The sequence below is a fragment of the Podarcis vaucheri genome (genome assembly GCF_965113315.1).
Source record: "Podarcis vaucheri genome assembly, chromosome: 7".
Lineage (NCBI taxonomy): Eukaryota > Metazoa > Chordata > Lepidosauria > Squamata > Lacertidae > Podarcis > Podarcis vaucheri.
In genome coordinates, this window is record NC_138765.1 from 13,949,173 (window position 1) to 14,071,192 (window position 122,020).

General features: G+C 44.5%; 4 protein-coding genes across 5 annotated transcripts in view; 1 reads left to right on the forward strand and 3 right to left on the reverse strand.

The window, feature by feature from the left end:
- Window positions 1–7,352, forward strand: part of LOC309537740 (phospholipase A2 inhibitor gamma subunit B-like) — a 7,633-nt gene extending 281 nt beyond the window's left edge. Inside the window, exons 2-5 of the mRNA XM_082232734.1 lie at window positions 1,179–1,301; window positions 2,680–2,829; window positions 5,906–6,052; window positions 7,007–7,352. Of these exons, the coding sequence (XP_082088860.1) occupies window positions 1,179–1,301; window positions 2,680–2,829; window positions 5,906–6,052; window positions 7,007–7,287 (701 nt within the window). The 3' untranslated portion in view covers window positions 7,288–7,352. The remainder of the gene's footprint in view (window positions 1–1,178; window positions 1,302–2,679; window positions 2,830–5,905; window positions 6,053–7,006) is intronic.
- An 8,215-nt stretch (window positions 7,353–15,567) lies between these two features.
- Window positions 15,568–27,752, reverse strand: LOC309537743 (phospholipase A2 inhibitor NAI-like). Its single transcript, XM_082232738.1, has 5 exons — window positions 27,566–27,752; window positions 26,099–26,221; window positions 22,506–22,658; window positions 17,235–17,381; window positions 15,568–15,926 (listed from the first exon to the last, which is right to left on the reverse strand). Exons 1-5 carry the CDS (start codon window positions 27,615–27,617, stop codon window positions 15,769–15,771), a joined length of 633 nt encoding a protein of 210 aa, XP_082088864.1. The 5' UTR covers window positions 27,618–27,752; the 3' UTR covers window positions 15,568–15,768.
- A 2,158-nt stretch (window positions 27,753–29,910) lies between these two features.
- Window positions 29,911–71,170, reverse strand: LOC309537641 (phospholipase A2 inhibitor gamma subunit B-like; the record flags this gene model as incomplete). The annotated part of the gene is made up of 3 exons (XM_082232533.1): window positions 29,911–30,264; window positions 68,004–68,150; window positions 71,035–71,170. The coding sequence occupies 3 exons, from the start codon at window positions 71,168–71,170 to the stop codon at window positions 30,107–30,109; spliced, it is 441 nt and encodes a 146-aa protein (XP_082088659.1). The 3' UTR covers window positions 29,911–30,106.
- Window positions 71,171–103,128: 31,958 nt separating this feature from the next.
- Window positions 103,129–115,500, reverse strand: LOC309537741 (phospholipase A2 inhibitor gamma subunit B-like). 2 transcript variants are annotated; one of them, XM_082232735.1, is made up of 5 exons: window positions 115,400–115,500; window positions 113,663–113,785; window positions 108,079–108,231; window positions 104,334–104,480; window positions 103,129–103,424 (listed from the first exon to the last, which is right to left on the reverse strand). In XM_082232735.1, exons 1-5 carry the CDS (start codon window positions 115,449–115,451, stop codon window positions 103,246–103,248), a joined length of 654 nt encoding a protein of 217 aa, XP_082088861.1. In that variant the 5' UTR covers window positions 115,452–115,500; the 3' UTR covers window positions 103,129–103,245. The 2 variants fall into 2 exon arrangements, with proteins under 2 accessions (XP_082088861.1, XP_082088862.1); XM_082232736.1 differs by lacking the exon at window positions 108,079–108,231.
- Between the last annotated feature and the right edge of the window lie 6,520 nt (window positions 115,501–122,020).

Genomic DNA, 122,020 nt, shown 5'->3' on the forward strand with positions numbered 1-122,020 from the left:
ATTTATATTTGTTTTTATTTAACCAAATCCATACATTAAGCGGGCAGTCAGCCATTAAAGTAGGAGAAGAAAGTAACAATGAGTTGTGGTTCCTTTGAAAGGGAGAAGAATAAAGCACAAGGCCAAACTACAAGGGATCCTCCATGATAGATTTTTCTTCTTCCCAATATTCATTTTTTATTTAACCAAATGCGTACAGAGAGGTGTGGCATCCCCAAGTACATTGGGGGAGCAAGAGAGGCAGTAGCTCACTCTTTGATAAACCAGAATACTAGCTTATATCTAAAGCAAAGAGTAAGTTTCTTGCATTTGTAAAAACTTATGATAGGAGACAATGTATATGATAGGAGAAGATCTCATATTTTGGAGTGGAATTATCCTACCCAAATTCAATGTTTTAGTTTGCTGGTGTTACACTCCACCCCAATCTCTGAGTGGAGTCAGGTTTTAGGGGTACCAGATGCACTTATCAGAGCCTTTACTATGTTTGCTGGAGCTGATGCGAGTTGTAGTAGAACAACTTCAGGAGGGTTAAAGGTTTCCCAACACCTTCTCTACTGGTCCTCTCCCTCAGCCTGCAGGAGCCATCATGGACAATCATACTCTGGTCAATGCAAGGCCCACCCCCATTCACAGAGTTTAAGAACTACAGAGGGAATATATATAGAAAGCATTACATAGATGAATCATAGAATCATAGAGTTGGAAGAGACCACAAGGGCCATCGAGTCCAACCCCCTGCCAAGCAGGAAACACAATCAGAGCACTCCTGACATATGGTTGCCAAGCCTCTGCTTAAAGACCTCCAAAGAAGGAGACTCCACCACACTCCTTGGCAGCAAATTTCACTGATGAACAATGGCGCATCTAGTCCATCATCTTGTTCTTGCCATGGGTCCTATGGGAAGCCCGAAAGCAGGACCTGAGTGCAGGACCTTTCTAGAAACTAGTATTCAGATGAATAGTGCCTCCAATGTTGGAGAAAGAATATATCAATTGAGGATGGTAACCATTAATTTATCTATTCCGCTTTCGAAGCTATCCAAGTTGGTGGCCTTTGCTGCCTCTCGTAAGATGGGGTTTGTAGCAGAAAGTGTTGTATTTCTGTACCTTGACACAGACCTATTCCCCCTACATAGTTGCTAAGGATTTGTAAACCCATTACTCCCTGTCTGCAGTGGCATCTCTGATATGTGAGGCTTGTTGGAACATTGAAGGAACAGATTGCCGCAGCGAGATTGAGGAGTGTGATGAGTCCAGTGACCAGTCCTGCATGTCTGTTGTTGGAGTTGGCAAAATGCGTGAGTGAGAACTTTCAACCTTTTTGACCACTAAAACGTAAACCCCCTGACTCACTTTCTAAGGCCATATCTTCGCCTTTAGATAAAACAATTAGATAAAACTGGAGATCTCTCTTTCCGCTCCAAGCAGGGCCTGCTCAACACAATTGGCTACCTGAGGAAAACCATGAAATGTTCCCCACCCCGCAGACCGGGAAGAAAAGATGACTGAAGATTAGGCCTGGGCGATTTATTGACATGTCGCCGCAGGACCAGTATGAGGGGCAGCCCATGATGACAGCTTCACTCAGCAGTAAATCGGTGGGGGAAACCCCGCCGATCCTGAGTCCTTCTGCCTCCAGCACCCAGCACGATGAGGAAAAACTAAACAAGCTGCAGCCGGGAGCTGGAGGCAGAGGGACTCAGGAGGGGTGGCAGTTTCATCAACGATATATCACTGAGTGAAATCATCATCATGGTCTGTCCCTCATACCGTTAAGGGGAGAAACAAGCTGCATGACAAGACTTATAAAACTTGTTCATCCCTCCTTCCCTCCTTAAACTGCTTGGGTTAAGAGCACACCGCTGCCCTCACCTCAGCCAAACAGTTTTGCAGAAACCCCAGCCCACCACTGGCTCACACTGCTCCCCCTCCCCAGCTGCAAGAGCCATGACCCCGCTCCTGCTTGCACATGAGTAGGAGAGGTATCCCAGCTGTTCACCTGGTGTACTATGGGCTCCATCACCCTTTCCCATTGAGGGGGGCATGGCTGCCCACTGCTCAGTGTAGAAGCTTGAAGGAGCCCCCATCTTACACAAGCCAGTGGTGAGGTGCACGCTCTGGGTGGAGGTCGTCTTGGCTGTCGTCTTGGCTGCCACCTGGCTGCTTTTTTCACCACAGTTGGAAAGACGGAGGCCACCCTCCCAGTCGAAGACAGCCAGGCAGCGCAGGCAGCCATGCTCTGCAAGCGAAGATATAGTGAGGCGAAGATTGAGTGAGTTTGAATCCTGTGCCTTGTGGATTTCATTTGGGAGGGTGGGCTGCATCTTTCCTCCTGGAGAGAATGACCACCCCTTGAGAAAAGAGGCTGTGTGCCTCCATGGACACCAGCGAAGGTGGAGGGAGCCTCAGAAAGGAGCTCCGAGGTCCCTGCCATGAATGACAGGGGCATTGGGTGGCTCAAATGGGGGAGAGGAACTGACGAAGAGGTGGCAGATCTTGCCTTCAAGTTACACACCACAGCTTCAAAGGCAGCAACATCAGGCAATTCTTTACTTGGCGGTCAGATCTGCTGCCCCTGTGGATCCTGCCACATAAGGTGATAATCAAAGCTTTCCTCATGAGTGCGCCAGCCCTGTCTCCAGGTCTAGTTATTTCCTTCCTATTCTTTTTTACTAGTTTACACGATCCCAATGGTTCTCAAGTCCTGCATCAAGACAGAGTTGTGTGATGCAAACTATTCCAGTGGCTCCCTAATGGATTCAATTTACATCTACAGCAAGATGTCCTGCTGCAAGACAGATATGTGCAACAGCGGACGTCCCGAAGGTAAGTATCATCATCAGGAAAGATGGTTTCACAAAACTCAAGCAATGAGAGAATTCAAAGAAAGACAAACAAGTTTTTGGCAGTATCCTGATGTCAGGGACTGGCTAGACAAGGAGGAGTGGTGGCAGCCAGTTGCTCCAGGAGGTGCCTGAGGGTGGCACTAGGAAAGAAGATTTCAAACCTGATTCAGACTTGTGGGACAGGGAGGAGCCACTGACAGAGGGAACCAGAAGAGATGCATTGGAGCCATAGTATGGGGGTGGCAGGAAATAATACAACAAAACCCAAAATCCCAATAAGATTACTAGAACAACATGCAGCATTCATTAGCAAAAATTACAAGGGAGCGTCACAGTTTTACCTTAGTGCTAGAAACACCCCTCCCATAATGTTACTCACAGTTCCTCTCCTGTAGCAGCTTCTGGTATTTACTTCCTATGCTTTCCTCCAAAACGCTTGAGCTCCCGCTCACCTTTTTAGCCTCAAAATATCCAGTGAAATAGGTTACGCTGAGAGATGGTTCCTGCCCCAGGCCACTCAGCAAGTGTCATGGCTACAGTGGAATTTGAACCCTGGTCTCCTAGATTCTAGTCCAACCCTCTAACCACTACACTTCACTGGCTCATTGGTTTCCCAGTGCTCTAGCCCCCAAACCTAGAGTGACCCATTTTCTTTGATGCATTTCCATTTGTAGAGATATTTTTAGCAGGAGAGGCATCTGTCCTTCTTGTGTGAGAGGGAACTGATTTCTTTTAGGTTTGCATCCAGAGAATTAATATCTTCAGGTAAAAGCAAATGATAATAAAGATCTATTAGATGCAATGGGCTCCTGTGCCACTTAATTACTAAGCTATAGAGGAACAGTATCTACACAAAGGGGAGAACAAGCAGGTGGTGCAAAAATGAGCATTCACACTTTACACTGCTGGTGCCCTTTGCGGGATCGTGCGTGGTGCTACAGTTCCCAGGGAGCTTACTGGCAAACAGGGGCTGGCTTGCCTCTCAGTGTTAATTTCTGGAGGTTCACACCCAGCCTCAGTAATCAAGTTTCTTGCTGGGAGGTGGAGCCAGCCCCATTTATAAATAGGGGCTGGAGCTGACAATAGCCAGGCATTCGGATCCGGAGATTCACCCTCCCTACCCTCCCTTTGTTTAATGTTTCTTGTTTGCAGGTTACCTTTTTCTTCCTGTTTAGTAGGTGCTACTACGGTCTTTGACTGGTTGCTGTTGAAGGACTGGGAAGAAATTTTCTTGCATTGGCAGGTTTTGTCTTCCCCATAGCAACTTGTCACAATGGTTATGGCCTTGGGTGGAATTCTTTAGTCCTTTCTTCCCTGTAATGGGGGGTGGGGTGGCTCACCCCCCTGTGGTGGCGATTCCAGGTTCCCTCTTAAAGGGGTTATATATATGGGTCTCACTGGCCATACACTGAAAGGTAGTCAGTGAACTACCCTGTGTGTGGAGATATGGGCTTGGCTGCCTGTATTTTTCGCCCTATAGGACGCACTTTTTCCTCTCCAAAAATGATGGGGAAATGTGTGTGCGTCCTATGGGGCGAATGCAGGCTTTCGCTGAAGCATGGAGAGCGAGAGGGGTCGGTGCGCACTGACCCCTCTCGCTCTCCAGGCTTCAGGAAGCTATCCGCAAGTCTTGCAAGCCCGGCGGGATGTCCCCGACCTGATCTGGAGGCTGGCAGGGAGGGGGGAGAAGCAAGCTTGCTTCTCTCCCCCCCCCCGCCAGCCCCACAAGCTCAGGGGATAGCGGGGTGGTGGAGCGCTGCCACCCCGTTATTCCCAAAACTGATCTGGAGGCTGGCAGGGGGGAGAAGCAAGCAAGAGAAGGAGCGCTCCGTCTCCCTCTTCTAGCTTGGGGATGGCTGCGCAAACCTGGGGGAAAAATAAATCCCCCCCTTGATTTCCCCCCCCCAAAAAACCTAGGTGCGTCCTATGGGCCGGTGCGTCCTATTGGGCAAAAAATACGGTATGTCTCACAGAGCACCCTCTTATCCCATTTACCCTGATGAGCCTCAGTTCCCCCCGGTTGGGGGGCCGGGAGGGATACACGCCCAAGACCTAAGCCAAGGTCTTCCTACATAAAATTGTGGCCTAATTTTAATTCCATATAACGTTGTCAGAGATCCTGCTTTTTACATCTTACCTTTTCCTCCAAAGTGCTGGAGGTGGCGTGTCTGGCTCTCCTGCTCACCATTTTAGCCTCAAACACCCATGTGAAATAAATCAGACTAAGGGGCATTGTCTGGCCCCAGGTCACCCAGCAAGTGTAATGGCTCAAGTACAGATTTGAACTCTAGTCTCCTCCCACCCTTGTTCTTGATGAAGATGTTCTTTCACTCCTCCTTCCTTGGTGGGAGGAGGCACCATTTTGTGGTTCGCCTTACCATTTTCCCCACCCTGGTGTATGCTTTTATTGAAAGCCCTATAGCAACACTAGGACAAAGAATTATGTGAGAGGTAGTTTATTAAGGGTGCTGAGAATTTATAGGAAAACCCCTATCCCCCTCACAGAGTAATGGATTAGCAATCAAACCCCACACAATAGCTCTTATTACCTACTATCTTTATTGAAATCATTATTATCTTTATGAAATCATTATTTTACCTAGAACTAAGCACATCTTTTTCCAGAAGAGATTTTTTAAAGGATAAAACTGCTGAGAGCTTTCTTTCTCTTTCTCTTTTTCACTCTAAGAAAGAGGGCCAATTTGTAGAATTTTATCATCGTTTGTGTGCATCTGTGGCTGCCATTTTGTTTCTCAGAATGCCCCCCAATGCTGCTCAGTGCTAAGCCCAATTGCTTAAAGTGGTATCCCTGTGCTTGAAATGTATGCTGTGAATGTGGCCCTAGTCAAAATCTCTTGCCCCATGCCTTAATGTAGCCCTGGATGAATGAAGCATGGCTGAAGCACTCTGCTTGGAGAAGTGCTGGAAGGTGGTACACATCCCTCTTTGAAGGAGGAGAACAATTACTGCCCCTTACATACAGCAAGTTGTGGTTTGCATCTGCGAAAGAAATACATTGACCCCCATCTTGGGGTGGTGTGGTGATTGTTTTACAGTTCCTGAGCATGAGAAGAGGAAGGACAATGGGCTGAAGTGCCCGGCTTGCTTGGAATCCCACACAGACGTGTGCGAGTACATCAGTACCGTCAACTGTAGAAATGAGGAGGATCAATGCTTCGACTTTGGGGTTCATTTTACTTTCGGTGAGCCTTGTATGATGGAGTGCAGTTGGGGCCCATCTATACTATGCATTTAAAGCAGTATCATGCCACTTTGAGCGGTCATGGCTTCCTCTAAAAGACGCTAGGGTACTTAGTTTATTAAGGGTTCTGAAGTTTATTAGGAGACCCACGTTATATACTGAGCTTAGATCCTAGAACAATAGGCAAGTAGGATCCTAGATGGCAGCACCCTGATTGGTCTGCAGGAGCCGCCCAATCTGGCTCCAGAAGGAAGTGAATCAGCAAGCTGATTGGCCTGCAGCAGCAGCCCAATCAGGCTCCAGGAGGGGAGTTGAATCAGCCAATCACGCAGGACCCATTGTGTAAATAATGTCTATATAGCCACTCCCTGTTCATCATGAGCTGATATAAAGAGCATGAAATCAACTCTGAGAATATTTCAGGTTTTATCTGTTTTTATTGCTAATGTAAATATTTCTTGTAAGCCCCTAGCAGTTTTTACTGCAATCAAGCAATATATAGATTTTGTTAAATAAAAATACATCTTAAAATTTGTACTTTCATTTGGAAGAGGAGGAAGGATGGAGACCCACAGGCCCAAGATCCAAGGGCATCCCTCTAAGACTCTCTTTCTCTGGCCCTTCAGATCCTACTTAGCCACACCTCCTCTCCCTAGGCCACACCCCTCACAAGCCCCACTTCATACCCTACTGTATGCTATGGCCTGGCTGGGTTGTTGCCCCTGAACTCTTGGTTACCTGGAGGGAGGACAAAGAGGGGGATTTGAATGTATCTAGAAAATAGCCTGCCGTGTAAAGGTGAATTTTACATATGTTTCCATTGGCATGTGCACCTCCCAGAAGGTCACCCAGAATCAAAAAAGGGTCTTGGTCTGAAAAAAAGTTGCCCACCCTTCTGTTTGAGGGAGAGGGTTTTGGATTCCAAAAGCAAATGCGTGTGTTTTTTTCCTAACAGGGGGAGCTGACATAATGGGCGCTCTCCGAGGCTGTGCAACAGCTACTTTCTGTAAGCAGACTGATTGGTTGTTTCAATTTCTTATTGAAAGATTAAGTATTGCGGTTATTCGTGCAGAGTGCACCAAAGCAATGGAGGACGATGGCAATGAGCTTGTAGCTGAGGGAAGGCAAACCTCCATAGCCCAGAAGAACCCGCCATTTATGGAAATTGGCGGCCTAGTGGTTGAAGAGGGGAGGTCTCAGCCTGAGGACTCCCAGGCTTTCTTTCCAGAAGTCTAGAAGCTCCTCCTCAAAGACAGGCTGTATTTGACTTTCAGGTGCAAATGAGGTCATTGAATCATGTCCAAAATAAATATATATGGCAAATAATGTGTGTTGTATTGTTTATTCAAATGCATCATTTGTTGGGGGAAAAATAATAGTGCTTGGAGATAGGAGATATATTTCAGGAGTGAAATCCCTAGCCAGATTTCCATGTCCAATTTTAATCAATAAAGTGTCAACTTTGGGCTCCCTTGTTGTCAGGGATGGTGCATCCCATTTTGCCACTTGAGGTGAAATGGGGAATGGCACAGCAGCCGTGCCGTGTAACTCACACGGAAGCATCCCTTCCCTAGGTTGCGTGGCAACAGCACAAACTGGCATGGCAGCAAGTTCTGGTTAGATTTCATGAGATTTTGGCGAGAGCTTGCTGGAAAATGGTGCTGATGCCAGTGCCATTTTTCTGCCGCCCCTGGGGCAGGTGGGACACCACTTATTGTGAGAAAGACATCAATAAACTGGATTGTGTATAGTAAAGCGGACTGCACAACCTTAAAAAAATACAGAGAAGAAACATTTAGAATGGGTACAGAACCTGTGGCCTTCCAGATGTTGAAAGACTTCGATTCCTGTTGATCCCAACTAAGAATGCTGGAGAAATTGGCATTTTAATCAGGAACAACATAATTCACACCAGATCTCTGTTATGCTTTGAAATTCACACTTCCTCAAGTTTTTTGTTGCAGTTCACCAGCTAAACAATGTGAAAAATACTGCACACATTAGGGCAGAAGCAACACATCCTGTTTCACCTCTTGAAATCAGTGGCCAATACAAAAGGTCCCTGATGCCTATGTCTCCTTATTTCCAGGGCTTTTCCCAAGACTGATACAATGTGCAACTAATTTCTCCTCTGCCCTTTTAATGCCCCTCCTGGGTTTTTTTTTTTTTGGGGGGGGGGAGAAAGACACCTGTGACCAAGGGCGCCAACTTGGGCTCCAGATTGTGGGTGCCCACCACACACACACACACACACACACACACACCATGATGTCATGCCATAACATCATGCCATCACCTGCTGCCCTTCAAGTAGAGATATGTATTGATGCTAGGATGTATTTATTAGATTTTATCCTACCTTCCTTTGAGTACAGCAGCTTAAAAAGTCTTTATCCCTTTCTCCCCTTAATAATCACACAGATTATTGCTGTAAAAGGTAAAGATAACATTTACTCACTCAGAATACTTGTTGAAGAGTAATAGATACAGCAGCTTTGTCCAGGCCGTCTTAAAATGGAGATCTAGTTACAAAGACATACTTTGGTCCAGCTTATGTTGGAGTCTGAGTTCCAAAGCCCAGACAAGCACATGGTTCTACATTGCTGGATGGATGATGATGAGAGAGCAAAAAGGGAGGGGAAATACATATGCCAACGCCCCAATGGAAGAAGGAACTGATGCATGAAGAGCCTTAGTTGCAGGAATTTATAGATTATGGCAAGGAGCACTTTGCCAGCACTCGGGAACAATGGGTTCAGACAGTGTCACAAATTGCTAGAATTCTAATCGCGCTATAGCATAATTTAAAGCACAGTGTTGAAAACAAATTAAATCTCTTTCCCCTCCCAAGTACTCCTAATCTAGACTCTATTATCTGAGAAATAGAAAGAGGGAGGGAGAGAGAGAGATTGTGGGTGCTTTTTTTTAAAAAAAACCCGAACAGCTGGAGACTCAAGGTTGGGAAACACTGGTCTAGAGGACCACAGCTTCTCATTCCTGCTCTTCACAATCTTATTGGATTTTCATCATCCTGAAAAGGAGCAAAAAAATCAGAAAACTTTTTTTGTTCTTGTTTATAATATTTTATTAAGTTTTCGAATTTAATAATTCAATAAAAACCACATTATAACATTCCAAATTACAATATAATAAAAAAGCCAAGTATATTGCCAAATTATATATCTTTGTGTGACTTCATATGCTCTGAATTTTGTGGAGTGCTAATCATCTAATATCACATTTCATTTCTTAATTAGTCAATAATCCATTCCGATGTTGATCCTTCACTTCATTTTCATTTATGTATGCAACCACTGGTCTATTCAAACTCTCCTCTTGGCCTCCATCTAGCTGTTAATGAGATGATTCATCCACACTAAAACAATAACTCCATCAGGAATTCCTTTCATCTTTCCCTTAATGATCATTGCCAGAGTCATAATCAAGATTTCACCAGTTCATGTCATAATTAAGATAGTGTCCACTTACATTTTTCAAGCCATTGTATTTTAGTCACAATGAAAGTCTTTCCCCAGATCGATTCCTTATTAGTGGCTGATTAAATCAAGAAGTTATTTTAACTCCGATGGTTCAGGGCATGCCTGTTAATTAAGTGTGAATTTTTATCATAAAAAGCAGGTGTTTTCTGCTCTTGACACTGACTTTCGAGAGTTGCCACAACCGTGCGGTGTACACCCAGCGTCCCCTACCCCCTCTTCCTTCTGGATGGGCAGCAGATATCAGGCGATCTGCAGGTGGAGTGCCCCCCTGACCCTCGGGGGGCTGGGAGGATAATTTCTCCCATATTATCCTCTAATACCAGCACAGAAGTTGGCACATCCGATCGTCATGGCAGACAAACAGGAAGTCAACAAAGAAAAGAAAAAAGACGCACACACACACAACCTATTAAAACCATGCCTATGATTTTCATCATCCTGAAGAGGAGCAAAAGCCCCATCAGACTTGGCCAGCTCAACATCAACATTTTTGCACCTGCAAAACATTGGTAGAGTTGAAACCACACACACACACATACACACACACACACACACACACACACACACACACACACTATTAAAACCATGCCAATGATTGCAATAAAAACATCATGGCACCATCCATTAATTTAAAGTAGTCAGTTCCCAAAAGCCCATTGGAACCAGAAAGTCTTCACCTGCCATGGAACACGCAGTGCACTGCCATCGTACTTTCTGACCCAGGTACTGTTGGAACTGGGGATTAAAAGCCAGCTGGCTCAGCCCCAGCTGGAGCATTTCCCCTCTCAGCTGCTGCGGAGATCCATCGACCTCTGCTCCTCTGACGTTCGTCAGTGACTCAAGCTGCAGTGCATACTTGAGCACACATTACTCAGTAGTGTAAACTGCGCAACAGAAGAGGCCTGAGGTGTAGATATAATACTAAGGCTACGTATTAGTTAGACATAAAACATGACAAAGAAAACATGTCTTCACTCCTTGCTGTCTTCTCGGAGAGAGACTGAAAAACAAAAGCAATACAGAGCAGAAGTTCCACTCATGCCAGCAATCTGTGCTGGAATGTAAACAGACATGTTGAAGGAAGGTGAGGACAGGTGACCCCACCTAGGTCCGAAGTCACCCCCCCCAAGCAGGCTCAAAGCTTCTCAAAGCTTTTCAAAATCATTTTCTCAGCAGCTAAAAGGCATTAGCTCATTTGCTCTGCTGTAACAAAGGTAGCTGAATAGAACAATTTCTCAGGCCAATTGACCTCGCTAAAAGAACAGAACTGACTCTTATCTCATTCAGTTGCAACATGTTGGACATGCTGAAACCCCTTGGCTTCTCACCCCCTTTCCTGGGAAGAGTCCACAATAGTCCCAAAGATAGGAGCTTTCTGTTCATGCTCAGAGGAACTCATGGGCAGGACTCCTGGAGGAGGAGGAGAAAGGGGAGGGAACTAGAAGGGAAATATATGCTCTGTGCAAATGACTGTGAACCTGTGCTTGTTTTGTGAGTTATCACACTTGCTCCTTCTACCAGTTCATGGATGGTAGAAATAAAGCTTTTTCTCTGAAACTATTCCTTGAGTGTCTGTTGACTCCCACTTCCCTTTCCTGGGCGCAATATTTTTCCCACCCGAGGGCAAAGCCTCATAAGGCTACAATGTGACATGTAACAATCCCACATATCTGCAGCAAAAGGTGGAATAGAATTCCAAATACGTACACCTTCCTGGGGTCATGTCTAGTTTTGTCAGATGAGCAGTTATCACCTGAGTTGTTGAACTAAATGACGGGGGGGGGCTCCCTTCCAGCTCTATGATACGATGACTTCTGCATGTCAGATTCCAGATCAAGTCTCCAGCCACAGCGATGGATCATCCTGGTGGTGATCAACCCCCCCCACTACCCCTGAAAATTCCCAGTGTGTTCACTACTTCTTGCTGTTGTTATTGACTCTCTGCTTCTCACCTTAAAGTCTCAGGATGGATTGTGGGATTAAAGCATAAGATTCAGAACAGTTTTAAGCAATTTGCAATAAGATAAATAAGGTGGGTTCTAAAAATAGATAAAAAAATTGATAAACGTTTTCATTCGTTTCTCATAACACTAGAATCCGTGGGCAGCCAATGAAACTGAATGTTGGAAGATTCGAGACAGATGGAAGAAAATGCTGCTTGAAATAGCACATGGTTAAACTCTGGAATTCGCTCACAGGAAGCAACTTGGATTTGCTTGACTGAGGATTAGAGAAAAAGGAATCATGGAGGATAAGGCTATCAATGGCTACTATCCCACTTGGCCATATCCTACCCCAGCTGTTGGAGATAGTATTCCTTTGAATATCAACTGCTGGGAATCACAAGGGGGGAGAGTGGTGTCACTATCCAGTCCTGCTTTTAGGCTTTGCACAGGCATCACCCAGCTGTGAGTCGTGAAGGCCGCTTCCTGCAAGGCCTTTTCGACCTGGCCTACCCTAGGGGTCGGGGCCAGATTCACCAACTTTATTAAAGAGGCTCCTGGGGAGACCAGAGGGACATCGCTATGCCTGACCTCAAACCCTAAGTACGGGATTCTTCTGCCCCATCTTTTTGTGCCTGCCAAACAGCCGTGTCATGCTTCTGAAAATATTGTATTGTCTTGTTAATTATGCTGTTTTAAATGTGCTGTTTTAAATTATGCTGTTTTAAATTTTGATTTCACTTGGAAATTGTTTTTTTTTTGGCGGGGGGAATGTTTAAGATTTTTTTGTTTGTTACCGTATTTTTCGCTCCATAGGGCGCACCTGACCATAGGGCACACCTAGTTTTTAGGAGGGGAAATAAAGAAAAAAATTTTTTATTCCCCCCCCCCCAGGTCCAGGAGCAGTGGCAAGATTGCTTGCCACTGCTCCCAGAGCTTGCGGGGCTGGGGGAGGGGAACCCCAAGCTTCCCCCAACCCCAGCCTCCAGAACAGGCAGCTATCTTGCAAGTCTTCAGAGCGTGGCGGGAACTCCCACCGCGCTCCGAAGGCTTGCGGATAGCTGCCTGAAGCCTGGAGAGCGAGCGGGGTCGGTGCGCACCGACCCCTCTTGCTCTCCAGGCTTCAGCAAAAGCCTGCATTCGCTCCATAGGATGCGCACACATTTCCCCTTCATTTTTGGAGGGGAAAAGGTGCGTCCTATAGAGCGAAAAAGATGGTAACTTTGGTTGTGTTAAATATGTATTCTGTAGTTGACCTCCTTTGCAATGTTTTATTTTGAAATCTTTAAGATAATATTTTAGTTTTCTGTTAATTATATTGCTTTGACTGTAAACGCTATATTTGACTTTCTACAGGTTTTTTAAAAAATTTTTTGGATGTTTTAATATTCTGTAAACCGCTTTTAGATTTTTCTTTAAAACATAAAGCTGTATAGAAATGAAATAAATAAATAATCTGGTTGGCCATTGTGACAACAGGGTTCTGGAACAACAGGCCTGGTTTTTCTATTTATTTAATCGTTTTTTCAATACAAATAGCAACCATAAAAAACACATACAACAAAAACCACAATAACACTAATAACACAATTTAACAATTCAGATTTGAGTACTGATATACCTATAACTACACCTTTTTAACAATATTTCCCCACCTCTCCTCCCCTACTTCCCACCACTTTCCGCCTTATCGCTTAAGTATTCCTTCCAGATTTCTTCATATTTATCCATTATTAATTTCTGTCAATTCGTTTGCATGTAACTAGTCTGTCCATATTGTCAATCCATGTGCTCAATGGGATCTTTTTGTGGCTCTTCCCATTCATCAAAACAAGTTTTTTTGCTTCTAATATGCATCTTTGTAATCTCCCACGTTTCCGGTATATAATTTAGAATTAAATTCAAATCCCCTAAATAACAATTTCTTTTTATTACTCTTGCTATATATATCCTCACCTCACACCAAAATAATCTTATCATCGGGCAGTTAATCATCATATGTACTAAGTTTGCATTTTTACTTCCACATCTCCAGCAGTTGTCTGCATTTGTTATTTTCTTCTCATAAAGTTTTGCTGGAGTCCAATGGACTCTGAATATTATTTTCTGCTGAATAAGTCTTAGTCTTAGATCCATAGAAGCTATTTCTGTTGATTTTATACTTGACTCCCATATATCATTTGTTATCTGTACCCTTAACTCTTCACTCCATTTTTGTCTATCATATTTTCAATCATAGTTCTTTCTGTTGAGTAGGGTTTTATATAGTGCAAGTGTGTAGAGTTCTTTGTTTTTGTTGCAGAAATTAAATATTGTAGCAGCATGGGTGTTTCCGATGCTGCTATAGCGTCAGGGCCAAACTGCCTTTCCAGCATATGTATCAATTGGATGTATTGCCATTGTGTTTCACTGCAAAGTCTTATGTTCCACAAATTTGTCAATTAATTGATTCAATGTCAAAATGCCTTTTTTCATCCAATCTTGCCAAATTATTACTTGATTTCCATTTTTTAATTTTGGGTTGGCCCATATTGTTAATTTCTCATGCTGATAGGGGTTGTCCTTATTATTTTTATTTATATTCATCCAAATTTTTATAGGTGCTTTAATAGTCTCCAGGATAATAGGATGTTTCATAAAATTGGAGCTGAGTTTAGTCCACCCTACAAGAGGTTCAAAGAAACTATATTCAAGAGTAACCCAATTGGGATTCCTGCTAGCTCTCCAATCGTTAGACTTACTCAGCAGGTAGGCCTGGTGATATAGTTCCAGATTTGGGAGACCAAAGCCACCTTCCTTGGTTGGAAGTTGCATTTTATGTAGTGATATTTTTGGTGGCTTTGTACCCCCATAGGCACGATCTCAATAGTTGATTTATTTTTTGGAAGTAAAATTTGGGACTATGTATTGGTAATCCTCTAAGAATGTATAAAAACTTTGGAACAACATTCATTTTGAGTTCCCCACCTTTCAATATCAAAATAAATCTCATTTATAATTTGATTCAAATTTAATTTTACAATTCGATCTATATCCGATTAAATCATTATACCCAAGAATTTAATAAAGTCTTTGCACGTCCAAAATTGATGGTAACAGGCCTGGTTCAGCAGGCTGATGTAAGTTCTGGCCAGTTGAAGCTTGTGGGAAATCTAACATTTGTCCAAATCTTGATTGCCTCAAAGTGGTGCTCACCCAGTGTACCTGCTGAGGATGAGTGGATTCACAATGTCCTTGCTGAAGAAGCATGGTTTCACAATTTCTTTCTAAAATCACAAAGCTGCTCATTTGGCTGAGTAAGGGAAGCCAAAGGAGAGAAAAAAATGGGAAACTATGGAGCCCTTTAGTAATCGCTACCAGGGGTGGGGAACCTCTGGCCTGGGGGCCAAATGCAGCCACTGCATGCTTCTCCACAGGACCCAGGAGATGGGGATGTAGGTGGTACATCGTTCCTCTGCTTGGGGTCACAAGGGGGACCTCCAAAAATGTTTGCATATATTGTGTGTAGACTAGCATTTCCATTTTGTGTAAGACTACATAAAATGCTACGACGCCTCTTCCTCCATCTGCTTCCTCTTCTGCTAACATTCCCCTGCCTACTTGTCCCAATGGATCCAGAGAGGTTCTGTGCCCGTTCTAAATGTTTCTTCTCTTTATTTTTTGAAGGTTGTGTACACAGTCCAGTTTATGTCTTTCTCACAATAAGTGGGTGTCCCACCTGCCCCATAGGCAGCAGAGAAATGGCACTGGCATCAGCACCGTTTTCCAGCAAGCTCTTGCCAAAATCTCATAAGATCTAGCCAGATCCTTCTGCTGCTATGCCACTTTGTGCTGTTGCCACACAACCTAGGGAAGGGATGCTTTGGTGGGGGTTATGTAGCATGGCTGCTGTGGTGAAACGGGATGCACTACCCCTGACAACAAGGGAGCCCAAAGTGGACACAATTAAATTTGACATGGAAGTTTGGCCAGAGATTTCAAACCTGAAATCTAGCTCCCATCCCCAAGCACTATTATTTCCCCCAACAAATGTTGCATTTGGATAAATGATACAACACACATTATTTGCCATATAAATTTATTTTAGACATGATTCAATGACTTCATTTGCACATGAAAGTCAAATGCAGCCTGTCTTTGAGGAGGAGCTTCTAGACTTCTGGAAAGAAAGCCTGGGAGTCCTCAGGCTGAGACCACCCCTGCTTCAACCATTAGGCCTCCAATTTCCATAAATGGTGGGTTCTTCTGGGCGGTGGAGGTTTGCCTTCCCTCAGCTACAGCTCATTGGAATCCTTGTCCATTGCGTCAGTACACTCTATCTGAGTGATCTCATATCCCAATGATTTAAGATAAGTCATCAGCATCTCATAACTGTAGTCACACATACTAGCTGTTGCACAGCCTCGGACAGCACCAATCAAGCTGCTTCCCCCTGTTGGAAAAAAAAGCACACACATATTTTTGAAATCCCAAACCCTCCTCAAACAGAACGGTGGGCAACTTTTTTCAGCCCAAGAGCTGTTTTCCAGTCTGGGTGACCTTCTGGGAGGTCCACTGGCCAATGGAAACATATGTAAAATTCACCTTTACATGGCAGGCTATTTTATACATACAGTGGTGCCCCGCAAGACGAATGCCTCGCAAGACGGAAAACCCACTAGACGAAAGGGATTTCTGTTTTGGAGGTGCTTCGCAAAACGAATTTCCTATTGGCTTGCTTCGCAAGACGAAAATGTCTTGCAAGTTCCTGCGGGGTTTTTTTTCCTTCCCCCCCTTTTTTCCAAGCTGCTAAGCCGCTTATCAGCTAATCCTAAGCCGCTAAGCCCGTTTAACAGCTGATCCTGCTAAGCCGCTTATCAGCTGATCCGCTAAGCCGCTAAACTGCTTATCAGCTGATCCGCTAAGCCTGCTAAGCCGCTAATAGCGCTAATCCGCTAAGCCGCTAATGGGCTTGCTTCGCAAGACGAAAAAACCGCAAGACGAAGAGACTCACAGAACGGATTCTTTTCATCTTATGAGGCACCACTGTACATTCAACCCCCCTCTGTCCTCAATCCAGGTAACCAAGACTTCAGGGGCAACAATCCAGCCAGGCCAAAGCATACAGGTAGGGTATGAAGTGGGGCTTGTGAGGGGTGTGGCCTAGGGTAAGGAGGTGTGGATAAGGAGGATCCAAAGGGCCGGAGAGAGTTCTAGAGGAATGCCTTTGGCTCCTGGGCCTGTGGGTCTCCATCCTGCCCCCTCCAATTTAAAGTGCAAATTTTAAGATGTATTTTTATTTAACAAAAACTATATACCGCTTGATTGCAGTAAAAACTGCTAGGGGTTTACAAGAAATATTTACATTAGCAATAAAAGCAGTTAAAATGATTAAAACGTTTAAAACTCAATCGAATGAACAGCAAAAGGGAATAGAGCATGTCCCTATATGAATAGGCTTTTAAGGTGTTGCTGGGGAAAAAATGGAATAAACTGGTGCAGGGTTCCAGGCAAGAACCCCAAAAATCACTAGCCCTTCCCTGTATTCCCCTCCTCCCACCTCCCTGTGCACACATCCCTCCTCCTTGGGCTCCTGCCCATCCCCTTACTCTGTGAAGGCAACATGGGTCTCCTAATAACTTTCAGACCCTTAATAAACAAAGTATCCTAGCGTCTTTTAGCAGAAGCCATGACTGCTCAAAGTAGCATGATACTTCCTTAAAGATGGGGCCCTAGCTGCACTCCATTATATTAGACTCACCAAACTTCAGGCGACCCCCAGCGTAGAAGCATTGATCCTCCGCATTTCTGCAGCTGACGGTCTTATTGCCCTCACACTCGTCTGAAGAGATGGAGAAGCAACTCGGGCACTTTAGCCCATTGAGCTCCCTCGTCTCATGCTCAGGCACTGGAAAACAATCACCACACCACACCACACCAACATTGCAATTAGTCAATGTATTTCTTTTGCAAATGCAAACCACAACTTGCTGTATGTGAGGGGTGGGAATTGAACTCCTTCCAAGATGGATGCCTACCACCTTCTAGCACTTCTCCAAGCGGAGTGCTTCAGCCATCCTCCATTCATCCAGGGCTACATCAAGGCATGGTGCAAGAGATTTCTGACTGGGGCCACATTCACAGCATACATTTCAAGCAAAGGGATACCACTTTAAGCAACTGGGCTTAGCACTGAGCAGCATTGGGGGGCATTCTGAGAGACAAAATGGCAGCCACAGATGCACACAAATGATAAGATTCTACAAAATGGCCCTCTTCCCAAGAGCGGGAAAGAGAAAGAAAACTCTTAGTAGTTTTATACTTAAAAAATCACTTCTGGGAAAACATGTGCTTAGTTTTGGTAAAATAATGATTTCACCTAAGGAAAAATGGGAGCTAATAAGAACTATTGTATGGGGTTTGTTTGCTAATCCATAGCTCTGTGAGGGGAATCGGGGTTTCCCAATTAACTCTCAGCACCCTTAAGAAATTACCACTCCCAGAATTCTTTGTCCTAGTGTTGTTATAGCGTTTACAATAAAAACATACACGAGGGTGTTGAGAATACTAAGGCAAACCACAAAATGGTGCCTCCTCCCAACAAGAAGGGAGGGGTGAGTGAAGATCTACATCAGGTACAAGGGTGGGAGTAGACCAGAGTTCCAATCTGTACTTGAGCCACGAAACTTGCTGAGTGACCTGGGGCCAGACACTGCCCCTTAGCCTGACTTATTTCACATGGGTGTTTGAGGCTAAAATGGTGAGCAGGAGAGCCAGAAATGCCACCTCAAGCTCTTTGGACAAAAGAGTAGGGATGTAAATATCAAAAGCTGCTGCAGGAGAGGGACTGTGAGTAACATCACACAAGGAATGTTTCTAGGACTAAGGTAAAACTGTGAAGCTCCCTTGTAATTTTTGCTCATGAATGCTGCATGTTGTTCAACTAATCTTGTTATTGATACATGGTTTTTGGTTTTGTTCTATGTGCAGTTTACTATGCTATGTTATTAAATAATGCAGATATCCTCTTAGAAAGTCCTGTTCTGTTGGTGAAGGCAGAAGCCCACGTTGCAGATGTTTGTAGAAGGCCTGGCCAATCCAGAGGTATCATACTGCCTTCTCACTTGCTGGATCATCACCTTATTGTGGTGAGTGGGCTTCCACATTCCTATGACCTGTGTGAGCAAAGCCATCAGGAATCCTGTACTCCTAACAGGGTCACCCAAGGCAGTAAGGTCAAAGGGAAGGAGCTAGACAAAGAATTATCCAAAAAGTCCTCAATGGCAGAACAGGTGGATGATAACAAGCAGTATGTTATAACGGCTGTGAAGGCAGATAAGGGCTGCAGGAGATAGGAATCTACCGGTTCATTGTGACTACTCATGCCATCGGAACAGAACCCTACTGTGAGTAATAATAATAATAATAATAATAATAATAATAATAATTTATTATTTGTACCCCGCCCATCTGGCTGGGTTTCCCCAGCCACTCTGGGCGGCTTCCACAGAGACCAAAAATACACTAAAATGTCACACATTAAAAACTTCCCTGAACAAGGCTGCCTTAAGATGTCTTCTGAATGTCAGGTAGTTGTTTATCCCTTTGATATCTGATGGGAGGGCGTTCCACAGGGCGGGCGCCACTACAGAGAAAGCCCTCTGCCTGGTTCCCTGTAGCTTTGCTTCTTGCAATGAGGGAACCGCCAGAAGGTCCTTGGCGCTGGACCTCAGCGTCTGGGCAGAACGATTGGGGTGGAGACACTTCTTCAGGTATACTGGGCCGAGGCCGTTTAGGGCTTTAAAGGTCAACACCAACACTTTGAATTGTGCTCGGAAACATACTGGGAACCAATGTAGGTCTTTCAAGACTGGTGTTATGTAGTCTCGGCGGCCACTCCCAGTCACCAGTCTAGCTGCCACATTCTGGATTAATTGCAGTTTCCGGATCACCTTCAAAGATAGCCGCACATAGAGCGCATTGTAGTAGTCCAATGCTGTAGTCCAAGCGGGAGATAACTAGAGCATGCTCCACTCTGGTAAGACAGTCCGCGGACAGGCAGGGTCTCAGCCTGCGTACCAGGTGGAGTTGGTAAACAGCTGCCCTGGATACAGAATTGACCTGCGCATCCATGGACAGCTGTGAGTCCAAAATGACTCCCAGGCTGCATACCTGGTCTTTCAGGGGCACAGTTACTCCATTCAGGACCAGGGAGTCCTCCATACCTGCCCGCCCCCTGTCCCCCAAGAACAGTACTTCTGTCTTGTCAGGAATTAACCTCAATTCATTAGCCGCCATCCATTCTCCAACCACCTCCAGGCACTCACACAAGACCTTCACCGCCTTCACTGGTTCTGATTTGAAAGAGAGGTAGAGCTGGGTATCATCTGCATATTTATGCAGATGCGAAGATTGTACCTTGGTCAGCATGCACTGATCTACACACATAAAACAAATTCACGTACTGGTGTCTTCCAAAAACCCATCCCAAACCCAAACCCCAAAAGTCACCTGGCGATCGGGAAATGGTAATGGGGGCAGGATCATGAAATCTGGAAGCCCCTAGTCATGAACCAGCACATGGGCGGTAGATACATATTCAGCCACTCTGACCCAAGGAATGAGGCAGTTGAGCAGCTTGGCAGCTGTATCCATGACTGAGCAGCCCTTTTTAGGATCCACTCTGCTCACCCTGGAAAGGGGGAGGGGCTAGAAAAGGTGTCCTAAACATAGTCTGCCTCCCTTTCCCCCTGACTGGACGACCGCGCCCAGTGGGGTCACCACCTAGCAGTTGTAAAACACAGTTGAATTTTGGAACATGGAATATACAGACTTTGTCAGATAACACAGATAGCAAGCGTTCTGAATGCAGAACTGCCATCATTGCAAGAGAGCTGCAATGTTTTAACATTACTATTGGAGCGCTTCAAGAGACTCAAAGAGCAGGTGAGGGACAACTGAAGGAAGAAAAAGGAGACTACACTTTCTTCTGGAAAGGTCTATCTGAGCAAGAACTCCGGATACATGGAGTAGGCTTCGCTATCAAAAATGATCTCGTGAAGCTCCTGTCAGAAGTCCCTACTGGCATTAATGAGTGACTCTCAACCCCCCCCCCAAATAAAGCTTACCAAAAACCAACAGGCTACTCTTATAAGTGCTTATGCACCAACACTAGATGCCGATGAAGACATGAAAGAAAATTTTTACTCTCAGCTGGAGAGATGCCTAAGGAAGATAAACTCATCCTCCTGGGTGATTTTAATGCAGGAGTTGGGCGATGGTCCACCATCCCTCAGACCATTTGGTGGGCCAGCCTATATTTTGAAAAAAAAATATGACCGAATTCCTATGCCCCACAAATAACCCAGAGATGCATTTTAAATAAAAGGACACATTCTACTCATGTAAAAACACGCTGATTTCTGGACTGTTCATGGGCCGGATTGAGAAGGTGATTGGGCCACATCCAGCCCATGGTCCTTAGGTTGCCTGCCTCTGTCTTAGACTATGTTATTGTCTGTGCTAAAGATCGCCGTGATCTGCTCCTTACCAGAGCTATGTTGAGTGCCGACGACTGCTGGACAGATCACTGACTAATATGCTCCACAATGGCTATCAATATTATACCTTAACATAGGCTTTAAGGAAGGAAAACAAGGCGCAAAATGAACACCCAAGCCCTTCAAGATCCCATTAAGTGGGGTTGCTTCCAAATGACTCTTAAGGGCCATCTGCTTTCAGAATTCCTTGATAACATCGAGGAACACTGGACCAAGCTAAAAACATCCATTTTTGCAGCCTGTGAACAAAGTCACAAAGACCATCTATGGGCGAATAAATCATGGCATATTCCCCCTACGCTCAGCAGACGGTATAACACTTCTAAAAGATAAAGAAGCTATTAAACCGCTTTAAAGAACATTACCGACATCTCCTTAAGTGCAACTCCCCCGTAGCTGCTGAGGTCCTCTCACAAATTCTGCAAAAACAAGTTAGAGATGAGCTTGCAGTATCTCCACATCTGGGAGAGTTGTGTACAGCTATTAACCATATGAAAAACAAAAAAAACCAGCAGACCTGAGGGGATACCTGCCAAAGTTTTCAAAGTGGATGAAATTGAACTTACACAACAACTTCACAAGCTCATCAAAAAAAATCTGGGAGAGAGAAGAGATCCCAGCAGACTTTAGGGATGCCAAAATTATCTTTTTTTAAAAAAAAGGTGACAGAACTGATTGCAGAAACTGATTGCAGAAACTATCGAGGCATCTCTCTATTAGCTGCAGGTGGTAAAATTCTTGCAAGGATCTTAGCAAACCATCTCTTAACAATATCCGAGGTGACCGTTCCTGAATCCCAAAATGGTTTTCGGCCTTCTAGGGGGACAGTGGACATGATTTTCACCGCTCAACAGCTTCAAGAAAAATGCAGAGATCAAAACCAACCCCTGTATGTGACCTAAGGCTTTTGACATTGTAAATCACAATGCCCTGTGGACTGTCCTTCTGAGAATTGGCTGCTCAGATAAATTTGTAAACATCATCCGACTCCTCCATGATAAAATGACAGCAACCATCGTAGATAACAATGGCTCTCAAAGTGAACCATTCACAGTGGGATCAGGTGTTAAACGGGGTTGTGTTATTGCCCCAACTCTATTCATTGTTTTCATTGCCATGATCCTACAAATTATCTGACAATTATCATTGTCGAAGGGAAACTCCCCACCGGAGTAGAAATCATATATTTAACAGATGGAAAGTTCTTCAATCTGAGCAGGCTGAAAGCAAAGAGTAAGGTTACAGTAACTTTCATCATAGAGCTTCAGTATGCTAATGACAACATAGTGTGCGCACGCTCACAGGATGACCTCCAAACTATCCTAAATATCTTCCCAGAAGTTTATGAAAAGTTTGGCCTGTCACTCAAAATCCAAAAAAACAACAAAGTACTGCACCAACAAGTACAAAATAACCCCTCTGCAGCTCCACTTGAGTTTTGTGAGACCATCTTTCCTGATGATGATACTTACTTTCGGGAGGTCCGCTGTTGCACATATCTGTCTTGCAGCAGGAGGCCTTGCTCTGGATGTACAGTGATGAGGTTATGGAGGCACTGCCATAGCCTATATCACACAACGCTGTATCGATGCAGGACTTGAGAACCATTGTTGACCCCAAAAGTACTATAAAAGAATTGGAAAAGGAAATAACTAGACCTGGAGATAGGGCTGGTCCACCTATGTGGAAAGGGTTGATGATCACCTTATGTTTGCTGATCCACAGGGGCAGGAGATCTGACCACCAGGAAAAGCATCGCCTGATGCTGCTGCCTTTGAAGCTGTGGTGTGATCCTTGGAGGCAAGATCTGTCACCTCCTTGTCAGTTCCTCTCCCCCATTTGAGCCACCCCATGTCCCTGTTGTTTGTGGCAGGGACCTTGGAGCCCCTTCCTTTTTCTTTTTAATATAATGTTTATTAAAATTTCTTTTTTCCTTTATAACAACCAAATAAAATTTCTTCATCACGTATATATTTGCTCAAATTGAGCTCTGACTTCCTCCTGTCCCCCTCCCTGACTTCCATATGCAATCACTTTTATTTTGCATTTCTAAATCACCCTATTTACTTTATCTCCATACTTAAAAGACTTACTTCTAATATTTATAAACAGGTATCAAATCATAACCTGTCCTTTTCAAACAGTTCGTCGGGCTGGTTTCGGATTCCCCCCGTCAGTCTCACCAGCTCAGCGTATTCAATCATCTTTGTCTGGCATTCTTCCAACGTTGGAAGTTCCTACTGCTTCCATTTCTGGGCTAAACGTATCCTTTCTGCCGTAGTAGCATACATAAATATATTTATGTCTTTTGGGGGGGAATTTCTTCACCTATGATCGCTAATAAAAAAGCCTCTGGTTTTTTTACTAAAAGTATTTTATATAACATATCCCAGTAGACTTTAATCTTAGGACACATCCACCACATTTGAAAGAAATTCCCTTCCTTCTCCTTACAGTTCCAAAATACCTTATCTTAAGTTCTATACATTTTAGCAAATACCACCTCGAAGCTCCTTTCTGAGGCTCCCTCCGCCTCGCTGGTGCCCATGCAGGCACACTGCCTCTTTCCTTGTGGGGTGGTCATTTGCAAAGCGCAGGCTGCAAAGCCACCCTACCTATCCCTTGCCGGGCTGCCTGCACTTCCTGGCTGCCATTGACTGGCAGAGTGGGCTCCGTCTTTCCTCCTGTGCTGAAAAAGGCAGCCAGGTGGCAGCCAAGGTTGTCTCCGCCCGGAGCCTGCACTCCACTGTTGACTCACTCAAGGTGGGGGCTCCATCAAACTTCTCCACTGAAAGGTGGGCAGCCGTCCCCCCTCAACAGGAAAGGGTGACATGGCTCGCAGTTCCCCTGCTTAGCAGCTGAGATACCACTCCTACTTGTGTGCAAGCAGGAGCGGGGGTGGGGCTCTTGCAGCTGGGGAGGGGGAGCACTTTAACAGAGCCCCCGCCCCACTACTTGCTCATGTGAGCCAGTGGCAGATTGGGGTTTCCGCAAAACTGCTTGGCTGAGGCGAGGGCAGCAGTTTAAGGAGGGAGGGAGGGAGGAACAAGATGTATAAGCCTTGTCCATGCAGCTTTTTTCTCCCAGTGCAAGTATATGGGACAGACCACGATGATGATTTCACATCGTTGATGAAACTGCCACCCCTCCTGAGTCCCTCTGCCTCCAGCTCCAGGCTGCAGCTTGTTTTGTTTTTCCTCAGCGTGCTGGGTGCTGGAGGCAGAGGGACTCAGGATCGGAGGGGTTTCCCCCACCGATTTACTGCTGAGTGAATCTGTCATCACGGTCTGCCCCTCATACCGGTCCTGGGGCGATATATCAATAAATCGCCCAGGCCTAATCTTCAGTCACCTTTTCTTCCCGGTCTGCGGGGTGGGGAACATTTTATGGTTTGCCTCAGGTATCCAATTGTCTTGAGCAGGCCCTGCATGGAGCAGAAAGAGATTTCTCCAGTTTTATCTATTTGTTGAATGTGTCAGGACAGGAGACCTTTGGCTGTCCAGAGCTTTCTACCACCCTTCTCCTTATTGAGTGGAATCAGTTCAGAAGGCTTCGTGGGAAGCAATTAATGAATCAAATAAGTTTTGTCGCTGCCAACGTGGATAAAAATCAATTTTAAAAATCAAAATAATAAGATTTTTAAATTTAAATTAGTTTTTTTTATTTAAATCAGATTTTTAAAATTTAAATTGTGTTTTTTTTAAATGATTTTGGAGGACCCACCCCCCAAGATAGTTTTCTATTTAAGTTATATTATAGTCCAAAGACTATCCTCAAATAAGGATTTGTTTTAAGCTTTTCATGTGTGCTATAACTCCCTCTAAGGTTTTTCTAAAAAAAAAGTTTAATCACATCAGTTAACAAACATTGATACATATGCTATAATGTTATTGTTTTAGTTAAATAAATTATTTAAATTATTATTAATGAAATGATTATTTTTTCTCCTTCCAATAAAAGACAGCAGAAAAGAAGTCCAAATATAAACAGTTAATTTATTAAACCTCACAAAAATTTCATAATTATTTGTCAATGTTTTTCTAATAGTATAACCAAATCAGTAATTTTTGATATAACTTTAAAAACTACTCTGAAAATTTATTATTCCAAAAACAAAACCTTCATCTGGTTGTAAATATTAAGATTACGCCATCAAGAATGAGTCTTTATGTAAAAAAATGTTTTAAATCAAGTTTTACTGACTAGTGATTTAAATTGTGATTTAAATCAAATCCACCCTGTAACTGGACCAATGAGAGTCGATGGTGGAGCTCACAAAGGGAGCATGTACCCCAGGCTATTAGGAAGGGTCAATATGTCATTATCAGTTTCTCTTGGTTTCTTATTTGAAGTTCATTTCTCCACATTTTCATATCAGTTTCCAACTCCCCCCCCACCCCCCCATCAACATTTAGTCTGAATGTAATTTTCACTCTTAGGCCCTATCTGCAGGGTCATACTGATTTAAGCAGTCATGGTTTCCCCCTTGGGGGTGGGGGGGGATGCTTGTTGACCATATTGGCTGTGAATCCTGGCAGACTAGCTCTCTGCCTTGCAGGTCATTTTTCACTTGGCCTGGGAGATAGGAACCACACAGACTGACTCCAACTACAAAAGCTGAGACTGCTGAACCGACACTTGGGTAGGGGTATTGTTTGGCTTGTTTTGTTGCTGTTACTGATATCCATCTTTTCTATCTTTATTTTTAGCTCTTCTTATGAATTAGGTGACTGTTGCTTTATTTTGTTGTAGGTTCTTATATGCACACTTTACCCTAGTATGTGCATTTGTCTAATGATTACATGGCTGGACAACTGAATTGCAAAAATGGGAAAAAGGCAAATTCTGAAGGATGGCTTTGTTTTGCTCTGCCAGTTGAGTAAACACACCTTTAAATATGAACTGACTTGAATTTCTTCCCTGCTCCTACAGGCAATGCAGAACCTAGAACACTAATTTATGAAAAGTCATGTTCTGTGGCTTGTGGCGAAGCTTTGGCCTTAGAAAGTGAGTCTGGGGGTTTACGTTTTGGTGATCAAAGAGGTTGAAAGTTCTTTTCACTTACACAGTTTGCCAACTCCAAGGGCAGACAAGCAGGACTGGTCCCTGGAATCGTCACACTCCTCAGTGGTGGCATTACTGCAATCTTTTCCTTGACCGAAACAAGACTCACATGTCAGAGATGCCACTGCAGAGAGGGGGAAAATGGGTTTAGAAAACATTAGTGACTGTGTAGGAGGAATAGGTCTGCGTCAAGGTACACAAACACAACACTTTCTGCTACAAACTCCATCTTACGAGAGGTAGCAAAGGCCACCAAATTTGATAGCTTCAAAAGCAGACTGGATAGATTCATGTTTACCATTCACAATTGATATATTTTTCTGCAACATTGGAGGCACTATTTGACTACTAATTTCTGCAAACTAGTATATATTCCTTCTGTAGTTCTTAAACTCTGTGAATGGGGGTGAGCCTTGCATAGACCAGAGAATGATTGTCCAAGATGACTCCTGCATTCTGAGAGACAGGACTAGTAGAGAAGGTGTGGGGAAACCTTTAACCCTTCCGAAGTTGTTGCACTACAACTCCCATCAGCACCACCAAACATGACAGACTCTTGTAAGCACATCTGGTACCCCTGGAACCTGACTCCACTCAGAGATTGGGGTGGTGTGTAACACCAGCAAACTAAAAGATTTCAGGGGGGGGGGGAAGGATAATTCCGCTCCGAAATAGGAGAAGAATTGTGCCTATACATTGTCTCCTATCCTATCATAAGTTTCTACAAATGTAAGCAACTTTGCTTTAAATCAGGCATGGCCAAAGTCCATTTCAGGGGCCCACTGGTCGGTTTAATCTGGCCCCTTTGGCAGTTTATTTTCCTGGGGTAAAATCCTGAAAAAACCTCAACAACTTCAGTCCTAAAAATGCTCAAAAACTTTGGTCGGCCATTTGGTCGGGCCCCACAGCTTTTCTCTTCATCAAATCTGGCTCTCTTTGAAAAACGTTTGGACACCACTGCTTTAAATTTAAGCTAGGACTCTGGTTTATTGAAGAGTGAACTACTGCCTCTTTTGCTCCCCCAATGTACTTGGGGATGCCACACCTCTGTATGCATTTGGTAAAGTAAAGATTTAACATTGAGAACAAAGTTTCAGGAAGAAGGGGCAGAATTTGAGTGGACGATGAGGTAAGCAAACAGGAAAGAAGTTCAAGAAACATACTCTTTGTTGTAGATTGGATTCTGGTTTACCCAAGAGTGGGCAACTGCCCCCATTGCTCCCCCAATGGACTTGGGGATACTGCACCTCTCAGTATGGATTTGGTTAAATAAAAACAAATATAAACATTGGGAAGAAACTATCTATGTTTGAGGATCCCTTGTAGCTTGACCATATGCTTTATTCCTCTCCCTTTCAAAGGAAGCACAAGTCCTTGTTCCTTTCTTCTCCTGCTTTAATGGCTGACCCCCCACTTAGTTCCTTCCTGGAAACAGGATGAACAGCACAGCGGCTGTGGTTCTGCTCACCTGGATTCAGAAGGGTCAAGAGGAGGCAGGAGATCAGGAGTGTCTTCATCATTCTAGAGAGCTGAAGAGCCAAGAAGGACTTTGAGAACAGCACTGGGATGAGTAAGGAACTGATGCATGAAGAGGCTTAGTTGGAGGAATTTATAGGTGATTACAAGAAGCACTTTGGCAGTACCCAGGAACAATGGGTTCAGGACAGTGTCCCAAATTTTTAGAAGTCTAATCATGCTATACTATTATTTACTATAATGTAAAGCACAGTGTTTAAAACCAATTAAATCTCTTCCCCCTTCCAACAACTCCAAGGACACGTACCTCCTAATCTGTGCCAGCGTCAATTTCACCATCCTGCATGGTGGGAAATGACTCCCATCAGGTTACAGCACTGAAATTGGATTAGGTTTCTGGAAGCCAAGGCATTTTCTCTGACAACATGAACTTTTTTGAAAGGGGGACAAATGTCTCTCCACAGTTTCCCTTGTGGTACAGTAATAAAATGCAGACTGACCCGGATCCCCTCACTCCCATTAAATGCAATTGCATTTGGGGTAAATCAATCTCTTCCCCCTTCCAACAGCTCCAAGGACATGTCCCCCCTTTAACCTGGGGCACCCTCAATTTCACCACCCAGGAAGTGAAGCCCCACCAGGTGACACCAGAATTCAAAGCTCAGCAGTGAAATTGGATTAGATTTCCAGAAGCCCAGGCAATTTTGCCAGATTTCTCTGATAGTCAGAATCACAAACTTATTTATTTTTGGTAAGGGGAGACAAGTGTCTGTCCAGTTTCCTTTGTTGTACAGTAATAAAATGCACAGTGACTCATGATCTAGATTTCCTCTGTCTCATTAAATGCACTTGTTTGGGGTACAGAATTGGTCCACTTGCTCTTTATAAATAAGTTGGTTAGAGTTAAGAGAGTCCTATGGACTGCAAAAAGATCAAACCTATCCATTCTGAAGAAATCAGCCCTGAGTGCTCACTGGAAGGACAGATCATGAAGCTGAGGCTCCAATACTTTGACCACCTCATGAGAAGAGAAGGCTCCCTGGAAAAGGCTCTGATGCTGGGAAAGATTGAGGGCAGAAGGAGATGGTGATGAAAGAGGACGAGATGGTTGGATAGTGTTCTCAAAGCTACCAGCATGAGTTTGACCAAACTGCAGGAGGCAGTGGAAGACAGGAGTGCCTCGGGTGCTGTGGTCCAGGGGGTCACAAAGAGTCAGACACGACTAAACAACAACAGAGTTAAGAGCAGGTGGGGGGGTTTGCAGGTCTGTGTCCAGAGGAGCTTGCAGATTTTACGGATTATATTTTACTGGGACTGGATATACACAAGCAGAGCTCCATGTCCTTTGCTTTTGTTTCACTTGTGATGCTGATGAAAGTCAAAGACAGTGTGAATGATATGAATTTGGCATTTGGACAATGAGAGAGGGAGAGTGGCAGCATCACAGATGTATATATTTCTATAATATATAATGTTGCTATATAATTTACTGTCAGCTTAGATTGTTTCTTCTACACCTCAAGCAGTGAGATCCTTTGACTGGGGCAATTCTTGTAGCTCCCTACACATCAGAGGTTTAGTCAGCCTTCAATTCATAGGAAGCCTTTAGTGCAACAGGACAGAGAAAGGCTTTTATTCCTTTTTCATAACACTAGAATTTGTGGGCAGCCAATGGCAGTGAATGTTGGAAGATCTGAGAAAGATGGAAGAAAGTGCTGCTTGAAATAGCAGATAGTTAAACTCTGGAATTTGCTCTCAGGAAGTAAAGATGGGCAACAACGTGGATGTATTTGATTGAGGATTAGAAGAAAATAATGGAGGATAAGGCTAACAATGGCTACTAACCAAGTTGGCCATGTTCTTCCTCAAGTGTTGGAGACAGTATTCCTCTGAATGTTAGTTGGTGGGAATCACAAGCGGGGGAAAGGGATGGAACCAACTGGTGTTGCTGTCCAGTCCTGCTTTGAGGCTTTGCACAGGCATATTGCTAGCCATTTCAACAACAGGGTTCTGTAACAGCTGGACTGGTTCAGCAGGCTGATGCAAGCAGTGCCAGTTGAAGCTTGTGGAAAATCTAACATTAGCACAAATCTTGATTGCCTCAAAGTGGAAAGGGATGCTTTGGTGGGGGTCACGTAGCATGGCTGCTGTGGTGAAACGGGATGCACTACCCCTGACAACAAGGGAGCACAAAGTAGACACAATTAATTTTGACATGGAAGTTTGGCCAGGGATTTCAAACCTGAAATCTAGCTCCCATCCCCAAGCACTATTATTTCCCCCAACAAATGTTGCATTTGGATAAATGATACAACACACATTATTTGCCATATATATTTATTTTGGACATGATTCAATGACTTCATTTGCACATGAAAGTCAAATGCAGCCTGTCTTTGAGGAGGAGCTTCTAGACTTCTGGAAAGAAAGCCTGGGAGTCCTCAGGCTGAGACCACCCCTGCTTCAACCACTAGGCCACCAATTTCCATAAATGGTGGGTTCTTCTGGGCGGTGGAGGTTTGCCTTCCCTCAGCTACAGCTTATTGGAATCCTCGTCCATTGCGTCAGTACACTCTAATTGAGTGATCTCATATCCCAATGATTTAAGATAAGTCACCAGCATATCCTGACCGTAGTCACACATACTAGCTGTTGCACAGCCTCGGAGAGCACCCGTCAGGGTGGTTTCCCCTGTTGGAAAAAAGCCACATACATATTTTTGAAATCCAAAACCCTCTCCCTCAAACAGAATGGTGGGCAACGTTTTTCAGCCCAAGAGCTGTTTTCCAGTCTGGGTGACCTTCTGGGAGGTCCACATGCCAATGGAAACATATGTAAAATCCACCTTTACACGGCAGGCTATTTTCTAGATACACTCAAACAGCCCTCTCTGTCCTCCCTCCAGGTAACCAAGAGTTCAGGGGCAACAATCCAGCCAGGCCAAAGCATACAGGTAGGGTATGAAGTGGGGCTTGTGAGGGGTGTGGCCTAGGGAAAGCAGGTGAGGCTAAGTAGGATCTGAAGGGCCAGAGAAAGAGAGAGAGTTCTAGAGGAATGCCTTTGGCTCCTGGACCTATGGGTCTCCATCCTGCCCACTCCAATTTAAAGTGCAAATTTTAAGATGTATTTTTATTTAACAAAATCTATATACCGCTTGCTTGCAGTAAAAACTGCTAGGGGTTTACAAGAAATATTTACATTAGCAATAAAAGCAGTTAAAATCATTAAAACATTTAAAACTCAATCGAATGAACAGCAAAAGGGAATAGAGCATGTCCCTGTATGAATAGGCTTTTAAGGTGTTGCTGGGGATAAAATGGAATAAACTGGCGCAGGGTTCCAGGCAAGAACCCCCAAAATCACTAGCCCTTCCCTGTATTCTCCTCCTCCTCCCACCTCCCTGTGCACACATCCCTCCTCCTTGGGCTCCTGCCCATCCCCTTACTCTGTGAGGGCAACGTGGGTCTCCTAATAACTTTCAGCACCCTTAATAAACAAAGTATCCTAGCGTCTTTTAGGGGAAGCCATGACTGCTCAAAGTAGCATGATACTTCCTCAAAGATGGGGCCCTAGGTGCACTCCATCATACAAGACTCACCGAACTTCACGAGACCCCCAGCGTAGAAGCATTGATCCTCCTCATTTCTGCAGCTGACGGTCTTATTGCCCTCACACTCATCTGTCAAGATGGTGAGGCAACTCGGGCACTTCAGCCCATTGAGCTCCCTCGTCTCACTCTCAGGCACTGGAAAACAATCACCACACCAACATTGCAATTAGTCAATGTATTTCTTTTGCAGATGCAAACCACAACTTGCTGTATGTGAGGGGTGGGAATTGTGCTTCCCCTTCCAAGATTGATGCGTACCACCTTCCAACACTTCTCCAAGTGGAGTGCTTCAGCCATGCTCCATTCATCCAAGGCTACATTAATGCATGGTGCAAAAGATTTCTGACTGGGGCCACATTCACAGCATACATTTCAAGCAAAGGGATACCACTTTAAGCAATTGGGCTTAGCACTGAGCACCACTGGGGGGCAATCTGAGAGATAAAATGGTAGCCACGGATGGACACAAATGATGATAAAAGTCTACAAAATGGCCCTCTTCCTGAGAGCGGGAAAGAGAAAGAAAGCTCTTAGTAGTTTTATCCTTAAAAAATCACTTCTGGAAAACATGTGCTTAGTTTTGGTAAAATAATGATTCCACCTAAGAAAAAATGGGAGCTAATAAGAACTATTGTATGTGGTTTGTTTGTTAATCCACAGTTCTGTGAGGGGAATAGGGGTTTCCCAATTAACTCTCAGCACCCTTAGGAAATTACCACTCCCAGAATTCTTTGTCTTAGTGTTGTTATATATATAATAAAAACATACACGAGGGTGTTGAGAGTACTAAGGCGAACCACAAAATGGTGCCTCCTCCCAACAAGAAGGGAGGGGTGAGTGAAGATCTACATCAGGAACAAGGGAATGTGAATGTCTACATCAGGAACAAGGGTGGGAGGAGACCAGAGGTCAAATCTGTACTTGAGGCATGACACTTGCTGGGTGACCTGGGGCCAGACACTGCCCTTTAGCCTGACTTATTTCACATGGGTGTTTGAGGCTAAAATGGTGAGCAGGAGAGCCAGACACGCCACCTTAAGCTCTTTGAAGGAAAGAGTAGGGTTGTAAATATCAGAAGCTGCTGCAGGAGAGGGACTGTGAGTAACATCACACAAGGAATGTTTCTAGGACTAAGGTAAAACTGTGAAGCTCCCTTGTAATTTTTGCTCATGAATGCTGCATGTTGTTCAAGTAATCTTGTTATTGATACATGGTTTTTGGTTTTGTTCTATGCACAGTTTTTCTTTTACTATGCTATGTTATTAAATAATGCATATATCCTCTTAAAAAGCACTGTTCTGTTGGCGAAGGCAGGAGCCCACGTTGCAGATGTTTGTAGAAGGCCTGGCCAATCCAGAGGTATCATACTGCGTTATCACTCACTGGATCACCACCTTGTTGTGGTTGTGAGATTTTGACCAGCTTCGGCCCATCTGAAGCTGATACAGGCTTGTCTTATCTTGAGCCCAAGCAGAGTAGTTCACACAGCAGAAGGATAAGCAGTATGTGCCTACATTCTTAACTTTATTTACACTCTATGCTGAGAAGAATACAAACATGCATTCTGCCTCTGTGAGAGCAGAGAAGCAACTCCCTCGGAAACAAAGAACACCGAGAGAACAGTGAAAAACAGGAAACCAGTGTACGTCACATCCAGTCTCCCATTTCCAGTGGGAACCCAACAGTAACTCTGACTGTGGAATGTAAACAATTGTCTTGTGACAAGCATTTTGCTGCACAGTGAAGAAAGCGGAAACCAACATCCTCCCCCTTTCTGTGAATATCACTGGGCAGTGTGTTCGTACAATATCAGTACAAACCCAACTTCTGCACATAGGTACAGTGTTGATCCCTTGGTACAACCTTGGACAATACATCAGCAGGAATTTCTTTACCTGGCATATAGGACACCGTTACGAGTCCCTTCTGAACACATTCCCTAGCATGTTGCAGTTTCAATTGCAACTGCTTCATGCTTTGCTTACAATCTTCAGAATTCAGCAAAGCTAAACATGTTTTGTTGTCTTGATAAACCTGGATTGGACATTTGACAGGAATTTTCATGTCTTTGCACAATTGTAACAACAATTCACAATCTTTAAGTGAATAAGACAGTGCATTCAGTTCAGCTTCACAAATACTTAAGCTAACTGTTGTTTGCTTCTTGCATGACCAATCAAAAAGACCCTGATTGTACATATAGCAAACTCCAGACGTGCTTTTCCTGTCTGTAATGTCACTACCAAAACTTGCATCTCAAGACCACCAGACTTCTGATTGTTAAATCTCAGTCTGTAATGCATAGTGCCTTTCAAATAGTGATCTATGCGTTTCAGAGCTTTCCAATCCTTAACAGTAGGATTGTTGACTTGTCTGCTTAGCAAATTACAGCTAACAGCAATGTCAGGTCTTGAACATCTGGCAATGAAGTTTAGTTTACCTAGCACACTTCTGTACAGTGTAGTGTCAGAAAACGCTCCTTCAGTGTCATCTACCTGATAACCTGTTGTCATCGGTGTGTCTACAGGGTTAGCATCCATCAGGTTTAGTTTGCTTAACACATCAGCAATTTTCCGTGACTGGTGTACTAGAATGTTACCATCTTGATCTCTCTCTATTTCCAGAGATAGGTAGTTGTTTACCTCGCCAATATCTTTCATGTCAAAATGCTCTTTCAGTTGAGCTAGGACATTATTGTACATTGTGACATCTTTCCAAAAGAACAGAATATCATCAACATAAAATAAGCAATATAGCTTCTTTTGCCCCTCCTCTTTGACAAATACACATGGATCAGCTTTCCCTTGCTGAAAACCTAGAGAAAACAATACTTCAGTGAGTTTTGTGTGCCAACACCATGCACTTTGTTTGAGACCATAAAGGGATTTCTTCAGAGCACAAACAAATCCCTGATTTACCTGTACGCCATCAGGTGGAAGCATATAAAGTGATTCATCTAGAGATCCATACAGAAAAGCTGTATTCACGTCGTGGTGACTAAGGTGTAGATTCTCCTCTGCAGCAAGCTTGAGCATAAGCCTAATACTCTCATACCTCACAGTGGGTGAGTAGGTCTCGTGATAGTCTTCACCTGGTACCTGTGAAAAACCTCTGGCTACCAATCTGGCTTTGTGTCTGACTATCTTGCCATTTTGATCAATCTTCGCTTTGAAGACCCATTTGCTTCCAAGCAGTTTCATTCCTAGAACTACTGGAACTAGCTCCCATGTTTTGTTCCTCTCTAAGGAATCAAGCTCAGCCTTCATGGCATTTAACCATGGCTCAGCATCCTTTGAATCCAAATCCTGGATTTCTTGGAAACTTGAAGTTTCAAATACCTTCTTGGAGCTTTTAACAGCTGCCACTGCTATTTTGGCAAACTCATCAGCAAATCTCTTTGGAGGTCTACCCTTTGTGGCTCTCTGAGACCTGCGAATTAGCCTTAGGTCTTCAACACTCTCCTCTTCCTTCTTAGGAGAAAAGTGACCTATAGTGAACAATGGTTCTTCCAATTCTTCTCGATCATAGCATTCAGAGGGTCACATAGAGGCTTTCACACTCTTGAAATCCTCTGAATCACCTGATTCAGTCTCAGACTCATAATCAGGACCTTCATCAGTGGGTTGTTGCAGCAGCTGTGGCTGTTGCTGCTGCTGTTGCTGTGGCTGTTGCCTATCCTCAGTCTCATCACTGTCATCAGGATAACATTGGAAAATTCCCACATTCTCCCCCCACTTGGCATTGTACTCAACACTTCTTGTGAGCTTAATTGTCTTAGAGTCAGTCATCATTACTCTGTAAGAACCTTTCTGATACCCAAGAAAGATACCATGCAATCCATGCTTGCCTAACTTGGAGCTTTGTGGTGTGTGAACCCACATGTCAGAACCAAAAATTCTCATGTGTTTGATGTAAGGCTTCTTGCCAAACATCTTCTCATAGGGGGTACAACCAATCGCTGAAGATAACCTGCGATTATAACTGTAAACAAAACAAGCCAAAGATTCCGCCCAATAACTCTCTGGAAGATTGGCATCATGCAGCAAGATTTTTAACCCTTGAAGCAATGTTTGATTTGCCCTCTCGCAAAGTCTGTTCTGCCATGGCGAGCGAGGACTAGACAAATCGTGCTGAATTCCTTTCTCAGTCCGAAAAGCTTCAAACTGCTGAGAAGTGAATTCCCCCCCCCGCAATCAGTGAAAAAGTCTTTATCTTCTTACCATGCACATTTTCCAACAAAGCACAGAATTCCTTGAACCTTTGAAATGCCTCTGATTTCTGCTTGAGATTGTACACATAAATATACCTGGAAAATGCATCAATGAGAACCATGAAGAACCTGTTTCCACCCAAAGAGGGCGACAGTGGACCAACCAAATCAGCATGCACTACCTGGTATGGTTCTGTAGCTTGCCTACTAGAAACCTTACCTTTCGCAGCCATTTTCACTTTGTTTGCTGCGTATGCCTTACACTTCATGTGGTACCTGCAGGGTTTAATAGTCATACCTTCAACCAAGGCAGGCATTTTAGATATTGCCTCAAAATGCAAATGGCCAAATTTCCTGGGAAATCATGAATACATCCTGCATGCAAACTTTTGTTAGAACCTGCAATGCAACAAGTTTCATCCTGCACATCATCATCAAAATACAAAACAAACAAACGATCAACATATTCAGCATGCAATACATAATCGTTTTTCTTTGTGATGGTGCACTTCTTGTTCTTGAAGGAAACGTCAATTTTCCATTCATTCAGCTGTGCAACACTGAGTAGATTGTGTGCAGCATCTGGAACGTAGAGAACATCGTGTATTGATAAGTCCAAACTGTGAAGAACAACAGTTCCGTAACCTTGACTGGGGATCATGTGGTCATCCGCCTGGTGAATAATAATAATAATAATAATAATAATAATAATAATAATTTATACCCCGCCCATCTGGCTGGGCCTCCCCAGCCACTCTGGGCGGCTTCCATAGAAACCAAAAATACACTAAAATATCACGTTAAAAACTTCCCTGAACAGGGCTGCCTTAAGATGTCTTCTGAATGTCAGGTAGTTGTTTATCGCTTTGACATCTCGTGGGAGGGCGTTCCACAGGGCGTGCGCCAGTACCGAGAAGGCCCTCTGCCTGGTTCCCTGTAGCTTTGCTTCTCGCAATGAGGGAACTGCCAGAAGGCCTTCGGCGCTGGACCTCAGTGTCTGGGCTGAACGATGGGGGTGGAGATGCTCCTTCAGTTATACTGGACCGAGGCCGTTTAGGGCTTTAAAGGTCAGCACCAACACTTTGAATTGTGCTCGGAATCACACCTTCCTGCGGTATAAAAGACACGAACAGTCGCTTGTCATTGCATAAGTGCCGTGTTGCGCCCGAATCCACCACGAAGAAAGATCTAGATGTCTTCTGGACCTTTGCAACCTTTGGAGTGAAGTGTGAGACCATTGCCTTGTGCTGCGTTGTCCTGGACACTGGACCTTTGCCTTTTCCATGCGATGAGCCTTTGCTGCGCTGCTCTGTCTTGGCCCTGGGAAATCTGCATTCCCTCTTCATATGGCCTAGACATCCACACGGGTAGCATTTCACTGCCTTCAAAGCTTTGGTGCCATCTGGTGGTTCCACTGCATTCTGGGATGACGTCTGTGAAGACTCCCCCTTACCCATGCAGCTAGCACCTCGCCTGTCTGCTTCATTCAGAATCACGGCAGTAACATGTGCTACTGTGATCTGAGCAGTTGGCTGAACAGCAATCTGAGTGGCAATGGACTCCCAACTTGAACCCAAAGAATGTAGTAACATGAAGGAATACATGGTGAGTGGGTTTGCACGTTCCGATGACCCGTGTGAGCGAAGCCATCAGGAATCCTGTACTCCTAACAGGGTCACCCAAGGTGGTAAGGTCAAAGGGAAGGAGCTAGACAAAGAATGATCCAAAAAGTCCTCAACGGCAGAACAGGCGGATGATAACAAGCGGTATGTTACAACGGCTGTGAAGGTGGATAAGGGCTGCAGCAGACAGGAATCTACCAGTTCATTGTGACTACTCATGCCATCGGAACAGAGCCCTACTGCGAAGATTGTGCCTTGGTCAGCATGCACTGATCTACACACATAAAACAAATTCTTGTACTGGTGTCTTCCAAAAACCCATCCCAAACCCAAACCCCAAAAGTCATCTGGCAATCGGCAAATGGTAATGGGGGTAGGATCATGAAATTTGGAAGCCCCTAGTCATGAACCAGCACATGGGCGGTGAATACAGATTCAGTCGTTCCCACTCAAGGAACAAGGCAGTTGAGCAGCTTGGCAGCTGTATCCATTACTGAGTAGCCCTTTTTAAGATCCACTCTGATCACCCTGGAAAGGGGGAGGGGCTAGAAAAGGTGCCCTAAACATAGTCTGCCTCCCTTTTCCCCTGACTGGATGACCACACACAATGGGGACACCACCTAGCGGTTGTAAAACACAATTGAATTTTGGAACATGGAATATACAGACTTTGTCAGATAACACAGATAGCAAGCGTTCTGAATGCAGAACTGCCATCATTGCAAGAGAGCTGCAATGTTTTAACATCAATATTGCAGTGCTTCAAGAGACTCAAAGAGCAGGTGAGGGACAACTGAAGGAAGAAAAAGGAGACTACACTTTCTTCTGGAAAGGTCTATCAGAACAAGAACTTCGGATACATGGAGTAGGCTTCACTATCAAAAATGATCTTGTGAAGCTCCTGTCAGAAGTCCCTACCGGCATTAATGAGTGACTTTCAACCCTTCGAATAAAGCTTACCAAAACCCAACAGGCTACTCTTATAAGTGCTTATGCACCAACACTAGATGCCGATGAAGACATTAAAGAAAATTTTTACTCTCAGCTGGATACCGTTCTATCAGAGATGCCTAAGGAAGATAAACTCATCCTCCTGGTTCCAGTAGTAGATAGGTAGCCATGTTGGTCTGTCATAGTCAAAATAAAAAAAATTCCTTCCAGTAGCACCTTAAAGACCAACTAAGTTAGTTCTTGGTATGAGCTTTTGTGTGCATGCACACTTCTTCAGATACACTGAAACAGAAGTTGCCAGATCCTTCTCACTATATAGAAGGATCTGGCAACTTCTGTTTCAGTGTATCTGAAGAAGTGTGCATGCACACGAAAGCTCATACCAAGAACTAACTTAGTTGGTCTTTAAGGTGCTACTGGAAGGAATTTTTTTTATTCATCCTCCTGGGTGATTTTAATGCAGGAGTTGGGCGAGATTTCAATCAGTGGCCTGGGACTATTGGGAAAGAAGGAATTGGCAACAGCAACCCGAACTGAATCTTACTTTTGACGATATGTGCAGCGCACAACATTGTTACTACCAACACACTCTTTTGACAGAAAAATAAATTTAAAACTCTCTGGAGGCATCCTCAGTCAAACTACTGGCACCTCTTAGACCAGGGGTCAGCAACCTTTTTCAGCCATGGGCTGGTCCACCATCCCTCAGACCAGTTGGTGGGCCAGACTATATTTTGAAAAAAAAAATGACTGAATTCCTATGCCCCACAAATAATCCAGAGAAGCATTTTAAATAAAGGCATACATTCTGCTCATGTCAAAACACCAGGCAGGCCCCACAAATAACTCAGAGATGCACTTTAAATAAAAGGACACATTCTACTCATGTAAAAACAGACTGATTTCTGGACCGTTCATGGGCAGGATTGAGAAGGTGATTGGGCCACATCCGGCCCATGGTCCTTAGGTTGCCTGCCGCTGTCTTAGACTATGTTATTGTCTGTGCTAAAGATCGCCGTGATTTGCTCCTTACCAGAGCTATGTCGAGTGCCAACGACTGCAGGACAGATCACTGACTATTACGCTCCACAATGGCTATCAATATTATACCTTAACGCAGGCTTCAAGGAAGGAAAACAAGGCGCAAAATGAACACCCAAGGCCTTCAAGATCCCATTAAGTGGGATTGCGTCCAAATAACTCTTAAGGGCCATCTGCTTTCAGAATTCCCTGATAACATCGAGGAACACTGGACCAAGCTAAAAACATCCATTTTTGCAGCCTGTGAACAAAGCCACAAAGGCCATCTATGGGCGAATAAATCATGGCATATGCCCCCTACGCTCAGCAGATATTATCATACGTCTAAAAGATAAAGAAGCTATTGCACTGTGCTGGAAAGAACATTACCAACATCTCCTTAACTGCAACTCCCCTGTAGCTGCTGAGGTCCTCTCACAAATTCTGCAAAAACAAGTTAGAGATGAGCTTGCAGTATCTCCAAATCTGGGAGAGTTGTGTACAGCTATTAACTATATGAAAAACAAAAAACCTGCAGACCTGAGGGAAAACCTGCCGATGTCTTCAAAGTAGGTGGAATTGAACCTGCACAACAACTTCGCAAGCTCATCAAAAAAATCTGGGAGAGAAAAGAGATCTCAGCAGACTTTATGGATGCCAAAATTACCAATTTTTTTTTTTATAAAAAAGGTGACAGAACTGATTGCGGAAACTACCGAGGCATCTCTCTATTAGCTGCAGGTGGCAAAATTCTTGCAAGGATCTTAGCAAACCATCTCTTAACAATATCCGAGGTGACCCTTCTTGAATCCCAAAATGGTTTTTGGCCTTCTAGGGGGACAGTGGACATAATTTTCACCGCTCAACAGCTTCAAGAAAAATGCAGAGATTAAAACCAACCCCATATATGTCGTTTTTTTACCTAAGGCTTTCGACACTGTAAATTGTAATGCCCTGTGGACTGTCCTTCTGAGAATTGGCTGCCCAGATAAATTTTTAAGCATCATCCTACTCCTCCATGATAATAGGACAGCAACAATCGCAGATAACAATGGCTCTCAAAGTGAACCATTCACAGTGGGATCAGGTGTTAAACAGGGTTGTGTTATTGCCCCAACTCTATTCATTGTTTTCATTGCCATGATCCTACACTTTGTCAAAGGGAAACTCCCCACCGGAGTAGAAATCATATATTTAACAGATGGAAAGTTCTTCAATCTGAGCAGGCTGAAAGCAAAGAGGAAGGTTACAGTAACTTTCATCATAGAGCTTCAGTATGCTAATGACAATGTAGTGTGTGCACGCTCACAGGATGACCTCCAAACCATCCTAAATATCTTCCCAGAAGTTTATGAAAAGTTTGGCCTGTCACTCAACATCCAAAAAAACAACAAAGTACTGCACCAACAAGTACAAAATAACCCCTCTGCAGCTCCCCAAATCCAACTCAATGGTGTAATGTTGGAAAATGTCAATCACTTCTCCTACCTAGGCAGTTATATTTCCACAGGGGCTAACACTTATGCCAAAATCCAGCATACCTGAGCTCTGCGAGTGCAGCTTTCTGTCGATTGAAGTGCCGAGTGTTTGAGGACCGGGACATTCACAGGGAAACCATAATGCTTTTTTACAAAGGTATTGTACTACCAACCTTACTGTATGCTTGTGAAACATGCACCACTTATAAACACCATCTCTAACTCCTCGAAAGATTTCATCAACGGTGTCTCTGAAAATTTTTCCACATCACTTGGGAAGACAGGCAAACTAATATCAGTGTACTGGAAGAAGCAAATAACACCAGTGTTGAAGCAATGATTCTTCAACATCATCTTCATTGGACTGGTCATGTTGTGCAGATGCCTGATGATCGTCATCCAAAGTAACTACTCTATTATGAACTTAAAAATCAAAAGTGTAATGCTGGTGGTCAACAAAAGAGGTTTAAAGACTGTCTCAAGGCAAATCTTTAAAAATGAAGTATAAACACCGACAACTGGGAAACACTGGCCTGCGATTGCTTCAGTTGGAGAACAGCCTTTACCAAAGGTGTCATGGGCTTTGAAGACACTTGAACTCAGAATGTAAGGGAGAAATGTGCTAAGAGGAAGGCATGCTTGGCAAATCCACACCATGATCAACTCCCGCCCAGAAACCAACGTCCCCACATTGGAAGGACGTGTAGTTCCAGAATTGGCCTCCACAGTCACTTACGGACTCATTGTTAAAACCATGTTTATGAAAGACAATCTTACTTGGCTACGAGTGATCGCCAAAGAAGAAGAAGAATCATACTGCCTTACAAGTCGCACTGCCTGGTGTGCTGTTATTCCTATCTTCGTCTGCACCTGAGGGTCCCAGTATGCAGTTCATGGTAGCTCACTAAGCCAATCTCCAGCTCAGCGCAGCTTCCAGCTTTGGGGTTCTTGGTTCAAATCCCAACCCCAGCTTCTGTCCCTAGTTTGAAAAGGATGGTGATACAGGCCTGCATCAGCAGCTGGTGTATGCCAGCGGCCTAGCCGGGGCTTAAAGATGGAACCTTCATATTAATTGTTTCAGTGAGGGCCACATTTTCTTCTAGGCAACCTTCTCAGGGCCACATGCCAGTGGCTGGGCCTTAAACTGAAGCACTATTTCTGGGTTAGCAGAGTGTGTAACCTGAAGCGTATGTAACCTGAAGTGTAAGTAACCCGAGGTGCCACTGTATAGTGTTCCTCTATAATATGTAATTAAGCATCACTGGAGTCCATTGCATCTAATAGATCTTTATTAGCATTTGCTTTAACCTGAAGATATCAATTCCCTGAATGCAAACCTCAAAGAAATCAATTCCCTCCCACACAATAAGGACAGATGCCTCTCCTGCTAAAAATATCTCTACAAATGGAAATGCATCAAAGAAAGTGGGTTGGTCTAGGTTTGGGGGCTAGAAATCTGGGAAACCAATGAGCCAGTGACGTGTAGTGGTTAGGGGGCTGGACTAGAATCTAGGAGCCCAGGGTTCAAATTCCACTGTAGCCATGACACTTGCTGAGTGGCCTGGAGCTGGAACCATCTCTCAACATAACCTATTTTACTGGATATTTTGAGGCTAAAAAGGTGAGCGGGAGCTCAAGCTTTTTGGAGGAAAGCATAGGAAGTAAATACCAGAAGCTGCTACAGGAGAGGAACTGTGAGTAACATTATGGGAGGGTTGTTTCTAGGACTAAGGTAAAACTGTGATGCTTCCTTGTAATTTTTGCTAATAGATGCTGTATGTTGTTCAGGTAATCTTATTGTGATTTTGGGTTTTGTTCTATTAGTTCCCGCCACCCCCATACTATGGCTCCAATGCTTTCCTGCTCGTTCCCTCTGTCAATGGTTCCTCCCTGTCCCACCAGTCTGAATCAGGTTTGAAATGTTCTTTCCTAGTGTCACCCTCAGGCACCTCCTGGAGCGACTGGCTGCCACCACTCCTCCTTGTCTAGCCAGTCCCTGACATCAGGATACTGCCAAAAACTTGTTTGTCTTTCTTTGACCTCTCTCATTACTTGAGTTTTGTGAGACCAGCTTTCCTGATGATGATACTTACTTTCAGGAGGTCCGCTGTTGCACATATCTGTCTTGCAGCAGGAGATCTTGCTGTGGATGTACAGTGATGAGGTTACGGAGGCACTGCCATAGTCTGCATCACACAACTCTGTATCGATGCAGGACTTAAGAACCATTGTTGACCCCAAAAGTGCTATAAAAGAATTGGAAAAGGAAATAACTAGATCTGGAGATAAGGCTGGCCCACCCATGAGGCAAGGATTGATGGTCATCTTATGTGGCAGGATCCAGAGGGACAGGGCATCTGACCACCAAGAAAAGCATCGCCTGATGCTGCTGCCTTCGGTATGAGGGGCAGACCATGATGACAGCTTCACTCAGCAGTAAATCGGTGGGGGAAACCCCAACTATCCTGAGTACTTCTACCTCCAGCACCCAGCACACTGAGTCTCTCATACCGGCAGTCTATGTCCCTGTTTTTCGTGGCAGGGACCTTGGAGCGCCTTCCTTTTTCTTTTTTAATATAATGTTTATTAAAATTTCTTTTTTCCTTTATAACAACCAAATAAAATTTCCTCATCACATATATCTTTGCTCAAATTCAGCTTTGACTTCCTCCTGTCCCCCTCCCTGACTTCCATATGCAATCACTTTTATCTTCACATCACTAAATCACCCTACTTACCTTATCTCCATACTTAAAAGACAGGTATCAAATCATAACCTGTCCTTTTCAATCAGTTCGTTGTGCTGGTTTCGGATTCCCCCGGTCAGTCTCGCCAGCTCGGCATATTCAATCATCTTTGTCTGTCATTCTTCCAACGTTGGAAGTTCCTGCTGCTTCCATTTCTGGGCTAAAAGTATCCTTTCTGCCGTAGTAGCATACATAAATATATCTATGTCTTTTTGGGGGGAATTTCTTCACCTATGATCACTAATAAAAAAGCCTCTGGTTTTTTTACTAAAAGTATTTTATATATCATATCCCAGTAGACTTTAATCTTAGGACACGTCCACCACATTTGAAAGAAATTCCCTTCCTTCTCCTTACATTTCCAACATACCTTATCTTAAGTTCTATACATTTTAGCAAATACCACCTCGGAGCTCCTTTCTGAGGCTCCCTCTGCCTCGCTGGTGCCTGTGCAGGCACACTGCCTCTTTCCTTGTGGGGTGGTCATTTGCAAAGCGCAGGCTGCAAAGCCACCCTACCTATCCCTTGCCGGGCTGCCTGCACTGCCTGGCTGCCTTCGACTGGCAGAGTGGCTTCCGTCTTTCCTCCTGTGCGGAAAAAGGAAGCCAGGTGGCAACCAAGGCTGTCTCCGCCTGGAGCCTGCACTCCACTGTCGACTCACGCAAGGTGGGGGCTCCTTCAAACTTCTCCATTGAGAGGTGGGCAGCCATGCCCCCTCAACAGGAAAGGGTGACATGGCTCGCAGTTCCCCTGCTTAGCAGCTGATATACCACTCCTACTTGTGTGCAAGCAGGAGCGGGGTTGGGGCTTTGCAGCTGGGGAGGGGGGGCACTTTAACAGAGCCCCCGCCCCACTACTTGCTCATGTGAGCCAGTGGCAGGTTGGGGTTTCCGCAAAACTGCTTGGCTGAGGCAAGGACAGCAGTTTAAGGAGGGAGGGAGGGAGGGAGGAACAAGCTGTATAAGCCTTGTCTATGCAGCTTTTTTCTCCCACTGCAGGTATATGGGACAGACCACGATGATGATTTCACATCCTTGATGAAACTGCCACCCCTCCTGAGTCCCTCTGCCTCCAGCTCCAGGCTGCAGCTTGTTTTGTTTTTCCTCAGCGTGCTGGGTGCTGGAGGCAGAGGGACTCAGGATCGGAGGGGTTTCCCCCACTGATTTACTGCTGAGTGAAGCTGTCATCACGGTCTGCCCCGCCCAGGCCTAATCTTCAGTCACCCTTTCTTCCGTTTCTGTGGGGTGGGGAACATTTCATGGTTTGACTCAGGTATCCAATTGTCTTGAGCAGGCCCTGCTTGGAGCGGAAAGAGAGTTCTCCAGTTTTATCTATTTGTTGAATGTGTCAGGACAGGAGACCTTTGGCTGTCCAGAGGTTTCTAACACCCTTCTCCTTATTGAGTGGGATCAGTTCAGGAGGCTTCATGGGAAGCAATTAATGAATGAAATAAGTTTTGTGGCTGCCAAGGTGGATGACAGAGTGGATAAAAATCAATTTTAAAAAATCAAAATAATCAGATTAAATTTAAATCAGAAATTTTTTATTTAAATCAGATTTTTTAAATGTTAATTTGGTTTTTTGGAGGATTCCTCCCCCCCAAAGATAGTTTTCTATTTAAGTTATATTATAGTCCAAAGACTATCCTCATCGGGAAATAAGGATTTGTTTTAAGCTTTTCATGTGTGCTATAACTCCCTCTAAGGTTTTTCTAAAAGAATCGTTTAATCACATCAGTTAACAAACATTGATACATATGCTATAATGTTATTGTTTTAGTTAAATAAATTATTTAAATTGCTATTAATGAAAGGATTATTTTTTCTCCTTCCAATAAAATACAGCAGAAAAGAAGTCCAAATATAAACAGTTAATTTATTAAACCTCACAAAAATTTTAAAATGATCTGCCAATGTTTTTCTAATAGTATAACCAAATCAGTAATTTTTTATATAACTTTAAAAACTACTCTGAAAATCTATTATTCCAAAAACGAAACCTTCATCTAGTTGTAAATATTAAGATTATACCAGCAAGAATGAGTCTTTATGTAAAAAAATGTTTTAAATCAAGTTTTACTGACTAGTGATTTAAATTGTGATCAAATTCACCCTGTAACTGGACCAATGAGAGTCGATGCTGGAGCTAATAAAGGGAGCATGTACAACAGACAATTAGTAAGGGGCAATATGTCAGTATCAGTTTCTCTTGGTTTCTTATTTGAAGTTCATTTCTCCACATTTTCATATCAGTTTCCAACTCTCCCCCCCATCAACATTTAGTGTGAATGTTATTTTCACTCTTAGGCCCTATCTGCAGGGTCATACTGATTTAAGCAGTCATGGGGGGATGTTTGTTGACCATATTGGCTGTGAATCCTGGTGGACTAGCTCTCTGCCTTGCAGGTCATTTTTCACTTGGCCTGGGAGATGGGAAACTGACAGACTGACTCCGACTACAAAAGCTGAGGCTGCTGAACCGGCACTTGGGTTGGGGTATTGTTTGGCTTGTTTTGTTGCTGTTACTGATATCCATCTTTTCTATCTTTATTTTTAGCTCTTCTTATGAATTAGGTGACTGTTGATTGACTTGGTTTAGGTTCTTATATGCACACTTTACCCTAGTATGTGCATTTGTCTATTGATTACATGGCCGGACAACTGAATTGCAAAAATGGGAGAAGGGCAGATTCTGAAGGATGGCTTTGTTTTGCTCTGCCAGTTGAGTAAACACACCTTTAAATATGAACTGATGTGAATTTCTTCCCTGCTCCTACAGACAGTGCAGAACTTAGAACATTACTTTATGAAAAGTCATGTTCTGTGGCTTGTGGCTAAGATATGGCCTTCGAAAGTGAGTCAGGTGGTTTATGTTTTGGTGATCAAAGAGGTTGAAAGTTCTTCTCACTTACACAGTTTGCCAACTCCAAGGGCAGACATGCAGGACTGATCATTTGAGTCATCACACTCCTCAGTGGTGGCATTTCTGCAATCTTTTCCTTGACCGAAACAAGACTCACATGTCAGAGATGCCACTGCAGACAGGGGGAAAATGGGTTTAGTAACTGTGTAGGAGGAATAGGTCTGTGTCAAGGTACAGGAACAGAACACTTTCTGCTACAAACTCCATCTTACGAGAGTCAGCAAAGGCCACCGAATGTGATAGCTTCAAAAGCGAACTAGAGAAATGCATGGTTACCATCCTCAATTGATATATTTTTTCTGCAACATTGGAGGCACTATTTGAAAACTACTTTCTGGAAACTAGTATATATTCCTTCTGTAGTTCTTAAACTCTGTGAAAGGGGTGGGCCTTGCATAGACCAGAGAATGATTGTTGAAGATGACTCCTGCAGTCTGAGGGAGAGGACCAGTAGAGAAGGTGTGAGGAAACCTTTAAGCCTTCCGAAGTTGTTGTACTATAACTCCTACCACACCAGCAAACATGACAGACTCTGGTAAGCACATCTGGTACCCCTGGAACCTGACTCCACTGAGAGATTGGGGGTGTGTGTAACACCAGCAAACTAAAAGATTTCATGGGGGGGCAGGATAATTCTGCTCTCAAATGTGAGAAGAATTGTGTCTATACATTGTCTCCTATCCTATCATGTTGTTGTTGTTTAGAAGTTTAGTCGTGTCCGACTCTTCGTGACCCCATGGACTAGAGCACGCCAGGCACTCCTGTCTTCCACTTCCTCCCGCAGTATGGTCGGACTCATGTTTGTAGATTCGAGATCCTATCATAAGTTTCTACAAATGTAAGCAACTTTCTCTTTGCTTTAAATCAGGCATGGCCAAAGTCCATTTCAGGGGCCCAACCGTCGGTTTAATCCGGCCCCTGTGGCAGTTTATTTTCCTGGGGTAAAATCCTGAAAAAATCTAAACAACTTCAGTCCTAAAAATGCTCAAAAACTTTGGTTGGCCCTTTGGTCGGGCCCCACAGCTTTTCTCTTCATCAAATCTGGCCCTCTTTGAAAAAGGTTTGGACACCACTGCTTTAAATTTAAGCTAGGACTCTGGTTTATTGAAGAGTGAACTACTGCCTCTTTTGCTCCCCCAATGTACTTGGGGATGCCACACCTCTGTATGCATTTGGTAAAATAAAGATTTAATATTGAGAACAAAGTTTCAGGAAGAAGGGGCAGAATTTGAGTGGACGATGAGGTAAGCAAACAGGAAAGAAGTTCAAGAAACATACTCTTTGTTGTAGATTGGATTCTGGTTTACCCAAGAGTGGTCAATTGCCCCCATTGCTCCCCCAATGGACTTGGGGATACTGCACCTCTCAGTATGGATTTGGTTAAATAAAAACAAATATAAATATTGGGAACAAATTATCCTGATTGAAGATCCCTTGTAGCTTGACCATATGCTTTATTCCTCTCACTTTCAAAGGAAGCACAAGTCCTTGTTCCTTTCTTCTCCTGCTTTAATGGCTGACCCCCCACTTAGTTCCTTCCTGGAAACAGGATGAACAGCCCAGCAGCTGTGGTTCTGCTCACCTGGATTCAGAAGGGTCAAGAGGAGGCAGGAGATCAGGAGTGTCTTCATCATTCTAGAGAGCTGAAGAGCCAGGAAGGAGTTCGAGAACAGCACTGGGCTGAGTAAGGAACTGATGCATGAAGAGGCTTAGTTGGAGGAATTTATAGAGGATTGCAAGGAGTACTTTGCCAGCACCCAGGAACAATGGGTTCAGGACAGTGTCACAAATTTTTAGAATTCTAATCATGCTATACTATAATGTAAAGCACAGTGTTGAAAACTAATTAAATCTCTCCCCCCTTCCAAGAAATCCAAGGACACGTCCCTCCTAATCTGTTCCAGCCTCAATTTATCAACCCTGGATGTGGGGAAACGAGTCCCATCAGGTTAGAGCACTGAAATTGGATTAGGTTTCTGGAAGCCAAGGTGGTTTCCCTGACAGCATGAACTTTTTTGAAAGGGGGACAAATGTCTGTCCACGGTTTCCTTTTTGGTACAGTAATAAAATGCACAGAGACCCGGATCCCCTCCCTCCCATTAAATGTAGTTGCATTTGGGGTAAATCAATCTCTTCCCCCTTCCAAGAGCTCCAAGGACATGTCCCCCCTTTAACCTGTGGCACCCTCAATTTCACCACCCAGGAAGTGAAGCCCCATCAGGTGACACCAGAATTCAAAGCTCAGCAGTGAAATTGGATTAGATTTCGAGAAGCCCAGGCAATTTTTCCAGATTTCTCTGATAGTCAGAAACACAAATTTATTTATTTTTGGTAAGGGGAGACAAGTGTCTGTCCAGTTTCCATTGTTGTGCAGTAATAAAATGCACAGTGACTCATGATCTAGATTTCCTCTGTCCCATTAAATGCACTTGTTTGGGGTACAGAATTGGTCCACTTGATATTGGTCAACAAAATTCCAAACTCTGTTTATATATCAGACTTCCACTTTCTTCCACTTTCAAAAAATTATTTATTGGTGCATTCTTTTCTTTTTGTAAACATTCCAAACATGAAATAAAATAAAACAGGGATTATAGGGTATTCTCAGGTCAGTGGAGGATATACATGCTGTGTCCTGTTCGTGATGTGGCTGTGGAACTTGCCATTCTTCTGATAAAAAATGCTGTGTGGGGGCATGGGGTGGGGGACCAAAATGGGGGGGGGTGTCAGTTGTGGGTGGGGAGTGAGAAATGTCCATGTTTTCATCTGAGGAATGTTGGAGGGTGTGCAGTGGCTCTTGAACATCAATATGAAGCTGTTGGGAAGAGTCAATTGGAGTTTTGGAGTGAAACTCTGGATTGGTGCCTGGATGCCATGGAGGCCTTATGAATGAGTGATTTCTGTGTCTTGAAGATAGGCCAATTGCTTGGCAGCCTGGACACAGGGGTTCATGCACTGGTAACTTCAAGACTTGATTATGCCAGCATGCAGTGGGGCTGTCTTTGTATCAGGTCCAGAAGCTGCAGCTAGTGCTGCATGAGTTTTGGGATTTGACAAATGAACTTGGAAAAAGCCAGATTTGGAAGGATAAAGTTTGGTTTGGTTTGGAAATGGGGGGTTGTATAGACCCCCCCTATGCAGGGATGTTTGGACTTTTCAAATCTGGCAATGGGCCGTGAGATGTTTGGGGTTGTGGGGGCTCTTAATTCTGGAGGGACTTTGAAACATGTTCTTAAATACCATATGGGGCTTTGTGTGGAATATGGAAAAGGGACTGATTTGTTGAGAAGGGTCAAAAACACTGTTAAGTTGGAGTTCCCACGAGTGAAAGGAGCAGGAGACAAAGTAAAGTACAGGTATAAATATGAAGAAGAGCCGCGGAAGGGACATGGAAGATACTTAAGGGCCTCGGATACAAGATTACCAGGTTAATGCGCTTGATTGATGGGATAGAAAGGACTGACAAAACCCGGGACCAGGAGGAAGAGACACTGGATGAAGATTGGAAGAAAAAAATATTATTATTTTTTTATTAGGACTGCTTTATAAAACTGATGAATGTTAGAAAAATGCTGGAATGAAATTATTTGGCTTTAGTAAAAATGTTAAAAGAATTATGTAAGAATATGTTAGGGTTATGAAATAAGATTTAAGTTTTAAGTTTTAGGGTCTTCTATAGTAAGATAAGGTTAAAATAGATTAAGGTAATGTAATGACAGAATATTATGAAAAATGGAAAGGATTTGCTGTGACAATTAATAACTAGGATACAAAAAAAAGGGAGGAGTGAGGAGGTCAAAGAAAGAAGGTAATGGCAGTTAAGGATTGGAGAATATTGGATTTGTTTTTAAATGTTTGTGGCTTATTTTTGTCTTTTGATTGTGTTGTTGTATTGTTTGATTGTAGTTTGTTCTTTCCCCCCCCTAGTTTTTCTTTTTCTTTTTCTTTTTCGGTTTTTCTGTAACTCTAAAATTCTTAATAAATATCATTAAAAAAAACAAAAACAGAAGCTGCAGCTAGTGCAGAACACAACAGCTATAGTGCTCATAGCAGCAGGCTACTGTCTACGTGTCACTCTATTGCTGAGACAGTGGCACTGGTTGCCAATTTTCTTCCAGGTCACATTCAAGGTGATTATGTTTATTTCCACTGATTCCTGAGCAATGTGAGCCCAAAGTGCCTTGAGGAGTGCACAAACCCTTATGCTACACCTCAAGCAGTGAGATCCTTTTATTGGGGGCAATTCTTGTAGCTCCCTACACATCAGAGATTTAGTCAGCTTTCAATTCACAGGAAGCCTTTATCGCAACAGGACAGAGAAAAGCTGTTCTTCCTTCCTCACAATACTAGAATTTGTAGGCAGCCAATGACAGTGAATGTTGGAAGATTCAGGAAAGATGGAAGAAAGTATAGTGGTACCTCTGCTTACGAACGGGATTTGTACCGGAGGCCTGGCCGTATCCTGAAATCTTCGTAACCGGAGGTGCCTGTTCTGCACATGTGTGCGGCGCCGTGGAGCACTTCTGCGCATGCACAAGGTGCACAGAGCGCTTCTGCATGTGCATGAACGGCAACCCTACTTCCAGGTTTGCTGCGTCCACAACCTGAAAGTTACATTACCCGAAGGTAACACAACCCGAGCAGCCGCTGTACTGTTTGAAATAGCACATAGTTAAACTCTGGAATTTGCTCTCAGGAAGTAAAGATGGGCAGCAACGTGGATGTGTTTGATTGAGGATTAGAAGAAAATAATAGAGGATAAGACTAACAATGACTACTAACCAATTTGGCCATGTTCTTCCTCAAGTGTTGGAGACAGTATTCCTGTGAATGTCAGTTTGTGGGAATGACAAGTGGGGGGACGGGATGGGACGGGATGGGGACAACTGGTGTTGCTGTCCAGTCCTGCTTTGAGGCTTTGCACCGGCATCTTGCTGGCCATTGCAACAACAGGGTTCTGGAACAGCTGGACTGGTTCAGCAGGCTGATGCATGCTGTGCCAGTTGAAGCTTGTGGGAAATCTAACATTAGCCCAAATTTTGATTGCCTCAAAGTGGTGCTCACCCAATGTACATGCTGAAGACGAGGGGATTCGCAATGTACCTGCTGAAGAAACATGGTTTCACAATTTCTTTCTAAAATCACCAAGCTGTTCATTTGGCTAAATAAGGGAAGAAAAAGGAGAAAGAAAATTGGGAAACTATGGAGGCCTTGAGTAATCTATACCAGGAGTGGGGAACTGCTCACCTGGGGGCCAAATGCAGCCACTGCATGTCCCTCTACAGGGCCTAGGAGATGGGGGGGGTGCAGGTAGTACATCGTTCTTTGGGATAACAAGGGGGGCATCAGAAAATGTTTGCACATGTTTGTGTCCAATGTTGCCACTTTCTAAAATTTATTTATTGGTGCATGCTTTTCTCTCATAAATGTACCAAACATGAAATAAAATAAAACTGGGATAATGGGGTATTCTCAGGTCAGTGGAGGATGTACGTGCTGTGTCCTGTTCGTGATGTGGCTGTGGAACTTGCCATTCTTTTGATAGAAAATGCTGTGTGGGGGCATGGGGTGGGGGACAAAAATGGGGGGAGTGTCAGTTGTGGGGAGTGAGAAATGTCCATGTTTTCATCTGAGGAATGTTGGAGGGTATGCAGTGGGTGTTGAACATCAATATGAAGCTGTTGGGAAGAGTCAACTGGAGTTTTGGCGTGAAACTCTGGATTCGTGCTTGGATGTCATGGTGCATGACAGCCAACAAACTGAGTTTGAACCATGAAAAGCTGGAGGCCTTATGAACGAGTGATTTCTGGGTCTTGGAGATAGGTCAATTGCTTGGTAGCCTGGACACAGTGGTTCATGTACTGGTAACTTCAAGACTTGATTGTGGCAGCATGCAGTCTTTGTATCAGGTCCAGAAGCTGCAGCTAGGGCATAACATAACAGCCAGAGTGCTCATAGCAGCAGGCTACTGTCTACGTGTCACTCTGTTGCTGAGACAGTGGCACTGGTTGCCAATTTGCTGCCAGGTCACATTCAAGGTGCTTATGTTTATTTCCACTGATTCCTGAGCAATGTGAGCCAAAAGTGCCTTGTGGAGTGCACAAACCCCTATGCTACACCGCAAGCACTGAGATCCTTTGACTGGGGCAATTCTTGTAGCTCCCTACACACCTGAAGTTTAGTCAGCCTTCAATTCACAGGAAGCCTTTAGTGCAACAGGACAGAGAAAAGTTTTTATTCCTTTCTCACAGTACTAGAATTTGTGGGCAGCCAATGGCAGTGAATGTTGGAAGATCTGAGAAAGATGGAAGAAAGTGCTGCTTGGAAATAGCACATAGTTAAACTCTGGAATTTGCTCTCAGGAAGTAAAGATGGGCAGCAACGTGGATGTGTTTGATTGAGGATTAGAAGAAAATAATGGAGGATAAGGCTAACAATGGCTACTAACCAAGTTGGCCATGTTCTTCCTCAAGTGTTGGAGACAGTATTCCTCTGAATGTCAGGAATCACAAGGGGGGGGTTGACTGGTGTTGCTGTTCATTTCGACAACAGGGTTCTGTAACAGCTGGACTGGTTCAGCAGGTGGATGCAAGCAGTGCCAGTTGAAGCTTGTGGAAAATCTAACATTAGCACAAATCTTGATTGCCTCAAAGTGGAAAGGGATGCTTTGGTGGGGGTCACGTAGCATGGCTGCTGTGGTGAAACGGGATGCACTACCCCTGACAACAAGGGAGCACAAAGTAGACACAATTAAATTTGACATGGAAGGCTGGCCAGGGATTTCAAACCTGAAATATAGCTCCCATCCCCAAGCACTATTATTTTCCCCAACAAATGTTGCATTTGGATAAATGATACAACACACATTATTTGCCATATATATTTATTTTGGACATGATTCAATGACTTCATTTGCACATGAAAGTCAAATACAGCCTGTCTTTGAGGAGGAGCTTCTAGACTTCTGGAAAGAAAGCCTGGGAGTCCTCAGGCTGAGACCACCCCTGCTTCAACCACTAGGTTGTCAATTTCCATAAATGGTGGGTTCTTCTGGGTGGTGGAGGTTTGCCTTCCCTCAGCTACAGCTCATTGGCATCGTCGTCTATTGCTTCAGTGCACTCTGCTTGAGTGACCTCAACTCCTAATGATTCAAGACCATTCTCCATCATCCCTTCACTGTAGTCACACATACTAGCTGTTGCACAGCCTCGGACAGCACCCATCACAGTGCTTCCCCCTGTTGGGGAAAAAAACCATACATATGCTTTTGAAATCCAAAACCCTCTCCCTCAAACGGAAGGGTGGCGAACTTTTTTTAGACCAAGAGCCTTTTTCCAGTCTGGGTGACCTTCTAGGAGGTCCACATGCCAATGGAAACATATGTAAAATTCACCTTTACACGGCGGTCTATTTTATACATACATTCAAACGCCCCTCTCTGTTCTCCCTCCAGGTAACCAAGAGTCCAGGGGCAACAATCCAGCCAGGCCAAAGCATACAGGTAGGGTATGAATAATAATAATAATAATTTTTATTTATATCCCGCCCTCCCCAGCCGAAGCCGGGCTCAGGGCGGCTAACAACACTAAAATGAAGTGGGGCTTGCGAAGGGTGTGGCTTAGGGAGAGGAGGTGTGGCTAAGGAGGATCTGAAGGGCCAGAGAGAGAGAGTCCAAGAGGAATGCCTTTGCCCAGGCAATTTTTCCAGATTTCTCTGATAGTCAGAAACACAAATTTATTTATTTTTGGTAAGGGGAGACAAGTGTCTGTCCAGTTTTCATTGTTGTGCAGTAATAAAATGCACAGTGTCTCATGATCTAGATTTCCTCTGTCCCATTAAATGCACTTGTTTGTGGTACAGAATTGGCCCACTTGCTCTTTATAAATAAGTTGGTTAGAGTTAAGAGAGTCCCATGGACTGCAAAAAGATCAAACCTATCCATTCTGAAGAAATCAGCCCTGAGTGCTCACTGGAAGGACAGATCATGAAGCTGAGGCTCCAATACTTTGGCCACCTCATGAGAAGAGAAGGCTCCCTGGAAAAGACTCTGATGCTGGGAAAGATTGAAGGCACAAGGAGAAGGGTATGACAGAAGACGAGATTGTTGGACAGTGTTCTCGAAGCTACCAACATGAGTTTGACCAAACTGTTGGAGGCAGTGGATGAGAGGAGTGCCTGGGGTGCTCTGGTCCAGGGCGTCACAAAGAGTCAGACACGACTAAACAACAACAGAGTTAAGAGCAGGTGGGGGGGAGATTGCAGGTCTGTGTCCAGAGGAGCTTGCAGATTTTAGGGACTATCTTTTACTGGGGCTGGATATACACAAGCACAGCTCCACGTTTTTTGCTTTTGTTTCACTTGTGATGCTAATGAAAGTCAAAGATATGTGAATGATGTGGATTTGGCATTTGGACAATGAGAGAGGGAGAGTGGCAGCATCACAGATGTCCTGGGAGAGTTTTGTTGGTGCAATGTTAGTATTATGTATATGTTTGCGTAATATATAATGTTGCTATATAATTTACTGTCAGCTTAGATTCTTCACATTGTTTCTTCTAAGAGGAATGGGACTCCCAGATGTTGATAATCACAATGGAGAGGGTGGGGAGAGTGACATTGGGCTCATGTCCTCTTCATTCACCATCTTCTTCTTCATATTATAAGAATTAATTATTATAAGGTGATGTATCGATGTTATTTAACTCTAAAGAGCTTAGATCAAATATATAAGAATGTACCAAAAAAAGGTTGGAAATGTAAGAATGGCAAGGGGTCATTCTGTCACATGTGGTAGACCTGTAGGAAGGCTATGGTCTCTTGGGGCATGATATATAATGGGGAGGGGGGGGATCAAACTAACTTTTCCAAGAGTCCGGAACCCTTCTGGCAGGTGATATTGGTCAGCAAAATTCCAAACTCTGTTTATATATCAGACTTCCACTTTCTTGCCACTTTCAAAAAATTATTTATTGGTGCATTCTTTTCTTTTTGTAAACATGCCGAACATGAAATAAAATAAAACAGGGATTATAGGGTATTCTCAGGTCAGTGGAGGATATACATGCTGTGTCCTGTTCGTGATGTGGCTGTGGAACTTGCCATTCTTCTGATAGAAAATGCTGTGTGGGGGCATGGGGTGGGGGACCAAAATGGGGGGGGGTGTCAGTTGTGGGTGGGGAGTGAGAAATGTCCATGTTTTCATCTGAGGAATGTTGGAGGGTGTGCAGTGGCTCTTGAACATCAATATGAAGCTGTTGGGAAGAGTCAATTGGAGTTTTGGAGTGAAACTCTGAATTGGTGCCTGGATGCCATAGAGCCCTTATGAATGAGTGATTTCTGTGTCTTGAAGATAGGTCAATTGCTTGGCAGCCTGGACACAGGGGTTCATGCACTGGTAACTTCAAGACTTGATTATGCCAGCATGCAGTGGGGCTGTCTTTGTATCAGGTCCAGAAGCTGCAGCTAGTGCTGCATGAGTTTTGGGATTTGACAAATGAACTTGGAAAATGCCAGATTTGGAAGGATAAAGTTTGGTTTGGTTTGGAAATGGGGGGTTGTATAGACCCCCCTATGCAGGGATGTTTGGACTTTTCAAATCTGGCAATGGGCCGTGAGATGTTTGGGGTTGTGGGGGCTCTTAATTCTGGAGGGACTTTGAAACATGTTCTTAAATACCATATGGGGCTTTGTGTGGAATATGGAAAAGGGACTGATTTGTTGAGAAGGGTCAAAAACACTGTTAAGTTGGAGTTCCCACGAGTGAAAGGAGCAGGAGACAAAGTAAAGTACAGGTATAAATATGAAGAAGGGACATGGAAGAGACTTAAGGGCCTCGGATACAAGATTACCAGGTTAATGCGCTTGATTGATGGGATAGAAAGGACTGACAAAACCCGGCACCAGGAGGAAGAGACACTGGATGAAGATTGGAAGAAAAAAAATATTATTATTATTTTATTAGGACTGCTTTATAAAACTGATGAATGTTAGAAAAATGCTGGAATGAAATTATTTGGCTTTAGTAAAAATGTTAAAAGAATTATGTAAGAATATGTTAGGGTTATGAAATAAGATTTAAGTTTTAAGTTTTAGGGTTTTCTATAGTAAGATAAGGTTAAAATAGATTAAGGTAATGTAATGACAGAATATTATGAAAAATGGAAAGGATTTGCTGTGACAATTAATAACTAGGATACAAAAAAAGGGAGGAGTGAGGAGGTCAAAGAAAGAAGGTAATGGCAGTTAAGGATTGGAGAATATTGGATTTGTTTTTAAATGTTTGTGGCTTATTTTTGTCTTTTGATTGTGTTGTTGTATTGTTTGATTGTGGTTTGTTCTTTTTTCTTTTCCCCCTAGTTTTTCTTTTTCTTTTTCTTTTTTGGTTTTTCTGTAACTCTAAAATTCTTAATAAATATCATTAAAAAAAAACAAACAGAAGAAGCAGCTACTGCAGAACACAACAGTTGCGTGTTGAGTTCCACAGTGCCACCCCCCAAAAATTCACACAACACACGTTCATTTTTGTTTAAGGTTTTTGGCATAATTTTGGCCACAACTTTATTAAAATACAGCCAATGTGAGTGGTTGCTTAGGCACTGGTTATGACTACTGTCCTTGCCCCCGAGGACAGAGCTGAAACTTCCGGGCACCACCAGAAGCCAGCGTGGGAAACAATTGTTGGGGAGAAATGAGGCTGGGAATTCAGTCCAACACCTCTCACCCTCATGTTCCGGTGGGGCTTGCACGGCCCAAGCCCGGCACCACGGACAAGGACGAAAGAATGGCAAGCCCCTGGATTCCTTTAACGGAATTCCCATTCGCATCATTTGGAGGGATAGGCACCTTACCCCTCCAAGCACCAATTTAACCAATGCCTAACCGCCAACCTTACAAGTTGTGACGATTTGCTAAGCAGTAGGCAAAACCCAAAGGCACACACTAATCAGCCAGATGGGAAAATTCCTACTGGGCCCCCGCACCAATGCGAACGACCCCATGACAGGCAGAGCAAGGTCAATTGAACCCAAGAACCACCCTATAAAAGGGAGGGGGGGCGGGTGATCCAATGCAAAACGGCCAAGAGGACGTCCCCTAGTCCTACTCCTCAATTTATAGACTCTGACTCCTCCTCCGAAAATAGCAACACCAAAAAATCCCCAGCAACCCAATTTAACCCCCTACCAGCTTGGTTCTCCAAATTTGCCTAATCACGATGGTGGCCTGCTCCCCAACCGCAACACGTGCTCTCTGCTAGTGAGAACACGCTTTGCGTGTTGAGTTCCGCAGTGCCACCCCCCAAAAATTCACACAACACACGTTCATTTTTGTTTAAGGTTTTTGGCATAATTTTGGCCACAACTTTATTAAAATACAGCCAATGTGAGTGGTTGCTTAGGCACTGGTTATGACTACTGTCCTTGCCCCCGAGGACAGAGCTGAAACTTCTGGGCACCACCGGAAGCCAGCGTGGGAAACAATTGTTGGGGAGAAATGAGGCTGGGAATTCAGTCCAACACCTCTCACCCTCATGTTCCGGTGGGGCTTGCACGGCCCAAGCCCGGCACCACGGACAAGGACGAAAGAATGGCAAGCCCCTGGATTCCTTTAACGGAATTCCCATTCGCATCATTTGGAGGGATAGGCACCTTACCCCTCCAAGCACCAATTTAACCAATGCCTAACCGCCATGGAGCCAACGGCTCACCGCCAAACCACTCACAACCCCAGCCAAGACCTCAGCTTGACCACCACTGCACCTATCCAGGCTTCATTACCCGAAGCCGAAAGGTGCACGCCGTCATCTCGAAATAAGGATGGCCTCTGGGAAGAAATTTCGGTATGAAAAATCACATCCCCGCCGAACTCCAAAACCTTTTTTGATACTGCAGTATTGATGCGACTTCTGGCTCTCTCAATGGCGGCCGGGCAATGACTGCCCCTCCAAGAGCGCCGTTGAAGCAGCCTTGACCAAAAAATTTTTGCTGCCGGCATCATAGCTCGCAGCGTCTCCAAGTCCAATAAAATGGCAGCACGCAGTGAACGACAGTCCAAAGAAACCAAGTCGTTCTCACCCAGATGTACCACAATGGCCGACGGGGGTTCTTCCCATAGCAACTGCCTCCGAATCCGAGGCAGGAGCTCCGACCAATGCATTCCCCTTCTGGACAGCCAGGACAACCGAACATGTTGAGGAAGGCCGAGACCGGGACCCATTCGCGACTGCCGCGCAGCGACACCAGCCCAATGGACGATGCTGTGCCCCACCATCCATATGCGGACAGGCGCCAAACCTAATATAAATAAACAAAATAATGTGAGGTCCTCGTTTAACGGATATAATTCTTGAACACTCCCGACTTCCAGCGACCCAACTCCTTTATCCTGGCTGCTGACAAGCCCCAATGTGCTGCCGTAGTGGCAGCCCCTATCCTGAACGAGTGTGGGGCAAAATCCTTTGCCCTGCCGCCACCCGCCAGGATTGCTTTCCGCATTATTTTCGCAAACTGTTGCCTTGAAAGGGGCGAACCATCCTCATGCCTAAGTAGCGGACCATCCCCAGGGGAGCGGATGGACAGGTACCTCCTGACATCCTTCACAGGGCAAGGGCCCGCCTCCCCAGTAGCCGGGAGACGAATGATTGCACCCCTACCCCTCTGATCCGTCTTCGAGCGCCTTATTATAATTTGAAGTTCCACAGGAGACAGCTGCACGTCCTGCAACAAAAGGCCCCGTGTACAGCCATCCCTATGAACCTCAACCACAATTTCACCCACTCTTAGGGCACCAAAAAAGGCGATCGAAAAGGCGGCCGAAAAGAGGCGAGCCTCATAGCCGGACCAGCACACCCCCCGCAGCTTTCTGCGCATTACGCACAACATATCAAAAGATATGGGTAATCGACTTGTCGGGCGGGAAGGACAAAGTCTACTCCATCCTTCCAAGGCTTTGCGGACAATGAACTTCGCACAAGGGTCCTTATCAAAGAATACCTTGCAGAAAAATGCTATAGCGGCAGCATGTATCCTAATCGTCTTAGCTGCCCTGCCCAGCTGAAATAAATGTGCTAAATAACTCAACACCTGCGAAGATGTGGGCGAAGCCCTTTTTAAGTCGCAGGCAGATTGCTGCATGAATGTTACAAAATCACCCCACACTTTTGTGTATGAACGTAAGGTAGAAGGGGAGACCGATGCCGCTACTCCCTGTAAAACTAATTGCTGCCAAGGCTCCAGAGATGTTCCGGGAAACATTCCGGACGTATCCGAGCCTCTGGAACCAGGAGTCTGAACCGCTCCATCTGAAAACGGGACAGAGCATCAGCAATTTCGTTAGACACCCCGGGGACAAAACGTGCTGAAAAAACTATATTATAACGTAAGCAATGTAACACAAAAACCCGCAAAAGGGCCGACACCCGGGGGGAGCGTGACGACAGCTTGGCCAAAACTGACACCACCGCTTGATTATCGGTCCAGAAGCAGACACGACGGTCCCTGAACTCCTCGACCCACAAATGCACTGCCACTGCAATGGGAAAAAACTCGAGAAAAGTTAGGTCCCGCGTAATCTCTCCCCCTTGCCAGGTCTTTGGCCAACGTTCCGCACACCAACGTCCCTTCCAATAGAGTCCAAAGCCCAGGGAACCGGCAGCATCAGACTGCACTTGAAAGTCATTCTGCAAGTTCAAAGTGTCTTGCCAAAGTGACACCCCATTGAATTCCTCGAGGAATTCCAACCAAATGGAAAGATCAACCTTTACCTGACTAGAGAGGCGCACACGATGATGCGAGGCTTTCAACCCTGAGGTGAGGCGAGCCAGGCGAGAGCAGAAGGGGCGCCCCGGCGCCACCACTCTACAAGCAAAATTCGAGTGTCCCAACAGCGATTGAAGCTGCCGAAGAGACACCTTCCTCAAAGGGAGTAGTTCCTCTATTACCCTCCTCAAATTTGCTAGTTTGTCGCTTGGCAAGCTAGAAGTTTGAGCAACAGTATCCAAAAGGATACCCAGATAAGTAAGCCGAGTCGAAGGACCCTCAGTCTTGTCCGCGGCTAGGGGCACCCCCAATTCCTGTGTAAGATCGGCAAAAGCTTGCAAAAGCACCGAGCAATCGCCAGTATCAGGGGCTGAGGCCAATAAAAAATCATCCAAATAATGAGTGACTCCGCTCAGGCCGGTTTTTGATTTGAGAGCCCATTCCAAAAAGGTACTGAAAGATTCAAAAGCGGCACAAGCAATCGAACATCCCATCGGCATTGCCTTATCAAAATAATAGTTGCCCTCAAACTGAAAACCCAGCAACCAAAAATCTTCCGGATGAATTGGCAAAAGGCGAAAGGCTGACTCGATATCGCATTTTGCCAATAACGCAGAATGGCCGAAGCTCCGAATCACCTTGATTGCCTGATCAAGAGATGCGTACTTCACTGAGCAGAGTTCAGGAGGGATGACGTCATTAACTGACGTACCCATGGGGTGTGACAAATTATGAATTAAACGAAATTCCCCCGGTGCCTTCTTAGGCACAATACCCAATGGGGATACATGCAAATTTGGAAAAGGAGGGGTGACAAAAGGACCGGCCATCCGACGCATGGCCACCTCCTTTGCAATCTTCTTGCGAGCAACCTGAGGTAGCTCACGAACTGACTTTTGGTTAGCAGGATTCCTTGCCACAGGCGACTCAACTACCGGAATCCGAAAACCTTGAGAAAAACCATTACCCAAATAATCTGCAGCCTCCCTATTGGGGTATGACTGCAACCAAGTTAACAAAACCCCCAGGCGAATAGGTGTAAAAGCTAAAGAGGTCAACGAGCTATTTTGCAGTTCCCGCGGTGTTTGCGGGAGGAGCGGGCTTTGGGGGTTGCTGAGAACCCCCTTTTCCACCACGAAAGGGCCGCCGGCCTGCAAAACAAGAGGAAGTGGGATGCGAGCCATTGCATCTTTCGCAGGCGTGGACGAATTTGCACCCCTGTCGATTACAAGACCCTTTGTTGAAGTCCCAGCAGAACAGGCGGCGGCCAGTTTTTAAAACCCCTGTCTTAGGCTTCTGCTGCTCAGGAGCCTTTTTATCAATAAGTGGGGCCACGTGGGTGGTCCATACGTCAAGATCTTTCCGATCCCAGCGAGCAGACGGAATTTTTGCTGCGCGGCGCCGGAAAGCCTCATCATACTTTATCGCGGCTTTTTCACCTGCTCTGGTGAATGCCGAGCGAACGATAGACAAATAAACCATTAAATGAAGAGATCTCCGGGGATAAGCAGCCATTACCACACCAGCAAAGACCTGGAAACAATCAAGCCAAAGTTCGAACGAACGATCTGCATTGGGAACCCCCTGGCGCTTTTTGGAAGAACTACTCTTCTCTTGGTCCTCCGAGGGCGGGGCCAACTTAAACATGTCTACATATCGCCCATCCAAAATCCTAGAGCGCACCTTCGATGACAGGTGCAAACCAGGAATAACATCTCTGGCGGAGTTGGTGGATACTTTAACGTCTGGTACCAAAACGCCATCCAAACATTCCTGAACGATGCCATATCTAGCCCGATGTGTGTTGGACCGGCGCTCCCAAGCCCACTTAGGAAGCCCCGATGCGGATTCGCCAAATCCCCAGTAAAGTTCCAGTGAGTTACCTGCCTCCTCGTCAGAACTGGAAGATGACGTACCGGTATAAGAAGTAGAGGAGTCATCCCTCCTACGCTTTGCGTGCTTCCGGGAAGACTTCCTGCGGCGACGCTTCCCGCCCGAAGACTTCCTGGCCGGAACCGGTAAGCTGTCTTCAATGGAAGATTCCGATTCCTGATCCGGCCGAGAGAGACCTGGGACCGATGGAGAAGAAACCACCCGTGAGGGACCAGGAACAGATGCTGCCTCAATAGTAGGCAGCACTAACCTACCATGGCGGGAAGAAGGGGCCGAATGGGCACCCCTCCCCGAAGGTCTCCGCGAAGGATGGGACCTCCGTGCCCGGCCACGAGCAGCAGGTATGTATCGGGATTGTGTTGGCTGGGGGTCACTTCCCCCCACCACAGGAAACAATTCCCCACTTTCATCCTCCTCAGATGACGACAAGACTGGTGATGATGCGCCCACAGGAGGAGGCGGTGCTGTTGATGTGGACGGCTGACTGGAACACTGCTGTAGAAAGCCATCCAGATTAGCCGCGAAGCGAGATAAAGCCGCAGGATTGCCGGCCATGCTGGACACCAAGGACTGCACTCGTCCCTCTGGTTGTCTTGTCACAGGTGAGCGTAACGCCTGCGATGGGCCTCTAATAGGCCGTTTTGCAGTGGAAGATGGACCAGGGCGAGCTGCGTCCCGCTTTGGAGCCATACCTGCTAGGCAATAAGAAAATAAAAATAGAAAATTCCAAACAGTTAATGAGTAAACAGGCCTGACCCGGTAGCACTTGAAACCAAGAACTCCAGAACACTTAAGACAATTAACTTCAATAGAACCAGGCACAAAATTAAACAATTCTAATTAAAATCCTTAACGTAAAATTATTACGCGCCTTCCAAACCAGCCTGCAAGGATAAAAGAGTAGGCAGCCCAATTAAGGGCTCAACCACACACAAAAAAGGGGTTATTCAGTCAATTCAAAAGAGAAACCTATAAGAAAATCAAAATTCCGCAGCAAAAACAATTGCAATGGTGCAATAATCAGATCCACCAGCAGGTGGCACTATGACAGCCTGTCCACTAAAGGAGAGGAGGCTGCAATACCAACTAGGCCACCAGGGGAGCTCAAGAGTAGGCCGGCTGCAATACCGGCAAGGCCACTAGGGGAGCTCCGGGGTAGGCAGCCTGCAATTACTGCCACCGGCCACAAGGGGGCGCAGGCCAAATTGCCGACGCACGATCCCTAGCCTCTCCAAACGGATCGGCAATGGAGGGCCCTGACGCAGCAAGGCTCCTCCAACGAGGCACAGGCCGCTCCGAGGCCCCAGGAAGCCCTGAAGGCCTCAATCCACCCCCAAGCGGCGCCTGCTGCTCGCAAGATAATCGAGGCCTCCTGTATCAGGCGCTGGCTGCGCCACGCGATCCCGCCGGTATCCCCCGACAATTATTTAATTATTTTCCTTTCAGCCCGCCGGAGCGACGGGGACGCGCCAGAAACCGCAACCACCCGGGAGCCGGCTCGAAAAAGGGGGTACAGGTAAGTCAAAATAGGGAGAGGGACGGGGAAAGGAAGGGGGACTAGGAGCGCTCCATGGCTCAGAGCCGCAGGGCGATCCTCCGAGCAATTAGGGCCTCCCTTCGGAGGGAGACGATGGAGGGAATGGGGGGGGAGGGAAGGATGGAAGCCGGCTGCGCACCGAGGCCGCGGAGCCGCGGAGCGACCCCCCGGGTGGGTGCAGGGTATTCCCGCAGTACGCTGTAAGCGGCTCGGCCGCACTCCGCGGCCCTAGAAGCGGCCTGGAACGGCGCAATCAAGGAGAAACCTCCCTGACTAGGGAGGGGGCACCCCCCCCTGCCTAAGGAACGAACCCACGAGGAACTTAAGCCAAGAAATTAAATTAACGAGGAACAATAAATCCAGTATAAAATTAAGGCAGGGGGGCAATAGGAAGCAAATAGAATGGAAATACAACCGTCTCAGACACCAAGCAGCTCCTTGATCCAATGCAAAACGGCCAAGAGGACGTCCCCTAGTCCTACTCCTCAATTTATAGACTCTGACTCCTCCTCCGAAAATAGCAACACCAAAAAATCCCCAGCAACCCAATTTAACCCCCTACCAGCTTGGTTCTCCAAATTTGCCTAATCACGATGGTGGCCTGCTCCCCAACCGCAACACGTGCTCTCTGCTAGTGAGAACACGCTCTATAGTGCTCATAGGAGCAGGCTACTGGCCATGTGTCTGTCTGTTGCTGAGACAGTGGCACTTGTTGCCAATTTTCTTCCCGGTCACATTCAAGGTGCTTATGTTTATTTCCACTGATTCCTGAGCCATGTGAGCCAAAAGTGCCTTGAGGAATGCACAAACCCTTATGCTACACCTCAAGCAGTGAGATCCTTTTATTGGGGGCAATTCTTGTAGCTCCCTACACATCAGAGGTTTAGTCAGCTTTCAATTCACAGGAAGCCTTTAGTGCAACAGGAGAGAGAAAAGCTTTTATTCCTTTCTCACAGTACTAGAATTTGTGGGCAGCCAATGACAGTTAATGTTGGAAGCTTTGAGAAAGATGGAAGAAAGTACAGTGGTACCTCTGGTTATGAATGGGATCTGTTCCGGAGGCCTGGTCGTATCCCGAAATCTTCGTAACCTGAGGCGCCTGTTCTCCTTATGTGTGCAGCGCCGTGGAGCACTTCTGCGCATGCGTGAGGTGAGCAGAGCGCTTCTGTGTGTGCTCGAGTGGCAAACACACTTCCTGGTTTGCTACGTCCTCAACCCAAAAGTTACGTTACCCAAAGGCAATGTAACCCGAGGGTCCACTGTAGTGTTTGAAATAGCATATGGTTAAACTCTGGAATTTGCTCTCAGGAAGTAAAGATGGGCAGCAACGTGGATGTGTTTGATTGAGGATTAGAAGAAACTGATGGAGGATAAGGCTATCAATGGCTACTAACCAATTTGGCCATGTTCTTCCTCAAGTGTTGGAGACAGTATTCCTGTGAATGTCAGTTGGTGGGAATCACAAGCGGGGGGACAGGATCGGACCAACTTGTGTTGCTGTCCAGTCCTGCTTTTAGGCTTTGCACCGGCATCTTGCTGGCCATTGCAACAACAGGGTTCTAGAACAGCTGGACTGGTTCAGCAGGCTGATGCAAGCTGTGCCAGTTGAAGCTTGTGGGAAATCTAACATTACCCCAAATTTTGATTGCCTCAAAGTGGTGCTCACCCAATGTACATGCTGAAGACGAGGGGATTCGCAATGTACCTGCTGAAGAAACATGGTTTCACAATTTCTTTCTAAAATCACCAAGCTGTTCATTTGGCTGAGTAAGGGAAGAAAAAGGAGAAAGAAAATTGGGAAACTATGGAGGCCTTGAGTAATCTATACCAGGAGTGGGGAACTGCTCACCTGGGGGCCAAATGCAGCCACTGCATGTCCCTCTACAGGGCCTAGGAGATGGGGGGGTGCAGGTAGTACATCGTTCTTTGGGATAACAAGGGGGGCATCAGAAAATGTTTGCACATGTTTGTGTCCAATGTTGCCACTTTCTAAAATTTATTTATTGGTGCATGCTTTTCTCTCATAAATGTACCAAACATGAAATAAAATAAAACTGGGATAATGGGGTATTCTCAGGTCAGTGGAGGATATACATGCTGTGTCCTGTTCGTGATGTGGCTGTGGAACTTGCCATTCTTTTGATAGAAAATGCTGTGTGGGGGCATGGGGTGGGGGACGAAAATGGGGGGAGTGTCAGTTGTGGGGAGTGAGAAATGTCCATGTTTTCATCTGAGGAATGTTGGAGGGTATGCAGTGGGTGTTGAACATCAATATGAAGCTGTTGGGAAGAGTCAACTGGAGTTTTGGCGTGAAACTCTGGATTCATGCTTGGATGCCATGGTGCATGACAGCCAACAAACTGAGCTTGAACCATGAAAAGCTGGAGGCCTTATGAATGAGTGATTTCTGGGTCTTGGAGATAGGTCAACTGCTTGGCAGCCTGGACACAGTGGTTCATGCACTGGTAACTTCAAGACTTGATTGTGGCAGCATGCAGTCTTTGTATCAGGTCCAGAAGCTGCAGCTAGAGTGCTCATAGCAGCAGGCTAGTGTCTACGTGTCACTCTGTTGCTGAGACAGTGGCACTGGTTGCCAATTTGCTGCCAGGTCACATTCAAGGTGCTTATGTTTATTTCCACTGATTCCTGAGCAATGTGAGCCAAAAGTGCCTTGTGGAGTGCACAAACCCTTATGCTACACCTCAAGCACTGAGATCCTTTGGCTGGGCAATTCTTGTAGCTCCCTACACACCTGAAGTTTAGTCAGCCTTTAATTCACAGGAAGCCTTTAGTGCAACAGGACAGAGAAAAGTTTTTATTCCTTTCTCACAGTACTGGAATTTGTGGGCAGCCAATGGCAGTGAATGTTGGAAGATCTGAGAAAGATGGAAGAAAGTGCTGCTTGAAATAGCACATAGTTAAACTCTGGAATTTGCTCTCAGGAAGTAAAGATGGGCAGCAACGTGGATGTATTTGATTGAGGATTAGAAGAAAATAATGGAGGATAAGGCTAACAATGGCTACTAACCAAGTTGGCCATGTTCTTCCTCAAGTGTTGGAGACAGTATTCCTCTGAATGTCAGGAATCACAAGGGGGGGGGGGTTGACTGGTGTTGCTGTCCATTTCGGATGCAAGCAGTGCCAGTTGAAGCTTGTGGAAAATCTAACATTAGCACAAATCTTGATTGCCTCAAAGTGGAAAGGGATGCTTTGGTGGGGGTCACGTAGCATGGAGGCTGTGGTGAAACAGGATGCACTACCCCTGACAACAAGGGAGCACAAAGTGGACACAATTAAATTTGACATGGAAGGCTGGCCAGGGATTTCAAACCTGAAATCTTGCTCCCATCCCCAAGAACTTTTATTTCCCCCAACAAATGATGCATTTGGATAAATGATACAACACACATTATTTGCCATATATATTTATTTTGGACATGATTCAATGACTTCATTTGCACATGAAAGTCAAATGCAGCCTGTCTTTGAGGAGGAGCTTCTAGACTTCTGGAAATAAAGCCTGGGAGTCATCAGGCTGAGACCACCCCTGCTTCAACCACTAGGCCACCAATTTCCATACATGGTGGGCTTTTCTGGGCGGTGGAGGTTTGCCTTCCCTCAGCTACAGCTCATTGGCATCGTCGTCTATTGCTTCAGTGCACTCTGCTTGAGTGACCTCAACTCCTAATGATTCAAGACCAGTCTCCATCATCCCTTCACCGTAGTCACACATACTAGCTGTTGCACAGCCTCGGACAGCACCCATCACGGTGCTTCCCCCTGTTGGGGAAAAAAACACATACATATGCTTTTGAAATCCAAAACCCTCTCCCTCAAACAGAAGGGTGGGGAACTTTTTTCAGAACAAGAGCCTTTTTCCAGTCTGGGTGACCTTCTGGGAGGTCCACATGCCAATGGAAACATATGTAAAATTCACCTTTACATGGCAGTCTATTTTATACATACATTCAAACCCCCCTCTCTGTTCTCCCTTGGTTCTCCAGGTAACCAAGAGTCCAGGGGCAACAATCCAGCCAGGCCAAAGCATACAGGTAGGGTATGAAGTGGGGCTTGCGAAGGGTGTGGCTTAGGGAGAGGAGGTATGGCTAAGGAGGATCCGAAGGGCCAGAGAGAGAGAGTCCTAGAGCCTTTGGCCCCTGGGCCTGTGGGTCTCCATCCTGCCCCCCCAATGTAAAGTGCCATTTTAAGATGCATTTTTATTTAACAAAATCTATAAATCGCTTAATTGCTGTAAAAACTGCTAGGGGTTTACAAGAAATACTTACACTAGCAATAAAAGCAGTTAAAACCATTAAAACATTTAAAACTCAATGGAATGAACAGCAAAAGGGAATAGAGTGTGTCCCTATCTGAATAGGCTTTTAAGGTATTTCTGGGGGGAAATGGAATAAACTGGTGCAGAGTTCCAGGCAAGAACCCCAGAAATCACTAGCCCTTCCCTGTATTCTCCTCCTCCTCCCACCTCCTTGCACACACATCCCTCCTCCTTGGACTCTTGCCCATTCCAAACACTCTGTGAGGGCAACGTGGGTCTCCTAATAACTTTCAGCACGCTTCATAAACAAAGTATCATAGCGTCTTTTAGGGGAAGCCATGACTGCTCAAATTGGCATGATGCTTCCTTAAAGATGGGGCCCTAGCTGCACTCCATTATACAAGACTCACCGAACTTCATGCGACCCCCAGCGTAGAAGCATTGATCCTCCTCATTTCTGCAGCTGACGGTCTTATTGCCCTCACACTCATCTGTCAAGGTGGAGAAGCAACTCGGGCACTTCAGCCCATTAGGCTCCCTCGTCTCATGCTCAGGCACTGGAAAACAATCACCACACCACACCAACATTGCAGTTAGTCAATGTATTTCTTTTGCAGATGCAAACCACAACTTGCTCTATGTGATGGGTGGGAATTGTACTCCTCCTTCAAAGAGCGATGCCTACCACCTTCCAACACTTCTCCAAGTGGAGTGCTTCAGCCATGCTCCATTCATCCAGGGCTACATTAATGCATGGTGCAAGAGATTTCTGACTGGGGCCACATTCACAGCATACATTTCAAGCAAAGGGATACCACTTTAAGCAATTGGGCTTAGCACTGGGCACCACTGGGGGGCATTCTGAGAGACAAAATGGCAGCCACAGATGCACACAAACGATGATAAAATTCTACAAAATGGCCCTCTTCCTGAGAGCGGGAAAGAGAAAAAAAGCTCTTAGTAATTTTATCCTTAAAAAACACTTCTGGGAAAACATGTGCTTAGTTTTGGTAAAATAATGATTTCACCAAAGAAAAAATGGTATCTAATAAGAACTATTGTGTGGGGTTTGTTTGTTAATCAATATTAATATTAATATTATTATTTGTTTTACAATAAAAGCTTACACTAGGGTGTTGGGAATGCTAAGGTGAACCACAATATGGTGCCGCCTCCCACCAAGAAGGGAGGGGTGAGTGAAAGTCTACATCAGGTACAAGGGAATGTGAACATCTACATCAGGAACAAGGGTGGGAGGAGACCAGAGGTCAAATCTGTACTTGAGCCACGACACTTTCTGAGTGACCTGGGGCCAGACACTGCCCCTTAGCCTGACTTATTTCACACGGGTGTTTGAGGCTAAAATGGTGAGCAGGAGAGCCAGACACGCCACCTTAAGCTCTTTGAAGGAAAGAGTAGGGTTGTAAATATCAGAAGCTGCTGCAGGAGAGGGACTGTGAGTAACATCACACAAGGAATGTTTCTAGGACTAAGGTAAAACTGTGAAGCTCCCTTGTAATTTTTGCTCATGAATGCTGCATGTTGTTCAAGTAATCTTGTTATTGATATATGGTTTTTGGTTTTGTTCTATGTGCAGTTCTTCTTTTACTATGTTATGTTATTAAATAATGCAGATATCCTCTTAGAAAGCACTGTTCTGTTGGCGAAGGCAGGAGCCCACGTTGCAGATGTTTGAAGAAGGCCTGGCCAATCCAGAGGTATCATACTGCCTTATCACTCCCTGGATCACCAGCTTTTTGTGGTGAGTGGGTTTGCATGTTCCTATGACTTGTGTGAGCGAAGCCATCAGGAATCCTGTACTCCTAACAGGGTCACCCAAGGCGGTAAGGTCAAAGGAAAGGAGCCAGACAAAGAATGATCCAAAAAGTCCTCAATGGCAGAACAGGTGGATGATAAGAAGCGGTATGTGAAGGTGGATAAGGGCTGCAGCAGATAGGAATCTACTGGTTCATTGCGACTACTCATGCCATCGGAACAGAGCCCTACTGTGAAGACTGTGCCTTGGTCAGCATGCACTGATCTACACACATAAAACAAATTCACGTACTGGTGTCTTCCAAAAACCCATCCCAAACCCAAACCCCAAAAGTCACCTGGCAATCGACAAATGGTAATGGGGGCAGGATCATGAAATCTGGAAGCCCCTAGTCATGAACCAGCACATGGGTGGTTCATACAGATTCAGTCGTTTCAAATTAAGTTACGAGGCAGTTGAGCAGCTTGGCAGCTGTATCCATGACTGAGCAGCCCTTTTTAGGATCCACTCTGCTCACCCTGGAAAGGGGCAGGTGCCCTAAACATAGTCTGCCTCCCTTTCCCCCTGACTGGATGACCGCACACAGTGGGGTCACCACCTAGCGGTTGTAAAACACAATTGAATTTTGGAACATAGAATATACAAACTTTGTCAGATAACACAGATAGCAAGCGTTCTGAATGCAGAACTGCCATCATTGCAAGAGAGCTGCAACGTTTTAACATCAATATTGCAGCGCTTCAAGAGACTCAAAGAGCAGGCGAGGGACAACTGAAGGAAGAAAAAGGAGACTACACTTTCTTCTGGAAAGGTCTATCTGAACAAGAACTTTGGGTACATGGGGTATGCTTCGCTATAAAAAACGATCTTGTGAAGCTCCTGTCAGAAGTCCCTACTGGCATTAATGAGTGACTCTCAACCCCCCAAATAAAGCTCACCAAAAACCAACAGGATACTCTTATAAGTGCTTATGCACCAACACTGGATGCCGATGAAGACATTAAATAATTTTTTTACTCTCAGCTGGATACCGCTCTATCAGAGATGCCTAAGGAAGATAAACTCATCCTCCTGGGTGATTTTAATGCAGGAGTTGGGTGAGATTTCGATCGGTGGCCTGGGACTATTGGGAAAGAAGGAACTGGCAACAGCAACCAGAACTGAATCTTACTTTTGACAATATGTGCAGCACACTACCTTGTTACTACCAACACACTCTTTTGACAGAAAAATAAATTTAAAGCTCCCTGGAGGCATCCTCGGTCAAACCACTGGCACCTCTTAGACCAGGGGTCAGCAACCTTTTTCAGCCATGGGTCGGTCCACCATCCCTCAGACCATTTGGTGGGCCAGACTATATTTTGAAAAAAAATATGACCAAATACCTATGCCCCACAAATAACCCAGAGATGCATTTTAAATAAAAGGACACATTCTACTCATGTAAAAACACGCTGATTTCTGGACCGTTCATGGGCCGGATTGAGAAGGTGATTGGGCCACATCCAGCCCATGGTCCTTAGGTTGCCTGCCTCTGTCTTAAAGCTCCTCCTTGTCTAGCCAGTCTCTGACATCAGGATACTGCCAAAAACTTGTTTGTCTTTCTTTGACCTCTCTCATTACTTGGGTTTTTTGAGACCATCTTTCCTGATGATGATACTTACTTTCGGGAGGTCCGCGGTTGCACATATCTGTCTTGCAGCAGGAGACCTTGCTCTGGATGTACATTGATGACATTATAGAGGCACTGGAATAGTCTGCATCACACAAGTCTGTATCGATGCAGGACTTGAGAACCATTGCTGACCCCAAATGTGCTATAAAAGAAAGAATTGGAAAAGGAAATAACTAGACCTGGAGATAGGGCTGGCCCACCCATGAGGAAAGGATTGATGGTCATCTTATGTGGCAGGATCCAGAGGGGCAGGGGATCTGACCACCAAGAAAAGCATCTCCTGATGCTGCTGCCTTTGAAGCTGTGGTGTGATCCTTGGAGGCAAGATCTGTCACCTCCTCATCAGTTCCTCTCCCCCATTTGAGCCACCCCATGTGAGCCCGGCTTGGCTGGGGAGGGCGGGGTATAAATAAAAATTATTATTATTATTATTATTATTATTATTATTATTATTATTATTATTATGTCCCTGTTTTTCGTGGCAGGGACCTTGGAGCTCCTTCCTTTTTCTTTTTTAATATAATGTTTGTTAAAATTTCTTTTTTCCTTTATAACAACCAAATACAGTTTCTTCATCACATATTGTTGTTGTTTAGTCGTTTAGTCATGTCCAACTCTTCGTGACCCCATGGAACAGAGCACGCCTGGCACTTCTGTCTTCCACTGCCTCCCGCAGTTTGGTCAAACTCATGCAGGTAGCTTCGAGAACACTGTTCAACCATCTCGTCCTCTGTCGTCCCCTTCTCCTTGTGCCCTCCATCTTTCCCAACATCAGGGTCTTTTCCAGGGAGTCTTCTCTTCTCATGAGGTGGCCAAAGTACTGGAGCCTCATCTTAACGATCTCTCCTTCCAGTGAGCACTCAGGACTGATTTCCTTAAGAATTGAGAGGTTTGATCTTCTTGCAGTCCGTGGGACTCTCAAGAGTCTCCTCCAGCACCATAACATAACCATCACATATATCTTTGCTCAAATTGAGCTTTGACATCCTCCCACCCCCCTCCCTGACTTCCATATTCAATCACTTTTATCTTCGCATTTCTAAATCACCCTATTTACCTTATCTCCATACTTAAAAGACTTCTAATATTTATAAACAGGCATCAAATCATAACCTGTCCTTTTCAAACAGTTTGTTGCGCTGGTTTCGGATTTGCCCCGTCAGTCTCGCCAGCTCGGCGTATTCAATCATCCTTGTCTGTCATTCTTCCAACATTGGAAGTTCCTGCTTCTTCCATTTCTGGGCTAAATGTATCCTTTCTGCCATGGTAGCATATATAAATATATTTATGTCTTTTTTTGGGGGGGGGAATTTCTTCACCTATGATCGCTAATTAAAAAGCCTCTGGTTTTTTTACTGAAAGTATTTTATATACCATATCCCAGTAGACTTTAATTTTAGGACACGTCCACCACATTTGAAAGAAATTCCCTTCCTTCTCCTTACATTTCCAACATGCCTTATCTTGAGTTCTATACATTTTAGCAAATACCACCTCGGAGCTCCTTTCTGAGGCTCCCTCCGCCTCGCTGGTGCCTGTGCAGGCACACTGCCTCTTTCCTTGTGGGGTGGTCATTTGCAAAGCGCAGGCTGCAAAGCCACCCTACCTATCCCTTGTCGGGCTGCCTGCACTGCCTGGCTGCCTTTGACTGGCAGAGTGGGCTCCATTTTTCCTCCTGTGCTGAAAAAGGCAAGCCAAGGCTGTCTCCGCCCGGAGCCTGCACTCCATTGTTGACTCACACAAGGTGGGGGCTCCTTCAAACTTCTCCATTGAGAGATGGGCAGCCGTGCCCCCTCAACAGGAAAGGGTCACATGGCTCGCATTTCCCCTGCTTAGCAGCTGACATACCGCTCCTACTTATGTGCAAGCAGGAGCGGGGTTGGGGCTTTGCAGCTGGGGAGGGGGAGCACTTTAACAGAGCCCCCGCCCCACTACTTGTTCATGTGAGCCAGTGGCAGGTTGGGGTTTTCGCAAAACTGCTTGGCTGAGTTGAGGGCAGCGGTGTGCTCTTAACCCAAGCAGTTTAAGGAGGGAGGGAGGGAGGGAGGGAGGAACAAGCTGTATAAGCCTTGTCCATGCAGCTTGTTTCTCCCACTGCAGGTATATGGGACAGACCACGATGATGAAACTGCTACCCCTCCTGAGTCCCTCTGCCTCCAGCTCCAGGCTACAGCCTATTTTGCTATTTCCTCAGCATGCTATGTGCTGGAGCCAGAGGGTCTCAGGATCAGCGGGGGTTTCCCCAGCGATTTACTGCTGAGTGAAGTTGTCATCACGGTCTGCCCCTCATATATCAATAAATCGCCCAGGCCTAATCTTCAGTCACCCTTTCTTCCGTTTCTGTGGGGTGGGGAACATTTCATGGTTTGACTCAGGTATCCAATTGTGTTGAGCTGGCCCTGCTTGGAGCGGAAAGAGAGCTCTCCAGTTTTATCTATTTGTTGAATGTGAGTCAGGACTGGAGAACTTTTGGCTGCCCAGAGGTTTCTACCACCCTTCTCCTTATTGAGTGGGATCAGTTCAGGAGGTTTCATGGGAAGCAATTAATGAATGAAATAAGTTTTGTGGCTGCCAACGTGGATGACAGGGTGGATAAAAATCCATTTTTTAAAAAAATCAAAATAATCAGATTTTTAAATTTAAATCAGATTTTTTTTATTTAAATCGGATTTTTTAAAATTTAAATTGGTTTTTTAAAAATGCTTTTGGAGGATTCCCCCTCCTAAAGACAGTTTTCTATTTAAGTTACATTATATTCCAAAGACTATACTCATCAGGAAATAAGGATTTGTTTTAAGCTTTTCATGTGTGCTATAACTCCCTCTAAGGTTTTTCTTAAAAAATCGTTTAATCACATCAGTTAACAAACATGGATACATATGCTATAATGTTATTGTTTTAGTTAAATAAATTGTTTAAATTGTTATTAATGAAATGATTATTTTTCTCAGCAGAAAAGAAGTCCAAATATAAACAGTTAATTTATTAAACCTCACAAAATTTTATAATCTGTCAATGTTTTTCTAATAGTATAGCCAAATCAGTATTTTTTGATATAAATTTAAAAACTACTCTGAAAATTTATTATTCCAAAAACGAAACCTTCATCTAGTTGTAAATATTAAGATTATACCAGTAAGAATGAGTCTTTCTGTAAAAAAATGTTGTAAATCAAGTTTTACTGACTAGTGATTTAAATCGTGATTTAAATCAAATCCACCCTGTAACTGTGGCCTCAAGGTCCATAAACAGCTTCAACCAGAGCCAGGGCCTTTTCAACACTGGCCCCGGCCTGGTGGAACGCTCTGCCCCATGAGACCAGGGCCCTGCAGGATCTGATTTCTTTCCGCAGGGCCTGTAAGACAGAGTTGTCCCTCCTGGCCTTTGGCTTGGAGCCAATTTGATTCCCTCCCTCCCTCTCTTTCTTTTTTCTTTTCCTTCTCCTCCTCTTAATATCATTAATATTTTAATGTTTCAATATTTTAATGTTGTATTTTAATTTTGTTTTTAAGTTGTAATCATTCAACTTGTTTTTATTATTGCTTGTAAGCCGCTCTGAGCCCGGCCTTGGCTGGGGAGGGCGTGGTATAAATAAAAATTATTATTATTATTATTAATAATAATAATAATATTATAACTGGACCAATGAGAGTCGATACTGGAGCTCATAAAGGGAGCATGTACCACAGGCAATTAGGAAGGGGCGATATGTCAGTGTCAGTTTCTCTTGGTTTCTTATTTTAAGTTCATTTCTCCACATTTTCATATAATAATAATAATAATAATAATAATAATAATAATAATAATAATTTATTTGTACCCCGCCCATCTGGTTGGGTTTCCCCAGCCACTCTGGGCGGCTTCCATAGAAACCAAAAAAACACTGAAACATCATACATTAAAAACTTCCCTGAACAGGGCTGCCTTAAGATGTCTTCTGAATGTCAGGTAGTTGTTTATCGTTTTGACATCTGATGGGAGGGCGTTCCACAGGGCGGGCGCCACTACCGAAAAGGCCCTCTGCCTGGTTCCCTGTAGCTTTGCTTCTCGCAATGAGGGAACCGCCAGAAGGCCCTCGGCACTGGACCTCAGCGTCCGGGCAGAACGATGGGGGTGGAGACGCTCCTTCAGGTATACTGGGCCGAGGCCGTTTAGGGCTTTAAAGGTCAACACCAGCACTTTGAATTGTGCTCGGAAACGTACTGGGAGCCAATGTAGGTCTTTCAAGACCGGTGTTATGTGGTCTCGGCGGCTGCCCCCAGTCACCAGTCTAGCTGCCGCATTCTGGATTAGCTGTAGTTTCCGAGTCACCTTCAAAGGTAGCCCCACGTAGAGCGCATTGCAGTAGTCCAAGCGGGAGATAACTAGAGCATGCACCACTCTGGCGAGACAGTCCACGGGCAGGTAGGGTCTCAGCCTGCGTACCAGGTGGAGTTGGTAGACAGCTGCCCTGGATACAGAATTAACCTGCGCCTCCATGGACAGCTGTGAGTCCAAAATGACTCCCAGGCTGCGCACCTGGTCCTTCAGGGGCACAGTTACCCCATTCAGGACCAGGGAGTCCTCCACACCAGCCCGCCCCCTGTCCCCCAAGAACAGTACTTCTGTCTTGTCAGGATTCAACTTCAATCCATTAACCGCCATCCATCCTCCAACCGCCTCCAGGCACTCACACAGGACCTTCACCACCTTCACTGGTTCTGATTTGAAAGAGAGGTAGAGCTGGGTATCATCTGCATATTGATGGACACCCAGTCCAAACCCCCTGATGATCTCTCCCAGCGGCTTCATATAGATGTTAAAAAGCATGGGGGAGACGACGGAACCCTGAGGCACCCCACAAGTGAGGGCCCAAGGGTCTGAACACTCATCCCTCACCACCACTTTCTGAACACGGCCCAAGAGGAAGGAGCGAAACCACTGTATAACAGTGCCCCCAGCTCCCAACCCCTCTAGACGGTCCAGAAGGATGTTATGGTCAATTGTATCAAAGGCCACTGAGAGATCCAGCAGAACTAGGAAACAACTCTCACCTTTGTCCCTAGCTCGCCGGAGATCATCAACCAGTGCGACCAAGGCAGTTTCAGTCCCATGATAAGGCCTGAACCCTGATTGGAAGGGATCCAAATGGTCCGCATCCTCCAGGCGTGCCTGGAGTTGTTCAGCAACCACTCGCTCAATCACCTTGCCCAAGAATGGAAGATTTGAGACTGGGCGATCGATAGTTGGCCATACCGGCCGGGTCTAAAGATGGTTTTTTAAGAAGCGATTTAATGACCGCCTCTTTCAGCAGATCTGGGAATGTTCCCTCACAGAGGGAAGCATTCACCACCCCGCAGAGCCCATTGCCCAGCCCTTCCCGGCTTGCTTTTATTAGCCAGGATGGGCAAGGATCAAGGAGACAGGTGGTTGGTTTCACGCGTCCAAGCAGCCTGTCCACATCCTCGGGGGTAATGGATTGAAATTGATTCCATGCAACTTGACCAGACAGAGCTCCAGCACTCTCCCGCCCCAGCCCTGCTCCCACGGTGGTGTCTAGCTCCTTCCGAATACGAGTGATTTTATCTGCAAAAAACTTTGCAAAATCGTTGCAGGAGATTTTGGGGTCTTTACAAGGCCCCGGTGGTAAAGGTGGTTCCGTTAAATTGCGGACCACCTGAAAGAGTCTCCTGCTACTATTTTCTGCAGATGCAATAGAGGCGGTGAAGAAAGTCTTCTTCGCCGTCGCTATTGCCACTTGGTAGGCTCGATGTTGAGCTCTAACCTGTGTCCGGTCAGATTCGGAGTGAGATTTCTGCCACCGATGCTCTAGCCGTCTCAGCGATTGTTTCATCGCCCTCAGCTACGGGGAAAACCACGGGGCTGTCCGGGCTCCATGCAATCGGAGAGGGCGCTTCGGAGCCAGACATTCGATAGCCCTAGTTAACTCCGCATTCCAGCGGGCCACCAGGGAATCAGCTGAAAGGCCATCAACATGGGATAAAGCATCCCCTACCACTCTCTGGAAACCATTTGGATCCATTAAGTGGCGGGGGCGGACCATCCGAATTGGTCCCACCTCCCTGCAGAGGGGAAGGGTCGCAGAGAAGTCCAGTTGCACCAGGAAGTGATCTGACCATGGCACTTCTTTGGTTTCACTTTTACTTAGTGTCAGATCACCCACGTCACTAGAGGTGAATACCAGGTCTAAGGCATGTCCATGACTATGAGTTGGGCCCAACTTATTTAGGGACAGCCCCATGGAGGCCATGCTTTCCACGAAGTCCTGAGCGGCCCCTTGTAAGGTCGTGTCGGCGTGGATGTTAAAATCCCCTAGGACAACCAAACTAGGTGTCTCCAGGAGAACATCCGCCACGACCTGAAGCAGCTCGGACAGGGAATCCTTGGTGCAACGGGGAGGTCGGTACACCAAAAGGAATCCTGTACTGCCCCTATTGCCCAACTTCCAGAACATGCACTCAGAAAACTGGGTCTTCCCAGTAGGACGCCTGGTGCAAACTAATGACTTCCTAAAAATCACTGCAACCCCCACCTCCCCGCCCACATGACCTGGGTTGCTGTGCATAAGAGAAACCTGGTGGGCAAGCGGCAGCAAGGACAGGCCCATCTGCTTCCTCCAACCAGGTCTCTGTCACACATGCCAGGTCAAATCCTCCATCCACAATCAGGTCGTGGATGGCAGTGGTTTTATTCATCATTGACCTGGCATTACACAGCAACACCTTCAGGTTATGTGGGTTTCCCCTGTTGATTCCAGTATCCATCCGGTCAAAGCCAGACCCGGAGGCAGGGATAGTCTTCAAACAACGACTAAACCTGTGAATATCCGTTTCCAACTCCCCCCCCACCCCCATCAACATTTAGTGTGAATGTTATTTTCACTCATAGGGCCTATCTGCAGGGTCATACTGATTTAAGCAGTCATGGTTTCCCCCATGGAGGTGGGGGGATGTTTGTTGACCATCTTGGCTGTGAATCCTGGCAGATTAGCTCTTTGCCTTGCAGGTCATTTTTCACTTGGCCTGGGAGATAGGAACCACACAGACTGACTCCAACTACAAAAGCTGAGGCTGCTGAACGGACACTTGGGTTGGGGTATTGTTTGGCTGTTTGTTTGTTTGTTGCTGTTACTGATATCCATCTTTTCTATCTTTGGTTTTATAAACAACTACCTGACATTCAGGAGACATCTTAAGGCAGCCCTGTTCAGGGAAGTTTTCAACGTGTGATATTTTATTGTATTTTTGGTTTTTATGGAAGCTGCCCAGAGTGGCTGGGGAGGCCCAGCCAGATGGGCGGGGTATAAATAATAAATTATTATTATTATTATTATTATTATTATTATTATTATTATTATTATTTACTTTTAGCTCTTCTTATGAATTAGGTGACTCTTGCTTGATTTTGTTGTAGCTTCTTATATGCACACTTTACCTTAGTATGTGCATTTGTCTACTGATTACATGGCTGGACAACTGAATTGCAAAAATGGGAGAAGGGCAGATTCTCAAGGATGGCTTTGTTTTGCTCTGCCAGTTGAGTAAATGCACCTTTAAATATGAACTGACTTGAATTTCTTCCTTGCTCCTACAGGCAATGCAGAACCTAGAACACTAATTTATGAAAAGTCATGTTCCGTGGCTTGTGGCTAAGATATGGCCTTTGAAAGTGAGTCATGTCAGGCGGTTTACATTTTGGTGATCAAAGAGGTTGAAAGTTCTTCTCACTCACACACTTTGCCAACTGCAAGGGCAGACAAGCAGGACTGATCGCTGGACTCGTCACACTCCTCAATGGTGGCATTTGTGCAATCCTTTCCTTCATTCCAACAAGACTCACATGTCAGAGATGCCACTGCAGACAGGGGGAAAATGGGTTTAGAAAACTTTAGTAACTGTGTAGGAGGAATAGGTTTGCGTCAAGGTACATGAAAACAACACTTTCTGCTACAAACTCCATCTTACGAGGGCCAGCAAAGGCCATAGACTTAGATAGCTTCAAAAGCGGACTGGATAAATTCATGTTTACCATCCTCAATTGATATATATTTTTCTGCAACATTGGAGGCACTATTTGAATACTAGTTTCTGCAAATTAGTATATATTCCTTCAGTAGATCTTATACTCTGAATGGGGGTGAGCCTTGCATAGACCAGAGAATTATTGTCCAAGATGGCTCCTGCAGACTGAGGGAGAGGACCAGTAGAGAAGGTGTGGGGAAACCTTTAACCCTCCCAAAGTTGTTGCACTACAACTCCCATCAGCACCAGCAAACATGACAGACTCTGGTAAGCACATCTGGTACCCCTGGGATCTGACTCCACTCAGATATTGGGGTGGTGTGTAACACCAGCAAACTAAAAGATTTCATGGGGGGGGGCAGAATAATTCCGCTCCGAAATATGAGAAGAATTGTGCCTATACATTGTCTCCTATCCTATCATAAGTTTCTACAAATGTACCGTATTTTTTGCCCTATAAGACACACTTTCCCCCCTCCAAAAATGAAAGGGAAATGTGGGTGCATCTTATGGGGCGAATGCAGGCTTTCACTGAAGCCTGGAGAGCGAGAGGGGTTGGTGCGCACCGACCCCTCTCGCTCTCCAGGCTTCAGGAGAGCCCCAGCGCCAGCCCCACAAGGTCGGGGGACAGAGGGAGGCGGACCGCCGCCATCCCGCTGTCTCCCGAAGTGGTTTGGAGGCTGACGGCGGGGAGAAGAGCGCTTCTCCCCGCTGCCTGCCCCACCACTCCGGGGACAGCAGGGAGACGCGCTGCGTCTTCCTGCTGTCCCCGGACCTGATCGCAAGGCGGGCGGGGGGGGGGGGAGAAGAGCGCTTCTCCCCGCTGCCTGCCCCACCACTCCTGGGACAGCAGGGAGACGCGCTGCATCAGCCTGCTGTCCCCGGAATTGATCGCAAGGCGGGCGGCGGGGAGAAGAGCGCTTCTCCCCGCTTCCTGCCCCACCACTCCGGGGACAGCAGGGAGACGCGCTGCGTCTTCCTGCTGTCCCCGGACCTGATCGCAAGGCGGGCGGGGGGGGGAGAAGAGCGCTTCTCCCCACTGCCTGCCCCACCACTCCTGGGACAGCAGGGAGACGCGCTGCATCACCCTGCTGTCCCCGGAATTGATCGCAAGGCGGGCGGCGGGGAGAAGAGCGCTTCTCCCCGCTGCCTGCCCCACAAGCGCCTGGGGGGGAAATAATTTTTTTTCTTTATTCCCCCCCCAAAAAAAAACTTGATGCGTCCTATGGGCCGGTGCGTCCTATGGGGCGAAAAATACGGTAAGCAACTTACCCTTTGCTTTAAATCAGGCATGGCCAAAGTCCATTTCAGGGGCCCACTGGTTGGTTTAATCTGGCCCCTGTGGCAGTTTATTTTCCTGGGGTAAAATCCTAAAAAACCTCAACAACTTCAGTCCTAAAAATGCTCAAAAACTTTGGTTGGCCCTTTGGTCGGCCCCCACAGCTTTTCTCTTCATCAAATCTGGCCCTCTTTGAAGAAGGTTTGGACACCACTGCTTTAAATTTAAGCTGGGACTCTGGTTTATTGAAGAGTGAACTACTGCCTCTTTTGCTCCCCCAATGTACTTGGGGATGCCACACCTCTGTATGCATTTGGTAAAATAAAGATTTAATATTGAGAACAAAGTTTCAGGAAGAAGGGGCAGAATTTGAGTGGACGATGAGGCAAACAGGAAAGAAGTTCAAGAAACATACTCTTTGTTGTAGATGAAACCTAGGATTCTGGTTTATCCAAGAGTGGGCAACTGCCCCCATTGCTCCCCCAATGGACTTGGGGATATTGCACCTCTCAATATGTATTTGGTTAAATAAAAACAAATATAAACATTGGGAAGAAACTATCTATGATTGAGGATCCCTTGTAGCTTGATCATATGCTTTATTTCTCTCCCTTTCAAAGGAAGCACAAGTCCTTGTTCCTTTCTTGTCCTGCTTTAATGGCTGATTCCCCCCCCCCACTTAATTCATTCCTGGAAACATGATGAACAGCACAGCAGTTGTGGTTCTGCTCACCTGGATTCAGAAGGGTCAAGAGGCGGCAGGAGATTAGGAGTGTCTTCATCATTCTAGAGAGCTGAAGAGCCAGGAAGGACTTTGAGAACAGCACTGGGCCAAGCAAGGAACTGATGCATGAAGAGGCTTAATTTGAGGGATTTATAGAAGATTGCAAGAAGCACTTTGAGAGCACCCAGGAACAATGGGTTCAGGACAGTGTCACAAATTTTTTGAATTCTAATCATGCTATACCATAATGTAAAGCACAATGTTGAAAACCAATTGAATCTCTTCCCCCTTCCAATAACTCCAAGGACACGTCTCTCCTAATCTGTGCCAGCGTCAATTTCACCATCATGGATGTGGGGAAACGAGTCCCATCAGGTTACAGCACTGAAATTGGATTAGGTTTCTGGAAGTCCTGACAGCATGAACTTTTTTGAAAGGGGGACAAATGTCTGTCCACAGTTTCCCTTGTGGTACAGTAATAAAATGCACGGAGACCCGGATCCCCTCACTCCCATTAAATTCAGTTGCATTTGGGGTAAATCAATCTCTTCCCCCTTCCCAGAGCTCCAAGGACATTTCCCTCCTTTAACCTGTGGCACCCACAATTTCACCACCCAGGAAGTGAAGCCCCATCAGGTGACACCAGAATTCAAAGCTCAGCAGTGAAATTGGATTAGATTTCCAGAAGTCCAGGCAATTTTGCCAGATTTCTCTTATAGTCAGAATCACGAATTTATTTATTTTTGGTAAGGGGAGACAAGTGTCTGTCCAGTTTCCTTTGTTGTACAGTAATAAAATGCACAGTTACTCATGATCTAGATTTCCCCTGTCCCATTAAATGCACTTGTTTGGGGTACAGAATTGGTCAACTTGCTCTTTAAAATAAGTTGGTTAGAGTTAAGAGAATCCCATGGACTGCAAAAAGATCAAACCTATCCATTCTGAAGAAATCAGCCCTGAGTGCTCACTGGAAGGACAGATCGTGAATCTGGGGCTCCAATACTTTGGCCACCTCATGAGAAGAGAAGACTCCCTGGAAAAGACCCTGTTGCTGGGAAAGGTTGAGGGCACAAGGAGAAGAGTACGACAGATGACGAGATGGTTGGATAGTGTTCTCGAAGCTACCAGCATGAGTTTGACCAAACTGCAGAAGGCAGTGGAAGACAGGAGTGCCTGGGGTGCTGTGGTCCAGGGGGTCACGAAGAGTCGGACATGACTAAACAACAACAGAGTTAAGAGCAGGGGGTGGGGGTGGGATTGCAGGTCTGTGTCCAGAGGAAATTGCAGATTTAAGGGACTATCTTTTACTGGGGTTGGACATACACAAGCACAGCTCCATGTCCTTTGCTTTTGTTTCACTTGTGATGCTGATGAAAGTCAAAGACAGTGTGAATGATGTGGATTTGTTGTGAGAGGTGGAAAGTTGTGAGAATACCCTGAAAGGAAGAATGAATGGTGAAAGCCTTAGAATTGTATTTTAATATTCTGCTGGAAGCCATCCAGAGTGGCTGAGGAAACCCAGCCAAATGGACGGGGTATAAATAATATATTTATTATTAAATTATTATTATTATTATATGCAGAGATGGCAAAGGTAAAGGAGGAGAGGCTGTTAAAACTGAGGCTTTCCCCCACATAATGCATTGGATCTGAGGGTCAAGCAGAGGGCAAGGCCTCCCTGGGCGGCATGGAGGGGGGGAGTGCAAAGAGTCTAGATTTCCCTTCTACCCCAAAAATCTTTTGTTTGTGTCAAATCTTGCCACTTTCAAAAAATTATTTATTGGTGCATTCTTTTCTTTTTGAAAATGTACCAAACATGAAATAAAATAAAACTGGGATTATGGGGTATTCTCAGGTCAGTGGAGGATGTACGTGCTGTGTCCTGTTCGTGATGTGGCTGTGGAACTTACCATTCTTCTGACAGAAGATGCTGTATGTGGGGGCATGGGGTGGGGGACAAAAATGGGGTGTGTGTCTGTTGTGTGGAGTGAGAAATGTCCATGTTTTCATCTGAAGAATGTTGGATGGTATGCAGTGGCTCTTTAACATCAATATGAAGCTGTTGGGAAGAGTCAATTGGAGTTTTGGAGTGAAACTCTGGATTGGTGCTTGGATGCCATGGTGCATGACAGCCAACAAACTGAGCTTGAACCATGAAGAATTGGAAGCCTTATGAATGAGTGATTTCTGTGTCTTGAAGATAGGTCAATTGCTTGGCAGCCTGGACACAGGGGTTCATGGACTGGTAACTTCAAGACTTGATTATGCCAGCATGCAGTGGGGCTGTCTTTGTATCAGGTCCAGAAGCTGCAGCTAGGGCATAACATAACATATTATTTATTTATTTATTTATTATTATAATAACAGCCAGAGTGCTCATAGCAGCAGGCTACTGGCTACGTGTCACTCTATTGCTGAGACAGTGACACTGGTTGCCAGTTTGCTGCCAGGTCACATTCAAGGTGCTTATGTTTATTTCCACTGATTCCTGAGCAATGTGAGCCAAAAGTGCCTTGAGGAGTGCACAAACCCTTATGCTACACCTCAAGCACTGAGATCCTTTGGCCGGGGCAATTCTTGTAGCTCCCTACACATCAGAGGTTTAGTCAGCTTTCAATTCACAGGAAGCCTTTATTTCAACAGGACAGAGAAAAGCTGTTATTCCTTCCTCACAATACTAGAATTTGTAGGCAGCCAATGACAGTGAATGTTGGAAGATTCACGAAAGAGGGAAGAAAGTATAGTGGTACCTCTGCTTACGAACGGGATTTGTACCGGAGGCCTGGCCGTATCCTGAAATCTTCGTAACCGGAGGTGCCCGTTCTGCATATGTGTGCAGCGCCGTGGAGCACTTTTGCGCATGCACAAGGTGCACAGAGCGCTTCTGCATGTGCATGAACGGCAACCCTACTTCCAGGTTTGCTGCGTCCACAACCTGAAAGTTACATTACCCAAATATAACACAACCCGAGCGGCCGCTGTACTGTTTGAAATAGCACATAGTTAAACTCTGGAATTTGCTCTCAGGAAGTAAAGATGGGCAGCAACATGGATGTGTTTGATAGAGGATTAGAAGAAAATAATGGAGGATAAGACTAACAATGCCTACTAACCAATTTGGCCATGTTCTTCCTCAAGTGTTCGAGACAGTATTCCTGTGAATGTCAGTTTGTGGGAATGACAAGTGGGGGGACGGGTTGGGGACAACTGGTGTTGCTGTCCAGTCCTGCTTTGAGGCTTTGCACCGGCATCTTGCTGGCCATTGCAACAACAGGGTTCTGGAACAGCTGGACTGGTTCAGCAGGCTGATGGAAGCTGTTCCAATTGAAGCTTGTGGGAAAGCTAACATTAGCCAAAAACTTGATTTCCTCAAAGTGGTGCTCACCCAATGTACATGCTGAAGACGAGGGGATTCGCAATGTACCTGCTGAAGAAACATGGTTTCACAATTTCTTTCTAAAATCACCAAGCTGTTCATTTGGCTGAGTAAGGGAAGAAAAAGGAGAGAGAAAATTGGGAAACTATGGAGGCCTTGAGTAATCTATATCAGATGGGGAACCGCTGACCTGGGGGCCAAATGCAGCCACTGCATTCCCCTCCACAGGGCCTAGGGGACTGGGGTGCAGGTAGTACAGTGGTACCTCGGGTTAAGAACTCAATTCGTTCTGGAGGTCTGTTCTTAACCTGAAACTGTTCTTAACCTGAAGCACCACTTTAACTAATGGGGCCTCCAGCTGCTGCTGCGCCACTGCTGCACGATTTCTGTTCTCATCCTGAAGCAAAGTTCTTAAACCAAGGTACTGGGTTCTGGGTTAGGTTAAAATTGGACATGGAAGTCTGACCTTGGATTTCACCCCTGCGAAACATATCTCCCATCCCCAAGCACTATTATTTCCCCCAACAATTGTTGCATTTGGTAAAATAATACAAAACACATTATTTGCCATATATATTTATTTTGCACCTGAAAGTCTTTGAGGAGGAGCTTCTAGATTTCTGGAAAGAAAGCCTGGGAGTCCTCAGGCTGAGACCACCCCTGCTTCAACTACTAGGCTGCCAATTTCCATAAATGGTGGGTTTTTCTGGGTGGTGGTGGTTTGCCTTCTCTCAGCTACAGCTCATTGGCATCGTCATCCATTGCTTTGGTGCACTCTGCTTCCTCGATCATAATTCCTACGTAATCAAAACCAGCCTCCCTTAATCCCTTAACGTAGTCACACGTATTATTTGTTGCACAGCCTCGGATAGCCGCCATCAGGTGGGTTTCCCCTGTTGGAAAACAACAACAACATGTTTTTTTAATCTGAAACCTCTCCCTCAGACAAAAGGGTGGGCAACCTTTTTCTGAAAAAGAGCCGTTTTCCGTTCTGGGTGAAAATGGAAAAGCACTCCAACCTTTGTTTTTTATGCACGGGACAATTGGAGGAGGGATCCTGAGATTTCCAAAGCTATATGACTCTCTCTAGGAGCACGAAAGGCTCTTCAAACTCCTTGGGTGAGTGGCAAGAAAAAAGGAGACCTCCTGCAGCTTTTCTGCAGCCTCCTCCATCTCCTGGTCCCCTCCTCCTAACTCCTCCAAGAGCAGCCTCAGGGGTGGCACAGAACCCTGGAAATCATTAGCCCTTTCCCCTGTATCCTCCTCCGCCCACCTCCCTGCCCACACATCCCTCCTCCTTGGGCTCCTGCCCATCCCTGACACTCGGTGAGGGCATCGTGGGTCTCCTAATAACTTTCAGCACCCTTCATAAGCTAAGTATCCCAGCATTTGGGGGGAAGCCATGAATGTTCAAAGTGGCATGATACTGCTTTAAATACATAGTGCAGATGGGCCTTAGCCATTACACAAGACTCACTGGATTGGTAGTCATCCACATAGTCGATGTAAGCAGCAAAGTAGAAGCACTGATCCTCCTCATTTATGCAGTTGACGGTATTCTCAGCCACGCAATCAAGTGACGAGAGGGAGATGCAACTTGGGCACTTCAGTCCATTGGGCTCCCTCTTCTCATGCGCAGGCACTGGAAAACAATCACCACCCCAACGTTGCTGTTAGTCAGGTTCCACTCAATGTATTTCGTCTGCAGATGCAAACAACATCTGGCTGTATGTGAGGGGTAGGAGTTGTGCTGCCCCATCAAAGAGGGATGTGTACCAGTTCCCAGCACTTCTCCAAGAAAAGTGCTTCAGCCATGCTTCATACATTCAGGGCTACATTAAGGCATGGTGCAAGAGATTTCTGACTGGGGCCACATTCACAGCATACATTTCAAGCACAGGGATACTGTTTTAAGCAATTGGGCTTAGCACTGAGCACCATTGGGGGGCATTCTGAGTGATGAAATGGTAGCTACAGATACACACAAACTGGTGACAAAATTTTACAAAATGGCCCTCTTTCTTAGAGAGGGGAAGAAAAATAAAACTCTCAACAGTTTTCTGATTTTTTTAAAAAAAACCTATTCTGGAAAAAGATAGGCTTGATTCTAGATAAAATTATAATTTCACCTAACAAAGAATGCTAACTAATAAGAGCTACTATGTGGGGATTGATTGCTAAATGGTAGCTCTGTGAGGGGGATAGGGGTTTTCCTATCAACTCTCAGCACCCTTAATAAACTACCGCTCTCAGAATTCCTTGTCCTAATGTTGTTGTAGTGTTTACAATAAAAGCATACACCAGGGTGTTGGGAATGCTAAGGCGACCACAAAATGGTGCCTCCTCCCACCAAGGAAGGAGGGGTGTGTGAAGGTCTACATTAGGAACAAGGGAATGTGAACATCTACATCAGAAACAAGGGTGGGAGGAGACCAGAGGTCAAATCTGTACTTGAGGCATGACACTTGCTGGGTGACCTGGGGCCAGACACTGCCCTTTAGCCTGACTTATTTTACACGGGTGTTTGAGGCTAAAATGGAGAGCATGAGGGCTCTTTGGAGGAAGGAATAGGGTTGTAAATATCAGAAGCTGCTGCAAGAGAGGGACTGCGACATGCCAGGAGTGTTTCTAGGAATGAGGTAAAACTGTGAAGCTCCCTTATAATTTTTGCTAATGGATGATGCATGTCGTTCAAGTAATCTTGTTATTTAAACATGGTTTTTGGTTTTGTTCTCTCAGCAATTCCCCCCCCCCTTTTACAATGCTATGTTATTAAATAATGTAGATATCCTCTTAGAATGCACTCTATTTTTGGCAAAGGCAGGAGCCCACATTCCTGATATTTATAGAACAGCCTGGCTAATCCAGAGGTATCATACTGCCTTACCAGTTTGCACTGCCTGGTGTGCTCTTATCCCTATCTTCCTCTGCACCTGAGGGTCTCAGTATGCAGTTCATGGTAGCTCACTAAGCCAGGCTCCAGCCCAGCATAGCTTCAAGCTTTGGGGTTCTTGGTTCAAATCCTAACCCCAGCTTCTGTCTCTAGTTTGAAAAGGATGGTTATACAGGCCTGTGTCTGTACCTGGTGCACATCATCCTTCTCTGCAGTGGATCCTTGTCTGTGGAATGTCTCCTTTAGGCACCAGGCAAAAACGTTCTTTTTTCACCTTCGGTTCATCTGCTTGACATCCTATATACTTTTAAAATGTGGCTCTTTTCTGGCGTGTGTTATTGGTTATTTTAAAATTCTGATTATATATATATTGTGATCTTTTCTGTGAACCACCCTGAGACCTTTGGGTATAGGATTGTGTATAATTCAACATCATCACCATCATAAACAACTTCCCTCCGCTGAATAGCAGAGTCAGGTTATACTTCCAAAATGGACAATATATTATCTGAAGAAGTGTCCATGCACACAAAAGCTCATACCAATAACAAACTTAGCTGGTCTCTAAAGTGCTACTGGAAGGATTTTTTTTATTTTGTTTCAACTCCGGCAGACCAACACGGCTACCTACCTGTAACTAAGAAACTTCTGTTTGACATAATATTTGAGCTTTCCTAATATTCAATGCTTACTTTCCCTTTACACAGCACATCATTATCTATAACCTACAAGCAAAAAAAAAAAAAAAAAATATACCCCACTAAATAGATCCACATTTCATTTTTCTTGATTCATCTGACTCTTCTTTGGTTGACCCTCTTTTCCCTCAAAAAGACAAAACCATTTTAAATGCAGTTGGGAACTGTTCTGCCAGATTCAGGGCTGTTTGTAAAATCGAGAAACAAATGCCTGCCAAACGCCTGCCAAAAACTTGTTTGTCTTTCTTTGACCTCTCATTACTTGAGGTTTGGGAGACAATCTTTCCTGATGATGATACTTACTTTTGGGAAGTTCAGATCTGTCGCACAAATCTGACTTGTAGCATAAGATGTTGCTGTGGGCGTACAAAGATGACGATATGGAGACACTGGAATAGCCTCCATTGCAAATGTTTGCATTCATGCAGGACTTGAGCACAAATGGTGTCTTCAGACCAACTATAAAAGAAAGAGTTGGAAGGAAATAATTAGACCTGGAGACAAGGCCAGCCCTCCCATGAGGAAAGGTGAGATGATTGCCTGCTGAGCAACAGTGGAGCTACCTCCTTGGGAGTCTGGGTGATCTGCCTAGTGGGCGGCAGGGCGGCAATCTGCCCAGGGGGGCTGCGGGGCAATCTACCCAGGCGCGGAGCCTGCAGGCACCCAAGCAACTGTGTCACTTTCAGGAGAGGTGTGTGGCTCGGGCACTCTGCAGGCCAGGCCCCGCAATAAGTGCTGCCCCCTGCAGTGTGCCATTTTATCACCCCCCTCAGGCTGCTATGGCCTTTGCATCTGTGGTGTGCAAGAGCTTCCTTCTTGGCAGCCCCCCCCCCAATTCCGCCTCTGCAGTGGCCTCTTGGCAATTAGGAGGTGCTGCTGGTCTCCTCCCAGCTTTGTTGCCCACTTAATGCCAGTGTAGATTCCCACCCCCTTGTTCCTGATGTAAATCTTCAGTCACCCTTCTTCCCTGCCTGACAGGTGGGCAGCATTTCAGGGTTTGCCTCAGGTGTCAAAATGTCTTGGGCTGGCCCTGCCTGCAGCGGAAAGACAGACCTCCAGTTTTATCTATTTGTTGAATGTGAGGCAGGGATGGAGAACTTTTGACCCTCCAGAGGTTTCTACCTTCCCTCCCATCATTGAATAGCATCAGTTCAGGAGGCTTAATGGGAAGCAATTCATCAATGCAAGAAGCTTTATGGCAACACAGGAAAGTGGTCTGAGGAGAGACTGTGGTGGAGCTTACAAAGGGAGCATGTTAGATTGGGGAAAATGTCAGTTTCAGTTTCCTGAGTTCTTGTTTTAAGTTCATATCTCCACATTTTCACATCAGTTTCCTCCATTTTTAAAGTCTTCATGAAAATTCACCAACATTTTAATGTGACCCACCCCCTTTAGGCCCTGTCTTCAGGGTGATACTGCTTTAAGCAGCCATGGCTCCTTGCATGGGGAGAACAGGAGGTTTGTTGACCATCTTGGTTGTGAGTCCTGGCATACCTGCTCGCTGCCTTGCAGGCCTTTTTTCACTTGGCCTGGGAGGTGGGACCCTGACTGACTGACTCCAACTACAAAAGCTGAGGCTGCTGAACAAACTCTTGAGTTTGTTTTCTGTATTGCTTGTTTTTTGTTGTTGCTGTAACTGATACTAATCGGTATTCTATATTTTTAGCTCTTATGATTTATTTGGAAATTGTTCAATTTTGTTGTATACTTTTTGATGTGTTTTATTGTTTATGACTACTTCTCTTATGTAGAGCCGTAGCCAGGTGATCTTGCACCCCTGGCAGGACCGTCCAGATTGTGCCCTCTAGCCATGGGCAAATTGCTGTTCCCCCTTGCCACAGACAGGGTCCCCACATATCATATGAAGACCCTCTATTTAAGACCTTTTCTTAGGAGGCAATGATCAATATTTTTATTTATAGACATATTTATGGACCTATTTTTTAGCCCATTTTGTGCCCCCCCCTCCCAGCGCCCCTGGCTGGGGCCTTCCTCATCACCCCCTAGCTACTGCCCTGCTCTTATGCTTGTAATCATGAAAATCCTTTCCTGTTGTAAGCCGCCTTGATGTTAAGGGTGTGTAACACTATTTCTATGGAAGAGTGACAGTTCCCAGTGAAAAATGATTGACTCTTAAGCCACTCTGAGAATATAGCCCTGTGAGGGGAATAGGGGGTCGAAGGACTCTTAACAGGCTATAGTTCCCAGGATTCTTTGAGGGAAGCCATGACTGTTCACAGTAGTGTGGTCTTATATGCACACCTTGCCTTAGTATGTGCATTTTTTGGACTTGTTACACAGCTGGACAACTAGAATTGCAAAAATGGGAGAAGTGCAAATGTTGAAGAAGGGCTTTGATTTGCTTTGCGTATTGTTTTGGAAAGTGCCCATTAGGTAAACTCACCTTTAAATATGAACTGGCTTAAATTTCCCTCTGGTTCCTACATCCAGTGCAGGATCTAAAACACTGCTTTGTGAAAAAGCCATATCCCATGGTTTGTAGCTAAGATATGGCTTTAGAACATGACCCTGGGGGTTTATGTTTTGGTGGTCAAAAAGTTTAAAGTTCTTCTCACTTACATATACTGCCTTCTCCAAGTGCTGACATGCAGGACTGCTTACTCAACAGGCTACACGACATATCTGTGGAGTTTTCGCAATGATCTCCTCGATTCCAACAAGTGTCACATAACATAGATACCACTGCAGACAGGGGGAGGAATAGGTCTGTATAAAGGTACATTAACATGACAGTTCCTCCTATGATGTCCACCTCATAACAGGCAGGGAGCGCCACCAACATGAATGGCTTCAACAAGGGCTTAATGGGGGACGATGAGTATGTTGCTGGCTACTGTCCTCAGTGGAAATATTCTTTCTTCAACCGTGGAGGCACTATGCTTCTAAATACCAGTTTCTGGAAACTACAGAAAGGGAGCTGTTGCACTCTGCTCCAGCTTGTTGGCTTTCCACAGGCACCATGGCAAGAACAAAATGCTGGACTAGATGGGGCATTTTTCATTTACACAATGCTTCCTTATCTATATTTCCCCTGTAGTTCTTAAACTCTGTGGATGGGGGCGGGCCTTGGACACACCAGAGAATGGTTGTCCCAGGTGGCTCCTGCAGGCTGAGGGAGAGGATCTGTAGGGCAGGGGTGGAGAAATATTTGACCCTCCTGAAGTTGCTGCAGTACAGCTCCCATCAGCTACAGCAAGCATGACAGACTCTGGTACCACACCTCTCTGTACGCATTTCGTTAAATAAAAATAAATATAAATATTGGGAACAAGCAATCTATGAATGAGGATCCTTTGTTGTTTGGCCTTGTGCTTTATTCCTCTCCCTTTCAAAGGAACCACAAGTCCTGGTTCCTTCCTTGTCCTGCTTTAATGGCTGACCCCCTGCTTAGTTCCTTCCTGGAAACATGATGAACAGCACAGCAGCTGTGGTTCTGCTCACCTGGATTCAGAAGGGTCAAGAGGAGGCAGGAGATCAGGAGTGTCTTCATCATTCTAGAGAGCTGAAGAACCACGAAGGAGTTTGAGAACAGCACTGGGCCAAGCAAGGAACTGATGCATGAAGAGGCTTAGTTGGAGGAATTTATAGAAGATTGCAAGGAGCACTTTGCCAGCATCAGGAACAATGGATTCAGGACAAATTGCTAGAATTCTAATTGTGCTATAGCATAATATGAAGCACTTGTAGAAAACAAATTAAATCTCTTCCCCCTTCCAATAACTCCAAGGACACGTCTCTCTGCCAGCATCAATCTCACCTCCCTGGATATGGGAAAACAAGTCCCATCAGGTTACACTAGAATTCAAAGCTCAGCAGTGAAATTGGATTAGATCTCCAGAAGTCCAGGCAATTTTGCCAGATTTCTCTGATAGTCAGAATTACAAATTTATTTATTTTTGGTAAGGGGCGACAAGTGTCTGTCCAGTTTCCTTTGTTGTACAGTAATAAAATGCACAGTGACTCAAAGTCTAGATTTCCTCCATCACATTAAAAGCACTTGTGTTTGGGGAAAAGAATTTGTGCATTTGTTTCTAAAGATAATTTGGTAACAGCTAAAAGCTGGGGTGGGGGCAGGTCTCTGTCCAGAGGAGCTTGCAGATTTAATAGACTAGCTTATTCAGAAACTGGATATATGCAAACACACACACACACACACACACACACACACACACACACACACACAGAGAGAGAGAGAGAGATACATTTCCTTTCCTTTTATTTCACTTGTGATGCCGAGGAAAGCCAAAGACAGTGTGAAAGACATGGACTTTGGCATTTGGGCAATGAGGGAGAGTGCCAGCATCACAGATGTCCAGGGAGATTTGAGAAATATTAAAGACAGTAATGCATTCTTACTGCCCGACTTATGTTTCTATTATGTGGCTGTATGACTTTGTTGGTTGAAAGAGTGGTTAATACTGAAGACTGTTCAGTTGCTAGATTTGGAGCGACATGATAATAATTTTGGCCAGTATGCATATCTATGGTATGATAAAGCTAAAATACCTAAGAGTTGCATGAACCATGCAGTTAGAAAGAACCTTTATAGGGTATAGGAAAAATATAAAAACCTCCTGGAAATGAAAACACCTTTATGGCTCTCACCCAAACTAGCAATTTCTCTGAAAAGATGGAATACAGAACAACATTGGGCAATGTACAGAGATCTCTTGGACTTTTCAGAGCAAGAGATAAAATTAAAGAAATCTGAAGAAACCAGGAAGGGGGTATGGATTGCCTACAACATTATCAATTAAATGAAGCTTTCACATAGGACAAATGAAATGGATTTATGAATCAAATTTCCGAATTTGAAAGGCAGCTTACAGGCAGTGCAAAATGTATAAGTCACCTCTAGAATGGGAGAGAAAGGATGAACTGGTAAAATCAGCTGTGATACATTGTACGAGGGATTTAGGACATAATACAGAGTTCAGTGTGTGGGAGAAATTATGGAAAAAAGATTGAAAATTTCTAGCATGTTATACATTAAAAGAGAATTTTATGAAAAAGATATATAGATGGTACCTGACACCTAGTAAGTTAGCAAAAATGTACAAATCAGATACCTGCTGGAAATGTAAAGAGAAGGAAGGTGCCTTATATGTGTTGGATATGTAAAATGGCCAAGGGCTTCTGGGAGATGATATACAATGAAATAAAAAAAATTGTTTAAAAGGTCTTTTGGAAAAGGACCAGGAGCCTTTCTCTTAGGAATAACTAGTGTAGAGGTCCTTAGAGATCAGGGGGAAAAAATGTTTTTATATGCAGCTACAGCAAATGGTATATGTTCAGAAATTTAAGGAGGGTACAGTTCCATCAAAGGAGGAGAGATGGCAGAGGAAGTTGATGGAATATGCAGAAATGGCTATTTTAACTAGTAAAATGAGAGAGCAGGACGAACGGGGCCTTTAAGAAATAATAATAATAATAATAATAATAATAATAATAATAATAATAATTTATTTATACCTTGCCCTCCCCAGCCAAAGCCAGGCTCAGAGCGGCTAACAATAGTAAAAATAGCACAGTTTACATAAAATCACAGTCAATTAATTGAAATACATTCTAAAATCAGTTCAGAGTCAATTAAATTAAAGTTCTGTGAAGATTACAGAAGGAGAGAAGGGGTCAGACTGTACCTTGGCCAAAGACCTGGTGGAACAGCTCTGTCTTGCAGGCCCTGCAGAAAGATGTCAAGTCCTGCAGGGCCCTATTCTCTTGTGACAGAGTGTTCCACAAGATCGGGGCCACGGCCAAAGAAGCCCTGGTTCTGGTTGAGGTCAGCCTAACCTCCCTGTGGCCTGGGGTCGCCAAGATGTTTCTATTTGAAGACTGTAAGGTCCTCCGTGGGACATGCCAGGAGAGGCGGTCCTGTAAGTACGAGGGTCCCAGGCTGTATTCGGCTTTAAAGGTTAAAACCAGAACCTTGAACCTGATCCTGTACTCCACCGGGGGCCAGTGCAGCTGGTATAGCACAGGGTGAATGTGATCCCACAGCAAGGACCCCGTAAGGAGCCTCGCCTCGGCATTCTGCACTCACTGGAGTTTCTCTAGGTGAGCTTCAAGGGCAGCCCCGCGTAGAGCGAGTTACAGTAATCAAGCCTGGAGGTGACCGTTGCATGGATCACTGTGGCTAGGTCAGGGTGAGAGAGGTAAGGAGCCAACTGCTTAGCTTGATGGAGATGAAAATATGCCGCCTTTGTTATAGCTGCAATCTACACCTCCATTGAAAGGGAGGTGTCAAAGATTACACCCAAACTCTTAATGGACGATGCTGGCACTAGTTGCACCCCCGCAAGAGATGGGAGTTGCCCCCCCCCAATCCCATATCATCCCGACCCAGCCAAAGGACCACTGTCTTTGAAGGATTTAACTTGAACCGGCTCCCATGTAACCATCCAGCCACAGCTTTCAAACATCTTATCAGTGTGTCTGGGGCCGAGTCAGGATGGCCATCCATCAACAGATAGAGTTGGGTGTCATCAGCATACTGTTGGCAGCCCAAACCAAAACTCCAGACAAGCTGGGTGAGGGGGCACATAAAGATGTTGAAAAGCATCGGGAAGAGTATTGCACCCTGTGGCACTCCACACACCAAGGAGTGGCATGACAACAGTTCCCCCCCAAGCACCACCCTCTGTCCCCGACCAGAGAGAAACGAGCACAGCCATTGAAGGACTGTGCCCTGGATCCCCACGTCGGCAAGGTGGTGGTCCAGAAGTTTGTGATCGATCATGTTGAAGGCTGCTAACAGGTCTAAAAGAATCAGCAGCCCCCACCCGTCTTGATCCAGCTTCCTATGGAGCTCATCTGTTAGGGCAGCCAGAGCCGTCTTGGAATGGATCCAGAGCTGATGTTTCATCCAGAAACCCACCAAGTTGTTCAGCAACTACTCTCTCCATCACCTTACCCAGGAATGGAAGATTTGAAACTGGGCGGTAATTGGATAGATCTAAAGGATCTAATGATGTTTTCTTTAAGAGCGGGCACACCACTGCCTCTTTCAATTCCCCTGGGAATGTCCTGGTGCCAAGGGGAAAATTGATGATATCCCCTAGGGGGCCCAGCACCTCGTCTGGACACTCTCCAATCAGCCAGGATGGGCACGGGTCAAGAGGACAGGTGGTGGGCTTTCCAGCTCAGAGGAGTCTGTCCACATTGGTTGGGGATATTCGGTAAAAGTGGTCCAATACTGGACCCGAGGACAGTCGAATTAAAATGGTTTGTAGAATATTTTAAAAATCACTCTGAACAAATTAAAATGTTAGAATTTGAAAAAAATCTGTAGTATAAAGTAATCTGAGATTAAATGGAAAAAGATAGAACATGGAATATTTAGAATATGCAGCAGTAAAAGATAATTAAAATTAACCATCAAGGGGAGGGGAAGGGAGGTAAAAGGTAAAGGTACCCCTGCCCGTACGGGCCAGTCTTGACAGACTCTAGGGTTGTGCGCTCATCTCACTCTATAGGCCGGGAGCCAGCGCTGTCCGCAGACACTTCTGGGTCACGTGGCGAGCCAGCGCAGCACACGGAACGTCGTTTACCTTCCCGCTGGTAAGCGGTCCCTATTTATCTACTTGCACCTGGGGGTGCTTTCGAACTGCTAGGTTGGCAGGTGCTGGGACCGAACGACGGGAGCACACCCCGCCGCGGGAATTCGAACCGCCGACCATGCGATTGGCAAGTCCTAGGCGCTGAGGTTTTACCCACAGTGCCACCCGCGTCCCCCATGTATTATAATGTATTATAATACATGTATTATAATTATAATGTATAATAATAATAATTATAATTATAAATAGCAGAATGTAGGCACCCTATACCTATATATAGAAATGAGCAAACTGGTGATATTTTAGGGAGCAGGCTAGCATGCGGGGCCCACTACTTAAATAACAACAACAACAACAATTTTTATTTGTATCCCGCCCTCCCTGGCCAAAGCCGGGCTCAGAGCAGCTAACATCATATAAATAAGACATAAAAATATAATAAAACATAAAACAATATAAAAGTCACAATAACTTTAAACAATTTATATCAAACAAAGCAACATTCAACAATCCATCAGAATCTAATAGTAAACAGTAAAATTAAACATCAGCAAATAATAATTAAACCGTTCAACCACAATAAAGAATTACCAATCTATAATCAATAAAAATAACAGCAAATCACAATGCATAAAATACCACAAAATATACAAAACCATGTAAAAGGATCAAGAGAAACAAAGACATACAACTTATAAAACTTTTTTTTAAAATAAAAAATAAATCATAGGAGCCTACACAAAACAAAACACCATACATGGAATGAGTCTACCCATGCGGCTTGATGGAGGTAGAAACTGTCTCTCATGTCTTGTTATGCTGCCGTTTCTACGGGGATATATTTATCACTCCTGTTATACAAAAATCTCTAAATGGGTTCAAACTTCAATGTCTAAAACTACTGGTAGAGGACAAGGATCTAGAGATCACGCTAAGCGTGGCCAAATTCTGTGCGACTGCCATAAAACTTAGGGAACAAGCTATACTACCAGAATAATTAAGGTTTTAAATGATAATTTTAGGTTATATTTTAGTAATCAAGATTTAATATATATATTTAATTGCCACTATATCTGAATTGTCTCTGTTATACCCAATTGCAATTCAATGTATTCCTGTTGTGTTTTATGATTTTCCTGATATTGTAAGTGAGCCGGAACTGGTCTGTGACGGTAATAATAAAATTCAATTCACTGTTGTTGTGTGTAGGTTTTATTTTATTTGTTTTTTATCTTATATTTGGAAATGTACATCCAGTTTTTCCCCTTTTATTTTTTTGGGGGCCCCCAAGAGAGTGGGTCCCTAAGCTATAGCTTATTTAGCTTATACGTAAATCCGGCACTGGTCAGGGAGATCCTTTGACCTAAAATAAGAACTTGTCGTGCCTCATTATTTATGGTTTAAGATGGTCTGCTAGGTGGGGGTGGGGGTAGGGCGCCTGGAAACACAAAACATTGATTATAGTACAGCAAGTAAATCAAGGTTTCTATAAAGTGTGCCATCTGCAAAGGAGAGTGTTGTGTTGAAAATGGTGTCATTTTGTCCAGATTTTCAATATGGGGAATATGTCAACCCTACCATGACAGTATGTATAGGGTTGCATGGCCCAAATATTATGCCCACTTACTTTGGATTTAATTCTCCCCAAAAGTCAAGAGAGAGAGAAGCCAGGAACAGTCTCTGTTAAACAGAGTGAAGAGTGGGCCTCATTCTGAAAGGTGAGGTTGGAGTGAGTGTTCAGGTGCAGGTTGACATGGCTCTGGGAAGCACTACAAAAAATAATAATCAGATGACACAAGAAAGGTTCAATCCATTCTTCTCTTGCTGGTAATGTGCTTTAATAGGGGGACATCTAAATAAAGTTCCAGGAAGGGATTTCAACCACATGCCTTAAAGGCCTTGGAGTCCATACTCATCATGCCTTTGTCTCTGGCACAGGTACACACTGCTGTTTTATATTGTTGCATAGCACCCCAATCTCAGAGCTGCGAGAGTCCAGGGGTCCCTGGGTTCGTGTTTCCTTTGAAAATGAGGCACAGTGCAGACCGTTGTGCCTTTTCAACAGATGGTTTATTTGCATGTATATAAAACCTGAGCCTATGATGGAGAGGTTCACAGCATTAACACCTAAAAAGGTCTTGTTTCTCCCATATCCGCAGCCTTGGTTTCAAAAAGACTTCAAGATTGCTCTATCTTTCTTTCTCCTAGTTTGCTGCTTGACATCTGGCTGACATCATTGCAAAAACTCTGCTCTCAACGCTTGCTCTGTCTGTTGAGGGAGAGGGCTCCACCCATTTTCCATCTCACACGGAGCCCCTTGATCCCTCATCATCTCACCAGGAAGCTGGTTTGGCTGCTCTGGGAATTAGGAGGCTTGACTAGCTTTTAACACTTCCATGACCCAGGGATTAGATGGACTTGGTAGACATTAGCAACCCCCAAACTCACAATAATATATTTTTATTGTGTGCCATTATCAGTAGTGGGGCTAAAGATGTCTTACAGATTTTGTGTCCATGTTTATGGGGCACGGGTTGAGGAGTGTCAGTTTTGGGGTGAGAAATGTCCCTATTTTCATCTGAGGAATGTTGGAGGATATGTAGTGGCTATTCAACATCAACATGAAGCTATTGGGAGCAATCATTTAGAGTTTTGGAGCGAAATGTCATCCATATGTTGAAGATACCGAACTCTAGAATCTCCATTAAGCAAACTGTGGATTGGTGCCTGGATGCCATGGTGCATGACAGCCAACAAACTGAGGTTGAACATTGAAAAACTGGAGGCCTTGTGAATGAGTGATTTCGGGGTCGTGGAGATAGGTCAATTGTTTGGCAGCCTGGACACAGTGGTTCATGCACTGGTAAATTCAAGACTTGATTATGGCAGCATGCACTGGGACTGCCTTTGTATCAGGTCCAGAAGCTGTAGCAAGTGCAGAACTCAACAGCCACATGCCTTATAGCAGCAGCATACTGGCCATGTGTCACTCTGAGACAGTGGCACTGGTTGCCAATTTGCTTCCAGGTCACATTCAAGGTGCTCAAGTTTATATCCACAAATTCCCAGTCAGTTGCTGGGATTTGCAAATGGGGCGAGTGGTGTCGCTGTCCAGTCTTGCTTTTAGGCTTTGCACAGGCATCTGGCTGGCCATTGTGACAACAGTGAGCTGGAATAGCTGGCCTGGTTCAGCAGGCTGATGTAACCAATGGCCAGTTGAAGCTTGTGGGAAATCTAACATTTCCCAAATCTTGATTGCCTCAAAGTGGTGCTCACCCAGTGTACCTGCTGAAGAGGAGTGGATTCACAGTGTACTTGCTGAAGAAACATGGTTTCACAATTTCTTTCTAAAATCACTAAGCTGCTCATTTGGCTGAGTAAGGGAAGCCAAAGGAAAGAAAAAAAATATGGTAAATTATGGAGCCCTTTTGTAATCTATACCAGGAGTGGGGAACCTCTGACATGTGGGCCATATGCAGCTGCTGCCTGCCTCTCCACAGGGTCCAGGAGAGCGTGTGTGAGTGCAGGTGGTGCATTGTTTCTCGGCTTGGGGTCACAAGGGGGACCTACGAAAATGTTTGTATATATTGTGTGAAGACTAGCATTAACATTTTGTGTAGAACTACATAAAATCCCATGACACTTCCTCCTCTGTCTGCTTCCTCTTCTGCCAACATGCCCCTGCCTACTGGCCCCCATGGTGAAAGTACACAAGGTGAGAGGTGAATGAGAAGGCGAACTTTCCTTGCCTCTCCTGTGGACGATGTGCTCTGCCTTCTGAGGGGACTGCCATCCGCCTGTGAAGTGTGGGATATGAACCATGCAGCCAAACCAACAATGTCTTTTTGCTAGATAGGCACATGACCGGAGCTGAAGCCCTGTGAGTTTCTTCCTGTAAGTTTCCTAGAAAGAACTCTGAGAGACACTCCCACTGTGACCCATTTTGGGGAGAGTGTGGGCACTTCCTCTCCCTCTTTGCTCTCTCATCATCATTCTTCCAGCAATGTAGAACCATTTGCTTGTCTGAGCTCCAAAGCTCAGACTCCACCATCAGCTTGTGTGTCTGTATGTCTTTGTAACTGGATTACCATTTTAAGCCCCTCTGGACAAAGCTGCTGTATCTGTTACTCTTCAACAAGTATTCTGAGTGAGTGATGCTATCTTTACCTTTTTCAAGCAAGAATCTGTGTGATTATTACCGTATTTTTCGCCCTATAGGACGCACTTTTCCCCCTCCAAAAATGAAGGGGGAATGTGTGTGCGTCCTATGGGGCAAATGCAGGCTTCAGGAAGCTGTCCGCAAGCCATGGGAGAGCTGCGCGACTTTGTGCAGCTCTCCCATGGCTTGCGGAGAGCTGCCTGTTCTGGGGGCTGGGGTCGGGGGAAAACAAAACTTTTTTTCTTTATTTCCCCCCAAAAAACTAGGTGCGCCCTATGGGCCGAAAAATACGGTATTTTAAGGGGGAGAAAAAGGAAAGACTTTTTAAGCAGCAAGGGGATACACTCTGCTGAACTTACAAACATGAGGAAGGGAGGATAATATATAATAAATACAACTTTTCCAAGCATCAATACACATCTCTACTTGAAGGGCAGCAGGGGATGGCATGGCGTGACGTCATACCATCATGTTGTGCTTGTGTGTGGTGGGCACCCACAAACTGGGACTCAGGTTGGTGCCTCTGGTCACAGGTGTCTCCTCCTCCTCCTGCAACAGGCTACTCCCCTTCTGCCCCCCCCCAATAAAATCCCCGGAGGGGCATGAAAAGGGCGGAGGAGAGATCAGCTGTACACAATCTCAGTCATGGAAAAAGCCCTGGAGAGGAGACTTAGACAGATGCGAGGTGTTTGGGGATCTTTCGTCTTGGTAACTGATTTCATGGAGTAAAACCCACAGGAAATGAGCTGTTGTATTCATTAGGCCTGACACTCTGTGAAAATTGTGTTTTTACTAAGAAAGAGTTAACTCAAACTTTTGTGGAACCAGAAGAAACCTGAGTCCTCCTAAAAAATGGACGCAAAGCTTGCTAGCTCTCTTTAACTGTGAGACCGAACTGTCTGCCTCAACATTCAGTCTGAGCTGTTACATGACTGAAATGTGTCCCAGTATAGGACTGTGATTGATTAATCTCCCCCAGGAATTTCAAAACGACCCTTTAAGAAGTATCTGAATTTGTACAAGAGGGACAGGCCACAACAAACTTTAAAATAAATACCTTAGAATATTTACATGGTTTTGCAGAAGAGAATATGCTGTACTCATTGATTGATTCTTAAAGAAATTACTGAAGCATTAGCTTTGGTGGGGGTTGCGCAGCACATCTGCTGTGGCACTCCCCATTTTACCTCTAGTGGTGAAATGGGATATACAGTGGTACCTCGGGTTACATATGCTTCAGGTTACATATGCTTCAGGTTACAGACTCTGCCAACCCAGAAATAGTACCTCCGGTTAAGAACATTGCTTCAGGATGAGAAAAGAAATCGTGTGGCAGTGGCGCGGCAGCAGCGGGAGGCCCCATTAGCTAAAGTTGGCTGCATCAATAGGAGTATAGCATCTAGATCAAGGGAAGTAATAGTGCCACTGTATTCTACTCTGGTCAGACCACACCTGGAGTACTGTGTCCAGTTCTGGGCACCACAATTCAAGAAGGACACTGACAAACTGGAACGTGTCCAGAGGAGGGCAACCAAAATGGTCAAAGGCCTGGAAACGACGCCTTATGAGGAACGGCTAAGGGAGCTGGGCATGTTTAGCCTGGAGAAGAGGAGGTTAAGGGGTGATATGATAGCCATGTTCAAATATATAAAAGGATGTCACATGGAGGAGGGAGAAAGGTTGTTTTCTGCTGCTCCGGAGAAGCATACACGGAGCAATGGATCCAAACTACAAGAAAGAAGATTCCACCTAAACATTAGGAAGAACTTCCTGACAGTGAGAGCTGTTCGACAGTGGAATTTGCTGCCAAGGAGTGTGGTGGAGTCTCCTACTTTGGAGGTCTTTAAGCAGAGGCTTGACAACCATATGTCAGGAGTGCTCTGATGGTGTTTCCTGCTTGGCAGGGGGTTGGACTCGATGGCCCTTGTGGTCTCTTCCAACTCTATGATTCTATGATTCTATGACTCTATGATTCTATGATTCTAAGTGGTGCTTCAGGTTAAAAACAGTTTCAGGTTAAGAACGGACCTCCGGAACGGATTAAGTAGGTAACCAGAGGTACAACTGTACCACTCTTGACAGCAAGGCAGCCCAATGTCTTGCATTCTTCTTCTCCATTTCTTGTTTCTCCCCATTTTACCTTAAGTGGAGAAATGGGATGCACCAAAGTCGACTAATTATTGATTAAAATTGGACCTGAAAGTCTGGCCAGGGATTTCACCCCTGCTCGCTGCCAAAGCTATCTCCCATCTCCAAGCACTACAGTGGTACCTTTGGTTATATACACTTCAGGTTACATACGCTTCAGGTTACAGACTCCGCTAACCCAGAAATAGTCACTTGGGTTAAGAACTTTGCTTCAGGATGAGAACAGAAATCGTGCTCTGGTGGTGCGGCGGCAGCAGCAGCAGCAGCAGGAGACCCCATTAGCTAAAGTGGTGCTTCAGGTTAAGAACAGTTTCAGGTTAGGTACAGACCCCAGAATGAATTAAGTACTTAACCTGAGGTACCACTGTATTATTTTCCCCAACAAATGTTGCATTTGGTAAAATAACACAACACACATTATTAACCATACAGTGGTGCCTCGCAAGACGAAATTAATTCGTTCTGCAAGTTTTTTCTTCTTGCGAGTTTTTCGTCTTGCGAAGCACGGTTTCCCATAGGAATGCATTGAAAATCAATTAATGCGTTCCTAGGGAAATCGCCTTCAGACCAGGTCCGGGGACAGTCTGTCCCCAGACCTTTTCTGAAGGCTGGCGGGGGAAGAAGGACTTCCCCGCAGGGCTCTCCAAGCTGCGGATAGCAGCCTGCTGCCCCGCACGAGGGGCGCTCTTTAGCAGAGTGTCCCTCGCGCGGGGCAGACATTCACAGCTTGGGGAGCCCTGCAGGACTTCTCCGCAGGGCTCTGCAAGCTGCGCGGGGAAGTCCTGCAGTCGTGCGGGGCAGCAGGCTGCTATCCGCAGCTTGGAGAGCCCTGCGGGGAAGTCCTGCAGGGCTCCCCAAGCTGCGAATGTCTGCCCCGCGCGAGGGGCGCTCTCTTCTGAATGTTGGCGGTGGGCAGGAAAAACCCTCCTCCCACCGCAAGCCCCGGGAAGGCTGCGCGCCTTCTCCTCCGTTCCCGGACCTCCCACCACAAGCCTTCAGGACAGGTCTGGGAACAGAGGAGAAGGTGTGCTGCGTTTCCCCGCTGTCCCAGGAGATTTCCCTATGGGCTTTCTTCTTGCGAAGCAAGCCCATAGGGAAATTCGTCTTGCGAAGCCTCTAAAAATCGGAAAACCCTTTCGTCTTGCGGGTTTTTCGTTTAGCGAGGCATTCGTCTTGCGGGGTACCACTGTATATATTTATTTTCGACATGATTCAATTATTTCATTTGCACATGAAAATCAAATACAGCCTGTCTTTGAGGAGGAGCTTCTAGACTTCTAGAAAGAAAGCCTGGGAGTCCTCAGGCTGAGACCATCCCCTCTTCAACCACTAGGCTGCGCGGTGGTGTCTTCTGTGGCATCCTCGTTCATTGCTTCAGTGCACTCTAATTGAGTGATCTTAAATCCCGATGATTCAAGATCAGTCTCCAGCAACCCCTGATTGTATTCACACGTACTACTTGTTGCACAGCCTCGGACAGCGCCCATCAGGATGCTTCCTCCTGTTGGGATAAAAACCACACACATATTTTTGGAATCCAAAACCCTCTCCCTCAAAATGAAGGGTGGGCAACTTTTCTCAGACCAAGAGCTGTTTTCCAGTCTGGGTGACCTTCTGGGAGGTCCACAGGCCAATGGAAACATATGTAAAATTAACCTTTACACGGCAGGCTATTTTATACATACATTCAAACCCCCCTCTCTGTCCTCCCTCCAGGTAACCAAGAGTTCAGGGGCAACAATCCAGCCAGGCCAAAGCATACAGGTAGGCTATGAAGTGGGGCTTGTGAGGGGTGTGGCCTAGGGAAAGGAGGTGTGGCTAAGTAGGATCCAAAGGGCCAGAGAGAAAGAGTCCAAGAGGAATGCCTTTGGCCCCTGGGCCTGTGGGTCTCCATCCTGCCCCCCTCCAATTTAAAGTGCAAATTTTAAGATGTATTATTATTTAACAAAATCTATATACCGCTTGTTTGCAGTAAAAACTGCTAGGGGTTTACAAGAAATATTTATATGAGCAGTTAAAACCATTAAAACATTTAAAACTATTTGGAATGAACAGCAAAAGGGAATAGAGAATGTGCCTATCTGAATGGGTTTTAAAGGTGTTGCTGGGGAAAAAATGGAATAAACTGGCACAGGGTTCCAGACAAGAACCCCAGAAATCACTAGTCCCTTCCCTGTATTCTCCTCCTCCTCCCACCTCCCTGTGCACACACCCCTCCTCCTTGGGCTCTTGCCCATCCCAGACACTCTGTGAAGGCAACGTGGGTCTCCTAATAAATTTCAGCACCCTTAATAAACAAAGTATCCTAGCGTCTTTTAGGGGAAGCCATGACTGCTCAAAGTGGTGTGATACTGCTTTAAATGCATAGTACAGATGGGGCCCTAGCTGCACTCCATCATACAAGACTCACCGAACTTCAGGCGACCCCCAATGTAGAAGCATTGATCCTCCTCATTTCTGCAGCTGACGGTCTTCAAGCCCTCGCAATCGTCTGACAAGATGGAGAAGCAACTCGGGCACTTCAGCCCATTGGGCTCCCTCGTCTCACTCTCAGGCACTGGAAAAAAATCACCACACCACTCCAACATTGCAGTTAGTCAGTGTATTTATTTTGCAGATGCAAACCAAAACTTGCTGTATGTGAGGGGTGAAAATTGTACTTCTTCCAAGATGGATGCCTACTACCTTCTAGCACATCTCCAAGCGGAGTGCTTCAGCCATGCTCCATTCATCCAGGGCTACATCAAGGCATGGTGCAAGAGATTTCTGACTGGGGCCACATTCATAGCATACATTTCAAGCACAGGGATACCACTTTAAGCAATTGGGCTTAGCACTGAGCAGCATTGGGGGACATTCTGAGAGACAAAACGGCAGCCACAGATGCACACAAACGATGATAGAATTCTACAAAATGGCCCTCTTCCTGAGAGCGGGAAAGAGAAAGAAAGCTCTTAGTAGTTTTATCCTTAAAAAATCACTTCTGGAAAACATGTGCTTAGTTTTGGTAAAATCATGATTTCACCTAAGAAAAAATGCCAGCTAATAAGAGCTATTGTGTAGGGGTTTTTTTGCTGATCCATAGCTCTGTGAAGGGAATAGGAGTTTTCCAATTAACTCTCAACACCCTTAAAAATCTACCACTCCCAGAATTCTTTGTCCTAGTGTTGTTATAGTGTTTACAATAAAAACTTACACAAGGGTGTTGGGAATGCTAGGGAGAACTACAAAGTGGTGCCTCTTCCCACCAAGGAAGGAGGGGTGAGTGAAGGTCTACATCAGGAACACGGGAATGTGAACATCTACATCAGAAACAAGGGTGGGAGGAGACCAGACTTATTTCACACGGGTGTTTGAGGCTAAAATGGAGAGCATGAGGGCTCTTTGGAGGAAAGAGTAGGGATGTAAGTATCAGAAGCTGCTGCAGGAGAGGGACTGTGAGTAGCATCACGCATGAAATGTTTCTAGGACTAAGGAAAAACTGTGAAGCTCCCTTATAATTTTTCCTCATGGATGCTGCATGCTGTTCAATTAATCTTGTTATTGATACATGGTTTTTGGTTTTGTTGTATCTGCAGCCTTTCTTTTACTATGCTATGTTGTTAAATAATGCAAAGATCCTTTTAGAAAGCCCTGTTCTGTGGCGAAGGCAGGAGCCCATGTTGCGGATGTTTGTAGAAGGGCTGGCCAATCCAGAGGTATCCTACTACTTTCTCACTCGCTGGATCATCACCTTGCTGTGGTGAGTTGGTTTGCACGTTCCTATGACTTGAGTGAGCGAAGCTGTCGGGAATCTCGTACTCCCAGCAGGGTCACCCAAGTCAGTAAGGTCAAAGGGAAGGAGCTAGAGAAAGAATGATCCCAAATAGTCCTCAATGGCAGAACAGGCTGATGATTACAAGCGGTATGTTAGAACAGCTGTAAAGACAGATGAAGGCTGCAGCAGATAGGAATTTACCGGTTCATTGTGACTACTCATGCCATCGGAACAGAGCCCTACTGCGAAGATTGTGCCTTGGTCAGCATGCACTGATCTACACACATAAAACAAATTCACACACAGGTGTCTTCCAAAAACCCATCCGAAACCCAAAAAATCCCATGGCGATTGGCAAATGGTAATGGGGCAGGATCGTGAAATGTGGAAGTCCTTAGTCATGAACCGGCACATGGGCAGTGGATACAGATTCAGTCGTTCTGACTCAAGGAACGAGGCAGTTGAGTAGAAGGAAAAGGAGGCTACACTTTCTTCTGTAACAAGAACATCTGATACATGGGGTAGGCTTAGCTATCAAAAATGTTCTTGTGAAGCTCCTGTCAGAAGTCTCTAACGGTAATAATGAGTGACTCTCAACCTCCTAAATAAAGCTCCCCAAAAAACAACAGGCTTCCATTATAAGCACTTCTGCACCAACACTGGATGCTGATGAAGGCATTAAAGAAAAATTTTACTCTCAGAAACTATAAGGAAAATAAACTCATCCTCCTGGGTGATTTTAATGCAGGGGTTGGGCGAGATTTCGATCTGTGGCCTGGGACTACTGGAAAAGAAGGAATTGAAAACAGCAACAGAACAGAATCTTACTTTTGACAATATATGCAGCGCACAACCTTGTTATTACCAACACACTCTTTTGACAGAAAAATTAATTTTAAACTTCATGGTGGCATCCTTGATCAAATCACTGACACCTCTTAGACTACGTGATCGTCTGTGCTAAAGATCGCCATGATGTGCTCCTAACCGGAGCTATGACGAGTACCGACAACTGCTGGACAGATCACCGACTAATACACTCCACGATGGCTATCAAATTATACTTTAACGCCGGCTTCAAGGAAGGAAACCAAGGCACAAAATGAACACTCAAGCCCTTCAAGATCCCATTAAGTGGGATTGCTTCCAAACGACTCTTAAGGACCATCTACTTTCAGAATTCCCTGATAAGATCGAGGTACACTGGATCAAGCTAAAAACATCCATTATTGCAGCCTGTGAACAAACTATTGGATACCAAGCCAAGAAACAGCAGGACTGGTGTTCTGTTATTCCTATCTTCCTCTGCACCTGAGGGTCTCAGTATGCAATTCATGGTAGCTCACTAAGCCAGCTTTGAGGTTCTTGGTTCAAATCCCAACTCTAGCTTCTGTCTCTTGTTTGAAAAGGATGGTGATACAGGCCTGCGTCATCAACTGGTGTACGCCAGGAGCCTAGCCGGGGCTTAAAGATGGAACCTTTGTATTAATTGTTTCAGTGAGGGCCACATTTCCTTCAGTGAAAGCTTCTCAGGGCCACATGCCAGTGGCAGGGCCTGTTGCGAAAGTGAGTGGAGCAACAAATGTATTTTTTTTTTAAAAAAAAATTTCTTTGCACCACCTGGTTCTCCCCTTTGTGTAGATAGTGTTCCTCTATAGCTTAGTAATTAGGTGGCACTGGAGCCCATTGCATCTAATACATCTTTCTTAGCATTTGCTTTAACCTGAAGATATTAATTCCCTGAATGCAAACTTAAAAAAATCAGTTCCTTCCCATACAAGAAGGACAGAGGCCGGTCCCACTAAAAATATCTCTGCAAATGCAAATGCATCAAAGAAAATGGGTCACTCTAGGTTTGGGGGCTAGAACTCTGGGAAACCAAGGAACCAGTGAAGTGTAGTGGTTAGAGGGTTGGACTAGAATCTAGGAGACCAGGGTTCAAATTCCACTGTAGCCATGACACTTGCTGAGTGGCCTGGGGCCAGGAACCATCTCTCAGCGTAACCTATTTCACTGTATATTTTGAGGCTAAAATGGTGAGCGGGAGCTCAAGCGTTTTGGAGGAAAGCATAGGAAGTAAATACCAGAAGCTGCTGCAGGAGAGGAACTGTGAGTAACATTATGGGAGGGGTGTTTCTAGGACTAAGGTAAAACTGTGATGCTCCCTTGTAATTTTTGCTAATAGATGCTGCATGTTGTTCTAATAATCTTCTTATTGTGATTTTGGGTTTTGTTCTATTTGTTCCCCCCACCCCCATACTATGGCTCCAATGCTTCCCTGCTTGTTCCCTCTGTCAGTGGCTCCTCCCTGGATACTGCCAAAAACTTGTTTGTCTTTCTTTGACCTCTCTCATTACTTGAGTTTTGTGAGATCATCTTTCCTGATGATGATACTTACTTTCAGGAGGTCCGCTGTTGCACATATCTGTCTTGCAGCAGGAGAGCTTGCTGCGCAAGTATATTGATGAGGTTATGGAGACACTGGAATAGTTTGCATCACACAACTCTGTATCGATGCAGGACTTGAGAACCATTGTTGACCCAAAAAGTGCTATAAAAGAAAGAATTGGAAAAGGGAATAACTAGACCTGGAGATAGGGCTGGTCCACCCATGAGGCAAGGATTGATGATCACCTTATGTGGCAGGATCCAGAGGGGCAGGTGATCTGACTACCAAGAAAAGTATTGCTTAATGCTCCTGCCTTTGAAGCGATGGTGTGATCCTTGGAGGCAAGATCTGCCACCTCCTCATCAGTTCCTCTCCCCCATTTGAGCCACCCCATGTCTCTGTTGTTCGTTGCAGGGACCTTGGAGCTCCTTCCTTTTCTTTTTTAATATAATGTTTATTGAAACTTCTTTTTTCCTTTATAACAACCAAATAAAATTTCCTCATCACGTATATGTTTGCTCAATTTGAGCATTGACCTCCTCCCGTCCCACTCCCTGACTTCCATATGCAATCACTTTTATCTTCTCATTTCTAAATCACCCTGTTTACTTACCTCCATACTTAAAATACTTCTAATATTTATATACAGGTATCAAATCATAACCTAACAAAATATTTTAAATCAATCCTGTAAATGTTTTAAAATGTTTGTAATGTTCATTCATATATTGTACAAATTTACTCCAGTCCTTTTCAAACACTTTGTCTCGCTGGTTTCGGATTTCTCCCGTCAGTCTCGCCAGCTCGGTGTATTCAATCATCTTTGTCTGTCATTCTTCCAACGTTGGAAGTTCCTGCTGCTTCCATTTCTGGGCTAATATATCCTTTCTGCCGTGGTAGCATACATAAATATATTTATGTCTTTTGGAGAATTTTTTCACCTATTATCTCTAATAAAAAAGCCTCTAGTTTTTTTACTAAAATTATTATTGAAAATCTTTTTCAGTTCATTATATATCACATCCCAGTAAGCTTTAATCTTAGGACACATCCACCACATATGGAAGAAGTTCCCTTCCCTATCCTTACATTTCCAACATTTCCAATATACCTTATCTTGAGTTCTATGCATTTTAGCAAATACTACCTCGGAGGCTCCGTCCGCCTCGCTTGTGCCCATGCAGGAACACTGCCTCTTTCCGTCTTAGAAAAAAAATTAACAGTCATGGAGAGGGAGAAATTTCAGGACAAGACAGGTTTGACAGTGGTCAAGAAGGTGAAATACTTAGGGGTTCACTTGACATCAAAAAACTTGAACTTGTATAAAGACAATTATGAAAAATGTTGGTCAGAAATTAAAAAAGATCTAGAAATATGGTCAAATTTGAAACTGTCAATGTTAGGCCGAATTGCAGTCATTAAGATGAATGTATTGCCTAGAATGTTATTTTTGTTTCAAACATTGCAGATTTTGGACAAGATGGACTGTTTCAAGAGGTGGCAGAAAGATATTTTGAAATTTGTCTGGCAGGGCAAAAAGCCCAGAATAAAATTTAAGGTACTGACAGATGCAAAAGAAAGAGGGGGATTTGCCCTGCTGGACTTAAAATTGTACTACGAAGCAGCAGCGTTTTGCTGGTTGAAAGAGTGGATGCTCCTCGAGAATACAGATATCTTGGATTTAGAAGGTTTTAATAATACATTTAGTTGGCATGCATATCTCTGGTATGATAAAATCAAAGTGCATAGGGCCTTCAAAAATCATATTGTCAGAAAAGCATTATATAATGTTTGGATAAGATATAAAGACTTGTTGGAAAACAAAACCCCTAGATGGTTGTCACCCTTGGAGGCTAAGGCATTGAAAAAGCTCAATATGGAGGCCGAATGGCCAAAGTATTGGGAAATCTTTGAACAAGATGGAGATAAATTGAAGTTACAGAGTCATGAGAAATTGAAACCTAAAGTAAGAGATTGGCTCCATTATTATCAAATAATGGAGGTTTATAAACAAGACAGGAAAATTGGCTTCCAGGTGGAGGAATCAAAATTGGAAACTGAATTGATAGAACCCAATACCAAGAATTTGTCAAGAATGTATAATTTGCTGCTGAAATGGAATACACAAGATGAAACAGTTAAATCGGCTATGATTAAGTGGGCACAGGACATTGGTCATAACATTATGTTTGCTGACTGGGAATGGTTGTGGAACACCGGTATAAAATTTACGGCATGTAATGCCCTAAAGGAAAATATTATGAAAATGATCTACAGGTGGTACATGACCCCAGTCAAGCTAGCAAAAATCTATCACTTGCCTGACAATAAGTGTTGGAAGTGTAAAGAAACTGAAGGTACCTTTGGTGGACGTGCCCGAAGATTAAGGCTTTCTGGGAAATGATATATAATGAAATGAAAAAGGTACTTAAATGTACTTTCCCTAAGAAACCAGAGGCCTTTCTTTTGGGCATCGTTGGCCAATTGGTGTCGAGGAAAGATAGAATCTTCTTTATGTATGCTACGACAGCAGCAAGAATACTCATTGCAAAGTATTGGAAGACACAAGATCTACCCACCGTGGAAGAATGGCAGATGAAAGTGATGGACTATATGACACTGGCTGAGATGACTGGCAGAATCCGCGATCAGAGGAAAGAGACGGCGGAAGAGGATTGGAAGAAATTCAAAACATATCTTAAGAACTATTATAAAATTGAGGAATGCTAAAGTGCCGAGGTGTTGAGAGAAAAAGGGATACAGGGACACAAGATTAAGTCAAAGAAAGGACTAAGAGGACACATATTTGACAAAATTGTTTAGAAGCTGTTGAAATAATTTTGTAAATTGGGATGCAGAAAGGGGAGGTATGGGGGAGTCCGAGAAAAGAGGGCTATGGAAAAAAGGTCTTGAAATTATACATGTTTGTTTGTCTTTTTATTTGTTTGTATTGTTTAAAAAATGTTGTAAAACTAATAAAAAATTCTTAAAAAACAAACCACTGCCTCTTTCCTTGTGGGGTGGTCATTCGCAAAGCGCAGGCTGCAAAGCCACCCTACCTATCCCTTGCAGGGCTGCCTGCACTGCTTGGCTGCCTTCGACTGGCAGTGGGCTCCGTCTTTCCTACTGTGCTGAAAAAGGCAGCCAGGTGGCAGCCAAGAGCCTGCACTCCACCCAGGTACTTGCAGCTGGGGAGGGGGAGCACTTTAACTGAGTCCCCGACCTACTATTGGCTCATGTGAGCCATTGGTGATTTGGGGTTTCTGCAAAATTGCTTGGCTGAGGCGAGTGTAGTGGTGTGCTCTTAACCCAAGCAGTTTAAGGAGGGAGGGAGGGAGGAATAACCTTTATAAGCTTCATCATGTAGCTTGTTTCTCCCACTGCCGGTACCAGAGACAGACCATGATGGTGATTTCACTCAGCGATATATCTTTAATGAAACTGCCACCCGTCCTGAGTCCCTCTGCCTCCAGTTCCAGGCTGCAGCTTGTTTTCTTTTTCCTCAGTGTGCTGCGTGCTGGAGGCAGAGGGATTCAGGATAGGCAGTGTTTTCCCCACCGATTTACTACTGAGTGAAGCTGTCATCACGGTCTGCCCCTCATACCGGTCCTGGGGCGAAATATCAATAAATTGCCCAGGCCGAATCTTCAGTCACCCTTTATTCCGGGTCTGCGGGGTGGGGAACATTTTATGGTTTGCCTCAGGTATCCAATTGTCTTGAGCAGGCCCTGCTTGGAGCAGAAAGAGATTTCTCCAGTTACCGTATTTTTCGCTCTATAACACGCACCCGACCATAACACGCACATAGTTTTTAGGGGAGGAAAATCTGTAGGCATGCCACCCGTAGGCATTTCCTCCATAACACGCACAGACATTTCCCCTTATTTCTAGGAGGAAAAAAGTGAGTGTTATGGTGCAAAAAATACGGTATATCTATTTGTTGAATGTGAGTAAGGAATGGAGAACCTTTGGCTGTCCAGAGGTTTCTACCACCCTTCTCCTTATTGAATGGGATCAGTTCAGGAGGCTTCATGGGAAGGGATTCATCAATGAAATAAGTTTTGTGGCTGCCCAGGTAACTGGACAGAGTGGATTAAAATCAATTATTTTTTTTAAAAAAATCAAAATAATCAGATTTTTAAATTAAAATCAGAATTTTTAAAATTTAAATTGGACTTTTAAAATTTAAAATGTATTTTTTTTATTAAAAAAATGCTGTTGGTGGAAAAATCTTTCTAAAGATAGTTTTCTATTTAAGTTACATTATAGTCCAAAGGCTATCCTCATCGGGAAATAAGGATTTGTTTTAAGTTTTCCATGTGTGCTATAACTGCCTACAAGGTATTTCTTAAAAAATCATTTAACCACATCAGTTAACAAACATGGATACATATGCTATAATGTTATTGTTTTAGTTAAATAAATTGTATAGATTGTTATTAATGAAATGATTATTTTTCTCCTTTCAGTAAAGTACAGCAGAAAAGTTATCCAAATATAAATAGTTAATTTATTAAACCTCACAAAAATTTCATAATTATCTGTGAATGTATTTCTAATAGCATAACCAAATCAGTAATTTTTGATATAACTGTAAAAACTACTCTAAAAATTTATTATTCCAAAAATGAAACCTTCATCTCATTGTAAATATTGAGATTATACCAGCAAGAATGAGTCTTTCTGTAAAAAAATAATTAAATCAAGTCTTAATGACTAGTGATTTAAATCATGATTGAAATTGATTTGATTGAAATGAAATCCATCCTGTAACTGGACCAATGAGAGTCAATGCTGGAGCTAATAAAGGGAGCATGTACCACAGGCAATTAGGAAAGGGCAATATGTCAGTGTCAGTTTCTCTTGGTTTCTTATTTTAAGTTCATTTCTCCACATTTTCATATCAGTTTCCAACTCTCACCCCCATCAACATTTAGTGTGAATGTTATTTTCACTCTTAGGCCCTATGTGCAGGGTCATACTGATTTAAGCAGTTATGGTTTCCCCCATTGGGGCGGGGTGTGTGTGGGATATTTGTTGACCATATTGGCTGTGAATCCTGGCGGACTAGCTCTCTGCCTTGCAGGTCATTTTTCACTTGGCCTGGGAGATAGGAACCACACAGACTGACTCCAAATACAAAAGCTGAGGCTGCTGAACTGACACTTGGGTTGGGGTATTGTTTGGCTTGTTTTGTTGTTGTTACTGATATCCATCTTTTCTATCTTTATTTTTAGCTCTTCTTATGAATTAGGTGACTGTTGCTTGATTTTGTTGTAGGTTCTTATATGCACACTTTACCCAAGTATGTGCATTTGTCTATTGATTACATGGCCGGACAACTGAATTGCAAAAAGGGAAGAAGGGCAGATTCTGAAGGATGGCTTTGTTTTGCTCTTCCAATTGAGTAAACACACTTTTAAATATGAACTGACTTTAATTTCTTCCTTGCTCCTACAGGCAATGCAGAACTTAGAACACTACTTTATGAAAAGTCATGTTCCGTGGCTTGTGGCTAAGATATGGCCTTCGAAATTGAGTCAGGGGGTGTACGTTTTGGTGATCAAAGAGGTTGAAAGTTCTTCTCACTTACACAGTTTGCCAACTCCAGGGGAAGAGAAGCAGGACTGGTCACTGGAGTCGTCACACTCCTCAATGGTGGCATTTTTGCAATCTTTTCCTTCATTGAAACAAGACTCACATGTCAGAGATGCCACTGCAGACAGGGGGGAAATGGGTTTAGAAAACTTTAGTAACTGTGTAGGAGGAATAGGTCTGCGTCAAGGTACATGAACACAACACTTTCTGCTACAACACCATCTTACAAGAGGCAGCAAAGGCTACCGACTTTGATAGCTTCAAAAGTGGACTGGATAAATTCATGTTTACCATCCGCTATTGATATATTTTTTCCTGCAACTTTGGAGGCACTATTTGTCTGAATACTAGTTACTGGAAACTGCAGAAAGGGAGCTGTTGCACTCAGATCTTTCTTACGGGCTTGCCATAGGACCCATGGCAAGAACAAGATGCTAGACTAGATGGACCATTGTTCATCTACATAATGCTTCCTATAGATAGATAGATAGATAGATAGATAGATAGATTCTTTATTGTCATTACACTAGTGCAACATTGCACAAGTGCAACGAAATTGGATGCCAACCCTTAAAAACAACAAAAGCAAAACAACAGCAACAACCAAACAAACCACCTTCCAACCACACCCACACCCATCAAACTCCCAGGTCTCACTATCGAGTTACAGCATTCAAAAAGGCCACAGCTCTTGGATAGAAACTGTTTTTCAGTCTATTTGTCCTAGACTTGATGTTTCTATACCTCCTGCCAGAAGGCAGTAGTGCAAACAGACTGTATCCCGGGTGAGATGGATCCCGCAGGATGTTGTTTATATATTGTTTATATGTTGTATATATATTCCTTCTGTAGATCTTAAACTCTGTGAATAGGGGTGGGCCTTGTATAGACCAGAGAATGATTGTCCAAGATGGCTCCTGCAGGCTGAGGGAGAGGACCAGTAGAGAAGGTGTGGGGAAACCTTTAACCCTCCCGAGTACTACAACTCCCATCAGCACCAGCAAACATGACAGACTCTTGTAAGCACATCTGGTACCCCTGGAACCTGACTCCACCCAGAGATTGGGGTGGTGTGTAACACCAGCAAACTAAAAGATTGCATGGGGTGGGGCAGGATAATTCCGCTCCGAAATAAAAGGTTAACAACTTTGGTTGGCCTTTGGTCAGCCCCCACGGCTTTTCTCATCATCAAATCTGGCCCTCTTTGAAAAAATTTGGACACCACTGCTTTAAATATAAGCTAGGATTCTGGTTTATTGAAGAGTGAACTACTCCCTCTTTTGCTCCCCCAATGTACTTGGAGATGCCATACCTCTGTATGCATTTGGTAAAATAAATATTATTGAGAACAAAGTTTCAGGAGGAAAGGGCAGAATTTGAGTGGACGATGAGGGAAGCAGACAGGAAAAAAGTTCAAGAAACATACTCTTTGTTGTAGATGAAACCTAGGATTCTGGTTTATCCAAGAGTGGGCAACTGCTCCCATTGCTCCCCCAATGGATTTGGGGATACTGCACCTCTCAGTATGGATTTGGTTAAATAAAAACAAATATAAATATTGGGAACAAACTATCCTGATTGAGGATCCCTTGTAGCTTGACCATATGCTTTATTCCTCTCCCTTTCAAAGGAACCTTGTTCCTTTCTTCTCCTGCTTTAATGGCTGACACCCCCCCCCCTAATTCCTTCCTGGAAACATGATGAACTGCCCAGCAGCTGTGGTTCTGCTCACCTGGATTCAGAAGGGTCAAGAGGAGGCAGGAGATCAGGAGTGTCTTCATCATTCTAGAGAGCTGAAGAGCCAAGAAGGAGCTCGAGAACAGCACTGGGCTGAGCAAGGAACCTTGACGCTTAGTGGGAGGAATTTATAGAGGATTGCAAAGAGCACTTTGCCAGCACCCAGGAACAATGGATTCAGGGCAGTGCAACAAATTGCCAGAATTCTAATTGTGCTATACCATAATATAAAGCACAGTGTTGAAAAGCAATTAAATCTCTTCCCCCTTCCAATAACTCCAAGGACACGTCCCTCCTAATCTGTGCCAGCGTCAGTTTCACCATCCTGGATGTGGGGAAACAAGTCCCATCAGGTTACAGCACTGAAATTGGATTAGGTTTCTGGAAGCCAAGGTGGTTTCCCTGACAGCATGAACTTTTTTTGAAAGGGGGACAAATGTCTGTCCACAGTTTCCTTTTTGGTACAGTAATAAAATGCACGGGGACTCGGATCTCCTCACTCCCATTAAATGCAGTTGCATTTGGGGTAAATCAATCTCTTCCCCCTTCCCAGGGCTCCAAGGACATGTCCCCCCTTTAACCTGTGGCACCGTCAATTTCACCACCCAGGAAGTGAAGCCCCATCAGGTGACACCAGAATTCAAAGCTCAGCAGTGAAATTGGATTAGATTTCCAGAAGTCCAGGCAATTTTGCCAGATTTCTCTGATAGTCAGAATCACAAATTTATTTATTTTTTGTAAGGGGAGGCAAGTGTCTTTACAGTTTCCATTGTTGTACAGTAATAAAATGCACAGTGACTCATGATCTAGATTTCTTCTGTCCCATTAAATGCACTTATTTTGGGGTTAAAGTATTGGTCCACTTGTTCTTTAAAATAAGTTGGTTACAGACTTTCAGTCTGCGCCAGCGATCAATGGCGGATTTCCCTCCGAGCTCCGGAGGGAGTCTGCTCCGCGAGTTCGGGTCTGACCGCTACGGCGAAGCGGGGACCCACAAAAATCACAGGCGCGGAAGCATGTGAGCAAGGAGACTCGACGGGCACCTTTGCGCCCCCCAAAACCGCGACGGAGCCTTTTTAAAGGCTCCAGAGCGGCTGCGGGTGTGTGGCGCGGTGCTGAGAGTCGTCACCCAAGCCCGTGGAGCGAAGCCGCGTCGCTATTGTCAGAGAGTGCTGATTCCTTCCTGAAATTTGGACTTAAAAGAACTACCCGTGACTAGGATTTAAAGATCTATTGGAATGTAAAGTTAATTTAAAGACGATTTGGCCGGAAACGGGAAAGGCATAAAATAAGGAAGTCTGCCTTTCTGGACTGCAGAAAGTACAAAGCAAAGAAAGTGCAAAGCTGTAATTTGAGAAGGAATATTCGGAAAACAAGTGAACTTGACATTAGAATTGAAATCCCCCTCTTGCATGCAGGAGCAGAGGGGGAGCAAGGTGGACTTTTGATACCTGCATGAAAAGGAACCATTGGAAAAATTTTATCCGCTGGTTCAAAGCCCTGGGAACTGTCTGCCTGGATAGGGAAGCCTAATAGAGTACTGTCACTTTGTTAAGATTTTGTGAAAGATACTTAATTACTGGACTGTTAAGTTTTTGAAACATATCTGGGAACTGTTATAATAGACCCTTTTGGAGACATTGAGGACTTTTTTAAAGAGACATTTTGTTGTAAAGGTTTTGGAGATCTCTCCCCCTAGAGGATATTGTTGAAACAGTTGCAAAGTGGACTACAATAGTTAAGTCATTGGAAACTTCCATTTGAAAACAATCTACAGACATGGGAACGACCTTGGCTGGGAGTGAGAGTGTTATGGCAGATGAGAGAACTACTAGATCCGGCAAACATTATAAGATTAAAACTTCACACCAGCGAAGAGCCTCGGTCTCAGGCACAGTAACAGCTGCAGCTGGACAGACAAAAACAATAATTATGTCATCTGACCCTGTGGCACAAGCTCTCTGCAAAATAAATGAGTCTTTGGAATTTTTGACAAAACAAGGTGCGGAATCTAGTAAACAATTGGCAGAGGTCTCAGCAAAACTTGACCTGAATACAAAAAGCATTAATGATCTGGGGAAGAAGGTGAATTCAAACACTCAGACTATTGAAAAATTATTAGAAGAATCAGCCACAACTCGAAAGATTGCAGAAGAAGCTAAGGTTACTGCAGATGCTACCCAGGAAAAGATAACGCCAGTCTTCAAAAAGTTAGAAGATCATGGGTTGGCTTTGTCTATGCTTGAATTGCAAAGAAAAGAGGGAATTTGAGAATAAGAGCGGTGCCGGAAAGTGAGAAGGATAACTTGGTGTACTTCCTTACAAAAGAATTTTTGGACTTTTGGCAACAGGAGCTAGAGAAGGAAGAATTTAAGATAGTGGCTGCTTTTAGATTGGGCAGAAGACAAAACAGAAAGAAGCCAAGGGACTGTCTGATAACTTTAAGATCAAAAGAAGAAAGAGACAAAATATCGAATCTGCATTTTCAAAGAACTTTGGAAATTGAAAATTCCTTTGTGGAGCTCTTTAAGGACATACCTAAGTATATTTTGGATGCAAGAACTTACTACAAAGACCTGGTTGACCTACTGAGAAAGAACAGAATACCCTTCAGGTGGGAATTTCCTCAAGGCCTATCTTTTAAATACAAGGGAAGGAAAACAAGAATAAAATCCGTGAGTGACAAGGATCAATTTCTACGAGACAACGGAGAAGATCTTCTGAAAGAAGTGGTTGAAGCGGAACCAACCCCAGCAGTAAAGGAAATAACAGACATTCTAAATTTATCATTTGGACTGAAACCACTGACGGACGACGAACAACTACTTGGAGCAGTAGGAGGGGAAAGTAAATAACGGCAAGATGGCTCTGCACCTTCTAAGCTGGAATTGTAACGGTTTGAACCTTCCGCGAAAGAGGGAAAAAGTGTTTCATATATTGAAAAAAGAACAATTGGACTTGATTTGTTTACAAGAAACACATGTGACGAGGTTACACAGAAAATTACTTATTAATAAAAAATTAGGACAAGAATTTATCTCATCTGATAAAGTCAAGAAAAGAGGAGTTGTGATTTATGCAAAAGAAAAATTAGTACCGAAATTGATGTTTAAAGATGAAGAAGGAAGATTTTTGGCAATTGAAATTCAAGTACAAGGAGAAAAATTTCTGATTGTGGGAATTTATGCACCAAATGAGGGGAAATCTGAATTCTTTAAGAAGTTGCATGAGACCTTACTGGATTATTTGGATTACAACTTAATTTTGATGGGGGACATGAACGGAGTAGTATCTACAAATATGGACAAAGCACAGAGACTGGTAGTCTCTAAAGATGGAAGACTACCAAAGACTTTCTTTGAAATGACTGAAAACATGGACTTGATTGATATTTGGAGAGCAAAGAACCCTCTCGAGAGAGAGGGAACTTTCTTTTCTGAAGCTATGATGACATGGACTAGAATTGACCAAATATGGGTTACTAGTGGGATGGCACCAAAGATAAAGAGAGTGGAAATCTGCCCAAAAACATGCTCCGACCATAATGCTGTAAAGATGGAGATGAAGTTAACAACAGCTGGTTCCTTCTGATGGAGGATGAATGACACCTTATTTAGAGATGAAGAGGTTTACAAAAAGGCCCAAAAAACTTTGAGAGACTATTTTGAAATAAATTTGAAGACAGATGTTGAAAAAAGAGTAATCTGGGACGCAAGTAAAGCTGTTATGCGAGGATTTTTGATACAACAAAATACAATAAAGAAGAGAAGCCAAAATGAGAAAAAGGATAAGATTTTGGAAAAGATAAAAGAAGGAGAAAAGAAGCTAAGATCTAAACCAAAGTCCCAAGAGATTTTGAGAGAAATCAAGTTATATCAGACACAATATATGGAATTGATGAATCAAGAAATAGAATGGAAGATTAAACAAATGAGACAAAGGACATTTGAATCTGCAGATAAATGTGGTAAACTCCTGGCTTGGCAATTGAAGAAAAGGCAAAAATTAAATACGGTTACAAGCTTAGAGGTTGAAGTAAAGAACATTTATAAGCCAAATGAGATTAGAAACTGCTTCCAGAGTTATTTTAAAAAAACTATACTCGCAAGGTCCACAGAAAGAAGGGGACATAGATGAGTTTCTAAAGAAATATGGATTACAAAAAAATTCTCATCAAAGTAAAATAGATCTGAATCAGAAAATAACTGAACAAGAGATAGAAGGTGCCATTCAAAATATGCAACTGGGCAAATCTCCAGGACCAGATGGGCTGACTTCCAGATATTACAAAGCCTTGAAGGAGTGGTTATTACAACCTCTGAAGGAAGTCTGCAATGAAATTTTAGAGGGGAAAAAAGCACCAGAATCGTGGAAAGAAGCTTATATCACACTCATACCGAAAACAGAGACTGAAAAGACTCAGCTTATGAACTACCACCCTATATCATTACTCAATGTGGATTACAAAATTTTTGCAGACATTTTGGCAAAAAGATTGAAAAAAGTATTGGTGGAAGAGATTCATAAGGACCAAGCGGGCTTTCTCCCAAGAAGACATTTGTCAGATAACGTGAGGAATATAATAGACATTTTGGAATTATTAGAAGTGAACATAAACACTAAAGCAGTACTGATATTTGTGGATGCGGAGAAAGCCTTTGACAATATCTCTTGGAGTTTTATGAAGAAGAATCTACATGGGATGGGGGTAGGCCAAGGATTTGAGAATGGTATGGGTGCAATATATTCAGAACAAAAGGCTAAATTAATCGTAAATAATGTGATAACGGAAGAATTTAAAATAGAAAAAGGGACACGACAGGGGTGCCCAATTTCCCCATTACTTTTTATATCAGTCCTGGAGGTTTTGCTAAATATGATTAGGAGAGACCAGCTGGTTAAAGGGGTACAGGTCGGAGCTAAACAGTACAAATTGAGGGCCTTCGCAGATGACTTGGTACTTACTTTACAAGAGCCAGAAACTAGTACGAAAAGGGTTTTAGAATTAATTCAAGAATTTGGTCAAGTTGCAGGATTTAAGTTGAATAAACATAAAACCAAGGTATTGGAGAAAAATTTAACAGTTACTGAAAGGGAGAGGTTCCAGAATGAAACAGGATTAATTGTGGTTAAGAAGGTGAAATACTTGGGGATTAATATGACAGGGACGCGGGTGGCGCTGTGGGCTAAAGCCTCAATGCCTAGGGCTTGCCGATCGAAAGGTTGGCGGTTCGAATCCCCGTGGCGGGGTGCGCTCCCGCTGCTCGGTCCCAGCGCCTGCCCACCTAGCAGTTCGAAAGCACCCCCGGGGGCAAGTAGATAAATAGGTACCGCTTACCAGCGGGAAGGTAAACGGCGTTCCGTGTGCGGCTCTGGCTCGCCAGAGCAGCGTTGTCACGCTGGCCACGTGACCCGGAAGTGTCCCCGGACAGCGCTGGCCCCCGGCCAATAGATGTGAGATGGGCGCACAAACCCCAGAGTCTGTCAAGACTGGCCCGTTCGGGCAGGGGTACCTTTACCTTTACCTAATATGACATCTAAGAATGTGAATTTATTTAAAGACAATTATGAGAAATGTTGGGCAGAGGTAAAAAAAGATCTAGAAATATGGTCAAATTTGAAGCTTTCCTTGTTAGGTCGAATCGCTGTTATTAAGATGAATGTATTGCCGAGAATGTTGTTCTTATTCCAAACATTGCAAATTGTGGACAAGATGGATTGCTTCAAGAGGTGGCAGAAAGATATCTCGAAGTTTGTCTGGCAGGGCAAAAAACCCAGAATAAAATTTAAAATTTTAAGTGATGCAAAGGAAAGAGGGGGGTTTGCCCTGCCGGACTTAAAACTGTACTATGAATCAGCAGCTTTCTGCTGGATGAAAGATTGGCTACTTCTGGAGAATACAGATATTTTGGACTTGGAAGGTTTTAATAATGTATTCAGATGGCATGCATATCTATGGTATGACAAGGTTAAAGCTCATAAAGCTTTTAAAAATCATATTGTCAGGAAAGCATTATATAATGTTTGGATTAGATACAAGGATTTGCTGGAAAATTAAACACCAAGGTGGTTGTCGCCAATGGAGGCAAAAGCCGTGAAAAAGCTCAATATGGAGGCCAAATGGCCAAAATATTGGGAAATTTTGGAACAAGAGGGAGATAAACTGAAATTACAGAGTTATGAGAAATTGAAGTTTAAAGTACGAGATTGGCTCCATTATTACCAAATAATGGAGGTTTACAAACTGGACAGGAAAATTGGCTTCCAGGTGGAGAAATCAAAATTAGAAACAGAATTGTTAGAACCCAATACTAAGAATCTGTCAAGAATGTACAACTTGTTGCTGAAATGGAATACACAAGATGAAACAGTTAAATCAGTCATGATTAAGTGGGCACAAGACATTGGTCATAACATTATGTTTGCTGACTGGGAACAGTTGTGGACCACCAGTATAAAATTTACGGCATGTAATGCCTTAAGAGAGAATATTATGAAAATGATTTATAGGTGGTACATGACCCCAGTCAAGCTTGCAAAAATCTATCATTTGCCTGATAATAAGTGTTGGAAATGTAAAGAAACTGAAGGTACGTTTTTTCACCTTTGGTGGACG

Coding starts and splice junctions, on each gene's coding strand:
- LOC309537743 (XM_082232738.1), bottom strand. CDS start 27,617: ATGATGAAGACACTCCTGATCTCCTGCCTCCTCTTGACCCTTCTGAAT. Junction 17,382..22,505: donor CAACAGCGGACCTCCCGAAA/GTAAGTATCATC, acceptor ATTGTTTTCCAG/TGCCTGAGCATGAGACGAGG. Junction 15,927..17,234: donor TGGGGGTCGCCTGAAGTTTG/GTGAGTCTAATA, acceptor TTTTTCCAACAG/GGGGAAGCAGCTTGATTGGT.
- LOC309537741 (XM_082232735.1), bottom strand. CDS start 115,451: ATGATGAAGACACTCCTGATCTCCTGCCTCCTCTTGACCCTTCTGAAT. Junction 113,786..115,399: donor CTTGACCCTTCTGAATCCAG/GTGAGCAGAACC, acceptor CCCTGTCTGCAG/TGGCATCTCTGACATGTGAG. Junction 104,481..108,078: donor CAACAGCGGACCTCCTGAAA/GTAAGTATCATC, acceptor ATTTTTTTCCAG/TGCCTGAGAGTGAGACGAGG.